This window comes from Malaclemys terrapin, chromosome 4 (genome assembly GCF_027887155.1).
Source record: "Malaclemys terrapin pileata isolate rMalTer1 chromosome 4, rMalTer1.hap1, whole genome shotgun sequence".
In the NCBI taxonomy this organism is placed as follows: Eukaryota; Metazoa; Chordata; order Testudines; family Emydidae; genus Malaclemys; species Malaclemys terrapin.
This window is the reverse complement of record NC_071508.1, coordinates 44058151-44195977: the sequence shown is the minus strand read 5'-3', so window position 1 is coordinate 44195977 and position 137827 is coordinate 44058151. Positions and strand designations below refer to the sequence as shown.

The 137827-nt window shown below is 42.9% G+C and overlaps 2 protein-coding genes across 4 annotated transcripts; both read left to right on the top strand.

Annotated features, from left to right (window-relative positions):
• The first annotated feature begins 39785 nt into the window (after positions 1–39785).
• On the top strand, positions 39786–40694 carry LOC128836124 (transmembrane and coiled-coil domain-containing protein 5B-like). Its single transcript, XM_054026140.1, has one exon. It carries the CDS (start codon positions 39786–39788, stop codon positions 40692–40694), a length of 909 nt encoding a protein of 302 aa, XP_053882115.1.
• A 40834-nt stretch (positions 40695–81528) lies between these two features.
• Positions 81529–132332, top strand: TOLLIP (toll interacting protein). 3 transcript variants are annotated; one of them, XM_054025987.1, is made up of 7 exons: positions 81529–81650; positions 100531–100680; positions 102771–102953; positions 107655–107807; positions 109723–109813; positions 118188–118208; positions 128562–132332. In XM_054025987.1, the coding sequence occupies exons 1-7, from the start codon at positions 81618–81620 to the stop codon at positions 128774–128776; spliced, it is 846 nt and encodes a 281-aa protein (XP_053881962.1). In that variant the 5' UTR covers positions 81529–81617; the 3' UTR covers positions 128777–132332. The 3 variants fall into 3 exon arrangements, with proteins under 3 accessions (XP_053881962.1, XP_053881963.1, XP_053881964.1); XM_054025988.1 differs by lacking the exon at positions 118188–118208; XM_054025989.1 differs by lacking the exons at positions 118188–118208; positions 128562–132332 and adding an exon at positions 110471–110744.
• Positions 132333–137827: the final 5495 nt, after the last annotated feature.

Below are 137827 nucleotides of genomic sequence, written 5' to 3'. Positions count from 1 at the left end.
TTTTAAAAGTGTATCATAAAGAAAGCATTGGAAAATTCTAAAATACAAGATTATGGGTCTGATTTTCAGAAATATTTGCACATTCAAATGACCAGTTATTTGTGTAAATTGCCATTTGCATGTGCAAATATCCAAATTGTTCACACAACTACATTAACAATGTGCTGGGTGAAAATAAACACAGACATGTACTTACATGTACAGCTTTTGAAAACCAGCCCATTAACTCTAAAAGGCATCTGGTGTTAGATTATAGCAATTTGTAGACAGACCTTATATTTGGCTGGAAGTAAAGGTCAGAATTAAAGGGAATAATATTTGATGATACTGCACAATGGTATGAGCCTTCAAGGAAAAGGTGAGAAACTAGTCAATATTGTCCGTATACAGTGCTACTGATGTAGACTCTAGTTTGTTCCCAGTGGGCTCTGGGGGAATGCACCTTATTGATTTTAATGTTGCTAATCGACACTGCTCATCTCATGATACCAAAGTTGTGAGAATCAGCGTCACAGGTGGAGTATCAGTGAAAACTTGGTTTGTTTTCCACTTTTGCCCTTGAACAGATGAAAGCAAGCCTCCACCAGAACACTAATAAATATGAAAAACCTTGAGGTCCCAGTTATTTATTTGTTATTTTGATTCCACTGGAGGTATGTAATACCTTGCTTTTTGGATTGAGCCAACAGTTTTGGCCTCTCTTCCTGAACTCTGTTAGAAAAATGTTTGGGCACTTCTTCATCCCTGAATAATCAAATGGCTGTTTATTTCATTTACAATAAAATCCCATTTATCTGCACCCCTTTGATTTGAAACGTACTGTTATTTGAATGTAGGTTATGTCCCCTTGGTATGAATTACTTATACAACAATTCCCTCAATTATCTGAAGCCCTGTTCATCCAAATGTTTTTGATGTCCCAGAAACATTTTGAATAAAACAGGACTGTGCCATCGTTGGATGCATCGGTTATCTTTGGGGATGGATGTAGTATTATTCCCTTGACCTTATTCTAGGTCATCCTGTGCTTAAATGAACAGGTAACATAAATTTAAGCGTGCAGTTAATCTTTTAGTTAATTATCCCTGGCACTGTGTTTAGTGCTTTGATTTGTATCTTCATTAACTCTTGTTTTTATTGTTCTGTTTAAAAGGATCAACTCCTGAAGATCTCACTCAGAAAGGACTCCCACAGAAGCCAATGGGAGTTTTGCCTGAGTAAGAACTAGGGCTGTCAATTAATTGCAGTTAACTCACGTGATTAACTCAAAAAAATTAATTGCGATGAAAAAAAATAATCGTGATTAATCGCAGGTTTAGTCGGACTGTTATGCAATAGAATACCAATTGAAATTTATTAAATATTTTTGGATGTTTTTCTTCATTTTCAAATATATTGATTTCAATTACAGTACAGAATACAAAGTGTACACTGCTCACTTTGTATTATTATTTTGGATTACAAATATTTGTACTGTAAAAATGATGAACAAAAGAAATAGTATTTTTCAATTCACCTCATACAAGTACTGTAGTGCAATCTCTTTATCGTAAAAGTGCAATTTACAAATGTAGATTTTTTTAGTTACATAACTGCAATCAAAACCAAAAAACGTAAAACTTTAGAGCCGACAAGTCTACTCAGTTCAACTTCTTGTTGAGCCAAATTGCTAAGGGTATGTCTACACTACGAGAGTAGTTCAATTTTACTTAAAGCGAATTTGTGGAACCGATATTACAAAGTCGAACATGTGTATCCACACTAAGGACAGTAATTCGACTTTGTGAGTCCACACGAATGGGGCAAGCATCGACACTGGAAGCTGTGCACTGTGGGCAGCTATCCCACAGTTCCTGCAGTCCCCGCTGCCCATTGGAATTCTGGGTCGAGCCCCCAATGCCTGCTCGGGCAAAAAATGTGTCGAGAATGGTTTTGGGTAACTGTCGTCATTCAACCCTCACTCCCGCCCTCCTTCCGTGAAAGCGCCGGCGGGCAATCAGTTCGCACAGTTTTCTGGTGATTGGCAGCGCGGACGCCACAGCACTGTGAGCATGGAGCCCGCTGCGATCATCGCTGCAGTTATGGCCGTCGTCAACACCTCACACCTTATCATCCACCTTTTTCAGAGGCAGATGCTGAGAAATCGGGCGAGGAGGCTACGGCGCGGTAAGGACATTAAGTCTGAGAGGGGCACAGACCTCTCACAAAGCACGGGACCCCGCGCCATGGACATCATGGTGGCAATGGGTCACATTGATGCTGTGGAATTGCGATTCTGGGCCCGGGAAATAAGCACGGACTGGTGGGACCGCTGCAGTGCTGCAGGTCTGGGATGAATCACAGTGGCTGTGAAACTTTCGGATGCGTAAGGGAACTTTCCTGGAACTTTGTGAGTTGCTGTCCCCTGCCCTGAAGTGCAAGGACACCCGGATGCGAGCAGCCCTGACTGTCCAGAAGCGAGTGGCCATAGCCCTCTGGAAGCTTGCAACGCCAGACAGCTACCGGTCAGTCGCGAATCACTTTGGCGTGGGCAAATCTACCGTGGGGGTTGCTGTGATGCAAGTAGCCAATGCAATTGTTGAGCTACTGCTCTCAAAGGTAGTGACCCTGGGAAACGTGCAGGTGATCATAGATGGCTTCGCTGCGATAGGATTCCCAAACTGCAGTGGGGCTATAGATGGAACTCACATCCCTATCCTGGGACCGGCCCACCAGGCCAGCCAGTACATTAACCGAAAGAGCTACTTTTCAATGGTGCTGCAAGCACTGGTGGACCATAGGGGACGTTTTACCAACATCAATGTCGGATGGCTGGGCAAGGTTCATGATGCTCGCGTTTTCAGGAAGTCTGGTCTGTTTAGACGGCTGCAGGAAGGTATTTACTTCCCGGACCACAAAATAACTGTTGGGGATGTGGAGATGCCTATAGTCATCCTCGGGGATCCAGCCTACCCGCTAATGCCCTGGCTCATGAAGCCCTATACAGGCGCCCTGGACAGTGAAAAAGAACTCTTCAACTACCGGCTGAGCAAGTGCAGAATGGTGGTGGAGTGTGCTTTTGGACGTCTGAAGGGGAGATGGAGAAGCTTACTGACTCACTCTGATCTCAGCGAAACCAATATCCCCATTGTTATTGCAGCTTGCTGTGTGCTCCACAATCTCTGTGAGAGCAAGGGGGAGATGTTTATGGCGGGGTGGGAGGTTGAGGCAAATCACCTGGCTGCTGATTACGCCCAGCCAGACAGCCAGGCGATTAGAAGAGCCCAGCAGGACACGCTGTGCATCCGGGAAGCTTTGAAAGCTAGGTTCTAGAGTGACCAGGGTAACCTGTGACTATTAAGTTTGTTTATTCAGAAGCTGAACCTGCCCCCGTTTCTTTACCCAGTTAATGTTGACTATCCTCTCCAGTTACCAACCCCCTTCCTCCCCTTCCAACACACCTTTAAAAATAAAATAAATGAAACTTTGTTCATTAACACCGTTTTCTTTATTAAGGATTTCGCGGTAAAGTGTTGAAACTGGGACGCAGACTGTGGTGGGGAGCGGGTGTAGTGATGGAAAGGATGCTTCTAAACTCGAGGAATGACAGGCTCCTGCTCCTAGAGCGGTCTGCAGTGGTGGACTGGTTGTTTCAACGGAGCCTGCCACCCCTCCTTTTTCGGGACTCTGTGTGGGAGGCTATGTGAGTTTGTGGCAGGGGAGGGCGGTTACAGATCCCCTGCTGCGTGGCTCTGTCAACCAGGCTAAGGACCGCTGCATAAGATCTGTAACCGCCCTCCCCCGCCACAAACTCACATAGTCCCCCTCCTCCCCCACAGAACATGAAAACCACTTCCCAGACTGACCAGGGTGCCTAGTGACTGCAATGTGTGTGTGACTTTCTGCTGAACCTGCCCCCATGTCTGTACCCTGGTAAAGGTGACTGTCCTCTCCAATTAACAACCCCCTTCCCCCGCTTCAAACACACTCTCCCCTAAAAGAACATGACAGAAACAGTAATTAACAGAAACGTATTTTTTATTAACAACTACACAGTTAGGGGATGAAACTGGGACAGGGGCTTGGGTGAGGTGCTTTTGGAGTGAAGGAAAGGACTTATCAAATCTTTGGGAATGAGAGCCTTCTGTTACTTGAGCAGTCTGCAGGGGTGGAGTGACTGTTTTCACGGCCCCTGCCGCCCCTCCTTCTTGGGACTTTGGGTGTGGGGGGATGGGACTTTGTGGCGGGGGAGGGCGGTTAGAGATAGAATGCAGTGGGGCTCTGACCTCCTGGCTCCAGTCCTGCAGAACATCTACAAGACGCCGGAGCATGTCCGTTTGCTCCCTCATTAGTCCAAGCAGCGATTGAGTCGCCCGCTGGTCTTCCTGCCGCCATCTGTCCTCCCGTTCGCTGTGTGATCACTGGTATTGCGACATGTTCTCTCTCCACTGGGTCTGCTGTGCCACCTCGGCTCGGGAGCAGCCCATAAGTTCTGAGAACATCTCGTCCCATGTCCTTCTCTTTCGTCGCCTGATCTGCTCCAGCCTCTGGGAGGGGGATGCCAGGGTAGCTTGGGAGACACTCACAGCTGTGGGATGGGGAAAAAGGGAGTGAATTCCTCAGAAAGATACAGTTTTGCCAACAATGAATATAGTCTTTCTTTATGAACAAGACCATGCACGGCACCTATCACATGCGCACTCAGTACAAGGTTGAATTTTCGGCCTTCCCATTGAGTGCCTGGGGTCTTGCTGTACAGATCACACAAGCGGGGCTGGACAACGGAATTCGGCTAGCAGGCGGACATGGTAAGCCGTAGACTTTTGGCTGCTTAAAGCTTAATTTATAGCAGTGCCCTCCTTTCACGTTCCAAGCAATGCTTCTAGCGTTGGCCAGTTCCTGCTGCTGGCAATCGGCCAGCATGAACTCTGCCCCGTCCCACCCCGCTCACGGCTGTCCCCGGGAAAGATCCCTGCATGCTGCCCCTGTCCCGCCTCCACTGCGTGGCTGTAAACAGCCAGTTACAGTTATGTAAAGGAACAGGCAATCAGTCCCAATACTAACATTCCCCTAATTCAAAGCAGGTCACCATTAGTGATATCACTCTGATGAGGATTTCGGAGACAGAGAAAGACCGCATGCTGCGTGAATGCCAGCAAGCACCAGGGCCGTATGCCGCCATGCTTTGCGAGGCAATGATCCTGGAGTACTTGCTGCTAGCCTGGCGCGGAAAAGTTTCCTTCCATGGAGGACGCAATAAGGCCGCTCTCCCCAGGAACCTGATGCAAAGGGTTTCACAATACCTCCAGGAGACCTTCATGGAGATGTCCCAGGAGGATTTCTGCTCTATCCCTGGACATATTGACAGAATTTTCCAGTGGCTGAACTGGCAAGGACTAAAAACTAAAGCGCCTAGGGCAAACTAATCATGAAAAACCGGACATGTTGACAAACTTTTCCAGTAGCTGCACTGGCAAGGACTAGAAACTAAAGCGCCTAGGGCAAACTAATCATGAAAAACCCATTGTTAAGATACCATTCCTATTCTGTTCAAAATAAATGTGTAAAACACTTACCTACTGATGTTTCCCCTGATTCATGGTCTGGGTTACCGCCTTGGGAGGGTTGGTAGGGGATCTCCGTGAGGGTGATGAAGAGATCCTGGCTGCTGGGGAAATCAGCGTTGAAAGCGCTGTCGACTGCCTCCTCCTCCTCATCTCCTTCCTCATCTTCCCCGTCCGCGAACATCTCCGAGGAAGCGGCCGTTGACAATACCCCATTGTCAGAGTCCACGGACATTGGTGAGGTAGTGGTGGCGGCCGCACCTAGAATGGAATGCAGTGCCTCGTAGAAACGGCATGTTTGGGGCTGGGATCCGGAGCGTCCGTTTGACTCTTTGGTCTTCTGGTACCCTTGTCTCAGCTCCTTGATTTTCACGCAGCACTGTGTTGCATCCCAGCTGTATCCTCTCTCCGCTTTGGAGATCTTCTCGTAGATCTTCGCATTCCATTTTTTCGATTGCAGCTCCAAAAGCACGGACTCATCGCCCCACACAGCGATCAGATCCAAGACTTCCCGCTCAGTCCATGCTGGGGCCCTCTTTCTATTCTGAGATTGCATGGTCATCTCTGCTAGAGAGCTCTGCATCGTTGCCAGTGCTGCTTAGCTCGCTACGACATCCAAACAGGAAATGAGACTCAAACTGGCCAGACAGGAAAAGGAATTCAAATTTTCCCGGGGCTTTTCCTGTGTGGCTGATCAGAGCATCCAAGCTCGGACTGCTGTCCAGAGCGTCAACAGAGTGGTGCACTGTGGGATAGCTCCCGGAGCTATTAGCGTCGAATTCCATCCACACCTACCCTAATTCGACATGGCCATGTCGAATTTAGCACTACTCCCCTCGTCGGGGACGAGTACAGAAATCGATTTAAAGAGACCTCTATGTCGAAATAAATAGCTTCGTTGTGTGGACGGGTGCAGGGTTAATTCGAGTTAATGCTGCTAAATTCGTCATAACCTCCTAGTGTAGACCAGGCCTAAGACAAAGAAGTTTGTTTACATTTACGGGGGATAATGCTGCCCGCTTCTTATTTACAATGTCACCTGACAGTGAGAACAGGCATTCACATGGCACATTTGTAGTTGGTGTTGCAAGGTAGTTATGTGCCAGATATACTAAACATTCATATGTCCCTTCATGCTTCAGACACCATTCCAGAGGACATGCTTCCATGCTGATGACATTCATTAAAAAAATAATGTGTTAATTAAATTTGTAACAGAACTCTTTGGGGGAGAACTGTATGTCTCCTGCTCTGTGTTTTACCTGCATCCTGCCATATATATTTCATGTTATAGGAGTCTCGAATGATGACCCAGCACATGTTGTTCGTTTTAAGAACACTTTTCACTGCAGATTTGACAAAATGCAAAGAAGGTACCAATGTGAGATTTCTAAAGATAGCTACACACAAGGTTTAAGAATCAGAAGTGCCTTCTAAAATCTGAGAGGGATGAGGTGTGGAGCATGCTTTCAGAAGTCTTAAAAGAGCAACAATCCAATGCGAAAACTACAGAACCCAAACTACCAAAAGAGAAAATCAATCTTCTGCTGGTAGCATCTGACTCAGATTTTGAAAATGAACATGCGTCTGTCTGCACTGCTCCGGATTATTATGGAGCAGAACCCATGATCAGCATGGACTCATGTCCTCTGGAATGGTGGTCAAAGCATGAAGGGACACATGAACCTTTAATGCAGCTGGCACGCAAATATCTTGCAACACCGGCTACAACAGTGCCCTGAAAATGCCTATTCTCACTTTCAGGTAACATTGTAAACAAGCGGGCAGCATTATCTCCTGCAAATGTAACCAAACTTGTTTGTCTGAGTGATTGGCTGAACAAGAAGTAGGACTGAGTGGACTTGTAGGCTCTAAAGTTTTACATTGTTTTATTTTTGAATGCAGTTATATTTTTGTACATAATTCTACATTTTTAAGTTCAACTTTCATGATAAAGAGATTGCACTACAGTACTTGTATTAGGTGAAGTGAAAAATACTATTTATTTTGTTTCTTTTTTACAGTGTAAATATTTGTAATAAAAGTAAATATAAAGTGAGCACTGTACACTTTGTATTCTGTATTGCAATTGAAATTAATATATTTGAAAATGTAGAAAGCATCAAAAAATATTTAAATAAATGGCATTTTATTATTGTTTAACTGTGTAATTAATCACACAATGAATCATGATTAATTTTTGTAATTGCAAGATTAATTGTCATTAATTTTTTTAATCACTTGACAGCTCTAGAATCAATGTATTAATGGCCCAAGTTCTATGTATATTATATAGTAAAGTCCTATTTTCTAAGGGCAGGAGGCTCCAAGTAAAAAAAAAAAGTTATGTGGGGCATGATTTGAAAAAGGTTGCAAACCCTTATTCTAATACTAGTTCATTCACTCAGTAGTGATTGGAGAGAAGAGGGTCACCTACTGATTCACCAATACCCCTTCCAGCAGCAGCTGGATTTTCTTTGGAGGTCTCTCTTCCAGGTACTGATCAAGCTCAAAGCTATTTAGCCTGTGAGATGTGATGAGATCATGACCTGAGATGCTATGGCCATCACATTTCTTAGTGGGATAGTTTTAGGGGTTATGAACCCCAGAGAATATGATTTTGTAATGGAAGCTTTTACTACAGTATCATGAATGTGAGGCTATATTTATGTCTGGCATGATCAAGGTGTGTTATTGCTCCTAATATTATTGCTGCAGATGCTATTTATCAGAGGTTGAAAAGTCTCCTAAATTCAAAACCCAGGGAATACCAAATAGAGACAATGCAGAATATCAAATGCTGAAGCACTTGAGTACCACAGAGCAGCGGATGGCGAGAAGGGATTTCAGCTCCTTTAAATTCTGTATTTTAAAGCCTTCTTTAAAAATAAATAATTGATTAAAAATAAAAAAAAAAAAAAATTTTAATAGTGCCATTCGAACACCAGAAGATCCCAGTTCCTGGCTCTGCAGTTGACCCAACTTTTCAGAGGTAACGTCAGCCTGGGAAAGCCTGCAGCAAAGTACAAAAGTGAAGATGAAAGTTATGAAGCCAACCAAAAGGTGAACAGCGCAGTGCTTTTTAAATCCCCACCTGCTGGCAATATAAAAAACAAAAGACACCCCAACATTACATTGATTAAAATGCTCTGGCTAGAGGAGGAGGGAGACAGCATTGCCTACAGGCTGAATCACCAAGCTATAGGAAGGGACCCTACTCCTGGCTTTACCACTGACTCACAATATGAGCTTGGTCAATCACTTTGCCTCTCTGTATCTCAGTTTCCTTCCCGCACAGGGGACGTGTGAGGCCTGACTGATGTTTATAAAAGATTTTGAAATCCTTGAATGAAAGTTGCTTGAGAAATGCAAAGTGCTATCATAGAGATGAACATTGTTCATTCACTGTTTATTTTTGTTGCATCTGCTTGGAAGTGGAAACTACAGGCACTTAGATAAGTGGACTGAAAGACTGTCTAGTTTGAACTCTGTCAGTTCCACAGTAACTTATGTATCCTCTTGCTGAAATGCTTCTCTGTAACTTCTTACAGCAATGCTCAGTTAATCCTAATAGATATCCCTACACCTCTACAGCAGTAGCAACAGCACATTCGCAGGGGCTATATTGTTTCCTTTTTCTCTAACAGGGAAAGAACATTATTTTCTCAAAGAAGTACTAAATCAGGTCACCTGCTCTTTCTCACTAGGTCAGAAACTAGGGACACATTTTTCCTATTAGGCCTAGGCCTAGCTTGAGGGTAGAGTGCACTCCATGAGGGGAAATTCCAGGAAGCACTGTGCTTTGCCTTGCCTTCTGCCCCACATCATGGCTACATCTCTCCTCCGTTATCTGCCAGTTTCCTCCCACCCTTTTGGGATGGCTAGCGCTCCAGGAAATGCTAGGGGATCAGTCCTTGAACCTATAAGATGAAAAGACTGAAATTTTGCTTGGCCCTTATATGGAGGCACAACGGGAGGTCAAGGGTTAGGTTTCTTCCCTTCCTTTCCCATACCGACACCAAGGCCAGGCAGCTTGCAGACCATTATGTGCAGACGTGAATAAAAACTTCTAAGATCCATTCTGTGTCATTTTATTATTTGAGACTTATTTCTCATACAGTCCCTGACACTGAACTACTTTATTTTGTAATCACAAAACTATAAAGTACAAAAAGAAAAAAAAATGGCTTTAAGAAGTCCAAAGAGGTTTGCTAAATCTATCATGTTCATTGCTGAAAGGGAAAAAGGTCTCAAGCGTTTACAGCATTTACATGACTCTTTGAAATAAAGACTGTCAATTCAGTTTGTGGCCTCATCTGCACATACACATAGCTCCCATTAATGTTAATAGAGATTACTTGCAGGTACTGATGGGACACTAGACCTCTGTTCTACTTAAAACTATGCAGAAAAATTGGAATAAAATAATTGTGTCTGTTATAGTGTCTCATCTTTCCCCTTTGCTCTAGGAGGTGTTTTTAAATACCCTAACTTGACAGTTGTTTTGTGCACTGCTCACTTTCCCACCAATGGGAATTTCTAAACCCTGAGTTATTTCATTAGATAACACCACTTCTATTTAGAATGTCAGACTCAAGCTGCTTTCTCCAGTGCAAAGACTGAATACAGAGCCCGAAGGAAAGTTTTATAGTATCGATTAACTGCAACCATTTATAGAACTGACAAAGAGCTGTGTAAAATGTTTATTCTGACTTTTAGATGTGAGCATTGTGCATCATTTTTATAACACGCAATCTAACAATGATGTATTTTGTTATTGCAGGTCAGAGCAACTTCACCCCACCAGGTAAATCATAAAGGCTGACATTAGTTAGTTCCTAGATAGAGTCATAACTTGTGAGACATGGGTTGATGGAGGTCATATAAGAGGTGCTTCAGTGGTTTTTTCCATTTACTCTCCTTCCACAGGGAAAAGGGAAATATACTCCAGCCCAAGTACCAGCACACAAATCACATGCAAAGAACTAGCATCAGTGCATTTATATAAGTATTGGAAGTGAATGAAATATTCACAGTGAAGTTAAACATGCTCACATTGGGCGCAGGTTCATATTTTACTGAGAATCCAACTGCCAGATCCTTAACTGCAGGAGCATCATTTCCGAAAAATTCAAGCGGGCGGGGGGGATGACACAAATTGTGCTAGCATATAGAACATTACAGAGACCTATGAAAAATCTTGGTGGGACAAACCAAGGTCTGGGGGGAGGGGCAACTATCTCCTTTGCCCCATAGCAATTGATGCCGCTGCTCAGCTGGTGTAAAATGGCTTTATAAAATTGGCACAATTTGACTTCAATGCCTGAAGATCTGATCCCATTTTGGTGAATATTTTCACTAGAAAAAGAGCATTTTTTCTCAAAATGGGGACACTTGAAAAATGGTTTCCACTGTGTAAACATGTTAAACATGTTAAATATCATGATTTAGAAAGTATAATTTATTTATATAGATTTATTTATATAAATCCGAAGAAATGGGCTGTAGCCCACGAAAGCTTATGCTCTAATAAATTTGTTAGTCTCTAAGGTGCCACAAGTACTCCTGTTCTTAATTTATTTATATTATGATACTGTGATGGGTTGTACCAGGACTGGAGGCCCTGCTGAAGGCTTTGTGGTTCTACCACACCCTGCCCCAGGAAAAAGCAGTAGAGGTGAATCCCCCCGAGCTGCTTAGAGAGGCTGCGGGGAAGCAGCCAATCAGAGACCAGCATACTCATATAAAAAGGAGCTGCTGGCCAGAGCAGTTTGGGTGCTGGCTGGAGCCAGGGAAGCAAGGATGATGCTTCTGGTTGTCTGTAGGGCTGGACAGATCAGTTCTGGCCTGCAAGAAAGGTACGGGGGCTAGGAAGGGAAGTGTCCTAGGGAAATGCCGTAACAAATAGTTAAAGGGAAGCAGTGGGTGGCTGCTACTTGTAAGGTCTCTGGTTCAGGACCCACAGTAGTGGGTGGGTAGGTCATCTCTCCCCCCCCCCCCCCCCAGTCAGCCATAGTTGAAGAGGTTAAAAACCTGAGCATGGGAGTATCCCAGAGAGAGGGATCTGAAGACCTTGAAGAGGGTCAGTAATGCTTGAACTTTGTTATCCCTACCCCCAGAAGGGGGCTGAACTATAAAGAGTGACTCAACTGGAGCACCAGGCAAAGAGTCTCCAGGAAGGAAGCCTTGGGGACACTGCTCCAAATCAGAGCAGGGGACAATACTTGAGCAAGCCCAGGTCAGGCTAAGAGACACTTTGAAAACTAGCCCAGGAGGGGCAATAATCAGGATACTGTGATAGGCCCTGTTGGACAGATTGAGGACCTGAGTCCAAGGATGGGGCTGCAGGCCGATGCCAAAGGAGGGTACTGTGATAGGTCTCATTGGACTAGAACTGAGCCAAGAGAGGGCTGCAGGAAGAGACCAACATAGGGTACTGTGATAGTCCCTGTTGGACTATTTACCCTGAGGGGGGTCTGGTTTGTGTATCTTTCACATATGGGCTGAGTCACTGACAAACCTGCCTGAGAAGGTTAATTGCCAGCAGGGGCCACTGCAAGCAGCACAGAGGGAGTGAAAATGCTGACACACCCAGCCAGTAGGGGCACTCACAAAGGCAAGTGGGTCCCATCACAGATACCACCTAGATGCCCAAACCAAAGTAAGGATGCCACTATTCTAGGTGCTCTACAGATATAATAAGAGGCATTCCCTGCCCCAAAGAGCTTGTAATTTAAATAGACAAAGGGTGGGAGAAAGGAAGGATTATTATCCCATTTTACAGATAGGGAACTGAGGCACAGAGAGATTAAATAATTTACCAGGGTCATACAGGAAGCCCGTGACCAACCCAAGAATTGAACCCAGATCTTAAGTCCTAGCCCACTGCCTTACCCACAAGACCACTGTTCATCAAGAAATCTCAGGAGGGCACAGAAGCAGGCAAAAATACTGTGAAACATTTTCTGCAAAAGCACACAGACCTAATAGGCACTATAAAGCCAGGAGTGTGGGAAAATTTCCATCTGACTACTGAGGATTTATAATTAAGCTGGCACTCTTTCATAGGAGGTGGATTTTTGCAAATAAAATGAAGTCAGAGTGAAGAATGAAAAAACCAAAGGGCCAACATATTATTCCCATCCATACTATAGCTGAAACTGTGCTAGCAATAACCCTGTTTAAAGATAGCTGTTGCTTGCACTGTCTCAAGATGCGCTGTGGATAGGGCCCTAGGTGACACAGAGATAAATGGGAACAAGGACACACAAGATAAGACAGATGAGAATAGGATATACAAGGAAAGACAATATGAGGTAAAGCTGCAGACAAACTGTGCTGAATCTTAATGTTTTAAAAGTCCTTCCCAAAATGTAGCATGTACATATATGCCACTGGCAAGCCCTGGGCAGGGGTTTGCATTTTGGGGAGTGGTGAGCTTTTGAGAGGAACTCATGTACAGAAAATGAGTGAGTGAGATGTGTTCGTTACAAGGTCACTTTAAATAATTTTCATTCCGTCCATATACTAAAACCTCTGCCTTATCATGCATTAAAACCATGCTGAAAGGTATGTCAGCATTAGTGATGGTGAGTGGATTCAAATTCTTCCCAGTGGTCTTAAATAACTTATAACTGTTTGGGGAAAATATGCTTTGCTACCTTCATGTTCTCTGTTTGTCTAATTTAGGCCCAGATCTTGCAAAGGCTTACATACATAAGTAACGATAGGCGGGTGAATTGTCCCACTGAACTTAGTCCCATTGAACTCAGCCAAAAGTTACTCACGCAGGATCAGAGTATTAGACTGTAAACTTTGTGACCATGTCCTTTTTTTGTTTTCTGTAAAGCATCAGGCAACACTGCCATATACATTTATTTGTTGTTGCATAACTTTTAGTAATGAACAATATGCAACTAAATACTACAGTAGTTTCTCCAGGTCAGCAACGGTGGAATGTTGAGCAGCATTCCAATACTTCAGGGCTGGCAGCGCTTTGTGCAGCCAGCTAATTGGAACATATCCACACAATCAGACTGACAGAGTTGTGGGCTCTCATAGCTGATCAATAACGTTTGACTCCCAAAATTATGCACTGCCCCACAGTGGTCCAAACAGGGACTCACAACCCTGCCTCTACTAATTAGACTACATCTGCAATGATAGGGCCAGCCCCTTCTTCTCCCTTCAGTAGTCTTCTATCCTCTTATCTTTCATATTTTTACTTTAAATTTAATTGGTTCACATAGTCCTCCTATTCCCCTGCCCATAATGTACTGGTTGGCTAGGCATATGTATATGACTGCCCTCCCAAAGTTAAAAGCCCTCTGTGATGAGGGTTTACAAATCCCACGCTAGAGAACAGGGGGTCAAGGAGAAGCTCTGGGCCCAGGCAGCCCCACCCAGCTGTCCCTGAAAAGCCTGCATAAGCTGGAGCTGAGGCTTAAAAGAGGAAGCAGAGCAGCTCAGAAGGAGGTAGGCCATGGAAGAGAGCAGACCTCTGCTTTTAACTTTTGGGAAGGTCCATCCCGGGAACTCTTGCAGCCTGAAAGTGGGACATACTGATCCTGTGCAGGAGGAAGTGGTGACTTTTGAAGGTCAGAGACTTTAATATTTGTGTTCGGTTCTTTAATTTACCCTGTGGGAAGAGGGGACACTGGTAGGTAGCGACCTGGTGAGGCAGCTGCACAGCACCCCAAGGTGCTGATCTCCGCTACCTACCACTGGGGCCTGGATTGGAGCCCAGAGGAGAGTGTGGGCTTGGACTTCCCTCCCAGCCCCTGAAGACAGGATGACAGAAGTCTGTCCTTTGATGGGGAGCCTAACTGGGGAAGACCCTGAAGGTACAAGCATCCAGATCCTAAAACTCCAACCCAAGAGGGACGGCCTGGAGCCCTTGCTGCTGTCCAAAGATTGCCACATCATTGGCTTCTTTGTGTGTCTCAAACGGGGTGTATTTGAGCCTAAGCTGGCCAGAGTGTTGAGTCGCTGAAAGGACAGACCCTCACACAGCAGTTCTATAGTGAGAAGGGGGAAGCCTGGGATAAAGACAATCTGCCACACCCTGGTCTGACTACTAGCTGGCACTGCCCTATTAGAGACTCCTAAAAGAGATCCTCCTTTACCTCCTACTGGCAGAGACTTGTGTTTTGGAACAAAAGATGTTGGGAATGCTGCATTTTGGTTAACAGTTGTGATGTCTATAGGTATGTGAACACAGCTCTGTTGCACTTTTCCATCCTTCTAAGTTTCAGGAGCAACCTGTATCTTGTTGAGCTTTAGTAGCCAGCACCTCCGGTGCAAGGACATGGTTCGGAATCCCCTTTGCTAGTGTAATGAGACTTTTCAGAGAAGATGGTCTGTCTGGCATTTTCAGAGTTCTGCTGGATTCTCTTTGTTCACCGCTGTGGCACTTTGCTGAGGAGAATCCTGTGCCTGCAGCTATTCACAAACCACTGTCAATCAGTCTTCAGCACTGGCAGCAATAATTTTCTACTATCAGCTCAAACTCCCCACAGTCCTTGTGTAATATATAGCATGGCATGAATACTGCACGTATCTGGAACCACAAGACCTCAAGGCTAGATCCTCAGCTGGTGTAAATTAGTACCACCCCATTGACTTCCAGGAGCGTGGTATTTCAGCTGAAAATTGTGTCAGCTTCTTAATCCCTCAGTTCAGCTTTGCCTTTTCACAAAAAAATGCCACTATCCAATGGATTTCCAGCTCCAATCTCTCCCTTACACAGTCTTATATTTAAACAAAGCTGTCAGTAAATTCTCATGCACTGTTTTCATTGTAGCAGCTGCTACCTAATGTGCACGTAACACACTTATGAGGCACTTTGTAGCTGGGACAAAACAGCCTTCTTTGGCTGTGAATTTCTTGATAGGGTGACAATACGTTTTAGAGGATCTGACTGCACAGGTCACCTTTTCTGAATGGACTGGGGGGTAAAACCAGGAAAAACTGCCCCCTGGCTATGGTGCCAGGTAGGGATAATTTGTAAGTGTCTTTCTGTACTGTTGCAACTCTGCAGCTGATTACAGAGGTTGAAACTAGCATAAACAGGACACAGGCAGGGGCACAGACCATGCATTGGGATAAACATGGGCCCTTTTCTATGCTACTGCTTCATGGTTCCTCCCAGCAGCTGAACTGCATCGGTGCAGAAAGACACATTCTCCTGGTGTAGACAGAAGACAAATAGTGTAACAGGTAGAAGTCCCTGAGCAGACTTACCCAGGATGTGTTTTACTGGTTATGTCTTTTAGGGACAGGGGAAGGATAGCACAGGATGGTATCTCTCTGCAACCTCTCTTCTCTGCATAATGACAGGTTTCAGAGTAACAGCCGTGTTAGTCTGTATCCGCAAAAAGAAGAACAGGAGTACTTGTGGCACCTTAGAGACTAACAAATTTATTAGAGCATAAGCTTTCGTGGACTACAGCCCACTTCTTCGGATGCATCTGAAGAAGTGGGCTGTAGTCCACGAAAGCTTATGCTCTAATAAATTTGTTAGTCTCTAAGGTGCCACAAGTACTCCTGTTCTTCTCTTCTCTGCCAGTCACTAGGGCTCTTTCCTTCAGTGTAGCTGGTGATGCAATGGTTCCCTCACACGTGTAGCACCGCTCACTACACACCCCGAGGTGGCTTCTCCCTTACTGACTCCAGGGGTAAACATACTTTAACCTGCCAAGGCAAAAAGGTGGGAAAGCATTAGGGGACAAAAAAACAAAATGAGGGATTCACAAAAGTGATTCAGGGAAGAAACTTAAAATGCTGTGGGGTACATCCCTTTAGGGCAAATAACTTTTTCTATAGCCTTAGGCTCATGACTGTATATTTCTGGTGTAGATAACTTTCAGCAATAAAAGTTGAAGGCTCAAAAAATTTTGTGAGGAACTTGAGTGACTTTGGGACTAAACTGAGTAACATTCCTCAGAATGAGGTGTGCTTATGATGCATAGAGGCGGCTTGTATGAAGCTTTACCTAACAGGTCAAAGTGTAAAATGAAGAGATAGAGAATAAAATATCATAAACAAAATACCCGCTCCCCCGCACCACCAAAAAAGCCAAACCAAAACAGCAAGTTGCTTATGGGCATTTTTAGTCCTTTTACTTTTGTTTCCCAGCAGTTACTGCACTTCTCCTGTGCAAAAATAATTTGAGAGACTGTGTCTTTAAAAGGAAAGATCTTTTATTTTAAAGTTTTCAGTGCAATTATGATTGAAGCCCTTGCAAATAAGATACTGTCAGCATATAGTGGACAGTCTGGTGTTTGAGCTGTAGGTGGTGATGTTGCTTTATAGGAGCTTAAGTTCAAAGAGGGTAGACTTGTTTAAAGGAACTGAAGCAAATCAGGAATAAATATATTGTATCCCTTCCCCTTGGCTAAGGCAGTAGAGCCCTTCCCCTTTCATTCACTCACTCACTCACCTAAGAAATGAGTGCAAAATATGCAAACCCTTCACTTTTAATATGATTTAGAAAGGGGCAGTTACACCAAAACGAGGTGACCCAATTAGAGAGTTTTGAGCCTTATGATAAACGGCCATAACTTTATTGATCACTTTTCCATTTTTGTATGTAAAATACTATGCAGTTATATTGTCTCTTAGAAGATCTCAAAGCACTTTATAAAATAGTTTGTGTACATTTATTCTGATTTCAGTACATAGACATCAGTCTTCCAGACCGAGCCTAATCTAGTGCCTCCTGGAGTCAACTGGCTTCCATGGGCTTTGCATACTGCATACATAGGACTCCCATTGATGTCAATGGAAACAATACTTGTGTACAAGTTGAAGAATTAGATCTTACAACTATATTCTGTCTTTGAGCCTGCATAGATTCTATTCCCACACATGGGAGTTTTGTGCTTGTCTCGTGGGGAGAACGTATGCACTAGTACTTTTTTGTGAAAGCACTGGGGGTGGATTCCCCTCTGGTTAATTTCAATTGCTTACTTTGGTGGAAATTAGATGAGAGCCAGTCCCATTGTTTTTCACCGCATGAGAAATCACTTTCTCAGGCCCAGCCCTTAAACTGGACCCACAAGCCTCCACCCTCCAAAGAAAGTTCTAGTAGGATCTAAACTAAGGGCTTAAGAGGATTCGGTATTATTTTAAGCCTATTCCTGGGAGGTGCTGGCACTTCCCAGTGCTCTTAACTCCCACAGACGTCAAGAGGAGTTCTAGCTCCTTAACACCAGGCAGGAGATTTCCAGCACCTTTCAGTAAAGCTCCCTCACCCCTACTATATGCAGTGTGGGCAGATCTATGCAGAATGGCTCAGCAAGTCTCACTTCTCCCCAATGGCAAGATCCACATGAATATGCTTTCAAGTTAATTTTATCTAAAACTAATTAATTGTCTAAAACAAATAAGGTCTTTTGTGGAGGAGGCTCAGTTTGATAAAAGTATAGGTCACCCAAAGTAACTACCATGGATATTAAAGGGCGATAATAAAATTGAACGGGGATTAGTAATGTATCATCACAGACCACAGTTTTATTGTGAGCAGCAGAGTACCCTTGGAATCCAAGTATAGGGGTGCCTTTATCCTCTTGACAGGCACTGACATAGGAATCTTAGTGTCCTCAAAACACATATTATCCAGCCCAGATCAGGGTCCACATTCTTCTTTGCCCACTGCTGTAGCTCAGCCACAATTGTATTAGCTGGTAAGGCAGGAGGGTCTTCTCCAAGACTAAGATTTGAAAGGGTGCAGGGACACAAGCAAGAGACAACAGCAGAGTACACTGCCACCCCTTGAAGAATGAGAGCCATTTAAATGGCCAGCTGTTTAGTCTCCTGTATCTTTGCGCCAGCTATCATTGTTCATAGACGCTAAGGTCAGAAGGGATCATCATGAACATAGTCTGACCTCCTGCATGTTGCAGGCCACAGAACCTCACCCACCCACTTCTTTAATAGACCCCTAACCTCCGGTTGAGTTACTGAAGTCCTGAAATCATGATTTAAAGACTTGAAGGCAACAACTTCACACCCTGCTGGAGCATAAATCACTTAAATTTGGACTGTCTGCATTCAACCCCCAGAACACATCCTAGTATGAGGAATTAGCTTATGCTGTAGAGGCTGACCTCACCCAGGTTAGCCTCTGACCACCAGAAAAGGTAGACAAATATCTTCCCAAGAATTTGGACCATTCACTGCAAGTATCAGTTGTGAAAGCATCTGGTTGTCCCCTCACCTTTGAAAATATGAAAACAAGCTAATCAAGAGCAGCAAAAATATCTAATGGCCCTGTGAGCTGCCAGCATCCTACATCCCTCAGGTGGACTTCAGACATTAGCAAAATACTAGTAGGTAATCTTCCACCCATAGACAAGGAAAGAATATCCATATTCATTCTGTTGGACTTCTCTGCAGCAGTTGGTGACATTACACAAATATCCCTGTACTGTCCTCAAGAACTTACAAGGTGAAAGGAAACACTTCTCCCAGGACCCTCCCTTCAGACTGAATCCAGAGAACTGATACAGGCAACTGTTTCTTCCCGACCCTCACCTATAGAGTCCCACTCTACCAGATCCTAACCCCCCACATTAAGTATATATCTGAAGCTGTTGGGAGAACAGTTGAGAAAATCTGAGTTGAGGTGCCAGTCGTATGTAGATGACACCCAGCTCTACATCTTCCAGAATTCTCAATAACTTGCTGAAATAAACATTTGGATTAAAAATAGTTTGCTAAAGTTGAACCTTGTAATAACTGAGATGATACTGCTTGAAAGAGGGAAGCACCACAAAGAACCTTATTCCCCTAACATCTTCAACTCCCGAGAGCATTTGCCCTCAAATTAAGATGGTCCATAGCCATTTGAATCCCCCTAAACGCTAGTAGCTCCCCTGGCAAATGCCTATTTAAATGTAACTGACCAGAAGATTGTCCCATTTGTATAAGACACAGATCTGGCCTCTTTGATGTATGTATTAATTCCTAGGTAAGTTTCAATAATTGAAACTGTATGGCTGAAGCCAAATACCCTGAAAATGCTTCACCTGGCAGAAAGCAAAGCAAAACACATTATTCTGGTGGCTTCCTCTTTGTATTAGTATCCCATCCAAAGTCCTCTGATGGGACTGACACTAGCTATTGCTTCCCTTCCAATAATCTCTAGTTGCTTTCCCCAGATCAGATTAAGACATTGTTGCCCTCACTTTATTATCCATTTCTTGTTCTTCCCAGATGTTGGCACATGCTTAGGTCACATTAGCATGTGCCAATATCTGGGAAAAACAAGAAATGGATGTTGGCACATGCTAACTTGACCCAAGATTGTCTTTTGCCTAAATAATCAATGATTATTAACAACCACCTAATTTCTTCAAACATAGCCTATGCAAAAAGATTTAAATGAATTTTAACTATGCGGAAAGTTTGAAGTGTCTCCAGTATTTGTTAAGGTCATTTGGGACCAAGAAGAGACTGGCACAAATACTAGATTTCTTGAAGGACCTGGTTCTTAATTAATTTTAACTTTAATTACTTAATGGATTTATTTCAAGTTCTCAGAACCTTCTTGGAACCTTTAGATTCACCTTGCAGACCTCTCCCACATGAGCTAATGGAGTAACTGACAGCAGTAGTGGGTTGTCATCCATTATGTGGATCAACATTAGAAGAAGAAGAAGAGACACCTTGCCAGTGGGTTTCAGCAGAAGAATGGTGAAACTCAGGAATCTTGTGTTCCACTCCAGGCGCTGAAGGGATATGTGCTCTAGGGTGCACAGAGTGTTCTGCTCATTTCCCCCCACCCAGCATGAATGCTTCCACACCAACCACTCTGACCCGTCCCTGCCTGTCTCTTCCCCCATCCATGTCCCATTCTTCTCACCTACCCAGTCCCAGTCTCTGCTCCCCAGTCTTCTCATCCCAGTCACAGCCTCCTTCACTAGCAAATCCTAATTGCATCCCTGTGGATTCCCTTTCTCCCCCCACGCCTCATGACTAGCCATTCCCAGTCTCCGCCCCTCCCAGTCTCCCTGTCCAATCAGTGCCCAGTCTTCCCTCCCACTCCCCATATTTTTCCCCTCTCCCACTACTTCCAACCTCCAGTCCCAGTTTCTATCTGCCTGTGTCCACCACCCTTGCAGGCTCTTTGCCCCCAAACTACTTATAGATTCATAGATTCATAGATTATAGGACTGGAAGGGACCTCGAGAGGTCATCGAGTCCAGTCCCCTGCCCGCATGGCAGGACCAAATACTGTCTAGACCATCCCTGATAGACATTTATCTAACCTACTCTTAAATATCTCCAGAGACGGAGATTCCACAACCTCCCTAGGCAATTTGTTCCAGTGTTTAACCACCCTGACAGTTAGGAACTTTTTCCTAATGTCCAACCTAGACCTCCCTTGCTGCAGTTTAAACCCATTGTTTCTGGTTCTATCCTTAGAGGCTAAGGTGAACAAGTTCTCTCCCTCCTCCTTATGACACCCTATTAGATACCTGAAAACTGCTATCATGTCCCCTCTCAGTCTTCTCTTTTCCAAACTAAACAAACCCAGTTCTTTCAGCCTTCCTTCATAGGTCATGTTCTCAAGACCTTTAATCATTCTTGTTGCTCTTCTTTGGACCCTTTCCAATTTCTCCACATCTTTTTTAAAATGCGGCGCCCAGAACTGGACACAATACTCCAGCTGAGGCCTAACCAGAGCAGAGTAGAGCGGAAGAATGACTTCTCGTGTCTTGCTCCCAACACACCTGTTAATGCATCCCAGAATCATGTTTGCTTTTTTTGCAACAGCATCACACTGTTGACTCATATTTAGCTTGTGGTCCACTATAACCCCTAGATCCCTTTCTGCCGTACTCCTTCCTAGACAGTCTTTTCCCATTCTGTATGTGTGAAATTGATTTTTCCTTCCTAAGTGGAGCACTTTGCATTTGTCTTTGTTAAACTTCATCCTGTTTACCTCAGCCCATTTCTCCAATTTGTCCAGATCATTTTGAATTATGACCCTGTCCTCCAAAGTAGTTGCAATCCCTCCCAGTTTGGTATCATCCGCAAACTTAATAAGCGTACTTTCTATGCCAATATCTAAGTCGTTGATGAAGATATTGAACAGAGCCGGTCCCAAAACAGACCCCTGCGGAACCCCACTCGTTACGCCTTTCCAGCAGGATTGGGAACCATTAATAACAACTCTCTGAGTACGATTATCCAGCCAGTTATGCACCCACCTTATAGTAGCCCCATCTAATTTGTATTTGCCTAGTTTATCGATAAGAATATCATGCGAGACCGTATCAAATGCCTTACTAAAGTCTAGGTATACCACATCCACCGCTTCACCCTTATCCACAAGGCTCGTTATCCTATCAAAGAAAGCTATCAGATTGGTTTGACATGATTTGTTCTTCACAAATCCATGCTGGCTGTTCCCTATCACCTTACCACCTTCCAAGTGTTTGCAGATGATTTCCTTAATTACTTGCTCCATTATCTTCCCTGGCACAGAAGTTAAACTAACTGGTCTGTAGTTACCTGGGTTGTTTTTATTTCCCTTTTTATAGATGGGCACTATATTTGCCCTTTTCCAGTCTTCTGGAATCTCTCCTGTCTCCCATGACTTTCCAAAGATAATAGCTAGAGGCTCAGATACCTCCTCTATTAGCTCCTTGAGTATTCTAGGATGCATTTCATCAGGCCCGGGTGACTTGCAGGCATCTAACTTTTCTAAGTGATTTTTAACTTGTTCTTTTTTTATTTTATCCGCTAAACCTACCCCCTTCCCATTAGCATTCACTATGTTAGACATTCCTTCAGACTTCTCGGTGAAGACCGAAACAAAGAAGTCATTAAGCATCTCTGCCATTTCCAAGTTTCCTGTTACTGTTTCTCCCTCTTCACTAAGCAGTGGGCCTACCCTGTCTTTGGTCTTCCTCTTGCTTCTAATGTATTGATAAAAAGTCTTCTTGTTTCCTTTTATTCCCATAGCTAGTTTGAGCTCATTTTGTGCCTTTGCCTTTCTAATCTTGCCCCTGCATTCCTGTGTTGTTTGCCTATATTCATCCTTTGTAATCTGTCCTAGTTTCCATTTTTTATATGACTCCTTTTTATTTTTTAGATCGTGCAAGATCTCGTGGTTAAGCCAAGGTGGTCTTTTGCCACATTTTCTATCTTTCCTAACCAGCGGAATAGCTTGCTTTTGGGCCCTTAATAGCGTCCCTTTGAAAAACTGCCAACTCTCCTCAGTTGTTTTTCCCCTCAGTCTTGATTCCCATGGGACCTTACCCATCAGCTCTCTGAGCTTCCCAAAATCTGCCTTCCTGAAATCCATTGTCTCTATTTTGCTGTTCTCCCTTCTACCCTTCCTTAGAATTGCAAACTCTATGATTTCATGTTTCAGAGTAACAGCCGTGTTAGTCTGTATCCGCAAAAAGATTTCATGATCACTTTCACCCAGGCTGCCTTCTACTTTCACATTCTCAACGAGTTCCTCCCTATTTGTTAAAATCAAGTCTAGAACAGCTTCCCCCCTAGTAGCTTTTTCAACCTTCTGAAATAAAAAGTTGTCTCCAATGCAGTCCAAAAATTTGTTGGATAGTCTGTGCCCGGTTGTGTTATTTTCCCAACATATATCCGGATAGTTGAAGTCCCCCATCACCACCAAATCTTGGGCTTTGGATGATTTTGTTAGTTGCTTGAAAAAAGCCTCATCCACCTCTTCCACCTGGTTAGGTGGCCTGTAGTAGACTCCTAGCATGACATCTCCCTTGTTTTTTGCCCCTTTAAGCCTAACCCAGAGACTCTCAACACTTCCGTCTCCTATGTCCATCTCTACCTCAGTCCAAGTGTGTACATTTTTAATATATAAGGCAACACCTCCTCCCTTTTTCCCCTGTCTATCCTTCCTGAGCAAGCTGTACCCATCCACACCAACATTCCAATCATGTGTATTATCCCACCAAGTTTCAGTGATGCCAACAATGTCATAGTTGTATTTATTTATTAGCACTTCCAGTTCTTCCTGCTTATTCCCCATACTTCTCGCATTTGTATATAGGCATCTAAGATACTGGTTTGATCTTTCCTCCCAGTTTTGTCCTGACTCTCCTTTCTCTCTGCCAATATAGCCCACACTCCCTCTCGTTTCCGACCCATCTCCCCGGTCTCCATGTTCCCCACTTACCTGTGGGCTTTGCTCACCTCTCTGCCCTCACCTTACATGTCTGACTCTTATCCCCTCTATATTAAAATCAGGCAGCTTTCTCCACCCTGTTGTCTGGGTCTCGCTGTCCGTATGTTGGTACTCACTGAGAGACCAGAAAAGAGTCTCCCTGCCCTCATTTAGAGAGCCCAGATCCAGAAAAGCTTGCAGCAGCCCCAGAGCTGCAATTGCAGGGATTGGCGCTTGCTCAGTGTGGACAGAATCTTCAGAGAATTTAGTTGCTAAACCCTCAGAAGTCTCTCCTGAGAATGCACAAATTGCAGTTTTTCAAACACTTATAATTTTGGCCAGATTTTCACAGGGACAGCACAAGGCACACTCCTGCCCCGACTTCCCTGCCAAATTTCAGGTTCCTGTTCCAAAGCTTGGGGGTGCTAAAGATTTTCAAAGAAAAAGTTGCCAGATTTTTTTCCCTCCACATGGGCTAACCAGCCTCATTCTCAGAACCCTTTTAGCTGAAATAAAAACATTAATAAAAAACCTGAGGCAGACATCTAATAGAAAAATTCAGCCCAAACGGTTCACATTTGGCAATGTTGTAAGCAACTCAAAACAGAGTCTTATAGCAGAAAATGTAAAGCAACCTTAACAGGTGGTGCTACCATTCCCACCTTTGTAGATGTTACTGTAAGAGGCTATGTTTTTTTAAAAAATATTTCCCCTACCCACAAGGAAAGAATGTATTCCCAGTTGGGTAATTAGATGGACATGTTCTAGACGTTACAAAAATTTAGAAGTAGGACAGAACTTTAAAGTGTCTTCTCTTTCAATACCATGTTCCAGATGTACTTTCCTCCAGCTATGAGAGTCTCTGGAGAAAACCATTTGCCTTAGTCTTTCCATCTGAAGAAATCTTTGGACAGCAGTGGTGCAAGATTCAGATTTTCAAGGCAGCAAGAGAGAAGAGTTGTGAAACTAGCCACAAGGGAAGCACAGATAGCTGCAATAGAGACTCCAGGAGAGGATAGCAACACCTACACAGGTGTCATATCCAAACAAAGCTGAACAAAGTCATTGAGTGCCACGAAGATGCAATTATAGTGGGCAGTGTAATGACACTTTGACAAACAAGCAGGAGCAAAAAAAGACAGGAGAAGACTATGAGATTGTAGGGAAAGCTGTTCAAGCACAGAACAAAACAAGGTTGGAATTCAGCAGCCAGAACTAGGGGGAAGTTTTACTGTCTGACCCCTATTATGATGAGAGGCATTCTTGTATATGGAATCAGTGTCTCTCAAATAGAATGTATTAAAGACAACTACTGTGTATTGACATTGCTAACTATCAACACAACGGTTACCCTACAGCTCAAATCTCAGCTTTGTGTCTTTTGTTTACCAGGGATCATACTTCATGGAACTCACTACAGTACACGGAGATATCTTAGGCCCAGATTTTTAAAACTTTAGGAGTTGCAGCACTCAATGTTGCAATGCCTAACTGATGTAGGAGACTAAATATTTTCAAAAGAGATTTAGGCACTTAGGAGTCTAAATCCCTTCAACTGCCAATGGAATTTAGACACTTAAGTGCCTAAATTCTTTCTGAAAATGTGATTTAGGCTCCTAAATCAGTTAGGTGTTCGAACGCTGAGCACAGCAATATCTAAACAGTGTTAAAAAGCTGGGCCCTTGTGACTAAACATACTTTAAAGAAAACAGCTCCAAGAGGCCCTGTAATTGTTCAGCCCTGATATCATTCCAACACGAGACAGGAGAATAGATGAGGGAAACCAGAAAGAGAGAGGCCTATAAAGCATATAAATCTGCCTCATTTATTCTTCAGAGGTCAAAGAGCCACAAGACTCAAATCTCATGTGTGTATATAAAAAAAGGCAATAGAAAAAACCATCCTGGGTTGCAATAAATATAAAGAGGATTATTGGATTACTTATTAAGGTTACTGACATGGACAGAACCTGTAGTTCTCTGGGTCTTTAGATCCCAGAGCAACTAGAGCCTGTGTTACCTACCGTTGCCATACAAAGGGCCTGATTCTCCTCTTCTACTAAAAAGATGTTTTACATCATTTAAATTCCATTGATTTACTCCTGATTCAGGCTAGTGTAGCAAGATGAGAATCTAGCCCAGAGTTGCCCTAAATCCTGGGTTGGATGAAGTAGTTGCAGGACTGCTGACTGCACTGCAGTGCAATGGCTTTTACTGATGCTCTACTCAGTTAACTGGAGAAGAAAGATTGCTCTCAGGAGTGTGCAGTCACCAAAAAAACACAAACAGCAAATATATACAAGCTAGGAAAAACCTGTTTAAATTAGACTTATTAACACAAACAACTCATGCAAAAATAGAGTAATAAAGATAGAGGAGCTGCCTGCATTCTTCTCCATTTTTCCCGTGAATATACTGAAAAGAATTGATGTATAAAGAAACTGTGGCAAAAGCAATTGGGCATAAAATAAATGGAGTTGTGTAGACTCATCTGATTGATAATGGGTTATATCAAAACCTAATATTGTTTATACTCATGTGAAATGTGGCTTAATATTCCATGCATTTTTAGTATGACTGTCTTTGTATTTACTTGTTTAATGAAATATGGATCTCAAGACCTTTGCAATGCTCCTGCTTCTGAGCAAGCTTTCTGGAGTGGAAGGTGAATGTGATCAGCCTGAACCGCACCGTGAAATGGGATCATTTATTTATGTTTTCAATTTATTTTTTTATTAGTTTTTCAAAATTAGGAGAAGTACATCACATATCAGACGTTTCATGAAAGAAAACGGGTGTAGGAGCAAGAGGGCAGAATGGAGTGCTCTTTAATTATAGGTAATAGAAAAATATCTAATAATTATGCTGAGTGTTAATTATTAAAATTAAGCTCATTCAGTGCATGAAGATTGTATTTCTTGAAGTATGAACTGTGACAAAGTTCCTCCTCTACCTTGGTGGGTCCTGCACTTATTGGCGGATATGCTCGCTTCACAGATTCACCCTGTGGGTCAGGAAACAGTCCAGAGACCTTCCCCTCTGGTAGAAGCTATAGTCCAGGTCAATTCCTCCTGTGTTTGATCAGGAGTTGGGAGGTATGGGGGGAACTCGGGCCCGCCCTCTACTCCGGGTTCCAGCCCAGGGTCCTGTGGATTGCAGCTGTTTAGAGTGCCTCCTGGTACAGTTGCATGACACCTACAACTCCCTGGGCTACTTCCCCATGGCCTCCTCCTAACACCTTCTTTGTCCTCACCACCAGACCTTCCTCCTGATGTCTGATAACGCTTGTACTTCAGTCCTCCAGCAGTACGCCTACTCACTCTCAGCTTCTTGCACACCTCTTGCTCCCAGTTCCTCACACACACTTCCTCTCCTCTGGCTCACTGGCTCTCCCTGGCTTGACTGGAGTGAGCCCTTTTATAGCATCAGAGGGGCCTTAATTAGAGTCAGGTGCTTAACTGCCTCACCTGACTCTTAGCAGGTTAATTGGAGTCAGGTGGTCTATTAGCCTGGAGCAGCCCCTGCTCTGGTCACTCAGGGAACAGAAAACTACTTATCCAGTGGCCAGTATATCTCCCTTCTGCTACTCTGCTGTTCCCAACTGGTCTGGGTCTATCACAGAACATATAACTCTATATACTAATCCCCAATATTTAAATAGCTTGTAGATTTTCTATAGGTTTTGTGGATTTTTTTCAACACTCTAGTATTTGCTCTTAATAGGCTTGATCAAAAGCCTGCTGAAATTGAATGGGAGTCTTTTATTTCAGGTTGGATTGGTCCCAATAGTAATCTCTTAGAATTGTATCATTCAGTTTGTATGATAAGCATTCATTTCCCACTCCCCAAGTCTTATGCAACCCATTTCAAGGGTTTGGCACATTTATTGTGTCTGTCTTGTTTTTGGATGATAGAAACATTGAGTAGGCAAACAAATGTCTCTTTCCACCCTACTCTACCTATTTCGTTCCCTACAGGATGATTCCGTAGGCATGGCAAGAGTCAAAGCTGAATGGTTTTTTCCCTTTGGCTCTGCAAACCTTATGGGCTCACTCTTCAGCTGTGGTCAGTTTGCCTTGGTCCTAAGTGCCCTTTATAGCAGTCTCAAGATTTCTTTGAAATTGCACTTGGCTGCAAAGACCCTCCTTCCCCATAGGGGCCATGTCACCAGCTAGGGGCTGTTGGTGCACAGTAGTGCCATGTCCATACCTCCTTTCCCAGCCAGGTGGGCGCAAGTGGGGTGGAGTAGAGTCAGCTATGCCAGCCAGTGATTCCTGTACACTAGATGAATCCCCAGGAAGCTGGCTAAAGATCAAAATCAGTATCAGGGTCTCTGTCATTGGAAAATACAGTTTAGGGATGTAGGGCACTGGAAATGGGAGTCAAAAGACCTGGTTCTAATTCCTGGGTTCTAACAATGACCTGCTGTGACAGGCATGGCAGTTTCCTGCATTATCCTTGTAAAACCTTATTAAATTACATTTAAGTATCTTTAGAGTCCATTGTATTAAATGCAGAGGTTATGTATGATTGTGGGCTCTGGGACATGTTATGACCTTTAGAGAATTATATTGAACAATGGGCCAGACAAGAATGGAATTTTGGGGACACAGTGTTCAGTGGCTTTCCTGGAAAATCTCTAGGGGGAGGTGGATGCAAATTCCCACCTACAGTTATGCAAAAACCCAGCCATTTGAAGCTCTGCCATAAAAAGGGGACCACTAGCTGCTGTTTACCCATTCCTAGAATCTGAATATCAAAGGCCTGAGCTGTATTAAGGGAAGAATTACCTATCCACGAGTATGCTTGTTCTGAGGTAAAGCAGGTCTGAACTTTGTAACCACAGAAAACTCCCTGCTGGAGTTGTGCGGATGATCACTGGTAAGCTTGTTAGGATGCGGATAGGTTATTTTATTGTTATTAATATGTTCTCTGTCGTGCTTTTACCTTAATAATAAATGTGCTTGCTTAGAAAGAGCAGTGTGGTAACTTACAACTGTGGGCAATTATGCTGTTTATAGCCTCTGAAGAGAAAGTAAAGTGCAGATGCTGGCCTGTTTACACTGACTGGCTTGCTGGGAATATCATAGAGTAGGCAGGGGACTGTGCAGCCTGAAAAAAACCCCAGTCAGGAGAAACAGATGTGAGTCTCTGCCGAAAAGAGATGATGGCTGAGGAGCCAGGAGCCTAGAGAGGGTGCCCATGGTGGACCATGAGGGGGAAATACAGTTGCAGTTGCCCTGTACTTGGCATCTGCTAAGTGACCTTGGGCAAGTCACTTCACCTCTCTTTGCCAATATTTTCCTCCCACTCTGTCTATTTAGACAGTATATTCTCTGGCCTTGGTTGGGGCTTCTAGGTGCTACTGTAATGCAAATAATAATAAGGATGCCCTTGCAAAGAACAATTCCAAAATAATAATAATAGTAAAGCTGTAAAGACCCCAGACTTACTTAACAACTATATAAATGAATTCTACACTGGGACCAGGGTTTACACAACTTCAGAGCAAAGAGGCCTTCTTGCTAACTCAGAATTCATTTGTCACCAGCAGCTCTGATTTCTTAAGATGACAAGAGATCAGTCTGTCTAACCTGCAATTAGGGATGAAAAAAAACTCAAACAAACGATTGACTAAAAGATCTGACCTTAATTTAAAAAATCAAGGCTGTGGCGAAAAGCAAATGAAGTTCATTTTCGATTTAATTAAAATGCTGCGATTACAATGTAAATAATTGTGTTTTATTAATCATCAGCATTCAAGCTTGAGACTGCAGCGATACTAAAGATAATTAAGTTGCTGGTGCTGAGTGTGGTGCCTTAATAATTACACAGTAGTTAATACAGAATGCTAACTAAAACTGGGAAGTTCTGCATAGCAATTATGTTATCTAAGGCTGCTAATTATTCATGTTAATTTAGAATGACTTTGGTTGCCTGTGTAGACTAGGCTTGTTAAACTGCAGGTCCCTGTTGTCACTTCTGTCAGATGCAATCTAACTGGTGCTTTCTTTCATTTTCTTCCACCAAAGTGTAACAGCTGACACAATGATGCTTCTCATCGAGGCAATGACATGAAAAGAGGAGAGGTTTTATAAAACATTATATCATGTTTGTTTGTCATATTTAGCTGGCACACACAAGAGGAAATGCATTCAGAATTAAGGTTGTCCGGTCCTTAAGAGAACTTTTTCAAGGCATTTAAAATAGTTTTTTTTCCCCTTAGTGTTTTGCATTCTAATATTTAGACTACTCACTGATTCATCTTTTCTGCTTATGTAGCATCTTTCATCCAAGGATCTCAGAGCATTTACAAATATTAATTAGTTAGCCTCATAATACCTTGTGAGATAGGTATTATTATCCCCCATTTTATAGATGGGGAAACTGATATATGGAGAGGTTTAAATGATAGTCTAACTTCAACAATATGTCCTTGGTATGGGATGGGAAGCAGTGGAGGTGCCATAGGAACAACAAGCCAAAATGAGAGAGAAAGTTACAGTTACTTCCCTGCTTCCCCTCCATTCTTGATCTGGGAGGAAGTAAGTTACTTCACGGCTTTTTGTGGAGCAGCTTCCTTTCCACTATAAATCCAGAGAGCTTCTCTGACTTACTGGAAAGAAGGTGGGGGCAAAGGCAGGCTCTTCCCACTAGGTGCCCACTTGCTTACCATGAGGAGAATGAAGTGAATAGCCACTGCTCGTTTCCCCCCCATCTTTCAGGAGAGAACCTGAGCAGAACCAAGCAGGGAATTAAGGGGGCATCATTCCTCCTGACTCATCTGTCTGGCAGAATAAGGGCTGTGACAGTCTAGCCCAAAGTCACACACTAAATCAGTGGCAGAATCATGAATTAAACAGAAATCTTCTGCTTCATCCACAAGTTCACCCTCTGAGCTGACCTCATCCTTCTAGTTTAAGAGTATCTTTTTAACCAGCATTCAATCATGAGCCCTGTATTGCTTTCAGCTTGTTTGAAAAGACTCTGTGACTGCAGATTTCAGAGTAGCAGCCGTGTTAGTCTGTATCCGCAAAAAGAACAGGAGTACTTGTGGCACCTTAGAGACTAACAAATTTATTAGAGCATAAGCTTTCGTGGACTACAGCCCACTTCTTCGGATGCATATATCCGAAGATATATATAAGATATATATGCATCCGAAGAAGTGGGCTGTAGTCCACGAAAGCTTATGCTCTAATAAATTTGTTAGTCTCTAAGGTGCCACAAGTACTCCTGTTCTTTTTGTGACTGCAGAAAATCTCCAGAGGGTATGGAACAAAAGAGGAAAACACCTCCCTCCTCACTCACACTTTATGCATGCAGGATCTATTTTTAATATTACAAATGAATACATAAGGGGAAACAGATCCTCTTTGCAATAGAGTGTCAGCAGTATCTAAGGGCTGGTCCACACTGGGGCGGGGGATCGATCTAGGAAATGCAACTTCAGCTACGAGAATAGTGTAGCTGAAGTCGACGTTTCCTAGATCGAACTAAGTTTACTTACTGCGGGTCCACGCGGCGCAGGCAAGCTCCCCCGTCGACAGCGCTTCCTCCTCTCTGCGAGCAGGAGTTCCACAGTCGATGGGGGAGCGCTTCTGGGATCGATTTATCGTGTCCAGATGAGACGCGATAAATCGATCCCAAAAGATGGATCTCTCCCCGCCGAATCGGGCGGGTAGTGTGGACCTAGACTAAGATCCTAACCATGAAGAGAAACAGGGATGGCTCTAGTAGATCTGCTGCCCTAGGCAAACCAGCAAATCTCCAGCTTATAAGCCTGCCATCACCCACACAAGCTGTTACTTAACAATTGATTGTCCCTAATATTTTGCAGCCCTGGGTGACCCCAGCTGGCAGACCTGGCCCTCCAGAGAGTCTAAATACATCAGCATAGACCAATACCTCTCTTCATCCAGGGCCTCTCCTGAAGTTCTTTCTCTGTCTTTATTCAGTACATGCTCCCATTGGCCAAATCCTGAGGCCCTTTCTCTGTCTTTGCTCACTCCTTACTCAGCAAATTCTCATGGATTTATGGGTGTCTGGATGTGGACCTCAGGATTTGCCCCGATATTAAAGTATAAATTACATTTTCACAGAACATACATCATGGATCTAGAAGACAAAATGTTGCTGCCAATCACTCCTGTGCAATCCAACTCCACTCAAGAGGATTACATCGGTGTGAATGAGAGTAGAATTCAGTCCAATATTGGACAGATGAAACTATGCTTAGGGTCTTATAGTCAGTGTAAATTTAAGAGTCCTTGCAGAAAGTCAATAGTGCTATAAATCTGTCCACTTTGGTCTCCTCCTGAAGGCTTTGCTGAGTGGGGATGAAAGACTTCAGTCTGTCATATTTCCATAGATGTCTTTCAGATCCTGTTTTTTGTGGAAGCAAAGTTGTTTTTCAAGGAAAACAAATCAAGAAACAGAAAAACATGTATTTGTATTTTGGACAGTTCCAGATTTGCCTAACCTTTCCCAAGCAACAATAATCCTAGACCTAGTGGGATCTCCCACTCAAAGTGCAAAGTAATTTGTGCTACTGCAGTTTTCCAGGCTTTATGGACAACAGGGCAGAATCAAAAATATAAGTGTATGTGGCTCCTCCCCAGCACTCTGGTGGAACTCTAAAGACACTAAGCCTCCCATAATCTTGTACATCGAATAACAATACCTTGCAAGTATACAGTAAGGAATGGATCTATGAGGACCTCAAAGCCCTTTACAAACATCAGTTATCTGGGCCACTCTTGTGAGGTGGGTCTCACTGTACCAGTTTCACAGACAGGTAAACTGAGACACAGAGCAGTTATGTCACTTGGCCAAGGTTGCACAGGAAGTTTGTGGCAAAGTCATAAACAGAACCCAGAAATTTAAATTGACTGCCCAGTGCTCTAATAACTAGACTACAGTCCATTATATTCCTCCATGAACTGTCCCTGGTGAAAGCCTTTTCTGAAGCACTGCTGCTATGGACCCCCTCCCTAGATATCCGCTACTCAGCATAGAAGCTGTCCCGGATTGGATGCTTCATCTGGAAGACAGAATTGCCGAACTACTAAAGGCCTGAATCAGAGTCCATTGAAGTCAAGGGGAATCTTTTCAGTGGTATGAATGTGGTCAACAAGTGCACGTGTATAAATCACGAAGGCATAACAGAGACCAGAGTGTGGCCCCTTTGAAAATTTGGTCCTTTAAGCAAATAAGAAAATAGGCCAGCCTCCCCCAAGCACAAACACAAAGAGATTTTCAAAGGCATCAAGGGCAATTAGGTGCCACCTCCCACTGAAAGTCAGGGAGAGCTGGTTACCTAGCTCTCATTTGTCACTTTGAACATCTCCCCCACAAACCGTTAGAAATAGTGGTGCTCATTCTGATCTCCCTCACAAAGGAGTGAGAGGAGAAGCAAACCCAGTGAGTGGTCTTTCTGCATGGCTAGGATGAAAATGAAGCAGTTAATCATCACACTGCATGATGATCAGTTTCCTCGAACACCCTGATCCAGTGTGAGATGGATGCACAACCAGATACGTTCTTGTCTGCATAGGCAGTGGAGGGAATTCAAGGTCTATGGAGGGTCTGCTGGCGACAGAAGTTATTAACAGCGTTAGCAATTTGAATAGTCAAATTGATGAGGGGCTTGGGGAAAATGTCAGTAAATTAGAAATCATTAGAGACATTCTAAAAAGCATTGAGGCTGAGCATTTTTTTAAAGGACGTGTTTATTGCAAAGATGACCGAACTGAATAGAGCTAAAAAGGCTTTGTTTAATACCACTTGACTGCAATGCTATATTACACATATTATATATATGCACTCCCTTGAAAGCACAGAGCATCAGGCAAGCAAAATGAGAACACGAATCTGAGCAGGATGGGGGAGTTGAAACAATTTTTTAATTGCTTCCTGATTGCCTAGGTCAACTGCTGAATATGGTAAAAAGGAAAAGCAGAAGTACAAGCTTTTCCATTTGATTCTCCCTCCTGCTGCTCTTTGAATGGATTCGGAGAAGCTTTGAATATGTTTTTTTGGGGGGAAAGGCTTGTCAAGCCTTCCTGCTTCTGTGCCTGGACAGTCTAAAATGTCAGACTACCAATTACTGCAGCAGAAATATTGTGTATTGGTGTATTGTGTAAATATTCCTTTTTTAGCCTAGTCAGCAGAAATCGCTGATCTCCACTTTGCAGTCTACCTTCATGATAGTTAATTAACTCACAAAGTTAATTTTGCGCTTATCAGTCCAAAGCAAGGGGACCATGAAATTAACTGAGGGCCAAATCTTGTTTTTCTTACTCAGCCAAATTCCTATTGACTACAGTGAGGGATTTGCTCAAGTTAGGATTGGGTCAGGACTTCAGGATTTGGCCCAGTATGCACTAGTTCCATGTTATATGGTATTTTGTTTTCATTTTCTCCACCCTCCCCCATACATCCAAATGGAGATGCGATGAAACAATCCCGTAAAGACAGCAGGCCCAATTCACTCTCCTGTAATTCCATTGATTTCAGGAGTGAACGTAGCTCAGTGCTTTTAGAATTGGGGGCAATGCCACTGGCATGCCCAAGATTACATTTTACTGGCAGTTTTTCATAGTAGCAAAGATAAGCCTTGTCTGCTCAGTTTTGCCACTAGCCCTTGTTTTTCCAAGTAGTACCTTTTGCTCTTAGACTTGGGGGCTGTATCCCTTTCCCCTTCTTAAGTAACAATATAGCTCCTCCTCCATCCCTTTTCTTTTCTCTGTCACGTGTCAGAGTGCAGCAAGTCTTGCCCTTCTGAAATAGCCACACAGAATCTCCCAAGAACAGTTTGCAGCCATGCTGAAGAGACACAGGCTGGATATTTCAGTGATGTTCCCTCTCCTTAGTCTCTTCCTTGTACTTCACTCTGCTGCCTGAGTCCTGCTTTATTTGCTTGCAGCCGGTGATAAATAAACCAACTCCATTTAGAAAATACTCAGGCCAGAGCCTGGATTTCCTCTTATCTAAATTCTGCCTCTGCAGAGTTATTGAATATTTCTCACCCTCCTGTTTCTTTTCCCCTCTTCCCTCCTCTATTTTGCACAGTTCAAAGGGCCAATATTTAAGGACATTACAATGAAAATGAGTGGTCTGATTTGCAGAGCTGCTGAGTACCCTAATTCCCATTAAACACAATGGGGACTCAGCTCCTCTGAAAATGTCAGAAATCTCAAGCTTTACAAAGCAAAAACTAACTAAAACACCCTTTCCCCACACTATCTCCTCCCCAGGGCCGGCGCCAGGCACCAGACGAGAAAGCACGTGCCTGGGACGGCACATTGTAAGGGGCGGCATTCCAGCCAATCTTCGGGCGGCCAGCCCAGCCCTGAAGGGGCACGGACCCCAACCCGGGGGGGGGGGCGCAGGAACTAGTGATCCCCGCTGCTCATCATGCCGCTGGGCTCCCCGGGACGTGCCACTCCCCGCTGCCTGCACCGGCCTCCGCCTCCCGCGCTGCTCTGAGCCCGGTCCGGCCGAGCCGCCTTTAAAGAAGCGGCTGAGCCAGCACCTCCTGCAGCCCCCAGGCACTGGAAGGAGGGAGAGTTCTGCGGTGGCCCGGCAGGCAGCAGAGGCAGGGAGGAAGGGTTCTGCAGCGGCCCGGCGGGCAGCGGTGGCAGGGACGGTTCTGCGGCAGCCCGGCAGGCACCGGAGGGAGAGAGGATTCTGCGGCGGCCTGGCGGGCAGCGGAGGGGTGGGCCCCACTGATCCCGGCGCCGTTTGCACTGTGCCAAGCCCCGCTGGAATGCCGGCCCCACACAGAGGTCAGAGACCCCAGCCAGCGCTGTCTGTGTCGGCCCCGTTGGAGCCTGCCCGGCTGGGAGAGGTACCCCAAGGCCGGAGGGGGGAGCCCCTCTCGCCCGGCTGCAAGCGGACTGCAGCGCCTGGCTGCCCACGGGCGGAGGGAGCGGGCGGGTGCCGTCCGGACGCCTTGTTTTTTTTTTTTTTCCAGGAGTGGCAAAAAAGCTAGAGCCGGCCCTGCTCCTCCCTACCCCCTCTTTCCCTCATGGGTTGATGGGCACTCTTCTTTAGGAGGCATTTACACAGGGCAATTTTTGAGGCCAGTCAGAATTGGCTTTGTTGATGAACCTGATGTCCCTACAGGGACCTAATTTGCAGCATGGGACTTTGTAATTTCATTCTAGAACAGCATAAAATGGAAGACTAACTCATCCAGAAGGAGTGCATTATATAACAATAACAAAGAAGAATCTGTAGTGACAGTAAAGATCCTTTGGAACAATTATGTTGCAATGCCGTACACCCTCTAATTGGTTTTAAACAACAAGAAAATAAGTTGCATGTTGGGAGGGTGAGGGAGGGTGCAGAGGAAGGGGGAAGAAAATAGCCCAGTATTAATAAACCTCAGCTTCTAAATTCACTCAGACAAAAATTAGACATACGGCAGTTGAATGTAAATACCATGTACTGACAAAGTTTCTTCTCATTAGTCCCAGCTTCCTCTTGCATAGGTTTTGATAATGATACCTGCTCTGAAATGCACTGCATCTATAGTGCCACTGGAGTGTCCCCTCAACAAATCTGAAGAGTGGGACTTTTGGCTCAGTGATGTGTCCAGCCTACTGTAGGTCATGTCGGGGGAGCAATACATTTGCATTTTTAGCGCTGTCACTACACTTTTCATGAAAGGCCTGGTCTGGAGCAGAGCTTAGTCAATGGGAGCTGTGGGTATCTTTTGGGATCAGGCCTTGAAATAAGAAGCATCTGTGCAAGTTAAAGGATTGTTGACATCTCACGGAAATCTTCGAAAGATGCTGAGCTAGATTAGGGGCTCCATTACTCCATTATGCAGGGGCTATAATGGGACTGCGACAGCCTTGTGGGGAATTCCCTGGGCACAGGAACAGCATATACGGTTCTACACTGACTACTTTGCTCATCCTACATAGGAACCTATCATGGCAGGGCTGGTGGGAGGGGGAGTAGCAGTAGTACTCAGTGCTACAGATACTCTGAGCTGCAGAACAGCCTATAGGCAACCAGGGGAGAGACTGCCATAAATTAGAGCAGCTTTGAGACTATAATTTATTTTCAGGGCTGATTCAGCCAGCCAATCAGGGGTGGCTCTATGTTTTTTGCCACCCGAAGCACGGCAGTCAGGTGGCCTTCGGCAGCATGCCTGCGGGCGGTCCGCTGGTCATGCAGATTCGGCGGCATTTCTGCGGGTGATCTGACGGTCCCGCACCTTCGGCATACCCGCCGCCGAATTGCCGCTGAAGCTGTGGGACCGGTGGACCTCCTGCAGGCATGCCGCTGAAGGCTGCCTGACTGCCGCCCTCACGGCGACCGCATGCTGCCCCCCACGGCTTGCCGCCCCAGAAACGCGCTTGCTGCGCTGGTGCCTGGAGCCGCCCCTGCAGCCAAGCCTGGAATCTGGGGGGCACAAAGGTGACTTAAAAAAAATCTTTGCCATTCTCCCCATGAGCTGCACCTTCCGTGCTTAGCCTCAGAGGAGACAAAGCACAGAATCTGATCTGTGTACAAATAGTTTTGATAAGGGTGACTTAACGGTCTTAACATCAGGTTTGAAGCACCTAAGCTTCCTAGAACACTGGAAGCAGATAAATCAGATCTCTGTGGGGGATTCATATGAAACCTTTAAACCAAGATTCTGTTAGTTTGCAAATGCCATGCTTCAACTTCTGTTTCTTAAGCCTGAGGAACTGAAGGCAACTGGTCACTGTTCCTTGCCTTGTTGAAGCTGCATAAGGACTGTCACCAGGTGAGCTGAAGAATCATCTCCTACTACCATCTTCAGTGCTTTGGGCTCTATTAGGTCAGAAGAGGTACCTCTTTATTTTCAAGATGCCCTCTCTTTGTGTGAGATCCCACAGCTGAGTTGATATTTATTGATATTCTCAGTGAGGTGTGTGTTTTCCTTCCAGATGAAAAGGTCTGTTGCCACATATTGCCAAGGCCTCCATATTTCAATGAACATCCCCTTGTTAATGTATTATCAGTATGAGTACGTGGGAGCACGTGATTTACATTCCTATACCATTATTTTCTATACTTTTATCATAACCCCACTTATAAGTCTTCTCCCCAAGCAGTCCTAAGGTGAAGTCCTGGCCACACTAAAGTCAATGGGGCCAATATTTTACCTCTAATCTCTTTTAATGTCATTTTTTATTGAAGATTTTCCATACTGCTAATCATTTTTGTCACCTGCCTCTGGAATCTTTGTATTTCTGCTGCCTCTTTTTGAAGATGGGTGACCAGAACTGAACACAATGTTGCAGCTGGGGGCTGTAGTGGGTTAGCGGTGGCCCCTCCCACTCTGGGTCAGCAGGAGGCCACTCCTCCTCACTACATCGTGGGGTGTTGCTCAGAGTTGGGGAATTAGCCAAGTCACACTCGGCCTGTGGCTCTGGTCAGCAGTCTGGGCAGAGCGATAGCCACTTGGGGTCTCTCGCCCGCAATTAGGGTAGTGAAGAGTCAGGGCTTGGACCTGTAGTCAGGGGCAAGCGGCAAATAAACAGTTAGTAAGCTGAGCCCATAGTCAGGGCGGGGCGGTACAGAGTCTGGGTCTCGGGTCTGCACTCAGGGCAGAACGACAAACCAACAGTCCAGAGCCCAGGCCCTTAGTCAGGGCAGGGCAACAAGACCCCGAGGCTCAGGCCGGGGTAGAGCACCCAAACGCAGTCTAGGGGCACTCAGGCAGGGTTAGAGCCTAGTGTCCTAACTCGGCGGACAGTAGGCGGATGTAGGCCCTTTGGCCTATGGAGGGGGAGTACTCCCACTCTGGGTCGGGTGGCAATATAGACGCAGGCCTGTCCAACTGCACCGTGTCCCAGCCTAGGGCCCTAACAGGCAGAGAAGTCTGCCACTGGGTCAGCAGGGATCCTCCCACAACACATTGACCTAGTTGCAGGCCAGCTCTCAACTGGACGGTTGTATTGTCCCCCTGGGCTACTTCCTATCTCCTCTTCAGGGCATACCTGGAGGTGTAAGGAGTCCTCTGCATCATCTGGGTAGAAGGCCAGTGGCTATCCCAGCAACTCCTTCTCGGCTTGGTCAGGGTGTGGCTCCGACAGGGTCGGCCAGTCCTCAGAACCACAGGGGTCCACAGCAGGCATCTGGTTCCTTCAGCAGCTGCAGCCCCACTGAGCTCGCAGACCCGCCTTTTGTACTTCCTGTCCCGCCCACTGACTTCCGGTGAGAGGGGTGAGCAAGGCCTAGCTCCACCCACCAGGGCTCTACATGTGGCCCCTTCCCCTCTGGATCAGTGGGAGGCCACTCCACCTCACTGCAGGGCATATCACAGATTTAGGTAAAGACATTAGAATATTCTCAATCTTACTATTTTCTATCCCATTCTTTATGCATCCTAACTTTCCCCCTCATTCTTTAACCGCCATTGCACATTGGGCAGAGTTTTTCATTGAGCTGTCCACAGTCAGGTCCAAATCTGTTTCCTAAGTGGTTACAGTTATCATAGAGCTCAGCAATGCATATGAGTAGCTCAAATTATTCTTTTCAATGTGCATTTCCTTTCATTTGTCAAAGTGAATTTCATTTGCCATTGTGTTGCCCAATTGTGCTGCCTAGTGTTGTTACATACCTTTGACATTTCTCAGCCTTCACTAACCTACATAATTTTGTGTCATCTGAAAATGTTGCTACTTCACTGTTCTTACCATTTTCCAGATCATTAATAAATATATTAAGCAACAGCAGTCCTAGTATGAAGCCTTGGGTCATCCCTCTGTTAATCTTTAGCTATGTTGGAAATTGACCATTTCTTCCTGCTCTTTGTTTACTATCTCCTAGCCAGCTTCTAATCAATAATAGGACTTTACCGCTCATCCCCTAGCTACTTAGTTTCCTTAACAGTTTTCTTCTCGAGACTTTGTTGAAGGCTGCTTAAGAGCTTCAAGTGTACAACATTAGCAGCTTATTCTTGAATCATGGGATTGTGACATCAGAGGTATGTCGTGCTCTAACAGGATGAAAGTTCTCAGGGTATGCCAGGCTTCATTCCTGTCAGAGACTACAGCCCCCCTTTAACGCTCAAAAAGACACCATCAAACCAAGCAAATGGAGAATTCCTTGATTCACAACCTGTCTATTACAAACAAAAGTTTACAAAATCAAATATGGGATCTCAGAGAAACAGCTGTAGAGCTTGATGCTGAAAACCAGAAGCTAATGAAAGAAAACAAAGAGATAAAAGACCAGAACAGGAGATTGCAAGCCAGAGCAGACAGCTTTAAGACATTAGTGGGAGACCTACAAAGAGAAGTGGACAATGCCAGGGAGATGGCGGAAGGAAGAGAAGACAAGATTAATAAATTAGAATTCCAAAACAAACACTTGGAGAAAATAAATAAACAACTTAACATGGAAATCATGGAAATGGCCTGCCAGATTTCTGCATATCACAATATCTATCAGGAAAAAGACATATATGGGGTGAGAAACATAATATATGAAAACAAGAAGTGTCTGAAACACCTAAAGATCACTCTAGAAAGTGAAGAGCAGCTGTATGAACAGGAAAAGCTAGAAACGTGCCAGTTAAGGGAGACACTGGAAGAGCTTGACAAAACTGGGGAGTTTCAGAAAAATGACATCATGCAACTGGAAGGGCAGCTGGTAATGCCAACCCAGGAAACAGCATTACTGAGGGTGGAGAACGAGGACAAGTTTCAGGCTGGTTCATTATTGAGGCAAGTTGCTGAAGACAAGTTTGTGGAGAACTCACTTCACGAGCCTAAGAAACACAATTTCCTCTGTTACATTTGGAATCTCTTAAAGCTCTTGCTCACATTCGTGGTTTGGTTGGGACTTGCAGCAGCTTTGGTATTATTATACACCTATGTTTTCAACAATGATTTTATAGCTGACAGCCTTCCACTATTGATTAGTGACCATGACCTTGACATGTTAATACAGATCTTGTCTCCATATCTTATCTGGAAAAATGATGGACTGTTGCCGTTTTGAGAAAAGCTGTACAGCTCTGCTGAGCTCCCCATATCATCTTAATTGACTCTATTTCAGTGTCTTGATGCATGAATTCAGCTCCCCATTAAAAATTATATTTCTTTATAAATTTTTATTTTAGAAATCCACATAAAAGATATAATTCAGTTCTCCTTTAGCTACTGTTCGGCTCACACACAAAGAATTCTAATAGAGTGGAGAGGTCTGATTTAACTTTACAGCAGCCATGCCCATTTGTCTCTATCATACCCTCACCACTTAGGTATTTTCTAATCCTGTTTCAACCAATTTTCTTGGTGCTGAAGTACAGCTTGCTGATCTGTAATTCCCAGGATCATCCGAGCAAAGGAACCAGTAGCTCAGAAATGAAGAGAGAAGAGGGAGGCTGCTTCACTGCTCCAAGACCATTTGTGTGTGGACACAAAGCAGTTTATACTGGGGGGGGGGGGGGAAAACTTTGCCCATGTAGTCAAGGTCTTATTTATAGAGAGAGGCCGGTGATGAGATTAGACCGCAGGTCCACAGTATGATGGTTCTGCAGACTAATAAGCTAAAGTAACACATATTTTTTTGCCCAAGTCAGTGTGACTGTGCTATACTTCAGTGTGCACTTTCTATATTATGGAAAGAGAAAGCTCTATAGCCACCATAACATGGGTTTTATAACAGCATTTATTATATTTCCCTTAGATGCACGTATAGCACATATAGCGCCCAGTCCCACTGCCACTTCAATAGCAGACTTTCCATTGCCTCGACTGGGTGTTGTAGTAATTATCTGCCTCCATTAAAAACCCAGCAGAGCACTTCCCTATCTCAGACAAGTGAACAGAAAATTTAGTTTGTACTAATCTGGCTAAGGCTGGGGTAAGCATGATACTTGATTCTGGAATTCACTTCCTGGTTATCTGCCTGTCCCTAAATGTGTTCATTGCAAAGCCTATCTATTTTCCCATGCTTTGGGGAAGGTAACCAGGAGATGTGGGAGTAGTGTTTAGCTGAATGGGTTAGGATGGAGTTTTCATTATGGACATTAGTTCAGATGGTGTCGTGTTTTTACATTTGGCTAATACATTTTGTATGTTCATCTAGAGCAATGGACAGAGGCTTTTTAAATAAAACAAAATAAATACCATTTTGTGGAAGGAAAATTAAATCCTAAAGATCAACATGGCAGTTAGCCGAGCGGTAGCCATCTTGAGTCTTCAGAATTATCCCTGACATTTATGCACAAAGCAAGTCTGCCAAGCAGAAGCTAGCAAATAAACAGTCAACTGAACAAACACGATACCGAAAAGAATCCTAAGGGGAAGAAAAATTGTGATACCATGACATATGTGCAGTGGCTGATAGCAGTAGTGGTGAGGAAAAATTCCAAAGATGAAAGGGCAAGAAAGCCCCCTTAATCTCCTTCCATCCTAGGTTGTATGACAAGAAAAGAAAGGCTGTATGGAATAAGGAAAGAGACAATCTGGGAAGAAAAAGGGCAGGTGAGAGAGCATGAAGACAAAGCGCTAATTTCACAGGTAAAGTGAACTAAGAAAAAAGATGCTGTTATGTTTAAGATATTGGAGTAAGACTCAGGAGACTCTCTGCCACTGGCTTCCTTGGTTATTTCAGGCAAATCACTTAATGTCTCAGTTCTCTACTTGCATAAAGGGGTAATAATATTCAATTTGCCTCTCTTGGGTATTTAGATGGTAAATTATTTGGGGCAGTGATGTCTCAGGTGTATGTGCAGTGCCTCGACAAGGGGGCCCTATCGTAGTTGAGGCCTTTAGTTGCTGTCATAATTAGTAACAATGAGAGGTGAATTGCATGCATTTAAATGGGTACAAGAGCTCAAGCTGCCTAAGCTGCATGAATTTTCAATTTGTCAGTTGTGAATCAAAGAAACTAACTTCACTTAGTCACCCCTAGCTATAGTGTGCCATGGACAGTGAAGCAGAACTCTCCATTACAGTCAGTTGGTAGCATATGTCCACCGGAGGGGAAGGGGATAGCTGGAAAAGGGTGTTTTGACTACTCAAAAAAGAGGATGGTCCAGGAGCACATGGGGAAAGTCATGGGGAAAGTCTCAGGAAGGTAACTTCATAGTAGTGTAAGTGGTTAAACATTAAGAAGATGTAAGATAAACTTGACCCCCATCCCACTTCAGCTTATACCCAGACCACAACAGTTATCCCCAACTTTCTCAGCAATTTACACAAAACTCTAACAGGCTTCTGAGATCAGCTTGTCAGAACAAATAGCATTTCAGTGTTACAAATGTGTTTTAAGTATTGTTGTCCTTTTTCAACGGGAGTGGCTAGTCAAAGTTCAGGACCCTGGGGATGTTCTAGTTGGAAGCAGAAATTGACGGAGTCTGATATTTTCTTTGATGCAATCTTGTTTATTTACAAGGAATGTGCAAAGTCCCATGTCTCTGAAAGCAAAAGGAACAAAGAACAAAAGGAACAGTTTCTTTGCTTACAGTCCCCACGCCTCATTAGCCAACACTAGACCAAAAGCTCTCTCTCTCTTGCTCGCTTTTTTCAGAGTCATACTGTGTTTACAGGCTTCTGTTTGGATTTCTTGCCTCTCCCTCTCTCTCTGTTCTTGTCTGTTCTCAGGGCAAGTCCACACCTAAACTGCTGCATTGGTGCAGCTGCGCTGCTGTTGCACTTTAATGAAGATGCTCTAAACCAAGGGGAGAGAGAGCTTTCCTGTCAGCATAGTTAATCCACCTCCTGAGAGATGGTACCTGTGTTGATGGGAGAAGCTCTCTTGCTGACATAGTGCTGGCTATACAGGGGGTTAGGTTGGAATAACTACATTGCTCAGGGATGTAGATTTTTCACACCCCTGAGCCCTGGTCTACACTACGAGTTTAGGTCGAATTTAGCAGCGTTAGATCGATTTAACCCTGCACCCATCCACACGACGAAGCCATTTTTGTCGACTTAAAGGGCTCTTAAAATCGATTTCTGTACTCCTCCCCAACATGGGGATTAGCGCTGAAATCAACATCGCCGAGTCAAATTTGGGGTAGTGTGGACGCAATTCAATGGTATTGGCCTCCGGGAGCTATCCCAGAGTGCTCCATTGTGACCGCTCTGCACAGCACTCTCCACTCAGATGTACTGGCCAGGTAGACAGGAAAAGCCCTGGGAACTTTTGAATTTAATTTTAGAGCATCTTCATGAAAGTGCTACAGCAGCGCAGCTGCACCAATGCAGCATTTTAGGTGTAGACTTGCCTCTGAAAGCGGTGATTGAAGGGGGGAGGGTGGTTGGCTTACAGGGAAGTAGAGTCAACCAAGGGGGCGGGTTTTCATCAAGGAGAAACAAACAGAACTGTCACACCGTAATCGGCCGCCAGGCGATTTGCCTCAATCTCCCACCCTGCCATAAACATCTCCCTCTTACTCTCACAGATATTGTGGCGCACACAGCAAGCAGCAATAATAATGGAATATTGGTTTCGCTGTGGTCTAACCTAGTCAGTAAACTGCACCAGCGAGCTTTTAAACATTCTACCACCATTCTGCACTTGCTCAGCCTATAGTTGAACTGCTCCTTACTACTGTCCAGGGTGCCTGTGTATGAGCCATGCCATTAAGGGGTAGTCTGGGTCCCCAAGGATAACTGTAGGCATTTCAACATCCCCAACGGTAATTCAACTGTGAGGGCTGCTCTCATCTTGCTATTCTTGCGCTTCAGGGCAGGGGAAAGCAAGTCACAAAGTTCCATGAAAGTGCCCTTACGCATGCGAAAGTTTCGCAGCCACTGGGAATCATCCCAGACCCGCAACACTATGCTGTCCCACCAGTTTGTGCTTGTTTCCTGGGCCCAGAATCGGCATTTCACGGCATTACCACCCCATTACCACCATGATGTCCAAATTGGCAGGGCTCATGCTTTGAGAGATGTCTGTGTGCATGTCCTCATCACTATCATGATCGCGCTGTCGTCGCCTCCTTGCCTGCTTCTGCAGGTTCTAGTCTGCACATACTGCAGGATAATGCACGAGGTGTTTACCACGCTCACAACAGCAGCGGTGAGCTGAGCAGGCTCCATGCTTGCCATGGTATGGCGTCTGCAGGACAGCAGGAGAACAGTGTTGCAGCAGAAGCAGTGGATGATGACGGTTAGCACCGCGCACATTTCCCAATGAAGAACACACGTTCCTGGCAGCCCATGACAGATAACATGGAGAAATTTGCTATCGAGGCAAGAGCAGGAGAGCAGAGTTGCAGCGTAAGCGGTGGATGACAACAGAATGCCACGAGAATAGATATTTATAAAGAACGATGAGAGGACCTGTGAGGTGGATTTATGGCACCGGGAAAGCAGAGTTGCAGTGGAAGCGGTGGTTGGATGACTATGGTTAGCAGTCCTACTGCTAACCATCTGCTGAAAGCAGTATGGCGTCTGCACGGAAAAAAGGCGCGAAACAATTGTCTGCCATTGCTTTCATGGAGGGAGGGGCTACTGACATGTATCCAAAACCACCTGTGACAATGTTTTTGCCCCATCAGGCATTGGGAGCTCAACCCAGAATTCCAATGGGCAGTGCAGACTGTGGGAACTGTGGGATAGCTACCCACAGTGCAATGCTCCGAAAGTCAACGCAAGCCAAGGTACTATGGATGCACTCCGCCGACTTAATGCGCTTAGTGGGAACATACACAATCGACTGTATAAAATCGCTTCCTAAAAATCTACTTCTATAAATTTGACCTAATTTTATAGTATAGACATACCCTGAGTGAAGTTGTTATACCTATATAGGTCTGCGGTGTAGACCAGATCTCAGTTTCTGTGTGATCCACCTTCCCAACATATGCACGTATCTACCTAAAACCATACTCAGTCAAAAGCTCCTGGGTGGGTTCACACACAGGTGCCGACTCCATGGGTGCTTCAGGGCTGGAGCAACCACAGAAAAAAATTAGCGGGTGCTTAGCACCCACTGGCAGCCAGCTCCCCCCCGGCCTCCAGTGCCTCCCGCCTGCCAGTGGCCCTGCTGATCAACTCCTCCCCTGCCCTCCCAGCACCTCCTCCCCACCGCAATCAACTGTTTTGTGGTGTGCAGAGGGCGCTGGGGGGAAGGGGAGGAGTGGGGACAGGGCACGCTCAGGGGAGAGGGTGGAACTGGGCGGGAATAGGCGGGGTGGAGACTTGGGAGAAGGGGTGGGGTGGGGTGGGGGTGGAACCTGGGGCAGAATGGGGATGGGAAGAGATGGGACAGGGATGGAGGTTTGGGGGCAGGGATTGGGTGGGAGCAGGGCCTGGGCAGAGCGGGGAGTTGAGCACCCCAGGGCTCGGAGGAAGCCGGTGCCTATGGGTTCACATATATCTTTTGTTTTAGGTGGAGAATTATGCTTACAGTGAGGTGTGAACTCATCCTTCAGTTAACATATCTATCTCAATGGGGTTTTAACCCAACTCATAACAAGGTTTCACTCTGCTCATAACAGTATGATAAAACGGTTACTCTTCAAAACACTTACATGTGGCACATATTGCAAAGAGAAACCAAAATCAAAGTCTTCTTGGTAAACTGTTTTAATATTATTTGTAGTTCATATAAAAAATAAAATTGCACAGTTAAACACAAAGCAAAAAAGCAGAACTGGGTTACCTATAGATAATGTATTCAATAGTTTTAGCCCTTTCTGATTTTGGCTTTTTACCTGTACATGTACTGATTGTGTTTTTCCTGAATTTGTTCCTGATTTCTACTAACAGTCTGTGGATTTTCTGTGAATTGCACGCTATGATTATTTTTACTTATTATCTGTGAAAGTCACATGGTATTGTTTCAGTTCCTGGATCGGATGACCTAAGCACAAGGCATGCCTAAACAAAGCACTGGGGCTTTGAATCTCTCAGGGGTGATGGATGGGTAGTAGCACTTTAGGGACTGAGCTACAGAAGGCCCAAAGGGATTCTATGATGTTTTCATCTCTTTTTTAAAAAATGAGCATTATATTCGGTTACATACATGGTCATGGTAAAATGTCAGTTGTACTTTTAATACAGGCATTTTTGTGTTTTAAATAGAGCTCAGTATACTCCTGGGGAAATTCTGCTCCAAAAAATTAAAAATTCTGTGCACAGTATTTTAAAAGTCTGCAAAATTCAGCATATTTTGTCAAAGTAACACAATATAATCATACCAGTTTCAATTATTTTGTTAATTTATTTCAAAATACTTGTCAGCAAGTATGTCTGTAACAATACAGACACAAAAAAAAAAATACAGGATTTTTTAAAAAAAATAGATTCCTTACTCGGCATATAAATACAGAACTTTAAGTAATTCATTTAAATTACAATACAGAAACATATTCCCCACACCCCTCAGAAGCAGCGCAAAGGCTTGGGGGAGTCAGGGGTAACTCAGGAGCTGAGGGAGAGGGAAGGTGCCTGGAAGTGAACCTGGAGGGTTGTTTGGTGTGGGTGGGAGAAGTATGGAACAGAATTTTTTGGGGTGGGGGAGGGATTCTTACGGAGTTTGGGAGCCTCCCAATGCAGACCCTGGCTGACCCCTAGCCTCTCCCATTCAGTCAGGCACATCTGCCCCGTCCCCATGTGTCTCTGCACCTCCCCATCCCTATGTGTCCCAGAAGCCTCCCTCCACCATCCCCATGTCTCCTTGCACCCCCTACCCTCTGTCCCCATGTGTCCCTGCATCCCCTTATCTCCCATCTGGCCCTGCAGCCCCCCTCCCATTTAGCCCCTGGCTCAATGCTGTCACCCCACTAGCTCTTGAGCCTGTGGACCACCCAGTCTGTCTCCCCCACTAGCCTTTCTGAACCCCAGTCTGTGACCCTCTCCCAGCAGCCTGGTGTGCCCTGCTGGTCAGCTTTAACTTTTTTGCTGCCCCAGGCAAAAAAAAAGAGCGCCGCCCTGCCGTAATACCCCCCTCCCGAGCGCTGCACCGCCGAAACCCCCACCCGCCAAACCCCCCTCCCCCCTCTCCCCCAGTGCCGTGCCACCAAAACCCGCCCCCTCTTCCCCCCAGCGCAGCGCCGCCAAACCCCCCGCCGCCCTCCCCTCAGCACCGTGCCGTGCCGCCCAAACCCACGCCCACCCCCCCAAGTGCTGCGCCGCCGAAAGCCCCGCCCCCCCGAGCGCCAGGCCGCCGAAACCCCCGTCAACCCCCTTAGTGCCGCGCCGCCCAAACCCCCGTCTCCCCCCGAGCGCCGCGCCGCCCAAACCCCAAGCGCTGCGGCAGACCGCCCAAACCTCACCCCCGGCCCCGAGCGCCAGGCCTCGCCGGGCTGCCCAAACCCTGAGCACCGTGCCGTGCCAGCCCCCGCCCTCCCCCAGTGCTGCACCGCTGAAACAAAAACAAACAAACAAAAAACCTCGAGCGCCGCCCCACCGAATCAAAAAACCCAAAAATCCCCGAGCACCCCCCACCACCCCAAGATTGGCCTCCCCTTCCAAGGTGCCGCCCCAAGCATGTGCTTGGTCAGCTGGTGCCTGGAGCTGGCCCTGGTGCCCTGCTCTGTTTGTCCCATGCCTCCTCACCTGGCCTCGACACGAGGAATGCAGCCTCTTCCCTCTCCCTCTCTGCTGTTGGGCTGCCCCCTCTTCTGGCACCACAGTCCCTGTTTACGCACAGGGAAGTGAGGCACACAGAGATTAAGTGTTTTATGCAAAATGACACAGGAAGTCTGTAGTAAAAGTAGGAGTTGAATGCAGATCTTCTGAATCCCAGGACAGTGCTTTAACCACAAGACCAACATTAAAAGCCTACTCCCTTGATTTCTCCTCCCCTCAACCACTCATCCAACTGAATTCTAATGAAATTCCGGTCCATCTAATGGTCAGAGCTCAAAAATGGGAGTCAGGAATCCTGTGGTCTGTTTAGTGGTGGACCCAATCCAAATCTCCCTGAACTAGGAGAACTTCAGGGTTAGGGCTGTTTTTGAGCTGAACTCTGTGGCTCAGGCCTATCTCTAATTCTAATTGTGACTCTGCCACTGAATATCCTATCCAGGTAAATCACTTAGGACCAGATTATGGCTACTCCAGCATGAGGGCACTGAGACAGAGGAGGAAAGAGGGTACAGGCTGTCATTTCTCTCTATACTGCACCCACACAGGGGCTTGCCATAATTTATCGTTGCAAAGGAGAGGGGAGTGAGACTCAGCCATCCTGCAGGCAATGCTAGTGTTCCAAAGTGACGGGATGGGGCTGAGGGGGAAGCCATGGACCTACCCGCTCTGCATATTGACAACTCTGAATGTTGGCTCTATCTGTTGAATGGGCATAGCAAGGGGCCCCCGTTGCTTCTCAAAGGCCTAGGCCTAGATTTTTAGAGGTATTTAGGCATTGTTGCACTCAGGTTGTAACACCTAACTGATTTTGGAACCTAAACCTAATTTTCAAGAGCCTAAATCCCATCAACTGTCAATGGGATTTTGGTTCCTAAATGCCTAAATCCCTTTTGAAAACTAGATTTGGAATCCTACACCTGTTAGGCATTGCAACACTGAGAGCAGCAAGGCCTAAATACCTTTAATGTCTGGGCTCTAACCCCTTCAGGTATCATCATTTGGGTAGTTGTCTCCTTTCCCTCCCCAGTGCAGCTCTCGGCTCTTAGGAGCCATAATTCTGTCTCAGTTTCTCTTATGAATTAATATTTCCTATCTTACAGAGGCACCGCAAAGCTTAATTCATTGAGGCTTGTGAAGGATTTTGAGGTTCTTGAAAGAAAGATGCTCTAGGAATGCAAAATGGTCAGAGATTGAGCACCTTGCACCTCCAATTTGCTTCCCCTGCGGCTGTGGGTGCTCAGCACCTCTGACAATTAGGCTCACCATTCCTTCTTCAAACACAATACGCCAGGTTCTCAGTGGATGTAAATCAGTATTGTCTTCAATGGCTATATGATGATTGACATCAGCTGAATGTCTGGCCCAGATGAGACCGCAAACAATACATACAAGCAGACACTTTCACTGCAGACATCATTTCAAGACTCTTTTAAAACTAAGAGCTCTTTTTCAAGTGGTTTTCTCAGTTCCCCAATAACTTGCCATATTCAGCAGGGAAAGCCCAATGGAAAACTGGAAACAGAAAATCAGATCGCATGTGCCCTACTGTACCATTTAAAAATCATCTTTTCCAAAGGGACTGTAGACTGGGGCGTTTTAAGAAGACAGGGTGTTAGTGCTGACAAGTGTACTAGCGTGTAAACAGGGTAATGAAGTTAGTTCTGCTCTGAGTACAGCCTGGAAAACAGAAAATTCCTTTGCAAGGTTTGTGATTAAACATCTAACAGAAAGTAATGATTTGCTTGGAGGCACCAAAAATAAAGAGACAGAGGGAGAGAGAACCAGAGCAAAGAACCTGCTAAATATCACTATTGGAAGCCTTCGTCGTCTTAAAATCTTTTTCATATTCACTGTTAATTATAAAAACTAATAGCTATAAGATTGAAGTACCCAGTGGGGGAATGCATGATATTTAACTTGCAGAATTCCCTTTCCCCCACCCTTGACGCCCTTCTTCACTCATTAAATTGGGGCTTATTCTGAAAGGAGGGGGGGGTGCACTGATTTGCATGTATTTCCTGTTATGCCAGTGAGAGCACAGGATTAGCTAATTACAAAAGAGAAACGGTTTCACTGCATATAAGCAAAGACTCTGTGTAATGAACTGGAGTGAAAAAAATAACTATGATGGCTTGGGAAGAAATCCATTTCTTCACATTGTAATGACAACAGTGCTTCTCTACTGAGATGGAAGAGGCTCATTAGGCCATCTAACCAGGTTCCAAACCCTGGTTACACTAGGGACATTGGTGGAAAATTTCCCATCATTGTTGGAAGCCTTAGGGCCTGAATCTCATTTACACAAAGGTCCCTTTATGCTGCTCTGGCATTGAAAATGGGCATTAAAGGTGGTGTAAAGGGGCTTTAGTATAAATTAGACTCAGGTCATGATATACAAAATGTGCCATTGCCAACAGGGATTTCAATACCTTGTCATCCAACCCTGCTCAGAACAAATCTAATGAACAAGGTGCATTCTATAGTGTCAGCGGCCAGATCCCTGTCTACACTAAGGGTCCCGATATCACCAACCCCAACCTGGGGTTAGCAATGGTGGGGAAATTGCTAAACATTTCCCTAATGCAGACAAAGTCCAAGGGACCAATGCAGAACTGTTTATTTCTGAGTGCTTTGTCCAGCTTCAAATCACTCATGTGATGGGGCTTCCTGAACTTCTCGGCCATTTGTCTAAGATAATTTTGTTTTTTCTTGCATCATTTCCATCATTTTTCATTTATTTTTCTTTATATTTTATTTGGGGATTTTGGCATTTTTCTGTCTCTCCTCCATCTTGATTTGGTGAGTCATTTTATATGAGAAAAAAAGAAATCCAAATGAATGGAGGTAAACAATGCGAGGCTTGAAAATGACATCTGTGTAATTAATGGCATTTAATTGAAGGTGGCTATGAGCTCTGATAATTGGTAGAGACATGGCTTTCAGACCCAAAAGCTATACAAGCCCCTCTCCAGGTACAAAGAAAGCTAGAATGTCAAAATGTTGGCCTTTTTTTCAGTCTTTATTTTCAATCTTTAATTAAGGTCATGTTTAGGTGTAAAGTAAGTTTATTGGGATACTATCTTTTTCTAATCAGGGTGTGATGCTACACCCCATATTCTTCATACAGATATTGTTATGATATTAATGTGGCATAACTAAGATTTGTTTTATGCAAGATGGGTCATGTGAGATATCATTTGAAAGGTTATGATTTACTGAATATGATTATTCTATTTGTATGCATGTATCATTTTTTTATCTAAAGTTAGGAATATTGACCATATATCAATTACAAGTGGGTTTATACCTGGGGAACGCCCACCAGACAGAATGCAATCAGTCTGGATGAGCCATTAGGGAGAACAATAGGTCTTTGAAGATGCTAATCTCCCATATTCATGGGATTCTACAAATGGCCTTTGACTCATAGCTGCTTTGACACTGCAAGGTTATGTGATCATGTCATCTGGTACTGGACTCCATGATAGAATACCAATATTTTTCCACTGAGGGGAGGAACCACACTGGAAAATAAAGGATTCCTGCGATATGTAAATCCAATTTATGACAGGGGAGTGAGATGATTGGGGTTCATTCTTCACTGAATCCCCACCCAGGATGACCGCTGGAAACATCTAAGAAACAATGACAAAATGGAGGGAGAAGAGCTGAGCCCAGGTTGGAAAAGGTGCCTAGCCTGTGAAAGAAATGCCTAAAACAACACTTAGGGTGCGAAATTACTACTTGTAATCCGTTTCTTTAGTGTATTAAGCTTAGTTTGCATGTTTGTTTTATTTGCTCAGTAATCTGCTTTGTTCTGTTTGCTCTCTCTTATAGTCACTTAAAATCTATCTGGTGTAGTTAATGCATTTGTTTTTGTTTTCTCTAAAACCAGTTTGTGGAATTCATAACTGGGGGGCAAAAAGCTGTGCATATCTTCCTCCACATTGAGGGAGGGGGCAAATGTCATGAACGTATGCTGTACGGTTCTCTGTGCAGTGCAAGACAATACAATTTTGTGTTTGCACCCCAGAGGGGGTATGCACTTGAGTGCTGGGCAATTCCCTAGCTGAGTCTTCCCAAGCAGAGCTGATTTCAGTGTTTGTGTCTCTCTGCAGCTGGGTGTGTCCCTACCTGTGTGTGTGCTGGAGGAGGCTTGAGGGCCTGGCTCAGCAGGACAGTGTAAGGGAGCCCAGGCTGGTGGAATAGGTGAGCTCAGTGGTACCCCAGTACATCAGGTGGCACCTTGGAGGGGGGGCAACCCATCACACAGGGCACCAGAGAATTATTCTATTCAACTAAGAATCTAGATAAAGGATAATCTATTTTAATAAAAGATATGAAGATTTCACTCACCAATGTTCTCCCTAGAGAGGGGATTAGGCTTTGTTTATTTATTTTTTACAAACTTGGGCTGATTTACTCATGATTTCCAGGGTTAAATATTTCTGCCAGTTAGACACAACAGGTTGTAAATTGTGAAGCAACTGTAGGAGCCTACAAGAAGAGAACTGAGGCTGCAGAATATAGTAGTAAGCCCCTAGAAATGCACAACTGAAAGAAATGCAGTGTCTCCTTGCTAGTAGTAAACTGAACATATACCTTAAAATAAGGAAGTCTGTTGCCCAGTAAGGCTGATATCCTCAACTATTCATTTACTGAATATTTTAAATTATTTTTATTGTTTCTATTATGGTAGTGTCTAGGACCCCATTGTGTTAGGCCCTGTGCAGACAATTAACAAAATAACAGTCCCTGATCTTATAGTTTGGAAAGAGACATCTGTTTGTGTGTTGAAGGATAGGAATATGGGAATCCAGTAACTACACACAGGTTTCATATGCCATTTTACCCTATGTCAACTCATTTTGCTTACTAAAGGACAGTAATGGCTGGAAAGTATAATAATGATTGGGATAGAAAATAGTACTGAAAATATTATATTGCCATGACATAAATAAATGGCATGCCCTCCTCTGGAGCACTGAGCCATAATCTCATAGTTACGCTAGGCACAGATGATGAAAGGAGGGGAGAAGATAGTTCTAAGACACTTTTATTCCCTTTCCTGCAATCCTGGGGCTGGCAAAGAGCAAAATCACCCTGGTATAATTTAGAACACCCCAGGATTGCCTTCAGTCACGGTCCTGCTGCAATGACCCTTATGGAATGTTGCAGAAGTACAGGATTGCTGTGACATAAGAATGCCGTGGCCACTCCTCCTTCTACTATATCCTCCTCCCTATCTCCCACAACAGAACACCATCTGTGTGCTAATACCGCTTTCACTGGGATTGTTCCCCTGGGTGGGTGAAGTTTATGCTTGTCCTGCAGCCCATTTTTGCCAGGGTAGCCAGTACATGAGGCAATAGGGCATGGATCAAGTAGAAGTTATATTCATTTCCTGTTCTTACCAAAGATAGCATTTACATCAGAGATGGGCCTAAACCAGAGCACCAAATCCAAAGCTCCTACCCTTTGGAGAGCTTTGGATCAGGATTCATCTTTTTTGTTCTGTGTTTGTACAATGCCTAGAACAATGGAGTCCTGCTCTGTGCTTGATCCTTGCCTTTCCTCCAGTTCCCACCCTTATGCCTCGCCTCCAAGCATCAGTTACTAGTCCTGGCTCTGATGCTGGCATGACTTCTGACCTGGACTCTGGCTTGTCCCTTGGCTACTGCAGTACAAATAAATAAAATAATAATAGTAATGAATAATAAATTAATTAATAATAAATTCCAAATGTAAACTTCTACATCCCAGGCCCATCTCTCCAATGGGGTGAACTGGAACACCAAATCCCAGCATCCCCTAACTTTGGGGAGGTTCGGCTTAAGGTCAACTTTGAAATTCACACCTTGTGGAGGAAAATGGGATAAAGAGGGGTGAATTCTCACCATCGCTTCTGCCATAGTTTGCTTGGAGACAGTTTCCTCTAAGGTTGGGTAAAAGGAGAAATTGCACTTTGGTTGACACAATGATGGCTGTTTCTTTAAACAGGAAATTTGCATACTCTAGCCTGTATAAGTATAAATTAGGTTTGGGGCCTAAGTTAGCCTAAATATAGAGGAGCATGGGAAATTGAATTTGCTAGTGTGAGACTATTAGAGAAAAGTCAGAGATACAGTGCTATGGGAAAGTAAGAGTTAGCAAGGACATGATCCAGGGTTATGTTACTGTTATATTTTAGTTATAACTGGTTTGAGCAAGATCTGTGATGTGGTTTTTGGGTTTGTTTTTTTTTTGAGATTTTGGAAAGTTTAGTTAAAATGCTATGTATACTTATAGTCTGAGAAGGATATTGGCGCAGATGTCAATTTAAATAATCTGTAATGTAAAGAGCCAATAAGGAGGTGGGGGAAAATATAACTATGGTAAGGGATTGTTTAATGTTGCTTATTATTATAATGGATTATAAAAGGAGTAGCCTTGCTAAATTGCAAGAAAGCTCCAATTAACATCAAAAGGGTACTGTTAGGTTCCAGGATTATAAGGCTGTACTTCACTCTGTTGTCAATAGACTGATCACCCATTGATACGCTATTTCATCTTGGAGTATAAGTGTAGTTGTAGTATTGTGTAAGTAGTAATTGCATGCCTGTTGGTTTAACTAATCATTTTTCTTTAAAATAAAGTTTGGTTTTATCATTCAGTGTGTCACCTTGTGGCCCTTTACTAAATATATTTTCTGTATCCAACTTAGAGACTTGAACCTGAAAACTAAGTTGGGTTTTATTGCACCTTTATATTTAGCAATTTAATATTATTGGAAACATTTCAACATAAAAATTACAAAGGTTACAATACTGAATCCAAAACAACTGAAGAGATTTTTTGTCTAAACTTTCTCTCAAAAAATTCATGGTAAAGCAAGGTAAAACAGCTCTGTGCCTGTTATAGTCTATGGGATATACATGTGTAACCCACAGTTCACTGGTGTTATGTGTCTGATCCACAGAGGATATGCATCTGTAATAGTTTCCAAATACAGGCATTAGTCTTTTAGTTTAAGCTGTAAGAAGTGCACACTTTGAGCTTTGAAGGTGGTTGATTCAGTCCTTAATCATAATCAAGATGGCAGTTGCCACACTTGCATGGAACTTCTGAAGTTGTGTGTGTGTAAAAATAAGAGGTGACAAGGGAGACTAGTTTTACATCTTTTTTCTCTTAGCTGCTAAGTGATCCCTAAAAGGAAAACAATTAGCCGATGTGTCTAATTATATTGTTCCCCTTGCAATTACTGGATAGTCAAGAAATGGGCGTGATATCATCAACCAACCATAAAGCTCCTAATGCTTACACAATTCTAAACCTCTTCCATAATTAAGGCTAAAATTATTATGGACCAAGAAGTAAGCATTCTGGCCTACTAGTCAGAGCTGGAGTCAGCTCTAATGGGCAGATCAGGCTCCAGGTGGGGGAACAAAGTGAAGTGTCAGCACCAGAGTCAACTGACAATTATCAGAGCCAGGGCTCAAGCCAGAGTCAGGAATCGAAGCTGTGGATCAGAGCCATGGTCCAATACCAAATGCCAGAGCCAATGGTCAAACCAGAGTCATGCTCAGAGCCAGGTGGTAACAGGAAGAGAGGCACATGTGCAGGAGCAAAGTAGGAACAGGAGCAAAGGCTGCGGGGGAGGGGGAAGGCTGGAGCAAAGCAGGAAGCAGGAACAAGCAGGATCCAATGCAGCCACAACAGGAAATCACCTTGTCCCTCACACAACTTACTGTGCCCCCTTCTGGCTTCAATAGCATGGTTTGACCAGTCGATGGAGCTAAGCTCCAATCAAGGCTCCTTTAGGTGGTGCCTTGGCTGGGAGTATTGTCCTGCTAGCTTCTCAGCCCACCAGGTTTCAGCAGATATTGGGTGGAGGCCAGAATGCAGTGGCTGTCTGAATGCTCCCAGGTTGGGGTTCAAGAGCTCATGTATCACACAAATACATTTTAACAGTTCAAATGGAATGGTTAAAGCCTTCTATTATACCTTCCTGTCAGATTACAATCCAGATGCTTCAGTTGTGCTTCACCCTATTGCCAAGACTATGCAACTCAACCCTGGGTGAGAGGAGCTGCAATCACCAAGACTAAAATAATCACCTAGGGTCTGATTTACCATTGAGTTACCCAGTTTTAGACCATTGACATGTCATAGTAAGACAATGGTGAATCATGACCCTAGTCCTCACCCAAGCTCAGTACAAGGCATGCTACCATTAATTTAGCAATATTATGTATCCTTATTACTTTTCATCTGGGGGACAGTAGAGGCAGAGGAATATGATGAAAGAGACAGAAACATTTGGTACTGTTAGACTTAAGGTCATATCCATAGTCAGTAGAAATTAATGGAAACACTCCCATTGACTCCAATGGGCTTTGGCTCAGGCCCATAGTATGGGCAGGAATTGTGTCTTGACACAGATCTCCCAATGCATTCAGTCTTCTCCTGCAGTGATCCTGCTGTTCTTGGCCTTATTCTCTCCCAAGTTGAACTGGCTGTTTATACTTGACTGTGTAGGAGTTTGCATAGATTGGACCAGCAGACAGGCACCCATAGGATGGGGTGGTGCAAAGGTAGCCTACAGTCCAACTTGGCCAAACCTTGGGTTCTGGGACCCCCGTTCTGATTAAGAAAACTTTGAGACCCACTTTACACAGCTGTAAGTGACTACACAAGATAAAAGCCAGGGGAGAATCAGTATGGTCTCTTAAATGTTTGCGAATCACTATGTATGTGAATGGTACTATCCAAATAATCAAAATACTTGTGAGCCTGGATAGCATTGAGTTTCTGTCTCCTGAGGTGGAAGCCTTGTGCAGTGACACTACAGTGCCACTGAGCCAAGCCCTGCAGAAAATTCTGTTATTTTTATTGTAGCGAAGACTGCTTTCCAATAACCACTGACCTGAGACCCTTGTAATGATTGTAGCGATGGTGCTGTGGATGCAGCTATCAAATACCCAAACTAGAGATGGACCCAATGCCAGACATCCCTGAACTTTGGGGGATGGGAGGGACCTAGATCCTAAAAGATCTGGATCTGAACTGCACAATTGGCCCCATCTCTATAATGGGGCAAACCAAAATCCTAGCTCACAATACACATAATCAGATCCAGATCAGAATTTATCCAAAGGAACATAATCTCTGTTTTTTCTAAGGCACCTATCATCATAATATCTATGATGACCCTGTTTCTATAATAAACTGAATCAGATCCCTGAATCCAAATACCCTGCAACCCCGGCAGTGTTCAAGTTCAAGATCCAGATCTGACTTTAGCAGCTTGGGCCAGCTTCTACCAGAAATTGACAGTTTCATTCACAAGGCTGCCCAGGCAACATCTTAAAAAGGAAACACAAAATTGTTCCAATGCTTGAATGTTCCTGACATCCCGTTGTGCCTTGCCTGCCTCAGCCTTCTTTGCTTTGCTTTCCCAACAAAGGGAGCCATTGCTTTTGCTGGATTGGACTCTAGCCAAGCTTGGAGATTGGCATATCCTTCCAACAGTGCCAAATTTTATCGTCCTACTGATCCCATTTATTCAGCGTGTTAAAACAACAAGCAAACCAAAAACCCAGGAAAGACAAAGTGGGGTGGTAGAAGGGGAAAAGATCCCTTCCCCATGATTACAGACTGTGCCACTAATCTGTTTGGTTTGAAACAACTGCAATCTGAAATTGTTTCTAAAGAGCCTGGTGTGAGCCAGATTCAAAATGAAATAACTCTCATTTTGGGGTGGACTGTGTGATGAAGATGTAGCCATAAAGTGAATAATGATTCAGCTGTAACTTTCAATTTTGTCCCTCATAAATTGCTCACCCAGGTGTGGAAGCGAATAGAATTTGCTTTTCCCACTTTGGAAAGCTATTCTGAGTTCAGCATGACCAAAGAACAGCCACTTATTAACTGCTCGGCACTGCTCTTGGCTTTGCTGCTAGAATCCCCAGCAATTGCTAGAAGAACACTTTTGCCAATACTAATCTAGTTCAGTCAGTAACTATGGCCTTGTGATATGAAATTATGTGGCGGGAGGGCTCCTGCTGTTTAACATCTCTGTTTTATGACACTATCTCTGAGATAGTTGTGCGAGGGAGGCAGCGCTGATTTTTAGCATTAGTTTATATTTAATTATTTCTCGCCTTACAGAGCTGTATCCAGAGGCAATATAGCAGGTGTTTATGCAGCCATTTTTCATTCCTTCTTTCCCATTGCAAAGCAGTGGTATGCAACAAGGTCATATGACCTTGAGCTTGTAATAAGCTCATGGCCACAGATATATAGTTGCTATGCATTACCCATTGGAGATAGAACCAAGGACCTTCAGCTTCAAAAAAAGCACAGTCTGCCACCACTTGAGCTGCAGGAGTGGCTTCATTAAATGTGAATGGTAGCAGGCTTATCCTCTTTGGAGACAATTGCTATAGGGAGACACGATCACAGACATTCAGCCAGTGTGATTCACTTTCATCACGGCACATCACATCTTACAAGCTGGGTTAGATCAGTGCCTGGATGTGAGACTTTCAAGGAACACCTGGTTAGAGCTTGCAGTACAATAAGTTTCACTTTTCCTTTGGGGCCAAATTCAGAATAGGGTTGAATTTTATTTGCTGAATCAGCACTGAACAAATTAGCTAACATGTGGGACACCATGCTGTTAGAGGTGCTGTCTTTTAAATGAGATATAAAAATGAGGTCCAGAAGACTTAAGAACATAAGAACAGCCATACTTGGTCAGACCAAAGGCCCATCTAGCCCAGTGTCCTGTCTTCCAACAGTGGCCAGTGCCAGGTGCCTCAGAGGGAATGAACAAGTAATCATCAAGTGATCCATCCCCTGTCACTCATTCCCAGCTTCTGGCAAACAGAGGCTAGGGACACCATTCCTGCCCATCCTGGCTAATAGCCATTGATTGATCTATCCTCCATGAATTTATCTAGTTCTTTTGTGAATTTTTTTTTGAACTTGTATTTTCAAAGAACCAACAGTGCTTTTTGTAAGAGGAGGGATGTTATTTCTGCAGTTTTGGTCATATTCTATCTCAGGTATCTACCTGTATTCCCCTGCAGTTTCTGTTGCATGTTTATCCTGATATAAAGTGCTGTGTAGCATTGCTGTGCACTAATAAACACTTGCCATGTTTCATCCCAGAGGTATCTCCATTTCAATGGTGGATAAAGTGGTTCCTTTGCATCCCAACCGAGTTGCAAGGCTTAATGAATCTTTGCAGTGCACTTTGAGATCCTTGCAGGCCACTGAAGTGGAAATTATTGTTCACTAAGGGCAGCCTGCATGCAGTCTAGGCTTTCCATGTTGTTATTTCATTGCTGTGGTGCATCACCAGGCTTGAGCCAGTACCAGGAGTGGGAGGTGTGCACTTTGCTATTATTTATTGGGTGGTATCTCCATAGAATCATAGAATATCAGGGTTGGAAGGGACCTCAAGAGGTCATCTAGTCCAACCCCCTGCTCAAAGCAGGCCCAATTCCCAACTAAATCATCCCAGCCAGGGCTTTGTCAAGCCGGGCCTTAAAAACCTCCAAGGAAGGAGACTCCACCACCTCCCTAGGTAACGCATTCCAGTGCTTCACCATCCTCCTAGTGAAATAGTGTTTCCTAATATCCAGCCTGGACCTCCCCCACTGCAACTTGAGACCATTGCTCCTTGTTCTGTCATCTGCCACCACTGAGAACAGCTGAGCTCCATCCTCTTTGGAACCCCCCTTCAGGTTCCACCCCTAATCATTTTTGTTGCCCTCCGCTGGACTCTTTCCAATTTTTCCACATCCTTCTTGTAGTGTGGGGCCCAAAACTGGACACAGTATTCCAGATGAGGCCTCACCAATGTCAAATAAAGGGGAAGGATCACGTTCCTCGATCTGCTGGCAATGCCCCTATTTATACAGCCCAAAATGCCGTTAGCCTTCTTGGCAACAAGAGCACACTGTTGACTCATATCCAGCTTCTCGTCCACTGTGACCCCTAGGTCCTTTTCTGCAGAACTGCTACCTAGCCATTCGGTCCCTAGTCTGTAGCAGTGCATGGGATTCTTCCGTCCTAAGTGCAGGACTCTGCACTTGTCCTTGTTGAACCTCATCAGGTTTTTTTTGGCTCAATCCTCTAATTTGTCTAGGTCCCTCTGTATCCAATCCCTACCCTCTAGTGTATCTACCACGCCTCCTAGTTTAGGTCCCTCTGTATCCTATCCCTACCCTCTAGTGTATCTACCATGCCTCCCATCTGCAAACTTGCTGAGAGTGCAGTCCACACCATCCTCCAGATCATTCATAAAGATATTAAACAAAACTGGCCCCAGGACCGACCCTTGGGGCACTCCGCTTGAAACTGGCTGCCAACTAGACATGGAGCCATTGATCACTACCTGTTGAGCCCGACGATCTAGCCAGCTTTCTATCCACCTTACAGTCCATTCATCCAGCCCATACTTCTTTAACTTGGTGGCAAGAATGCTGTGGGAGACCGTATCAAAAGCTTTGCTAAAGTTAAGGAATAACACATCCACTGCTTTCCCCTCATCCACAGAGACAGTTATCTTATCAGAGAAGGCAATTAGGTTAGTCAGGCACGACTTCCCCTTGGTGAATCCATGCTGACTGTTCCTGATCACTTTCCTCTCCTCTAAGTTTTTCATAATTGATTCCTTGAGGACCTGCTCCATGATTTTTCCAGGGACTGAGGTGGGCTGACTGGCCTGTAGTTCCCCGGATCCTCCTTCTTCCCTTTTTTAAAGATGGACACTACATTAGCCTTTTTCCAGTCATCTGGGACCTCCCCCGATCACCATGAGTTTTCAAAAATAATGGCTAATGGCTCTGCAATCTCATCCGCCAACTCCTTTAGCACCCTCGGATGCAGCGCATCCGGCCCCATGGACTTGTGCATGTCCAGTTTTTCTAAATAGTCCCGAACCACTTCTTTCTCCACAGAGGGCTGGTCACCTTCTCCCCATATTGTGCTGCCCAGTGCAGCAGTCTGGGAGCTGACCTTGTTCGTGAAGACAGAGGCAAAAAAAGCATTGAGTACATTAGCTTTTTCCACATCCTCGGTCACTAGGTTGCTGCCCTCATTCAGTAAGGGGCCCACACTTTCCTTGACTTTCTTCTTGTTGCTAACATACCTGAAGAAACCCTTCTTGTTACTCTTAACATCTCTTGCTAGCTGCAACTCCAAGTGTGATTTGGCCTTCCTGATTTCACTCCTGCATGTCTGAGCAATATTTTTATACTTCTCCCTGGTCATTTGTCCAATCTTCCACTTCTTGTAAGCTTCTTTTTTACGTTTAAGATCAGCAAGGATTTCACTGTTTAGCCAAGCTGGTCGCCTGCCATATTTACTATTCTTTCTACACATCGGGATGGTTTGTTCCTGCAACCGCAATAAGGATTCTTTAAAATACAGCCAGCTCTCCTGGACCCCTTTGCCATTCATGTTGTTCTCCCAAGGGATCCTGCCCATCTGTTCCCTGAGGAAGTCAAAGTCTGCTTTTCTGAAGTCCAGGGTCCGTATTCTGCTGCTCTCCTTTCTTCCTTGTGTCAGGATCCTGAACTCGACCATCTCATGGTCACTGCCTCCCAGGTTCCCATCCACTTTTGCTTCCCCTACTAATTCCTCCCTGTTTGTGAGCAGCAGGTCAAGAAAAGCTCTGCCCCTAGTTGGTTCCTCCAGCACTTGCACCAGGAAATTGTCCCCTACACTTTCCAAAAACTTCCTGGATTGTCTGTGCACCGCTGTATTGCTCTCCCAGCAGATATCAGGGTGATTAAAGTCTCCCATGAGAACCAGGGCCTGTGATCTAGCAACTTCTGCTAGTTGCCAGACGAAAGCCTCGTCCACCTCATCCCCCTGGTATGGTGGTCTATAGCAGACTCCAACCACGACATCACCCTTGTTGCTCACACTTCTCAACTTTATCCAGAGACTCTCAGGTTTTTCTGCAGTTTCATACCGAAGCTCTGAGCAGTCATACTCCTCTCTGACATACAACGCAACTCCCCCACCTTTTCTGCCCTGCCTGTCCTTCCTGAACAGTTTATATCCATCCATGATAGTACTCCAGTCATGTGAGTTATCCCACCAAGTCTCTGTTATTCCAATTGCATCATAGTTCCCTGACTGTGCCAGGACTTCCAGTTCTCCCTGCTTGTTTCCCAGGCTTCTTGCATTTGTGTATAGGCACTTAAGATAACTCATTAATCGTCCCTCTTTCTCAGCCTGAGACAGGAGTCCTCCCCTCTTGCGCTCTCCTGCTTGTGCTTCCTCCCAGGATCCCATTTCCCCACTTACCTCAGGGCTTTGGTCTCCTCCCTCCGGTGAACCTAGTTTAAAACCCTCCACACTAGATTAGCCAGCCTGCTGGCGAAGATGCTCTTCCCTCTCTTTGTTAGGTGGAGCCCGTCTCTGCCTAGCACTCCTCCTTCTTGGAACACCATCCCATGGTCGAAGAATCCAAAGCCTTCTCTCTGACACCACCTGTGTAGCCATTCGTTGACTTCCACGATTCGACGGTCTCTACCCAGGCCTTTTCCTTGCACAGGGAGGATGGACGAGAACACCACTTGCGCCTCAAACTCCTTTATCCTTCTTTCCAGAGCCACGTAGTCTGCAGTGATCCACTCAAGGTCATTCTTGGCAGTATCATTGGTGCCCACATGGAGAAGCAGGAAGGGGTAGCGATCCGAGGGCTTGATGAGTCTCGGCAGTCTCTCCGTCACATCGTGTATCCTAGCTCCTGGCAAGCAGCAGACCTCTCGGTTTTCCCGATCCGGGCGGCAGATAGATGACTCAGTCCCCCTGAGGAGGGAGTCCCCGACCACCACCACCCTCCTCCTCCTCTTTGGAGTGGTGGTCGTGGAACCCCCATCCCTAGGACAGTGCATCTTTTGCCTTCCAATCGGTGGAGTCTCCTTCTGCTCCCTTCCCTCAGATGGGTCATCTAGTCCACTCTCCGCATTAGTACCTGTAGAGAGAACATGGAAACGATTGCTCACCTGTATCTCCATTGCTGGTGCATGGACGCTCCTCTTTCTCCTTCTGGAGATCACATGCTGCCAAACCTCTTCACAATCCTTCTGTCCCTGCTGCGCCTGCTCTGAATCTTCAGAACATTGTGGCCGTAGAAGCATCTCCTGACATCTGTCCAGGAAATCTTCATTTTCCCTTATGCAACGCAGAGTCGATACTCGTTTCTCCAGCCCTCGAACCTTCTCTTCCAATATGGAGACCAGCTTGTACTTTGTACGGACAAAGTCACTTCTGTCCTGTGGAAGAAAGACAAACATGACACAACCTGTGCAGGTTACAACAGCTGATCGCTCACCTTCCATATCACCTTCCTCTTAAGAGCTTCCTCAACTGTTGCAGGAACTACTCAGAGAAACCTGCAGATGAAAGCCTCAGTGAGCTCTGCCCAGGCAAAATCCCTCTGTTAGCCTCTGCTGTTCGCCGCTCAGCTGGTTCGCTGCTGACTGCCCTTATATACCAGTCAGGCCCACTCAAGGCCCACCTGGAACAAAGCACTCCCAATTCACACTTTTCAAACAAAGCAAGCAAGCAAGCAAGCAAGCACACGGTCAAACTGACCAACTGTCCCAGCAGGAGACACTCCGATACTCACCAACACAGCCCCCCTAATGCAGCACTTAGTGTACCTCCTCTCGGACAGCTCCATCACTCACCCAGGGATAAATCCTACTCCTGAAGAGCCAGGTTTGTTGCAGTATGGCTCCATGGACACTACTGCAACCTTGAGCTGTAGTATTCCTCTTCTTCTCCTCCATTTCCACTCATGGGGTGGGTTGGATCCACAGAGCAGCAGATCCATCACTTCTACTTCTCTACAGCCCACCCCTTCCATGACCCCAAAGTCAGCTACATGGGGCCATGCAAGAAACCCCTATGGAGTTGGGCCCTGAACATATGGTGCTCCTTCTTTCTGTGCAGCAGAATTATACCAGTTGTGCAGCAATCAAGGCCCTATGGAGGAAGGGGCAGGACTAGCCTGAGAGCTGAGCACATAGTGATGTAAAAAAGGTTGTGAGCCTGTCCTGTAATTTTCCTTGTGTTGTGTTAATGATTCGAAGCTCAGCCTGAGACTTGTTCTGCTGGTCTGCTAGTCACATGGATTGAGCATGCTCAGTAACATCTGCTGAAGCCACTGCCTTCACTCTTGCCCTCGCTATCGGCAGATAGGAGTCTTATGCCTTCGGCCTGGTCTACACTGGGGTGGGTGTCGATGTAAGATACGCAACTTCAGCTACGGGACTACCGTAGCTGAAGTTGACATATTTTATTCCGACTTACCTCCCGTCCTCACGGCGCGGGATCGACAGCCGTGGCTCCCCCATCAACTCCGCTACCGCTGCTTGCTCCGGTGGCGTTCCGGAGTCGACGGGGAGTGGGTTCGGGGATCAATATATCGCGTCTTAACGAAACGTGATATATCGATCTCCGATAAATCGATCACTACCCGCCGATCTGGCGGGTAGTCTGGACGTACCCTTTTCTTTTCTAACCCCTTGGTACAGCACTGGGTTTAAGAGAGTGCATGAACCACATTGACTCACAAGTACCTGACTAGAACTCATTATTGGTAGAAAAGATGATACCAGACTCCAACCTGCATTCCACTTGTGAAGGTTTCGTGTACTGAGTGTTAGCTAACAAATTGTTTGCAGTAGATTTATAGACAGTGGAACCCTTCAATCTGTCTGACATGAGGCCTGACTTTATTAAAGAGGCACTGGAGCAAAGGTGTTTATATACAGTTATCATTATCATTATTATTATTTATAATTGTATTGCAATAGCACCAAAGAGCCTCAGTCATGGACTAGGACCCCATTGTGTGAGGTGCTGTACAAATGTATGGTCCCTGCCCCAAAGAGCCGACCATCTTGCCTCCCTTCAAGTAGCACCACCCAATCCGCATCCCTTTGGTTTCTCTGCTTCATTCTTGTGTGCAGGACTAGATTGAATAGGCAGGAATTCTGATATAAGAATTCTACAACGGAGAGCAGCGTGTTGTCATCTCCACACCATGTGAGCTTGATGTCCTGCGATCAGAGAGGAAATCAACATACTCCCCAAGCCAAGTGCTTCAAGTAGGGGGGGAGAATGAAGGTACATTCTCTGGCTGTGTACCATATGAGCATTTCCTTATGCAGCGGAATCTCCAGGTAGCTGGATCCACCAGGTTTCCTACAGCTTTCTATTCTGTTCAGGTTTTTATGCCATACCGATCACCATGGTATCAGAGCACCTTTGCTGCTCTGAACCAAAATAGTCAGAGCAGGGGTGCCGAGAATCTGCCACAAACACAGTACAATGTATACAGCCAAAAAATATAAATATAAATTGCATGGGATGTGCAATTTGAAGAAGGTGTGGCCTTAGAGGTGGTAGATGTATTTTTTGCCTTGATTATTATTTATATTTAGGCTTGGAGGTATTAGATTTTTATCAGTAAATGTTGATTTCACTGTACATGCGCAGCCCAATGAAAAAATATTTTCCATCAATAATAATAGATATTTACAGATAGATAAAGTAAGAAAAATGTTGCTTGAGAACTTATAAGAGTGAAAATCCAGTGCTTGTTACAAATGGGCTAACGAATGAATGGTAAAACCAAGTTTGATTTGTTGATCTAAGGATATTTACTTTGTATATTTTGACATGTAATGTTGACAATTTGTGTTTTAACAATTTATACATTTTAACTTTTTGTATCTTAATGTGTACTGTCATTAAGTTGTCTACCCCACAATAATTTCCTACAACTGTGAAAATTTAACAGATAAAAATCTAAAAAATACTTAAAAATAAACACTGATATTATCTGTCACAATTATAAAAAATATTGAATTCTGCCAAGCCTATTTATATTGCAGTAACTCCCCCTGATGCACTTTGATGCGACTGCCCCACCCAAGCCTGGATAAAGTGGGGTGGATTGAGTGCAAGGCTAACCACCTAGCTTCATAAAAACACCAGTCTGGTCATAAAAACAAAACCAGGCTACCATTCTGGCAAAAATGACCGAGAGGAATGGAAAAGACTGGTTTCTGCCTGATGCACCAGTGTTGGCTTGGGAAAGATGTTTAAAACAAAATAAAAAGTAAAAGTAATATTAGGGGCCCTGGACATGGGCCAGGACCCCATTTTAATAGGCAGTGTATGACAGAAAGATGGTCCCTACCCTGTAAAAGCTTATAGTCTAGCTAGCAGGCTTAGTCTCTTCACTATTGGGTATCAGGGATATTTTTCAAGCCCTTTATGTATATGAGTATCAAACAAGTCAAGGACCAAGGTGTGTATATGCGTAAGCTGAGTAACCACTGTGTGGTTGTATCACTGTGACCCTTGCTTTTCTCACTCCATGACCTGTGAGTTGTCATGTCTGTGATTTTTAAACTATAATAAGATCTTTGGGCCAGGGGCCGTTTCTTTGTATGTCTTCTGTGAAGGACCCTACACACTTTTCGACATTATAATATAATTAATAATGGAGCCAAAGGACAGGGTGAGAGGGATCACAAAAAGTCAAAGCAGAAGAGAAAATGAGGGAGAGAAGGGAAAGAAGAAGAAGAAAGAGACAAGGAAGATAAAGGAGCACACAAGAGACTAGCTAGAGGACAAAGAGAGAAAATGAGGAGCAGATGATGAGGAAGAAGACAAAGGGAGAGATCACAGAAGGGAGGAGATAAAGGACAGAGGGGAAGAAAATGGGACTTCGAATGAAAGTGAGATGGGGGAAATTTGGCATTTAAATTTTTATTACAAAATAAATTTAATTTATTATCATTTTAGCTTCTTTAATTACTTTTCAACCTTTTTTTAATTATGCCCATATGTTGCCAGTAACAAGGTTTTATGACTTTTGTTCTCTCACCTTTCCCTTGGCTTCCATTCCTACTTTAATTACCATATTCACAATGCATTCATCAGATGTCTCGCATAATATTTTTGCACCAGTGCTTCATGGTTGTAGTGATACTCCACTTGGGGAAACAGTAACACCTGTCTCTCCTAACTGAAGGCTACTTGCAGTTCTCTGGGATACTCACAAGATGGCAAAGCTGAGATTTTTCACAGTGGTTTCAGGGATCCATCAGATAATAGATATACGTAGATTTGGGTAGCGTTTTATTTATTTTAAAGCATTTTGCAGCACACTTTAAAATGATAACAAATTAAAATGAATAGAATTTAGGTGGAGAAAGTTTATTCCCTCTGAATAAAAAGGAAATGTTTTGCCCAGCAAAAGAGGAAATTTGACTGCAATGAAAAATTATGACAGGAAATCCAGGAAGCTACAATGTTAACCTTTGTACTGCAAATGTATACATGTAAGGGACCGACAAGTCACAGGAAACTATAAATTAATAATGTCACTGGTTTTTTTTGTTTTTCTTTTGGGGGGGGGGGCAGAGAGAGGCAAATTTTGTAGAGGCCAATGATACAGTCTCAAATCTAATCTATTTGAGATTCCTGTGATGAACCCATGTCTCTTTAATTACAACATCCTGATATCTCAGAGGATAAGGTAGTTAAGCCAGCAGTGCTTATAATGAATTAATTTTTCCCTTGCTTGCATGGTACAGAAATGTGAATAGTTATGTGGTCTTTTAATTCTCCTTCACCAACCCCCTCAACATGATATATCTATATCAGGATAAGTGTTGGTTTTCCTTCTCTGGGGGCAGTGCTAAGCACAGTTTTTGTACTGATTTAACTATATTGGTTTAGAAACTGATATAGTTAAAACAACTATAGTGTGGACACAATTATACCAGTATAGGGTGTTCATATCAGTACAGATGATTTCTCAGACTAAAGCAATACACCTCTACCCCTATATAACGCGACGCGATATAACATGAATTTGGATATAATGCGGTAAAGCAGTGCTCAGGGCAGGGCTGCGCACTCTGGCAGATCAAAGCAAGTTCGATATAATGCAGTTTCACCTATAATGTGGTAAGATTTTTTGGCTCCTGAGGACAGCGTTATATCGGGGTAGAGGTGTATTGGTATAAGCACCTTTTATAAACTGATAGCATTAAATCGACACAAAAACTTGTGTTGACTGTTCTGTAGAAGTAAAATCTTCTCTCCAAGCCTGATGCTAAAGTCTCTTAACTCATTAGAGTCACTGAGCCCCATTCTCTATTGCCTTGCCCCTTACTGTAGTGCAGGTGTCGGCAACCTTTCAGAAGTGGTGTGCCAAGTCTTCACTTATTCACGTTAACTTAAGGTGTCGCGTGCCGGTAATACATTTTAACATTTTTTAGAAGGTCTTTCTCTATAAGTCTATAATATATAACTAAACTATTGTTGTATGTAAAGTAAACAAGGTTTTCAAAATGTTTAAGAAGCTTAATTTAAAATTAAATTAAAATGCTGATCTTATGCCGTCGGCCCACTCAGCCCGCTGCCGGCCTGGGGTTCCATTCACCTAGTTCGGCAGCGGGCTGAGCAGGGACCCCGGCTGGCAAGGGGCCGGCAGCCGGGACCCCAGACTGGGGGTGCAGGTGGGAATGTGGGGGTGGTGGTGCAGGAGCTCCCGTTTGGTGCTCAGGGTGGGGGTGGGGATGTGGAGGGGGGGTGCAAGAGTCAGGGCATGGGGCATGGGGCATGGGGCATGGGGGGGTGGATATGTGTGAGGGTGCAGGAGTCAGAATGGGGGCTGGAGGTGTGTGAGGGGGTGCAGGGGTCAGGGTAGAGGGCTGGGTGTGTGTGAGGGGGTGCAGGGGTCAGGTCAGAGGGCTGTGTGTGGGGGCGTTCAGGGGTCAGGGCAGAGGGCTGGGTGGGGGGGTTCAGGGGTCAGGGCAGAGGGCTGGGGTGCTCGGCTCGTGGGGGTGCTCACAGCAGGGGGCTGATGGGGATATGCCCCATCCCCACCTCTTTCCCCAGAGCCCCATCTCCACCTCTTTTCTGCCTCCTCCCCGGAGCAGCGAGCACGCTGCGGCTCTGCTCCCACTCTCCCTCCCCCTCGCAAGGACGATCAGCTGATCTGCTGCAGGGAGAGGGAGTGGGAGGGGGAGGGGCAGGGGCAGGAAAGCACTATGCTGGGGGAAGAAGCAGGGGAGGGGGAAGCTTGGCTGCCTGGAGGACCAAACTTCTGTGCCCCCGCAGGAGAGAGCGGTGGGCGGGGGGGCTGAGTGGGGCTGGGAACCTGGCAGGCAGCAGCGTGCCATTAAAAATCGGCTCACGTGCCGTCTTTGGCACGCATGCTGCAGGTTGCCAACCCCTGCTGTAGTGCTTTATGCCTCTGCAAAGGCCTACTCAAGGGGCAAGGCAATGGAGAATCAGGCCCATCAGGGGGAGGGCACTCAGCACCTTCTCAGATCAGGCTCTCCCCACATAAAGTCTGAGTCAACAGGTTTGTTTACAAGTGTGTGTGACGGTCCAGTGGGGTGTTTGGGGCCTCCTGGTCTGTCTAGCAGCCAGCCTTTCTTAAAAAGAATCTGCATTCCTATCACGCTACTTGACCTCCATAAGTCTAAATACTGCCTTTTTCTACAGCTCGCTGGGTCCTGGAGGTTATATCTTTCCAGCCATGGGCCAGACTATGAGAGGGGCTCTCACTAAGAAACCCTCCTGTGGCCCACTTTCCTCCTTTCACAGCTTCCCATAACATGGTCCAGCTGCATGCTCCTCCATCTGTGGCTGATAGATTGCGGCCTGGTCTTGCCTATGTGGTGTGGCAAGATTTTTTCTCCCTTTGTAGGAATTTGCTTAATTCTTTCCTCCCCTTACTTGGGGCAGGGTACATAATGTCCCTCCACATGGTGCTTTGTGGGGTTCAAGAGATGGAATCTTCTCCACAGCTCCTGGGAAGAAAGAGACTAGAAGATGGATTCATACAACACTGGATCCACCAGCTATGCCCCTGAAAATCACCCTCACCTCCTGGAGCTGACATAATGGAACCCTTGTGAAGCAGAGTTCTGTGGCATGCTTGGGACATGAATCCAGAACCTCCTCATCCCCCTTATGTAGACTCCTGGAAGCCTGCCCCTCTGTACACCAGAACCCTGCCTGTACCACTGCTACTCCCAGTGGAAAGGCCTGTCCCCACCTCCAAGCAAGCTAAAATGGGAAGGGATATTTCAGAATCCTCAGACTGCACTGTAAGCTGGAGACACTCACCCCTTCCTCTCCCGTCAGAGAGTTCTGACTGGCCCCCAAACGCCATTCTGCCTCTGATGACCTGCTGAAGGTGCAGCAACTTCACATCACACTAGCAAAGGAGGTGGTTACTTGTGGGAGAGCACTGCTTCCCCAAGTCAAGCTGTTTCAACATATTAAAGCACTATCTCAGCACAACTGGATTATGGGCTGCGCAAATCAGAACTTGCCAATCACAGACACAGGCTTATTATTTTAGGATGACAAGGACACTATGACACCATTGACACAGCTGCCAAGAAGAAGTAGACCAAAATATCTGCTACTGAACTTAACATCCTCTATATTTTACTTGCGGGGAACAAGACATGCTTAAATTCTAGTTCAGACCAATATTGTCTCATTGTTTCCTGGTGCCACACCATCTGTCTGAAGCTGTGGTACAGTATATAGAAAACTGTATTAAAACTACAAGCTATCACTTTAAGGGGTTTCTGGTCCTGCTTGCCTGCTAGGGGGCTCTGTAGGGAAGAGTGTGATCTGGGGTTTCAGCAGTCAGTCGGTCGAGAACCAGCTTATAGTAAGGTGGGGTGAGTTTTACCTATGGTGACCAGACATCCCAATATCATCTGGACCCTCCCAATATTAGGGGCTTTGTCTTATATATGCAACTATACTTCCCCCTCATCCCCCTGAAAAAAAGTGTTCCGATTTTTCACACTTGCTATCTGGTCACCTTAGTTGTATCTCTCTGTTCTAGGGAGCAACCGTCTTTTTCCCCCTGTGGCTTTGGTTCTTGTGTGTCAAGGTTCTGGATTTTAAGAAATAAAGGAGTGTTACAGGAATTGACAACCTTTGGCACGCAGCCCGTCAGGGTAAGCCCCCTGGCAGGCCAGGCCGGTTTGTTTACCTGCTGCGTCCACAGGTTTGGCAGATTGCAGCTCCACTGGCTGCGGTTCACCGTTCCAGGCCAATGGGGGCTGCGGGAAGTGGCGGCCAGCACATCCCTTGCCCCGTGCCGCTTCCCACAGTCCCCGAGGCCTGGAGCGGCGAATGTGCCAAAGGTTGCCGATCCCTGGAATGTTATGTTGTAACCTTCCAGAAAGATTAAAAAAAACCACGACACTCTAACGTCTCAGTTTGTAAGCTGTGAACATAACAGTACACATCTGTTGTCTCTTGTCTTACACTTAGATTGTGAGCTGTTTGGGGCTGGCGGTTGTCTTTGTTTGTACAGCACCTAGCACAATGGGGTCCTGGTCCATGATTATGGCTCCGAGTCATACTGATAATAAAAGAAGGAGGCAGGATTTGATCCTTAATTATTGCATTACTACTATGCTCTGTGAGACAGGAAAGACTTCACTGATGTATCTTGCTCTGTGTAAGGAAGATTTGCATTCCTATTTCATAGCCACAATTCTGGGTTCTGCTGCAGTCCCTATATGCTGGTTCTGCAGTCATAGCGGGGTTGCAAAGCTGGTAGATCATCCAAACAGGGAATATCCCTTGCCTAAGGAGGAATTCCCTGGTGAAATAGAGCTGGCAAAACACCTCTGCACTGCACCTTCTTTGCAGCCTCTGATGTAGGGATATGCTGTTGGTATGGCCAGAAGTGGACAGGGACATTCTGGAAGTGTCATGGCCAGAATGCATTGGCTATTTGGGGGCTGTTGAATGGTAATCTCCCATTTTTACAGAAAAAAATCACAAAATACTAAGTTTAAGATAAGTTTGCTTTCCCCTTGGAATCCTTCTCCAGTAGCTTGTAATTATGATTGGGATTTCTTGCAATGGGAGAGACTTTACAGCTCACTTTTTTATGTTTTAAAGTCTTCCATCCCCTGCTAGGTGAAATTCCTGTATTTATTACCGTTACCATTTTAATGAGCTGAAGTTTTGCATTACTTTGGTTCAAATGCATCAAATGAGCTAATAAGCACACTCAGATTTAATCTTTTGTACCTCTTCAGCAGAAAAACCACAGTAAACAAATGAATAACATTGATCTGAAATGTTGGAAATTACATTAAATGTTATTAAGACACAAATTAACCCCAGAAAGGAAATAAATAAAACCCAGGTCACATTTAAATATTTTTAAATTGATTTACAGTTTTCTTACAAAACTTTCTTTGTCAAAGGCATAGTAACTTAACACACACACGCACACTTTGTTAAAGTAATATCTCAGAGTATTCCCATCATGGCAAATGCACACAAGAAATAATCACAAAGGCATAAAGAATTATGCATGCTGGGAGTGCTTGTAGAAAATTCCAACAAATATATCACAACCAACAGCCAGTTTCTGAGCTCAGTGAATTGGATGTCCTTCTGTTGACTAGGGTGATCAGAGAGCAAGTGTGAAAAATCGGGACGGGGGTTGGGAGGGGTATTATGTGCCTATATAAGAAAAAGCCCCCAAACTTGGGACTGTCCCTATAAAATTAGGATATCTGGTCACCCTACTGTTGACTACAGTGGAGCAACTCCTGATTTACAGAAATCAGAATCTGGCCCCATGAAACAAAAATAAATAACTGTGGGTTTGTCCATCATGACCAGAACTGAGAATGAGAGAGGGAGCATGCTTGAGAGAGAGAGCACAACCTAGATTAAAGCATAAGGATCTACTCTCATCCAGTTCAAAATTGTCTTCTCAGCTTTTGACTCTAGGAAATTGCCCAGGCTGCTCCTTATCCTGATGTGGTGCTTCTCCCTGAGCACTGGCTAAAGAATAATACCCAAATGACTATTAAAGACTGTCCTCTTCCCAGTGCCAGTCACAGATCCCTTCCCATGTTGTAACTATATACAGCAGTCAACCTCCTGGGAATGAGGCCAGTGGATTTGTTGAACATATGTTCTAACATGAGGGCCCTGTTCTTCCCTGACTGACTGAATGCCAGGCAGCCAGGGAAGAATCTTTAAGTGGATGAACCTGAAACAGGCTTTCCCTGTCCGAACTCCACCGTGAAGGTGCTGGCCATAGAGATAAACATGGACTCTGGCTCATGATCATCAGCTGGAACCATGTAAAACCAACAGTAATTAGGGGTTCAAAGGAGAATTTGGAGACCATATTCGGGTGACTTCCACACACCCCAGAGACTAATGATTAGGGGGAGCTTGCCAGGACCAATAGCCAGGGAGTCTACTTTGGGCCAGATCTTCAGACCCACTATTTTGTGTTCCTTTGCTGGTGCAAAACAATCATAAACTTTGCTGAACTGGCCATTGGAGGAGACTCCCTATCTAGCAGAATTCATGGGTGGCCTCTCTCAGAGCCCTTCTACACAGGGGATGTAGCCAGAGGCAAGAAGGTGTTGCTTTATGTGTTTATACCCTAACAATCCCTGTCTCCAGGATCAGCCCCTTGGGATTTGGAAAATTGGAAGACTGCCAGGGGAGTGGCTCAGTGCTACTGATCACAGGTTCGGGGATAGCAAAACTACCTTTGTTCTGACCTGACAGTAGTCGCATCATGGCACACAAAGAAAAGACTCAAGAAACTGTGTCTTGGCTGGATAGTCTTCTTGGGCCAAATTCATCTTTGGTGTAAGTCAGATGAATTGCATTGGAGTGAATTTGGCCGCCTTTGTTTAAATCTAAATCACACTTTTTCTAGCTTATTCCCCCTTGTAAAGGCAGGCAGATAGATAAAGCCTTTTATTTTTAATCCATGTGAATGTTCAGTGCTATTGTTTGTTGATGATAGATGCTCTCTTTTTATGGTTCAGTCATAGGGAAAGGACTGCTTTGCTTCATTTATGATCCTATAGCCTGAAATGAATTCTAGTTCTAGCAGAGGAACAGTCTGCTTGTAAATATACCAGAGAGCCTGCTAGCCTCTGTCATCAGCTAGCTACTTGGCTTGCATCTGGTGTCAACTGTATTATCTTCCCAACACCACACACCCGCATTTCAGTTATGTCCCATCATGTCCATTTTCTGAGCTAGTAAGACAAGAGCAAGAAGTAGAGGCCTCTCCTCCTCCATACAAGTGCTATGATTGTGCTGAAAAAAATCTGTTATATATTTGGAATGCTCTTAATTGCACTGTTCTATTTCCAGCTGTTGGAATCTGCACTAGAATTTTAATTAATGACTAAATTCATGCAGCAGATCCAAACAGCAGGAAACAGCTATGTTATTTAAATAGGCTTTGAAATGATCAGATTGTATCTCTCAGAACAGCACTCAAATGAATACTGAAGCTGCCTTTGTTCTTCTGAAAAGACTGGAATTGCATAATAGGTTGGAAGAGGTCAAATACTGAACATTCAAAAAATCACTAAAACTGGGCTAGCTACCATACAGTGGTGGCACACCTGGGATGAGGGCACAGGTGGTTTCCTAACCAAGAGCCAGATCACCCCCACCTGCAGAATATCAGGGAGGAATATTCTGTTAGCTTCCCCATGCAGAGTTTCCAACAGATGGTTCTATGATTGAGTGGATGGAAATTTGCTGAACGGAGAGGGAGTTTGGACTCTGGAAACTGTGGCCCCTTGAGATCTGCACACTGGCGGTGTCTGTCAGGTGGTCCTGTGCCTCCACACTCCTCATGAACCCCTGTTGGTCTGACCCACTCCTCTGCCATTACGGCTTCAGATAGGCCATGATGACAGAACTTCCACCACTGGGGTTGCTGCCCTAGGACACCCTCAAAAAGGACATTCTCTTGGGGAGAGGGAATCTGTGGAAATGCTAACAGAATAACCTGGGAGGTGATATTTCTGTGAGGCACTGTGATGACATTTTGTTGCCATATGATAGGGCTGTTCCACTGCTATGTCACCACATAGTATCAAGTTGCTGTATTCAACACAGTGGTGATATTTCAGCACAAGGTGACAGTGAAGATGTTCTCCCACTACATATCCTTGCTGCATTACAATTCTGTTTCAATGCAGTGTTTAACTGCGATGATGTTGTGCCACATTATAATGTGCTGGAGATATCTTAATGCCCTGTTGCTGTGATGCATCACACCATTTCCGCACTAAGTGATGGTGATGTTTCCTCATCCCATTGCTGTGCTGCGGCCTCACAAGGCTGTTTCAGTGCAGTGTAATAGAGATATCTCATTGCCCTGTCACAGTGGTGCGTCGCCATGATCATTTGGTGCAAGATGACAGTAATGTGGCCAGTCTTCACGTTGTTATGCTGTGAAACAATGCAATGTTTCATTGCTACGCCGCTGCATCACATCATAATCATGTTTCAGTGCAATGTGAGGCTGCTGTTTCATTATCCCATCATTGCACCATGTTTTGATGATGTTTCAACACAAGGCAATGGAGACATTTTACCCTCATTTCACCATGCTACGTCCTGATGGGGTTTCAGTGTAAGGCAATGACTATGTTCCGCCTCCATTTTGTAGCACTGCATCACAGTGAGTTTTTGGCACAAGAGAATGGTAATGGCAATCCCTCCCCCCAGTGTAATGTTGTATCATGCAGTTTCTGCACAATGTGATGGTGATGTACTATATTGTTGCACTGCAGCACAATGATTTTTCTGTGCAAGGGCATAGTGACACTCCACTGCCACGTTGTTCCACTACCTCACAATTATAGTTTGGTCTGAGGCAATGGTGTTTAGCTGCTACATTGACATGCTACTTCATAATGGCATTTCAGCAAACTGTGATGGTGATATTTCACTGTCAAATTGTTATGATGTTTTAGTGCAAAGTGACAGTGATGATGTTTTGGTGCCATGTCATCACCTCCTCACAATGCTATTTCAGTGCAAGGTGATCGCGGTAATGTTTTACTCACAGATTGCCATGTCATATCCCAGTGAGTTCAAGCACCAGGTCATCATGACGTACCACAACAGTGTTCTGGCCCAATGCTACCTTGGATTAGGATGATCTGTTTCAGTGCAGGGCAGATGCTTCTTAATAAGTAGTGTCTTATAGTGGTTCACTGGTGTTTCTCTGTGTGGGGGCTCTTTGGAAAGGGCTGTCTTGCTGCAAGGAGGAGCTGTCTGAAATTGAGGCATCTTGGGGTGGAACAGTGGTGTCTCAATAAGGGACAAAGGCATTTCAGGGTTGGGCAGTGGTGTCTTTGCATTCAGTGGCAGTGTCTCTGTGTAGCATAATGGACATTTTGGTGTGTGGCACATCAGAGGTGATCTGGAACAGAGGCATCACTCACAGAATGGCGGATTGTCCTGGGTGAGGCTGTCTCAGTGTGAGGCAGCCAGTGGTGACTTAGCAAGGTATGGGAGTTTCTATGTGCAGTGTGGTGGTGCCTTGGGGCAAGGCAATGGCCGTTTTGGCATGGAAGGATGGAATCTCAATATGGGGCATTTCAGGACACTGATGTCTCTGGGTAGGGCTGTCTTGTGATGGAGAAGACTGTAATTGCACCAATGATACTGCCAAGAATGACCTTGAGCGGATCACTGCAGACTACGTGGCTCTGGGAAGAAGGATAAAGGAGTTTGAGGCACAAGTGGTGTTCCCGTCCATCCTCCCTGTGCAAGGAAAAGGCCTGGGTAGAGACCATCGAATCGTGGAAGTCAATGAATGGCTACGCAGGTGGTATCGGAGAGAAGGCTTTGGATTCTTCGACCATGGGATGGTGTTCCAAGAAGGAGGAGTGCTAGGCAGAGACGGGCTCCACCTAACAAAGAGAGGGAAGAGCATCTTCGCCAGCAGGCTGGCTAACCTAGTGAGGAGAGCTTTAAACGAGGTTCACCGGAGGAAGGAGACCAAAGCCCTGAGGTAAGTGGAGAAATGGGATCCTCGGAGGAAGCACAAGCAGGAGAGCACAAGAGGGGAGGACTCCTGTCTCATGCTGAGAAAGAGGGAAAATCGATGAGTTATCTTAAGTGCCTATACACAAATGCAAGAAGCCTGGGAAACAAGCAGGGAGAACTGGAAGTCCTGGCACAGTCAGGGAACTATGATGCAATTGGAATAACAGAGACTTGGTGGGATAACTCACATGACTGGAGTACTATCATGGATGGATATAAACTGTTCAGGAAGGACAGGCAGGGCAGAAAAGGTGGGGGAGTTGCGTTGTATGTCAGAGAGGAGTATGACTGCTCAGAGCTCCGGTATGAAACTGCAGAAAAACCTGAGAGTCTCTGGATAAAGTTGAGAAGTGTGAGCAACAAGGGTGATGTCGTGGTTGGAGTCTGCTATAGACCACCAGACCAGGGGGATGAGGTGGACGAGGCTTTCTTCTGGCAACTAGCAGAAGTTGCTAGATCGCAGGCTCTGGTTCTCATGGGAGACTTTAATCACCCTGATATCTGCTGGGAGAGCAATACAGCAGTGCACAGACAATCCAGGAAGTTTTTGGAAAGTGTAGGGGACAATTTCCTGGTGCAAGTGCTGGAGGAACCAACTAGGGGCAGAGCTTTTCTTGACCTGCTGCTCACAAACAGGGAAGAATTAGTAGGGGAAGCAAAAGTGGATGGGAACCTGGGAGGCAGTGACCATGAGATGGTCGAGTTCAGGATCCTGACACAAGGAAGAAAGGAGAGCAGCAGAATACAGACCCTGGACTTCAGAAAAGCAGACTTTGACTCCCTCAGGGAACAGATGGACAGGATCCCTTGGGAGAACAACATGAATGGCAAAGGGGTCCAGGAGAGCTGGCTGTATTTTAAAGAATCCTTATTGCGGTTGCAGGAACAAACCATCCCGATGTGTAGAAAGAATAGTAAATATGGCAGGCGACCAGCTTGGCTAAACAGTGAAATCCTTGCTGATCTTAAACGCAAAAAAGAAGCTTACAAGAAGTGGAAGATTGGACAAATGACCAGGGAGGAGTGTAAAAATATTGCTCAGACATGCAGGAGTGAAATCAGGAAGGCCAAATCACACTTGGAGTTGCAGCTAGCAAGAGATGTTAAGAGTAACAAGAAGGGTTTCTTCAGGTATGTTAGCAACAAGAAGAAAGTCAAGGAAAGTGTGGGCCCCTTACTGAACGAGGGAGGCAACCTAGTGACCGAGGATGTGGAAAAAGCTAATGTACTCAATGCTTTTTTTGCCTCTGTCTTCACGAACAAGGTCAGCTCCCAGACTGCTGCACTGGGCAGCACAATATGGGGAGAAGGTGACCAGCCCTCTGTGGAGAAAGAAGTGGTTCGGGACTATTTAGAAAAACTGGACATGCACAAGTCCATGGGGCCGGATGCGCTGCATCCGAGGGTGCTAAAGGAGTTGGCGGATGAGATTGCAGAGCCATTAGCCATTATTTTTGAAAACTCATGGCGATCGGGGGAGGTCCCAGATGACTGGAAAAAGGCTAATGTAGTGCCCATCTTTAAAAAAGGGAAGAAGGAGGATCCGGGAAACTACAGGCCAGTCAGCCTCACCTCAGTCCCTGGAAAAATCATGGAGCAGGTCCTCAAGGAATCAATTATGAAACACTTAGAGGAGAGGAAAGTGATCAGGAACTGTCAGCATGGATTCACCAAGGGGAAGTCATGCCTGACTAACCTAATTGCCTTCTCTGATGAGATAACTGGCTCTGTGGATGAGGGGAAAGCAGTGGATGTGCTATTCCTTGACTTTAGCAAAGCTTTTGATACGGTCTCCCACAGTATTCTTGCCACCAAGTTAAAGAAGTATGGGCTGGATGAATGGACTGTAAGGTGGATAGAAAGCTGGCTAGATCGTCGGGCTCAACAGGTAGTGATCAATGGCTCCATGTCTAGTTGGCAGCCAGTTTCAAGCGGAGTGGGGCCGGTTTTGTTTAATATCTTTATGAATGATCTGGAGGATGGTGTGGACTGCACTCTCAGCAAGTTTGCAGATGACACTAAACTAGGAGGCATGGTAGATACACTAGAGGGTAGGGATTGGATACAGAGGGACCTAGACAAATTAGAGGATTGGGCCAAAATACCCCTGATGAGGTTCAACAAGGGCAAGTGCAGAGTCCTGCACTTAGGACAGAAGAATCCCATGCACTGCTACAGACTAGGGACCGAATGGCTAGGTAGCAGTTCTGCAGAAAAGGATCTAGGGGTCACAGTGGACGAGAAGCTGGATATGAGTCAACAGTGTGCTCTTGTTGCCAAGAAGGCTAACGGCATTTTGGGCTGTATACATAGGGGCATTGCCAGCTGATCGAGGAACGTGATCTTTCCCCTTTATTCGACATTGGTGAGGCCTCATCTGGAATACTATGTCCAGTTTTGGGCCCCACACTACAAGAAGGATGTGGAAAAATTGGAAAGAGTCCAACGGAGGGCAATAAAAATGATTAGGGGTCTGGACCACATGACTTATGAAGAGAGGCTGAGGGAACTGGGATTGTTTAATCTCCAGAAGAGAAGAATGAGGGGGGATTTGATAGCAGCCTTCAACTACCTGAAGGGGGGTTCCAAAGAGGATGGAGCTCGGCTGTTCTCAGTGGTGGCAGATGACAGAAGAAGGAGCAATGGTCTCAAGTTGCAGTGGGGGAGGTCCAGGCTGGATATTAGGAAAAACTATTTCACTAGGAGGGTGGTGAAGCACTGGAATGCGTTACCTAGGGAGGTGGTGGAGTCTCCTTCCTTGGAGGTTTTTAAGGCCCGGCTTGACAAAGCCCTGGCTGGGATGATTTAGTCTTTCCACATGACATGTTCCAAAAGAATAGGTTATGGTAAAAATATTACATAATTAAAAATCCTGTTTTTGCAAGTGTGTAGGATGAATTTATTTTATATCACTGTGAGAAGAACTTTTTGGAAAAGTATGTCTCCTTTTTTTGGTTTGGCCTGGACATTTGCCCTATTTTAATTTTTAAGAAAAAAAATGTAATATAGTAATATCTTAAGTTGTTTCATTTTTGAAATAACTTCCCCCAAAAGTGAAATGCTTCTGTTTACCTACAATTGTATTGTGTTACTTCTTGCACATCAGTATCTGATTAAAGATTAAAGATTTCAATTGTACAGAAAAAAAAATTCTATTTTCAGTTTATTGTCAAACTAATATATTCTAACAAGGTGAAAAAACACAGAATATAATTAAGTACAATTCATACAAACAGACTAGGCACAATAAGGTACTCAGGAAACAAATACAGCCTTCGTTAGACAGCTGACAACAAAACATTTCATGCCAATAATACTCAATAATCCTTATATTTAACAAACCATGAGTTAAGGCTCAATATATTACACATAAGTGTGGACAATTCACCAGATATAAAAAAGGATTGTGTTGTTGTGGGAAGGAGTCTGACTATGTAAGAAAACACTTGCTCATTTGCTTTAAAAAATGTATTATCATCAGCTGTCATCTTCGGGTGTTTTAATAATTCAGTAAATTAAGTCCTGGAAAAAGTAAGAAAGACCAGATTTACTCCAGCAAAAGAGACCCTGTGAAAATTGCACACAGGACGCCCACGTCACAATATACACACGAACGTTCCACATACTACACATGAGCATCTATCTTAGCACACATGCACCTACATCACAGAGCACACACGCATCCATACCCATATTCATTCCAGCATTAGGACTGTGAACAGTCCCCAGCTTTCAATAAAAAGTCGCAGTTTAGCGACCTAAACAGTCGCTACGTGAAGCAACACAATCGCTATAGTGACATCAGGGGCTGAGTCCCTGCACCCCAGCCCCGTGCCACAAGCCCAGCAGAGGCACAGCCGGCACCTTCCCCTCAGCGCACCGCTAATGCACAGCGCCTCCTGCTGGAGCAGCGTCTCCTCTGGGCCGGCGGGCTCTGCGCCCCTCACCCGCAAAGGGCGGGGGAGGCACATCCCATTGCACAGGCGCAGTATAGCGGTTTGAGAGACATTTCACACGAATTCAGTCCCAGCCATGTCACATGCGCATGCGCTAACCAAGATGTCGCGTCGCTCCCCCAACCCTTCTCAATTGGGGGACTAGCGAGCTGAGTTGCGCATGCGTATTACCCTATGGGGAAGGGGGAAATGAAGGCGCGAACACCCTTGCCGCATGCGCAAGGCTGGAGACCAAAGGTGGTGGGGTCAGTGACAAACCGCCGGACGGCGCATGCGTGTTACTTGCATAGCGGTTCGCTTTTGGAAGCGGCCAAAGGGGGCGGGGTTTGGAGCGGGAAATCCGTTGTGCCACGCATGCGCAGTGCCGGGTAAGCGGGGCGGGGCTCGGCTTGTGCTCAGCTGACGCCGGAGCCTTGGGCTGAGACGGTCGGTTAACGGCGGCAGCGGCTTGTTCGGGCGGAAAGCGGGTCCCCGCCATGGCGACCACCGTCAGCACCCAGCGGGGCCCGGTGAGTAACCGCTACCCAGGGCCAGGGGGCGAGGGCAGGGTGTCTCCCCCTTCGTTCTGGGCCCGGGGCAGGGTGTCTCCCCCGCGCTCCCTGTGGGCAGGGGGCCTGCCCTGGCTCCGCTCTCTGTCCCTCTCACCATGGACCTGGGCCCCAGGGGCCGGGCGTCTGACCTCTCACCATAGCCCACCCAGCCCGTGGCCTTGGGCAGGGTGGCTCCCCGCCATTCATTCCCCAGTGTCCGGGGCTAAGGGTGGGGGAGGGCGCTCTGGCTCCCCATTGCCATCACCCATGGGGGGGGAGGGGTGCCCCTTCTTCCCACCTTGAGAAGGGCTTTTAAGGACGGGGAGGGTCTCTGTGCCCATCATCCACTCCCCACGTGGCACACCAGGGATGGGAGACTCTGCCTCTTTTCCCAGCATAGCCCATTAGGCAGAGGAGGCGAAAAAGTGACCCTCGGGGAGTCAGAGGGAGCTCAGAGCGGTGTACGGGGTCTGCCCTGCTCTCCTCCCAAACTGAGAAACTTGCTGCTACTGGGAAGTGAGACGTTAGGGGGCAGCTGTCTGCCTTTGCTGTTTAGGGGTGACAGCTGAAGGGGGTGTGTGAAGCGTGGGTGGGGGTAGGTGAAACTTCAACCAAAAGTTGTGTGGTGATGAGCCTGTTTACAGCAGTGTATAAGGGTCATACTGGATTTGATTTGAAACCGACACCTCCTAGGTGTGTGCGCAAGTGACACGTTGACATGGGTCACTGTCTACTGCTGCCAGTGGGCTCTACTCACCACTGCTAGATGCTCTGTGACACATCTGATGTAACACGTGACTTAGTTGTACACCTCATTCCTGCACTTTGTGTCCAGTGGCAACACAGGCTAATGTGGGGAAGGCTCATTTTTGAAATTTTATTTTTAATTGAGGATTTTAAATTACTTAACAACCAAAATATACAGAGACCAAACAGTTCAATTAATCTGTGTAAGAGATGCTGAGAGACAAGAAGACTGAGTCATTCCATTAAATTGCTGTACTGTACTTAAAGAGCTATAGCTGCCTTTCTCATCTGATGATGGTGATATTCTTTGGGCATCTCCCTAACTCTTTCTTGAGTCATTTCATTTCTATTAGCTCTTTCTGAGTGGCCTTCTTTATATAGTGGGTTTTAGTAATTCTATTTTGTTAGTGAGAACTAAAATCTTTATGTGGAATTTTTTTTTTAATCCTGATTCTTTTGGTTGGGGACCTACGCACCACCCCTTATTATGAAATTCAATTTTATCTCCTTAGGTTACAGATGTTCTCTTACTAGTTAAAGGTACTTCAATTTGTTATTTTGAATGTGTTTTCTCTGCAGCTCTTATAGACTGGGTTTTTTGGGCAGGAGATTGAAGTTGGGGAAAGATAGATACATTAAGCTTTCTGCTCTCACTTGGTGATATCACCAAGTGATTTTTAAATGGAATGATCTTTAAAGTTGTTGGTGTACAAAGAGATGAAATTGCAGTGTCACTTTCAAAATAGTAAATGACAGCGTGTAACAGTTCTTTAGAAGAGAGATTTTGTTATAGTTGTGATGCCAAAAACAACTGCTCAATATTTTGTACAAAGCTTGTTCGATCTTAATAGAGAATGGTATTAATCTCTGGTTATTAACTGGCTGAAATTTAGAAGGTGGCTTAAAATATAAAACATGTTTAGTCAGTGTTTGCTGTTTGACAAATGAACACCAGATAACAGCAATCTAGAAGTTATTTCATATCTACCTATGTTCTTGATATTCAACGTTTACATTAATGTGCGCAATGTATAACATAGCACTTGTCTGCCGGATTCCAGATGATTTTAAGGAGAAATTATGCTGATGATAATGTCCCAGTAAATTATCTGTAATTCAGTGCTATGTATTGATTTAGGCTCTTCTGTACATATCTTTAACACAGTGGTGTGATTTTTGCCTGACTTATGTAAAACTTTGTTTAACTATCACTTTTTATTTGTAAATGTGAGAACCCCTGGTAAGAGCTCATGCCTTCCTCCCCAGTTTTAACATTCGGGGTTTAGCCCTGTAATGTAATCCTCATCTCTCAGAGAAATGACTTGCAATATATAATTAAATGGTCTCTGTTGATTCCTACAGTTGCCCTGTCGCTGGAATACATAATTCCCCTTTTTTGATCCTCTTTCCATAGCAAAAGATGCAGTTTCTATATTTCTTTCCCTGTAGCTTGGAAGGCAAACAGCTTTTTCCAAAACTGTACTGCAAGTAAGTAACCACTAAAGGGTGCTAAAGCACTAAACATTAGGTTCCACCCACCCCTATGCTGTGGAGAATGTGATCTTTTTGGTGGTATTAGTTTACCCAAGCAGGACGAGTTCCAAGGTTCTCAAGTGTGGGTGCCTGGCAGCATATAATAGAATTGAATATGCTACCTGCTGACACCAGTCTTTTATGTCCATGCTTCCCAATTTGTAGCTCTCATTTGTACATCTTAAGTTACAATCCCTGTCATTTAGTTTATCAGATGATTAAAAACTGAAGTTCCTTCTGACAATCAGTGGCAAATGTTCAAGTGGAATATTCCTGGCTCTTTTCTTACCATGGTGTCTTGACCAATATTCTTCCTTTCACAACAACATAGGTTCTAATATGTGAACTATGGCTGATTTTTTTTAATGGCAGCTGTTGGTGTTTTTTTTTTTTGTTGTAGTTATTGTATGATCAGTATCTTGTATCTTTAACATGTGCTGTTGATGTGAAAGGTGCTACTAAAAAAATTCTGTTCAAGCTAAATCTGTGAGATGAAAATATGAAGTTCATGATTCCTTAAACTGCTCCTTTTTGCAGTCAATTTTGTGTAAATTGGCAAACAACTTGATGATGAGATACGATATCTTCCAGCTATTTTATCATTCAGAGCTCTGTTGCTAAAGAGGTGCTGCTCTTTCTGGATATAAATTAACATTTGACTTGCCGTCCTCTCATCATGCTCTTACTGAAATGTATGAGGAATCCCTAATTTAACTATAGTGCAGAGGGATGTACTTGGACCTGAAATGCTAGTGTACAGTGATGGCAAATGTCATCTAGATATCCTGCTGCTTGGTCAAGGATCAAGCTTTGAATTCTGCAGTAAATTCAGATCTCAAAATTTCTAGCTAGAAATGAGTGGAAGCTTACAATCCCTCCATGCACTTAATATTTTTCATAAAAATATGGTTGAAGCTGAGCTGTAAATGTTACATGTCTTTGAGTCACAGTTGTGATATGGTGGTGGTTTCTGTGGTACACTGTCACAGAAAATGCGCAAATTGATGTAGATAATGCTAGTGCTCATGTACTGAAGAAAAATGCTTTCAGAAAGCTACCCTGATTCACTCAAAGGATTTCTGATACATCCAGAAGCATTGTCTGTTAAGCAAAAAAAACTTCGGAGGAAAGGAAGAAGGTTTGTTGATGTGTGTGCTGATGTAGAAGAATTCAAAACTTGTCAGTGCAATCAGTACTTAAATTCCCAGGATAAGCAATTTCCTCAACCTCTCCTCCATACACACACAGACACTGAGGCTACGTCTACGCTAGAAACTTCGAAGTGCTGCCGCAGCAGCACTTTAAAATGTGAGTGTGGTCACATGCGAGCGCTGAGAATGAGCTCTCCCAGTAATCCTCCTCCACGAGGGGAATAGCGCCAAGCTCTGGGAGCGCGCAGTGCTCAGGGGCTGTCCACACTAGCGCTTTAAAGTGCACAAACTTGCTGCATTCGGGGGGGTGATTTTTCACATCCTTGAGCCAGCAAGTTAGAGCGCTATAAAATGTGAGTGTAGACAAGCCCATACTTTTTTTAAAGCAAATCTGAATGTGAATTAGAGGCCTATTCCTACATCAGCATTTTCCACAAGAGGAAATTGAGGTACAGAGGTTCAATGTCTTGTCCATGATCACACGGTAAATCTGTAACTGAACAGTAGAACACAGATGTCATGGTGTCCAGTGCTTAAACCACTAAAACATATCTCTTCTATGGATCATGATACTGGAATAGTAGTTTTGCACTTTCAGGGCATGATTAGTTTGCATGGGCTACGTGTAGAGCAGCAGTAGATAGACTGGATATTTCTTCATGTGAAAAGTCATGTCGTATAATACTAATTAAATAGCCCCCCCCCCCCCCCCCAAATCTGGTGACAGCTAGTCCCCTTCAGAGTGTCAAGGTCAGCAAAATTCAAACTTCAGAAAAAGATGAAATACATATTTTGAGTTTTGCTGAACTAGCACTGTGGAAGGGCCCATAGATAGGGCCCTACCAAATTCACAGTCCATTTTGGTCAATTTCGTGGTCATACGAGTATTTGTGTTCAGTTCTGGGCACCACAGTTCAGGAAGGATGTAGAGAGAGTCCAGAGAAGAGCAACAAAAATGATTAAAGGTCTAGAAAACATGACCGATAAGGGAAGATTGAAGATACTGGGTTTGTTTAGTCTGGAAAAGAGAAGACTGTGAGAGGGGACATAAAAGGTTGTTACAAGGAGGAGGAAGAAAAATTGTTTTTCTTGACCTCTGAGGATAGGACAAGAAGCAATGGGCTTAAATTGCAGCAAGGGAGGTTTAGGTTGGACATTAGGAAAATGGTTTAGGTTGGACATTAGCAAGTATTTTGCTCCCAGTCTTCTAAAATAACTCCCCCCTCCTCAACAGACTTAAGGAATATGCCTTCCAACCTTTCCAGATTTTGCCCAAGATGGGATTCCAGTTGACAGTGGTTGGGTGGGTCTGGTTCACAGGACTGTTTCTTATCTCTTGAGCTATTCAGCTGGTGAGACACTTTGAAGGTTAAAAATCTTGTTAACTCCTCTGTAGGTGCATGCACTATGTAGTCCAGTAGTTCTATGAAAAGGCATATGAGCCTTGGAACTGTTTGTTGCTCTAGTTAAGCATTTTAGACCTTGTTATGATCTGAGCTGTGGTTTTGTCTTTAACTGTGAGCATGCGCACACACACATTTAAGAAAAACTGTTTTATTTATCCTCCAATTTGGGAGCATGAGATATGGTCAGCAATCCATGAGGAATTTCAAGTCAGTCCGATTAGTTATACAGATTTTAAAGCTCAGCTGTCCTAAGAGCTCTGCTATGGTTAAGGTTGAGGCCAACTAACTGTTTGGAGCTATCTATTGTGCTACAGCTATAATACTTGACACTTCTCTAGCCTCTTTCATTTAACATTGCAAAGTTCTTTGCAAACATGAATTAAGACTTCCAACATCTTTATTAGATAGTTACAGCAGGAACAAAATATATTGTCATACTGTTTAGAAACTAAGGTATAAAGCTTGCACAACTTACAACAGAATTCAGATCTGATTCAATCACTATCGGTAACCCTGACATAATACTGCCTTCATGATATTGGTTCCTTCTGAATACCAGTAGCTGGAGGTACTTGGAACTTGTAGGTTAAACCTTTCCTATTTGAAATTTGATTTTTACAGAATACAAATATTTATAGAGGAGAACATTCAAAGACTTGGTTTTCCGATGCTTGGGAAATATTTATTTTATGTTGAATACCCGTATGCTACCTTTTTCTTAAAAAAACAAAACTCAAAACCAAAACAGACTTGAGAGAAGCTGCAGGGCAAGCATTTATCTTCCTACACCACCTTTAAGAAATTTATTAGTCATACAGCACTCTTCGCCTTGGAACTTTGTTTTTCTCCTCTTACTAAAATACTGACATGAGGCCCTGTCTGTTCTATGTCGGGAGACCTCTTTACAAAAGTCACTGCCCTGACATGGTTAAAATGCTTTAGTCTTGTAGGTGTAAATGTGCTACTGAATTGCATTATGACTTTAGATATCAGAATAACTTGATTTTCCTTAATGGTTGCAACAACAATCATTTTGAGGTATATTAACTGTATCACACTTATCAGAAGCTTTTTGAAGTCTATTTTTAAAGACTTTGATGGAAAAGGGAAGTGGGAGGTCAATGGGTCTCTACAGAGGCCAATATATTCTGAACTCTAGTTACTAATAAGTAAATCTTCCTTTCTCTAAACTGTGTGTTTAAATCTCAACCATAGTGTTGAAATAACCATAGTTAGAATATCTGTCCTTTAAAAGAAGGATCCTGCATGATGAATAAACAGTTTATTGAATTAGGTGAAATGGGTCTAAGCAGATTGCTGAATGCACACAGTTTTGAGTGGGCTTGTTGAGCCCCAGGGACAAGGTTCTTACATGAATAATTAGATGGCTGTGTTTTCCAACTGTGGCAACATTTCAAAGGTATAACAATTCTTTTCATTTATGTAGCATAGGCATCAAATAGGAAACTCCCAAAGTACATTGCAGGTTTTGGACCCAATTTTCAAGGTTGAGTGCCAAAATCCCCAATTTTGCTACTTAAAAGGACACCCAAATGGGCATTTAAGGTATCCAAGTTTCAGAATTGACCTCTCAATACATAGTTGCTTCACCTACCATTCTTTGTCTGTAGCCAGCTCTGAAATGGAAATATGCCATAAATTTTTCAGCCAGCAATACTACATATTCTTAATGAAAAAAATCATAGCCAATTGAAATATGAAGGTATGTTTAGTTATTAGAATATAAATATTCAGGAATTTGGTTGATTCATTAAAATAATTTTGAAGTGCAAGAAAATCCAAATCAATTAATGACTGTTATTTACTAATACCATTTTTCAAACAGACAAATTCACTCTACTGATCAGCTCAATTTTATAAAAATAAACTAAAGTTGGTAAGACGTACTACTTCTTAAATGAATATCTCTACATATGAATTTTCTTTGCTCAGTATTTTTCAATCTAGAAACGAAAACTGTAGGTGTTTACAATTTGAAAGCTTTTCCAGTTCCTCTCAACTTCTGTCACTGTTCTCTGGCTTGTACTCCATATTGTGCATCCTGTTTGGGAACTGGTTTCAAAGCACAACATGGACAACACTCCAACTGTGTATTTTCAGTGTGGGAAACAAACACACTCTGCAGATGATTGTTGGCTCAAAGACCAGCTTTGTATAAACCCCAACAAATGGGGATGGATACAGACAATGCGCAAGTCAGTGCCAAGCGGACAACAGAGAGGATTTTGTGGTCAACAGCTTGCTGGTGAAACATGGGGTGTGCTAGATGTTACAGCATCTCTTAAACACTATAGTTTAAAAGATGAAATCCAAAACATCTTGCTCTTTTTACAAATGGAAGGAGTAAGACTTAAAAATGGAGATTATTATGAGGTCTGCTGTTTTGATAACTTAACAGGTGAGGGTTTACAGGGATACTTGTCACGTTTCCCCCTCTTGTGTTCCAGGAGCCAGAGGTGGGGCGAGAGGCTTCAGGTTTCCCAGCCTCTCCACACAGTGGGGACAGGGGAAGGCCACTTCTGGCCAGGGCTTCCCAGCATATAGCAGGAACAGCTGATCCAAGAGGGCAGTGAGAATTTCCTGTCCAGACTAGAAGGGCAGCCCAAAGGTCTTTGTTTTCAGGGTCTGGTCTTGGTTCTGGATTTGCATAGGGTAGGAGAGGAGGAGGATACAGTAAATTTCTAGGTATTTTCAACACTACTCTTCTAAAGCACATGAGCAACCTTAATTGTGCCTTGTAGTAACACTGTTGAGGGGTGGGGGAGATGGCAAGAAAATCTAAAGTGTTATTTAATCAGTTTAATCTAATTTGGGACCTCAGACACTAAAATGATTTAAGTCTAATCATGGTATAGCATGGTGTTACTACAAGGCACACTTAAGGATGTTTGATGTGCTAACTCTGCATTTCCCTACCGTAACATGTTAAGGTAAAACTTGAAACAAATCTGAACTCTGAGTTCCCTAGGTTTATAATGTCTGGCTTGGGGATAATTTCAATATTTCTATATTGTATTATTTTACTGACACTTACTCTCAACTATAAATCTATTTTAATATAGCTTTTTGTCTAGGAATTCATATTAGTCCTTTCAAATGACTGTACCACCTGCTCTCCATTATTAATTGTTTGTATCACTGTAGCACCCAGAGCCATTGCTCAGGATTGGGGAATTTACTATGCCAAGTGCTGTACAAACAGGTACTGAGGCCTCATTCTATAGTTATATGTATACTGGCAAAACATTTATCAGTCCAATATAGTATTCTAGCAAAACCCTCCTAGTGAATATGCAGTATATACTAGCAGATAGGTGCTTTTGCTGGTATAGGTTATCCTTTTTTGCTAGCTATACAAGCTATACTGACAAAAGCACTCTTATACTGAGTCTACACTATGGCTTTTGCCAGCAAAGAAATGTTACAAAAAATCTCACACACTCCTGATTTTTCTGTAGAGGCAAAAGTTCCCCTGATTCTGATCTGGCCTAAAACAATCCTTACTGCAAATTGAGAACAGGTGCAACCCAGCACTTAGTGCAGTTTTTCTACATTAGCCGGAATATTTTAAGGTTATAGATTTTCAGTTTCTTTGGTAGCTTGTTCTGGTTGCTAGGAAAACTTAAAAAAAAAAAAAAAATAAAAATAATTCTGGCTTGATGAGCTGGTACTGAGGGCAATTGTCATGTTACGTAGAGACTAATCTATGTTGTGGTGAAAGATTTTTTTAGTTCATGCCCTCTAGCATTGACTCCTTTTTAATGGAATCTGTTTATATTAATCCCACTTTAAAACCAAAGAGCTAGCTTGATCTAATGATTTATCATAAATTCCATCGTTCCCTATTGCATAGTGATTGGAGAAATTTTTTGGACTGTACAGCTGGGTATTTTCAAAGGTGGTGGTCTCTAGTCTAGTTCATAACACAAGAAATAGAAGTTACCAAATGAAATTAATAGGCAGCAGATTTAAAACAAACAAAAAGAAGAATTTTTTCACACAACATAGTCAACCTGTGGAACTCCTTGCCAGAGGATGTTGTGAAGGCCAAGACTATAACAGGATTCAAAAAAGAACTAAATAAGTTAATGGAGGATAGGTCCATCAGTGGCTATTAGCCAGGATGGACAGGGATGGTGTCCCTAGCCTCTGTTTGCCAGAAGCTGGGAATGAGTGACAGGGGATGGATCACTTGATGATTACCTGTTCTGTTCATTTCCTTTGGGGCATCTGGCATTGGCCATTGTTGGAAGACAGGATACTGGGCTAGATGGACATTTGGTCTGACCCAGTATGGCCGTTCTTATGTTTTATTTTGAAAGCTGGACTGAGAGGTGAGTAATGAGAACAGATTTTACATTGGTGTTTGAGCATTACGAATATTTGTTCCATGTATGAATAGTAAATATGATGGATTATTGCTCACTTACCTGCAGTGACAGAGTCCTGTGGTACCTTATAGACTAACAGACGTATTGGAGCATAAGCTTTTGTGGGTGAATACGTCTGAAGTGAGTATTCACCCACGAAAGCTTATGCTCCAATACGTCTGTTAGTCTATAAGGTGCCACAGGACTCTTTGTCGCTTTTTACAGATCCAGACTAACACAGCTACCCCTCTGATACTTACCTGCAGTGTACGCCTTGCTTTCTAAAATCAGGCTAATGCCAATAAAAGTAGACTTATACATAGGGTAAGGCAAATATCTTTCTTAAAGGAACTGTAATCATATTTGTTCTGTACTAGTAGCTTTACTATCACAGCCCTATATATTTCAGTAGGGCCAGTTGGAGCCCTTGTTAGGGCTTGCTGACTAGGAAAGATAACTGGCAAGCCATTTGGCACTAGTGGTAGTATTGTAGGGAAGAGTCAAGAGGGTGTAGGGCGGAGTGGTATGGATTCAGCTCCCTCTTACGTTGCTGTGTAGACATACCCTAAGCCAAAGGTTAGTGGGACTCGAGTCAGCTGACCCATGTCAGGGAACCCTGGGCGAGAGCATCTACATTGCATTTGAAGCCTAGGTTAAGGATTTTCTGACCCGTGCTCAAACCTAGGGTTCTGACATTTACACTGCATTCACAGACCTGAGTCCAAGTAATTCTATCCCAGAGTTCCAAGCGCCACCAACTCCTCAGTGTCTAAACTAGCCCTATGACAGTGTTGCACTGTGGGAAAACTCTCCGGCCCACCCGGTTTCCTAACTGTGACAGTGCCATTGATGGAACTCAGGTGCCCATAAGGAGCACACGAGTACATAAGTTGCATAATTAGCTCTGTTGGTGGCTGTTTCAGTAGAATGACTACAATTTGAGAAGGCTTTATACCGAACTACCATTCAGTCTGAGAAATGGGTTCTCCATCTCCAGGCTGAGTCACATTGGCAGGAAAATATTCATGTGCACCTGTTCTGGAGATAATGAGGACATTCGTCTCCAGGACCATCAAATTATTAAAATGAAACTTTGCAATTTGTAATTTTTAAAATGATCAATGAAGGTGTTTTTTTAATTTTTTTCTGTTCAATTTGAAGATTGACATAAATTGTGGGTTTTGGAGGAAACACCCAGACCTAGTCTGGCTGTTGCTGGCTGCAAAGCAGTCAAGTGCATCCCCTGGCAGCCCCTGACATCCCTTCGCCAATGCAGCAGGTGCAGGGATAAGGAGGCTGGGGGGAAGTTTTGGGACGGACTCCCAGTCACTGTCCTCACAGTTCATGTAGCCCCAAGTTAGGGTTACCACCTAGCTGGTATTTGCCTGGCCTACCCGTTTTTTATATGAATTCACCAGTTGCCAGAAAAATAATTTAATCTGCTGTTTTTTTTTGTGGGTCTAAAGATTTGCATTATCAGAATCCACTGGGATATCTAATGTTAAAAGTTTCTGTATCCAGCCAAAGATGCTGCAGTGTTCCCACTTCTGCAGTTTGAGATAACAGATCAAAATTATTGAAAATACAGCAGCTGTATGCCCACCAAGAGTCAAGTGCACTGCACATGTATGAGAGAGGGGGTTTGAGTCAGGCAAGAGTGAGGCGAGTGGGATGTTATCAATCTTATCTATATGTGTTATCTCTTTAGATACTATAAGTGGCTGTTGGGGGGTTGGGGGAGAGATTGTGGAGTTGCCTTGGGGTTGTGGGGGGCTTGTCTTGTGGTAGGGGGGTGCCTTTTTGCATTTCAAAGGTGGTAACCCTAGCCCCAGGAAGGGTAGAGGGGGCCGGGAACAAGGAACAGAGAGTGGAGTGGGACCAAGCAGTTTCTCTGCAGGGAAAGGGAGTGGCAGAACTCCCAGCTCAGCGTGGCTGGGAGAGGGATGACCCCCAACATCCTGGCAGCCAAGAACTTCCTCCTGCCAGTCAGCTTTGCTCCCTGTTCTGGGCAAACTCTACACAGCAGCAATGAGGAACTGGAGCTGCAGGAAGCTATGGGAAGTTATTTGGGTTGGCTCCTACTCACTGTCCTGACAATGCACGCAGCCCTACGGAGGGCAGGGGGCACCAGAGAGCAGAGAGTGACCAAGTGGCTGCCCTACAGGGTGTGGGAGCAGCTATACTGATCTGGGAGCTCTGCTGCTCTGTCATCCTGCAGGGCAGGCTCTCTGATACTGTGTTTGCAGACCAGTGTTCAGCAGACAATGGGTTAACAGTGATCTGAGCAGCTCGGAGGTGTGGCTTCCATTAGCAGCAGAGTGCAATAGACTGCAACACAGATTGTCAGCATAGAGAGGACTAAGGAAATTGCTGTAAGGAACTCTGGGATACATCCAGAGGACTTCTGGAATCTGAGTGCACACAGGAAAGCAATAGGGCTTAGATCCTAGTCCCAGCTTAACATGGGCTTGGACCCTCCAAGTCTAGTATAGCTGGAGTTTTTTGGAGGTTCTGGAACATACTTATGGAGAAAGAAATTGGCTGGTGGGGGTGTGACCAGTGTCCCAGGGGAGCCAACTGAGGTCACTCAATTAGGGTGAACTACAAAGAATGGGACAGACAATCCCCAAAGCTGGTGGATATTCCAATACTTAGATTTACCAAACCAGCACAAAAGAGCTTCTTATAATACCTTACTGGTTACCCAGAAGCCAACAACATAGTTCCCTTAAAAATAACGATGAGGAGTCCTTGTGGCACCTTAGAGACTAACACTCCTTGTTGTTTTTGCTGATACAGACTAACACGGCTACCACTCTCTAACCAGTTCCCTTAAAGTAACCCAGCCTCAGGTCTCCACCTAAACATCTAAGTCAAATAGGAGGAGGATTACTAAAAATCGTATTCATCATATAAAAATGGTTCTGCCAATCCCAGAGGATTGGACATGTTATCTCTCAGGATAATGAATATTCCATATCTTAACCGAATACACGCTTACAGCCAATTCTTATTCAACTAAAATTTATTAAAAAAAGAAAGAGAATTGGTTAAAAGCTCAGTATACATACAGAGTTGAGCACAATTCTTGAGATTCAGTTTTGTAACAGAGATGGTCAGCTTTGTAGATGCAGAGAGTTCTTTCAGAAATAGTTCATAGTCCAATGTTTATATAGAGGGTGGTCCAGTCAAGACTGGGATCTCAGTTCTTATGGCTTAGGCTTCCCCTGCATGAAGCCTCAAGCAGATCTGAGATGACAGGATCAGGACCCAAGCCATTTTTTATACAGTTTCAGGCCTTCTTTGACAGCTCAGAATCCTTAGGTGAACAAAAGGCACACATGGGGACCTTGAAGTGGACCCATTTTCTAAGCATCCCTGGAGATGAGCCATACAGATTAACATAAGGCAATTGCCTGTTTTTCCACCATTTGCAGATGGTTTGCTATACATTTCAAAGAGATGAATACAGTGATATACTGTTTACAGTTCATTTAAATGTTAAGATGTCCTTTTGATCTCTGAATTAAGAGAATACACCATAGACAGGGACTGTCTGATTACATTGTTGACCTCTACTAATATATATGTAAATACACAAACATTTTCTCCCCCATGTCTTGAAGGGTTGAATTTGAGTCATTTATCCTGTGGGATGCTTAACCCTTTCTGGTCATGCGTCACAGGGGGACTGCTAGGAATGGAAGGTGTGGACAGTGCGGAAAGTTTCATTCCACACCAACAAACACCTTTCTTGGAGACTGTAAACTTGCTATTTTGTTTGTAGTGGGATTGAATTAAGTCTTCTCAATACCAAGAGGTGATAATCCAGTCTGAGCTATGAGTTGGTTGTTTTTGTGGGTAGGTTTTTTTTTTTTTTTTTTTTTTTTTAAGTATTAGAGGGTAGCCGTGTTAGTCTGTATCTACAAAAACAACAAGGAGTCTGGTGGCACCTTAAAGACTAACAGATTTATTTGGGCATAAGCTTTCGTGAGTAAAAACCTCACTTCTTCGGATGCATCCGAAGAAGTGAGGTTTTTACTCACGAAAGCTTATGCCCAAATAAATCTGTTAGTCTTTAAGGTGCCACCAGACTCCTTGTTTTTTTTTTTTTTTTTTTTGCAGCTCACCTTCAGCTGGAAAGAGTTGAGTTGATGTTAGCTTGTGTTTTTTTTAGAAGGCTGATTGTGTTCTTTTTTTTGAACAATGATTTTGACTTCAGATTTTCTGTTTCACCCTTCTAGGAGGGTTTTCACTGCATTTGTTTGTTTTCAGCTAGCTAAATTATGTGTGTGTTTGGCACTGGAGAGAGAGAGAATCCCAGGGACAATAGTTTGTCACCTTTTCTTGGGACCCACTCTTAGAAACATAGGGGCTCTAACTCTTCATGAAAGCATTTGGACTATTGCTTCCATTGCAGGGTCCAAAATAATAGCTTCCAGGTACAGAGCAGGTAGGAAGCTCTTCTCATGACTTAGAGACCACTAAGAGTATGTCTACACTGTAAGCATCACAAGCTTCAGCATTGGTTTCACAAGCCTGCCTGGGGATCATGGGTGGATACTCAATTGCCAGCCCATGCAGAGTCCACAATGCTTTGTCTCCATGCTATTCTTAGTGTACTAGTTAGATTAAGGCTAGTGTGGGTATACCTACTTGAGCTGTAGATTGCAGCTTGGATGTACCCTTAGGGGCATTTGACAAACTTAATAGTGAAATGCTTCCTTAGACTGTACAGGGTCATTGAATGCAGTGAAGTTATTTCTTTGCAAATCATCTTTAAAAACAATGGTCGTGGCACAGATACGTCAAAATGTAACTCTTCCTTCTGAACCCTGTTGTCCTGCGCTCCTCTATTTTTATATATATATCACACTTGGGTGACCTATCGACAGCATCTCAAGAGTCTGGAGAGGTACCACCAACGATACCTCTGTAATATCCTTCGTATCAGTGGGGAAGATCACTGCACTAATTCCAGCATCCTCCCTGAAGACAATGTCACCGTCATTGAAACAATGATTCTCATGCACCAACTCTGTTGGGTTGGACATTGTGTGCGGATGCCAGACTCTTGCCTCCAAAAACAAGTCCTCTACTCTCGGCTCACCACCGTGAGATCTCTGACCATGGGTCAGAGGAAACATGCTTTCATTGCATCTTTGTAGTTTCTCAAGAAAACTGATGTGGTTCCAGGATTGGACTCCTGAGTCATCTCAGGACCCATGTGTAAATCCGAAATAGAGATCATCCTCAAATCTAGGGATCGCTGATTATATATAAATGGTTTTTATTTTTAAAAGATAATAGTGCTACGTAAAGGTGTGGTCACGACCTGAGCAACCCCTTTTGGCCTGGCATGACACTACAGGTGTGCCCCATCTGTAACTTCCTCAAGTGGAGCAGCAATAGATTGCAATTGAACAGCCCAGGGACAAGGAGAAGCAGATAGCATTCGGTTAGTGGGTATGTATCTTTTTAATAAGACTTCAGCCCAAGAATCATTACAACAATCGTTTTATTAGGCCCCAGGTATAGAGTCCTGTACTGACAGTCCACACCTAAGTCTCTGAATCAGGTTAGACTTGTATCCAGATACCGTGGGAGCAACTGCCACCCACTGCTTTTCTTCCTTGTTCTGCTTCCTGTTACTGTTGTTCCTAGGCTGCAGCTGTAGGCTCTAGCCGTTTTTTTTTTTTTTTTTTAAAGGGTTGGTACCTTCCCCATGCGCGCACACAGGGGCTGTTATAGTTCATGGTTAAGGCTATTATTATGTCACGGAATCCATGACTTCCATTGACCTCCATGACATTTTCTGCCCTGGAGCTAGAGCTCCCAGCCAGTCCCGCCCCACAGCTGCCAGCCCCAACCCTGGTAGGGGGACCCTGCAGCTGCCTAACCACGGCGGGGGGTTGGCGGACATAGGACTCTGTGCCTGGGTAGCTGTAGGGTCCCCCTGCCTGCCAAGGCTGGACAGCTGTGGGGAGTCCCCACTGCCTGCCGCCTGGGCAGCTGATGGACCCCTCAGAGCTGCCCAGCTGCCGCAGGGGGTGGGGAACCCCCCAGAGATGCCCAGTTGCAGGGGGGGGTGAGGAGACCCTGTAGCTCCCACACCCGCAGCAGTGAGGGACCGGGGATCCCCAGCAGCAGTGGGTGCTGAACCTGCCTACCCCTTTTGTCAGGGATTTTTATGAAAGTTAGGGACAGGTCATGGGCTTCTGTGAATTTTTGTTTATTGCCCGTGACCTGTCCATGATTTCTGCTAAAAATATTCGTGACAAAAACTTAGCCTCATTCATGGTGCTTTACAAATTCTACATTTTGATGTAGGCTCTTGGTACTAGAAAGACTGACTCTTGAACTAGGATGTGAACTTTCATATTGTTGTGTTAAGGGTCAAATAGCAATTATATAAATGTTTAAAATGTATTATCTACTCTTAAATTGAAGCTGACTAAACAAGTATTTGAAGTACACCATTATTCTTTGCATATTTCAGGACTGACTCAGCCAAGAAGTAACTGTCACTTCTGGGCCTTAAAAGATCTGAATAAATTTACAGAAACTAAATATTCAAAGCTTCTACAATACAAGACAGGGCAGTTTTTCAGTTAGTTTTGAGTTTGGGCCTGGCACAAAACAGTGTTGATTGTATTAGGTTTATTAATTGAAACAAACTGTCCATGATCACATTTTATCAATGAACACTGGCAATTGAGATGTCATTACAAGAGATTTTAAATACAGGAACTCCTCACTTAAAGTCGTCCCGGTTAACGTTGTTTCGATGTTAAGTTGCTGATCAATTAGGGAACATGCTCATTTAAAGTTGTGAAATGGTCCCGTCTAACGTCGTTTGGCAGCCACCTGTTTTGTCCACTGCTTGCAGGAAGAGCAGCCCCTTGCAGCTAGCTGGTGGGTGGTTGGAACCAGGGTGGACCAGCAGCCCCCCTATCAGCTCCCCACTCCCCTAAGTTCCCTGTGCAGCAGCTGTCCCTCCCCCCGCTGCCATGTACTGCTCCTGCCCTCTGCCTTGGAGCAGCTCCCAGAGACTCCTGCTTGCTGAAGGGGGGAAGAAGGTGTCAGGGTGTCTCCCCCTCCGCCCTGCTCCTGCACCCCACTTACCCCATCTTCCATAGAACGGGGGGGACACACGCCCAATGGAGGGAGCTTCTAGGCAGGAGCTGCAGGTCTCAGCAAGCTGATTTAATTAACAAGGCAGTATACTTAAGCCTGGGGTCAGCTACTTAAAGGGGAAATGTGCATTTTTTCTCTCACACACAGGGTGTGTGTCTGTCTGCCCTTCCTCCTTTCCTGCTGCTTTGTAGAGTGTTGTGAGAGTTAACCCTTGAGGGCTCAGTCAATTGCTAGTTCATTTAGCAGTAAGCCATTCCCTGGGATATATCCCACCCTCTGACTCCTCCACCTCAACCAAGCTTCACAATTATCATCACTGTGTACCAGTATTAAATTGTTTTTTTAAAACTTATACTGTGTGTGTGTGTGTGTGTATGTGTATATATATATATATATATATATATATATATGTCTTTTGTCTGGGTGAAAAAAATTTCCCTGGAATCTAACCTCCTCATTTACATTAATTCTTATGGGGAAATTGGATTCGCTTAACATCGTTTCACTTACAGTCACATTTTTTTCAGGAACATAACTACAACATTAAGCGAGGAGTTTCTGTACCTTCTGTACCACATTTGCATTCTGCCATTCTTAACTTAAATTGGCAATATGTGGATGGACATTCAGGTTGTCTTCCTTACCCTTAGCTTTATCAATACATTTCAGTCCTGGCCTGCTGCACCTACTGTTGCTGAGATCCTGACAGTCTTGTTTAGGAGTGTCATCTCTTGCCAAATTACTTTTCATAGTATCTAAAAGGTATAGCATCTATATCTTAAAGCTTGTAATTCTCAGACTGTAGTTTAAAGATGTTCTAATTTTCTACAATAAGATGTTGTAGATAAGCATTTGCAAGAATGACAGTGTTGCTCATTTTTGTGGGATACTTCTGAGTGTCACCATTGTCGGGATCTGTAAGGCTCTGTAGAAAATGGAGCAATTTGTATATAATGTTTTAAAATAGATTCAGGATCTTTTATTTAGTGCACAGTTCATATTATAAATATACAAATATTTTGCCTTTGTAGATTGATAGAGGCTGTTTTACCCATTTCTATTCACTTTTTAAGTTGCATCATTTGCTTAGTGGGCTAATTGACACAAGTGGGATAATGTAACACTTTAGTCAAGAGTCTGTTAATGTGTTTAACTTTATCCTTATATTCTGAGAGTGTTTATAATTTTGGTAAAACTTTCTCTGAGCTAGGACTTGATTAAAAATGAACCCCGCCCCATCTCAAAATTAAAGCCAATGCTTAATGACTTAGCCCCGTATAACTGTTGCTCAGGGGTGTCCAGTATAGGTCTGTGGTGTAGATCTGGCCTAAATCTCCTGCTGTCCTCTGATTCTTTCCCCTTATAATACAAGCATGCTCTATAGTCTGTTTCATGTTAAAATCCACCCATGACCCCACTTGTCTTTTCAACTACGATCCCTTCAACTTCTGCCCCTTCTCTTTCATCTCTAAGGTCAATGAACATACTGTACGATTACTGTTTGGAGTTCATCTCTTCCAGTTTCATCCTAACCCCTCTCCAATCTGACTTCTGCCCCGTGCATGTCTCTGACACTGTCCTAGCTAAAGCACAGAACCAGCTCCATTCTCATCCTCATTGATGAGTCATCCATCTTTGACAGTTGACCATGGACTACTTGAAAGCTTGTCCCCTTTTGGCTTCTGTGAATTTGCAGTCTCCTGGGTCGTCTTCTGCCTCCAATTGCTCCTTCACTGTGTGTCCTTTGAAAGATCCTCCTCATCTCCCCTTTCACCAGCTTTCTGTGGGGGTTCCACAGGGCTTTGTTCTTGGTCCCCTTCTCTTTTCCCTCTACATCTTATTTCTGGGTAATCTCATCCACAAACTAAATATCCACAAAACTACCTCATTATCCACCTTTAAATCTCACCTCAAACATCTCCTTTGCCAAGACGGCTACAAAAAAACGTGGCAATGAGTAGGCTGATGATGTGCAGTCACCGCTGCTTATCATGCTGACTGATATTGTCTTATTTCCTTGTACTTCCCCCATCTGTCTGTATCCATTGGTTGTCTCATCTCTTATTTAGATTGTAATCTTATTGGGGTAGACACTATTTTTTTTTTTTTGTTCTGAGTTTGTACAGCAGCTAGTATAATGGTGTCCTGACTTAGGTGCTATAGTAATACAAATAAACAGTATTCCCTATCTATCAGGCTTAATTTAAAAGCAAACTTTTAAAATGTGTGATGTGATTTAAATAAAAATATTACACACACCCATCATAACTCAGCACTGATGTCCAAAGACCTGCATAATAATGCCTTTATAGGTTTCTCTTAAGCATAGCTCATGCAAACTTACCACTTTGTTCATGCTACCAAAATTAGAATAAAAACATGCTGAAGTGACTTGGTGGCCATTTCTTTGTTTTCCTTCCTCCATTTCTTGTTGCAGAACCTTTTACTAGTGAAAATGAGCTATAAATTAGAATCTGATTTGTTTGTTCTACAGGTGTATATTGGTGAGCTTCCTCAGGATTTCTTACGTATCACCCCAACACAGCAGCAGCAGCAGATCCAATTGGATGCACAGGCAGCTCAACAGTTACAGTATGGAGGACCGATGGGCACAGTAGGCAGACTCAGCATCACTGTAGTACAGGTATGATTTGTTGCTCTCTTCTAATACATTTGTTAATCTGCTACATCTTCCAACAGTGGCCCCATGAGATCTGGTGCTGAAATTGAAGTTGCTACGCTAATTGGATAACTTAGTTTCCAGCTAAGTGGCTCTGTGTATTAGTCTCTCATTATAAAATATGACCTGCCCACACAGTCCCTAGCAGTGTTTACATACTAAATTGCACAGCATTAACAGTAATGCACAGTACTGCCGTTTTCCTATTTAAAACTTCTCATCAGTATTTACTATTTTGGCCACGTACAGTAATTGAGTGGACATGTGCTTCAGTCATTGGGTTACTAAACCATCAGGAGCAGCAGCTTCCATAACATCTTTTGTTAAAATAACTTTTGGGCAGAAGCTTTTTTTCATCAGGGTGTAAAATAAGATACTGTATGACTGCAACTGCAGCTTATAATATTGGTCCTTCTTTAGTGCAGTTGGGGCGGAACTAGATGACCTTTTGAGATCCCTTCCAGCCCTACATGTCTGATTCTATATATAGATATATATCTCATGTCAAAGTGAGAAGTTTTGGTGTTTCTGGGACATTCCCTAGATAACTACTGTATCATATTAGCCTTCTAAACTTTTGCATTCCTTTCATTAACAATTATCTTGCCATCTAGTGTTGGTTAAGTAAACTCTTCCTCTTTTGGGGTGGGGATATTTGGAAACCAAGCTCCTGGTATAACTTGACTTACGAAATAACAGTTGGCTTCTGGCTAAGAAATTATGATAAGACTATATTGGAGAAGTAGATGTGACCTAAGTTGTGCATGGCTTTGAAAGTGATGGGAGAGTCCTTACATTCGATACAGAAGGTTAAAGGGAGCAGTTAAAGGAATTGCAGAATGGTCTGGGTACATTCTAACTGATAGACAAGGTAAATGATTTTTGGTGCAGCCTTTTGGACAGACTGAAGTGAGCTAAGGCAAGGGCCAAAGAGGCCAGACGAGGTACAAGTTTGGACTACCAACAGACAAAACGTTGACATTATTGGAATCTTAAAATATTTTGCTGCTTCAGAGAGAATAATCTTCTGTGCACATCATTCAGTTAAGAAGTAGTGTAATATATTTTGCTAATTAGTTCCCTTGTTACTTGTGGGGTTTTTTAAAAGCATTTAAAGAGTCATATTGACATTGAGCCAGAACTAAAGAGGAATTACTGTCGGACACTATGCTATTAATGTGTAAGAATACTGTAAGTCCCAAGACTTGCTTCTTCTAGTCAGCCTTTCATTGCCTTCATTCCAGACACTGTCCATATTTTTGTATATACATTTGTAATTATAAAAATTCCAAAGGGAAATGACTTAACAGTAAACCTTTTCTCATAATCTTTCAGTAACAATGAGCGGTGTAAATATTGTGGCTTGGGCTCTAAAGCCTAAGGGTGGGATACTTTATCCCCCCACCTTCAGCCCTGGTGGATGCAGGACTCTGGGACTCCAACTCATGCCCTCCCCCCCCCCCCCCCCCCCCCCCCCGAGATGTGCTATTAACATGTTAAAAAATGCATTTAATGTTGTTTTCAGTTAGTCGCAGGTGTTAACTGCAATTGACAGTCATAAAATATAGCCTTTACACTAAATTTGGTGCTTTTTTGCTAACCACATTTATTTAGGCAATTGTATAACTTATCATAGCATCAGAGAAACGTAGGGCTGGAAGTGACCTTGAAGTCAAGTCCAGCCCACTACACTAAGGCAGGACCAAGTAAATATAGACTATCCGTGACTGGTGTTTGTCCAGCCTGTTCCTAAAAACCTCCTATGATGGGGATTTCACAACCTCCCTTGGAAAGCCTATTCCAGAGCTAGAAAGATCCCCCCCCCTCCCCCCCCATATCTAACCTAACTCAGCCTTGCTCTACCCCTGAGGATTGCTTTTTTTATTTGAGTCTCTGCCCACATCATAGGTGGGCCCGGTCAGTATCCCCTTTCTATCCTGACAGACTTCTTCTAAACTAATATAGTTTCACTCATAAGAATTAATAAAGAAAATGGCAAACTTAATTTTTTTGTTTATTTTCTTCTTCTTTCTTCATTTTTGGTTTCTTCCCAGGCAAAACTGGCAAAGAACTATGGTATGACCCGCATGGATCCATACTGTCGGGTACGGCTTGGCTATGCTGTGTATGAAACTCCTACAGCGCACAATGGAGCCAAAAACCCACGCTGGAACAAAGTTATTCAGTGTACTGTTCCCCCGGGTGTGGACTCTTTCTATCTTGAGATATTTGATGAGGTTAGAATTTTATTTTTGCTTTGGTGGTTGGGGCGGGACCTTACAAAGCTGTACTGAGGTGACGTAGCCCAGTGATGTATACCAGCACCTGGAATGTGTCTTTTTTTGTGTGGGTGGCTCACACTTGAACATATTTCTTTTCAACAACAGGTAGAGGCACTGTCTTTAATGAGAGCTGAGATTCTGATGTAATTATGAGAGTTCTGGAGGGATGACATAGGGGTTGTGAAAGGGTTATGTTAGCCTTAAAGTCAAGTGGTTTCTGAATATTCTAATGTTAAACTACAGTGCAGTACGTAGGAGCATTCTTATATTCTGCACTTTAAACTAAAAATAGGCTGCTCGTGCAGTTCTTTGGGAGATAATGTTGCAAGACTTTTCAAATCAGATCACAGCTTGAATCCAAGATGTAAGAGTTTTGGTGACAGTAAATCAGTTAAATGTAGAATAATCTTTGTAGGCAAATTTGAATTAAAAAATGATTCCATTAAGGGGTTTGTAGCAGGGTGGTTACCCCACTCCGGTCCAGAGGGGTTAAAAACAGCCCTGGGAGGGGGCTGTGGCTGGGGCAAGCAGCTCCCTGGCTTAGTGGGAAGTCAGGCTCAACTGGGACTACGCCCCAATTAAGGTTCAGCTGGTCCTATAAAGGCCAGGACAGCCAGAAGCCCAGACAGTTCTCTCTCTGCTTTAGAGAGAGAAGGGCCTGGCTGCCTGGAGCTGAGAGGTACCTGAGGAAGGCTAAAGGAGCTGGGGAACTCTGGGCTGGGAACCCTCCAGGCTGCAGGCCTAAAGTAAGGCCAGCTAGGTACTGGGATTGCAAAGGGACAGCCCTGGGTAGGCAGAGGCAGCAGGTCCAAACCCCCCTTGCCAGTGATGAGTGGCTGACACTGCAGTCTGCCCCAGGGAGTAGGGGCTTGGTAGTGACTGGCAGCGGCCTGGTACTGAGGCGAGATGGGGTTAGTGGGTAGGGGTTCCCCTGGGAGGGGAGACCTAGTGTGTGAGGGGTTACTGCTAGGGGGCAGCACCCAAGGTACAGGGGCACTGGGGTCCTGGGAGGGACTTGGGGCCAGACGACAGGCAGGTCACCAGCCTGCAGAAGGTGCTCCAGGAGCTGGAATGAACTAATTCCCAAAGCAACCAGCAGGAGGCGCTGCAAGGGCGAGTCCGCTCCTCTACAGGGTTCCAGTGACTAAAATTCATAGTACATGATTATGAGCCAGAATCCCAGGTTCACATCAGGCATTCTTTCCTTGCAGCTATAGTTTCCTCCTGGTTTTTTCTGCTGCTGCCTTCCACTTCACTCGTTGAATCTCTTCCTCCCAGCTCCTTTCTTACTATCCTTGGTGCCTAAAACTTTCACTGCTGCTTCTGGTGCATGTGTGGGAGAGACAGTAGCTTTAGAAAGCTATCTATAATGGTAACATGTTAGAATCTTGTACCTTACGGGTATGAAATCACATCTATGGGTTTTCATAGCTTTCAAGATTTTTCTTTCAGTATAATTGTCTTATGTCAAGGTGGCCAATCTTTTGGCCAATAAGTGCTGGATAGTGTACTTTGGAACCCTAAACTACTCAAACTCCTGAATAGTCATGATAGATAGTCCCATGGTTCTCAATGAATAGATGCCATCAGTCTCTCCTTTGAGAGGAATCTGCCATCACACCTAAATAATCTGACCAGCAATGAAGAAATCATCCATTTACATAAGAGACCTCACACACTATCTTCCCGTTTTTGAGCAAGCTATCAAGAAACAAAACCTTCTGTTCTGCTGGTATCCTGGATTCCTCTGTTAGGGTTCAAGACTTGACATGGTACTTAAATAACGCTTATTCTTGTGGATGATCACCTGCCCACAGACAAGGAAGTACATCTATACTCAACTTACTGGATCTCTGTGACACTTGATATTGTTGATGACCAAATTACTCCTGTCCTGATCTCAAGAAGCTGCAGAGCCAAACAGAAATGCAGTGGAATGGTTTAGGTCCTTCCTCCTTGAGCTGAATCCAGAGGATTATTGGTGGGCATTTGATCATCTCCAGGGCTTTCCATCTGCAGAATTCAATAAGGCTTAATTCTCTCCCCTCATGTTATTCAAGATCAGTATGAAACCATTGGGAGAGTTCTCATTTACACCAAATGTAAATAGGTCCATTTCTCAATACATAAGTGAAATTGGCCCACTACAAAGCAGCTGTCTTAATCTGGAACCCAGACAAGACTAAGGTGGTGCTGATGGGAAGCATGTTGAAGAACTTGCTTCGTTTTGTAGCATGAGCCACTATCAAGGGCATTTTTCTTTCAGAATAAGTTGGATGCCTAGATAACCACAGACAAATAACTGGTGACCCTATAGGACTCAGACCTGACTGTGGTGGTCTGTGCATTCGTGACTTCCTGCCTTGATTACTGAAATTTGTTAAATGTAGAAATGAAACCACATTCCCTTAAAAAGCTTCATCTGGTTTAAAAAAGAAATGCAATAGCCCATCTACTTAACAGAACTGTTCACTTTGAACATGTGCTTCGCTGTCTGCCCCAACAGCCTCTTGAATTAAAAAACATTAATTTTCATGGGAGATGTATTCCTTTGGAACAATGGCACTGTGGTGAATATGTGGAAGCTTGTGATTGCAGCAGACAGAACTTTCACAGGAGCTGGACCTGTGGAACTCACTCCCACAAGAGAAATGACCAACATCCTCACTAATAATTCGACAACTACACATAAATCTCATTTCTGCCTAGCTCACTCTCAGTTTCTCCACATAGGCCCATGCATGTGCACTCAAGAGAATCCCTACAAACTAATCAAGGTTTATCTTTTACATTCTAGGAATGAAAAAATATGTATTTTCTATCTTTAGATACTTGGTAGGTGCTCACATACTGTTGTATTAGAAATCATAAAAGAGATGTGGGTGTATGGTGAGTGGATAGAGATGATTGCAAATGAATCAAAGCATATGCTTCCTCAAAAAGGAGGCAGTGTTGGTAGGCTCTCTAACTTTTTGTTTTACTTATACATTCTCTGCCCTCACACTGAAGTTTCTCTGCAGCTCGACCAGTAGTAGAAAGTGGTAATGAAAAATTATACTCTAGCAAATTTATCTAGTGCTGGTTTTAGTAAGTCTGTTTTGGCTAGAGAATCATAAAAATCAGATGTGGAAATACCAATCTTACTGCCATTGTGTGATTGCTCCTTCCAATATGTTTTTAATGCTTTTGTCCAGTTTTGGGTTAAATGTGTCAAGCAATTGGGCTTTAAATAAAATAAATAAATAAATAAAAAACATTTCACTGCTTCCGGTTTGGAAGCTTAATTTTGTCCCCTCTCCAAAGAAAATTGATATGAACAGTCAAGCCATTCAAAAGTAAAACTGGTTTTGCTGAGGGTGGATTTGGAGGCTTCACTTCAGGATTCCAACTGTAGGGAACATTTTTCTGCGCAACAGAGTTGGCAATTTCCCAGGAAAAACTAGTTGAAGACGGTGCAGGTAAATACCAGCTTAAACCCAGTTTAAACCTGGAAATTGGGAAAAAATAATTGCATCAGCGTCCTGCAAGTTCAGCAACTATAGAACAAATCTTTTCAAACTGGATACATCCATTCAGAAGTTAGGAATAGAGTCAGTCTATCCACTACATCAAAGTTGGCCTGCTGCTGCCAAATGCTGCATAGCCAAATGGCCTTGGACTGGTAGTCTGCAACACTTCATGCTTCTGATTGTTTAATGCTTCAAGCCTACATCGCTTCCTTGTTGTTTTCTATACTGGAATGTTTTTGACTCTTGTTTATATAATATTGAAAACTGAAATGAGTCATGACTTGTTTAACTTTCTTGAGAAAATACCAAACCAAAATATATACATACATTCTGATGTTCTATATTATGACTATATTAGTATTACACCCACTGCAATTTACTTTTTATTTGTACAGCCCTAAATAATCTGTAAATCTGTTGCCTTATGTAACCACAACTTGAATATGTAACTAAAACTAAGTGTAATGTGATGTGTATTAACTACAATACATGCCTTAAACTGGAACTAATTAGTTTTTTCCTGGGGCTGTAAAAAACATCTCTGATAAATGCCAGGTTATCCTTGCTGTCTAAAGTGCAAAATAACTTTCCCCTCCTCAAGTTGGTTTCCAGTTTTATGTAGTTTGGATCCTTTAGTGAGCTAAGATAGTGAGGATGAATAGGTGGCTAGTAGTTCAAAGTAGCAATACTGCAACTAGAGGCATTCAGATCAATCAGCATTTGAGAACCTACAATATATATCACTTTGGAGCTGCTGTCAGTACAGTCCATACTGATGCCAATGTTGCATTTCTTTAGCATATTCAATCTGTGGATATGAAAGTAATAAGCTGTCTCTGGCTACCCTGTCGCAGCTCCCCATGCTGAAAAGCCATAGTCCCTCTTTTAAAAAGGTACTTAGCTGTATCCTTTCTGGAATACAATCTTCAGTAGGGAAAAATCTTTGCAGGGAATATTGGCTGAACAGCCTAGTGTTTAATTTCTGCTGTCAAAGTTGTGTTGCAAAGGATGGCTTAAAACTGAAATGGGTAAAATGTGACACTGAGACTTGAGTTCAAAGAACGTTAATCAGAAATCATGTTCAGAAACTTTTTTTTCTGAAGGCCGCAAGTTTGATCAGCAATATTTTATTTCCAATGCCCTTCAGCGAGCCTTTTCAATGGATGACCGCATCGCCTGGACACACGTTACTATTCCTGAGTCTCTGAAACAAGGAAAGGTGGAGGATGAGTGGTATAGCCTGAGTGGAAGGCAGGGTGATGACAAAGAAGGAATGATTAACCTGGTCATGTCGTATGCGGTAAGCCAAATGCGTTTTTGCCCTCAGGATATGGAGGGTGGTTTTCTTAGGGATGGGAACAGAGGAGAAGTCTGATATAATAGAACAGCTCAGTAAACCATGTTTTGTCATGTTGATTTTATATTGTTGAAACCTATTGATGTAAGTGAACCTAATATTTTTAACTGTTGTATCAATAAACACTGCCATTCTACTCAGTGAGAGAGCTGGATGTTGCACTTGCTGTATAGCATGTTATCCTAAAAAATGGGCACACCGTGAGTTGAAAGGAGAAAAATGGTATCCAGATTCTTTGAGGTTCTTCATATTTCCTGATTTTTCAAAAATGACATGTCCTCCATGCTGTTCTATCTACAGCTGAAGTTTAGTTTTTTCTAACTGTGTGAAACCGTTGCTGCTTGTATAACAATATAACCCTTCACCCCCTACAAGCTTTCTAAGTAACCTGAATAGTAGTAGTCCTGATTGTTTGTTTGAGTAGGCTTAACTAATCATTCTCTACTTTGAGTATTTTGAGTGCTCCTATAATGATTAGTTTTAATCATTTAGGTTGATGGCACAGACAGCTCAAAATTCACAATGAACTTTTAGAGTAGCAGCTGTGTTAGTCTGTATCCGCAAAAAGAACAGGAGTACTTGTGGCACCTTAGAGACTAACAAATTAATATGAGCATAAGCTTTCGTGGGCTACAGCCCACTACTTCAGATGCATCTGAAGAAGTGGGCTGTAGCCCACGAAAGCTTATGCTCATATTAATTTGTTAGCCTCTAAGGTGCCACAAGTACTCCTGTTTTTTTAAATGAATTTTTACTTTCACATGGAAGACTGTAGGTTTTATGTTCAACTGGAGACTTACAAATTTCATAACATCAAAAGTCATACGAGGCTAAGAATAGTTTAAAAGAACCTTTTGCGAGGGGAAGATGCTGGGAAATCTTTGTGTTGGAAAAATTAGATGGCTTTTGGTCCAGAAGGCACTCTTCAGATGGGGAGGATTCTACCGCTTGTACTTGCAGTGAATGGTGGAACTACTCTTAAGTACTACTAATTGAGTAAGAGTGGCAGAACTTAAGCAAGAAGCACTCTGCAAACTCAGGACCAACTTGATCTTGGGTTTGACTTGTTCAAAACCTTGGGATCCAAATTATTTATTGATCATGACAAAGATTCCACTATTTTTACGAACAGTTTAGATCACTAAAGGTAGATATTGAATGACTTAAGCAGTGCCTGCAAAAATTGCCAATTAAAGAAAAAAAAATAACATTCAGAGAGCTCAAGGAGCCTTAGACGACATCAACCTTTAAAACACTATGCAAGATGCAATACACCCCCTTGTGGATATGGATAATATGATGTTTGTTTGTTTATCTTTGATCAGTGAGAGTATTAGTATTAATGGAAGTTGTACAGTGTCTAAATTGAGACTGCTTTAAACCAAATTCACATTCTTTGGCTCGTCTAAACTAATCCAGCTGCACTCACTTGATTTTTGAGAAATGACTTCCCTTTTAAATAGTAATGGATTAAAGCTCTTTATACAGAATTTACTCTATTGTAAAAACTTTACAATTTGTGAAATGAAGCAGAATTCATGAACGTATACAAGAAATTTTGGAAATTCAGATTATTTCCTACTTCTTACTAATGAGTACCTCCATTTTTATCTGGGAATTGTTACAAAAAGCTAGCTTAATTTGACATGGCTTTGTGGGTTATAGATTCGTTCCTTCAAATGGCAATTCATTTTGCGTACTCATTGACTTCCTGAAAAGTGATATTCATATCTATTATTGCTAGTTTGCTGTACTAGTCAATGTAAAGTGACTAGCAAGACTTGAAGGTTTTGCTCAAATGCATTGTCAACTTTAGTTGTGTTTAACTGTTCTTTTCTGTCATCCTTTTGGTATCAAGTCCATACCAGCTGCCATGATGATGCAGCCGCAGCCAGTGGTCCTGATGCCCACAGTATACCAGCAAGGAGTTGGATATGTACCTATTGCAGGTATGTTCTCCATCCTTCCTTAAGGGTTTTGGAAAATTATTTTGGAGGTCTGAAGGAATAATATTCTCTTGTGTTCTGTGTAGGAGGATGTTGGCAGTATCTTTTCTATGGTCCTTTCTCAACTGTGCAATGTTGACGGGTGGAGGGAAGGCAGGAGAGCAACCAAACCCAAATATGGAGTCAGTCAGCTTTTCGTCTGTGATTTACATTGCATTAACTAAAGATGTGATTTATAAACTGGGTTAATTAAATCAGTCCAAAAAGCTTATTTAGGTTTAAACCAAGACTAGTCTACACGTGAGTTATTGCAGAATAAGGTAGGGTGTGAATTTAAAGCAGAATAGCTATTGCAGAATAACTTCATGCGTAGACAAGCTCTACATACATTAGAAATCTGTTTAAGTTAAACTGAAATACAATTGTCTGAATATTGTGCATAAACAATACTACTTTGTGTGGACAAGACCTTAGGCTGGCACAGTGGAAGATCCCATCTATATGGCAGCAGGTCAATTGGACCCCAACTTCCTTCTGCACAGTGGTGCACAGGAAGCTTCCATGGAGCTGGGATCTGTTACTCAGGGAGTCCTGGCTCCTGTAGACTCTCCGAATCCTCTTTTGTGTAGCAGAACTGAACCACTTCTACTCTGTTGGCAGGGTCTTCTGTGCTCACAGAGGGACAGAATCTACCCACGAGTGCTTCTTTGCAATAGCATGTAGAAGAAAGTTATTTAAAATGGCAGCCCAGGATACACAAGTAGCTGAAGACCAACTTTTCTTCAGAGGGTTTAGCATAGACTTTCTCTGCTGAAATTCACTGCATTATTGTACACAACTGGGACAAGGAGAGAGCCTATACTTTGAAGCAGAGCCCCTTTTATTTTTGTAAAAAAGTAGTAAAAATCAATTAGACTGTGAAATTGCCTTTCAAACTTCGGAAGCAGCATTAAAGTATTTAATAGGCTTTTTGTGATATTTTATTTCTCACATGACATATGGTGTTTAAAAGTTTCATTCTGATATGATATGGACATGGATTCAGGTGCAATAGCTGACTCTAATATAATGTCAGTTTGTGTACATCAAAGGGAAAGATTGAATTCAGTGTGGGTTTTTTGGTTTAAGTTAATAAATGCATTCAAGTGACAGAATGGGTAGGGCATGATCATAGCACCAAGGGTTGAACCCAAATTCTGATTCCAAACTCATTTATTAAAGTTAATATGAAGCTTAAATTCCATCAGGAATCTGGGTTACCTGGATGTGGAAGCAAATTTACTCCACAGTAGTAATGTGTACAAGACCGTTGAAATAACTGCACATACAAAAGATTGAAGCATTAAACAGTGAGTGTACTAGAGGTTTGCACACTTTGTTGCTTTAGTAGTCCTAGTACATTGCACCCAATAGGGACTCTGGCATTCTTTCACTTCCCCCTTGTTAAGGAACCCCCTTGCAACACAGTTCCCTCCCTCATGCTGGTGGTTCTGGGTCCCCCAAGCCAGGGGCTCTTTGTGCACCACTACCTTCTCCTTTCCACTCATTTTCTTTCAATCTTGAGGAAGAAGTCTTTCAGGGCAGCAACATTTTAAACTGTATCAGGAACTAAAAATGGGGAGGAGGAAGGGTATTGTTATGTAGCAATGTGTTTAATGGCTACCAGCAACTGGTTCTTTGATCTATAGACAACTAAGAAAGGTGGTTGAAGCTGCTGGCTCTGCTAACCAGATGCTGAAACTGCATGTGCCCCACTTCTTCCTTTCAGCTTTGATTCTCCCCCCCCCCCCCCTCAAAAAAAAAAAAAAATCAGTAGGGTTCTGTCCACTGGGAGAGCATTCTCTGAAATCTTGGAATTCATCAGTTCCAGCATTCAAAAGTTATTGTGTTACAGAGAAATGCCATTTAATTGAGTGTTAGACTTCATTTAATCAGCCAGCTACCTAGTTTTGACTATAATTCATATACTCTGAAGTGCAGTTCCATTATGATGTAAACCAAATGCATATGTAGTTCTTGCATGTTTCAATTAGAATTTAATATTTTTCTTATTGTAGCTTCAAAATCATTAATGTCATAAAAAAAATACTTCATATACAGTACTTGTGAATTTCAGTGCTCCACAAACAAGAGGGTGTGAATGGGTCCTGGGAGATTACAACTGAATGCTGTACAGAATTTCTCAAACAGCTCTACAAAAAATTGCAATGCTAGCCTGTCTGGCCCAGTCCTATTGCATGTTGTAGTAAGGACCATGCCTCCACTAAGAGTGCTCTGGCAGTGCTTAATTTGTAATGAAAGAGGTGCTGGGGTTCAAGCAATTTTTTTACTTTCATAACTGATGTGGCAAGCCCAGAGATGCCAGGGCAATGTACTGCCAAGCCCAGAGGTGCTGGGGCTTAGCCCTGGCACAAATTGAGCACTGAATACTGGTATACTATACTAGCAAAGTACTGGTGCGAATGCAGCTATAGTGGCAAAGTTGTGCTTTGCACTTGTGTAGTAAAACTAGCCCCTACCAACAAAACAAGTTATAGCATTAAAAGCACAGGGGTGTGAAGACATGTGGTCCCTGACCTGTATTAGCAGAAGTCTGTAATGTAGATCTGACCTGAGACTCATTGTCACAAGCGAACTAAGCTTTCCTCAGAGTTGAAAGATTAGTGCTTTTCTGTAATCTGATATGCACACCATCTAGTGTTGTCTGCCCCTTTCCACTTTAATTTGAAAATATTTAAAAAAAATCTTTTGAAGAACTTTTATTGGTGAAACTCTTCAAAGCAGAAAAGTACAGAAATCTGAGATTTAGTGCATATGACCTTATTTATTTCCTATATTAAACGTCTAATTTCCTAACTCATATTTGTGTAGTATAGAAGTGTCCTTATCTGGTAACATACCTGTACTGGTATGGGTGGTGTAGCACACTTATGCCATGGCTATGGAACACTTGTATGTAGCACTGTACTCATTACTGCTGCATTTGTTTTCAGAGTTAACTTGTTGCTTCAAGCAACAGAGGGTCCTGTGGCACCTTTGAGACTAACAGAAGTACTGGGAGCATAAGCTTTTGTGGGTAAGAACCTCACTTCTTCAGTCTTGCATCTGAAGAAGTGAGGTTCTTACCCACGAAAGCTTATCCTCCCAGTACTTCTGTTAGTCTCAAAGGTGCCACAGGACCCTCTGTTGCTTTTTACAGATTCAGACTAACACGGCTACCCCTCTGATACTTGTTGCTTCAGTTATTACTGTGAATGAAAGTATTAGGAAATCCTGCTTCTCTACTTAAACAATTCTTTATTTTTCAGACCATCATGAATTGCTTTCTTTATTTAACAAATGTCAGATTTTTCCACTGTGTATTAAAAAAAAAAAAAGACTCCAAAGGTGACTTAGAAGAAAAATATTACGAACAGTTTAATGGTTTTTATTAAATGCTTCTGATTTTTTTTTTTAGGGGGTTTGAATTCCAAATCAACTTTTTTTTTAATTCAGTTCATTTTGCACATGGCATCTTTCCAAGTTTGCATTTGATAATCTCTGGAAGCTTGTACAGAATCTCAGAGTCAGAACAGAGAACAGAGCAGAGTAGAGAGATACTGAATGTAAAGAGTAATCGATATGCCAGTATCCAGGATACAATTAAAGCTACTCCTTGAGTCCCTTCCCCTCAAGTGCTATTTACTTGTCTCCGCTCTAGATGATACTTTAAACCTACTAATGCTACACTTTGGAATCCCTCAGCTTTTTGGACAACTCAAGGGGTGAATCAGCATACCCTTATTGACCACTACCATCTTGTCCTTATGAGTGATGATATCTCAGCCTCTGCAAGTTCAGTTTCATCTGCAGTGTAGGAACAAGGAAAGAGTTCCTAGAATGACATTACCTCAGACCAGGGGGTCTTGGACCGAATAACTTGTTTATAGTGTTCAATTCCATTTCACTTTTACTGAAGGGTGTTCTCTCCAGATTTTAAGAGATGATACTACCATGTATAACTACAAGGGCGGAGCCTGCTTATTGCTTAAGGATATGACTATGTCACGGTGGTCAACATTATCACAGAATCTGTAAATTTTGCCACTTATATGGACCTTGCTGCTGCACATTAACAGTTTTAGTTCACTTTGATCAGCTGCTGTTTTAGTTTGCTTTAACCTAGTCCTGTTTCAAACAGGACTAGCTGAAAGTGAACTAATGAACTGTTAATGCATGGCAGCATAGTCCGCAAGGTCGCAATGACCATATCATGAAATTATCTATTTTTTACCATTAACACTGCTGTGAATTATGCATAATTTTACCATATCATCATCATCCATACTTATGGTAGAAGGCTATGAAATTTTGGATTGGTGTGTCCATTACAGCACGCCCATAGTTCTCAATCTCCTAGGGATAGACAGTATTGTTTTAAAATATCCCAACAGGAGATCTTCACTAACTGGAGTGAGATATTTCTTTCATTCCACAGCACGTTAGAGATGATGGGAACATCACCCATGGAGCTGTAGAACCCCATTTTGGATTCATTGGGTTTTGTACTCTGGCGTGCTAGAACTTCCAATCTTTCTTTCTCTGCTCACTTTGTCAGATCTCCTTACCCAGAAGCTTTTACATCCTGATTTGAGCTCTTTGCCTAGTGGTTGGTTAGTTGAACAGTTTAGATTGAATTTGAAAAGACCAGAAAATTCTACTTGAAAGGAGGAAATATTCCACCCGAAAATTCACGTTCTGTGAAATGGACCTGGTTTTCTGTCTGGGCAAGATTAAAGGATCTGAACTTCATTATTATTCTGTTAATCTTTTATTGTGAACTACTTGTTTTACATCAAGCAACCTAATTTCTCCTTCAGTTTGGTCAGAATGCACCTGGCTTACAATTTCACTGGTGCAAGATTCCACTATATTCTCTAATCCTACATGAATTGAACATAATTATGTCATTGTGTTGCCTATTGTTCAGGAGTTACCCCCATTCTGGGACTTGTGTGGTGCCTACAAACACAATTTTAGCAGCTCAAATGTTTCCTGGACCATCTGTCTTTGAAGACTGCATTTCTGGTCATGATCATGTTGGCTTGAAGAGTGAGAGCTATGTATTAATGGTTCAGCCATTATATATAGTGTTCCAGAATGATAAGATAAAGGTATACCTGCATTTCAAATTCTTGTTGAAGGTGACCTGTGATTTCCACATAAACAACTTATCAGCAGGGAAAGCTAGGCTACATTGTTAGTAAGGTTTTAAGTTACTGCCTGACCAGGGCTTTGTAAAACACCTAGATGACTGTCTTGTTTGTAACATTATCTTCACATGCTAGGGAACGGTAAAAATTTCCAAGCAGATCAGAATCTCTCCACTCGTTCGACATATTAAGGTACATTTTACCAGGCCTCAAATACATGCCTCAAAGTCTCCATTGTTAAGAGATGCAAAGACACTACCTGAAGGTCCATCCATATTTTCACTTGAAGTAACACTAATAATTTGGCCTGTAGATCAGATACTCTGAGGCAAACAGCCTTGCAATCAGATAAGACTCTCCAGATCCACCCCCTTTGTGTCTGGGGACTTCTTGTCAATTGCCTGCAGTGGGGAGTCCATGTAGAATGTGTTTTGAAGAAGATACAGTTACTGTTATCTCACTCAAGATTGTGGAGTCTGACAACATATTGTTAGTGGAAGGAACTAAATATCAGAGGGGTTACATCCTCTGTTTACTTGACTGAGATTGGAAGGACATAAGTCGGATGCCCCAATTGGCACTTCTTCTCAAGAAGTTCCCTTGCCTTCAAAGTGAATCCAAGACCACAAGGCATTTAGCCATGCTTGTCCCATTCCCCTTAATGGGAATCATAAAGAGAAAATCTTACACAATGGGGTTTATGAAGTGTTTGTCTACACTGCAGTTAGACACCTGTGCCTGGCCGGTGCTAGTTGACTTGGGCTAAGGGGCTGTTTAATTGTGGTGTAGGGATCCTGGGATACAGCCTGAGCTCTGGGCTCCTCCCACCTCTCAGGGTCTTAGAGCCTCGGCTCCAGCTTGTGCCTGAACATCTACGCAGCAATTAAACAGCGCTGCAGCTTGAGCCCTGTGAGCCTGAATCAGCTGGGTAAGCCACAGGTTTTTAATTGCAGTGTAGACATACCCTTAATTTCTCCCAGTGAACTACATCTGCAATTAAGTAAATAGCCACTAGGTGTCATTCTGTTCCAGCAATCATCTTGCAGACTGATTCCTAAGTGAAAGTTTTGGTGATGAGGCTTTTTTTGGTGACTGAAATATAGCAATAAACACTGCCTCGTGTTTGGGTTTTAATGTCTATTCAGAAAAGTTAAACTTCTATTCTTTTAAAAAAAAACTGTAAAAATGTCTGACTTCCACAATTTGTTCAATTTAAATGAGAAATAACTTTATAATCAAACTCGACCTGTTATCTGAAAGTCAAGCTATGATTTTTCGGGTTCATTCATCAGTAAAAGACTCTGCATTTGGAACTTAGTGCAAGCAGGACTGTTAATCATGATGTGCAAGCCAGAATAGAATCTCGCTCTCCCTCAGCCTTTGTAGTACTAACTAACTGGAGTAAAAAGTAGGGGAAAAAATGGTTTGTCACTACAATAAATGGATGAGACTCGAAATATACACAGGAAGAAAATGTTGAGTAACAAGGGGTCATTTTTCCGCTGTGATGGGGGAGATGCGCAATACTGGTCTAGAGCAGAAATACTAATAGAATATGTCTGTATGATCTTTAACTTCACTTATGAACATTACTTTTGTTAGTAAGAAAAGCATTTTATGCCATCCAATGACTAGTGTTCTCTCCTTGATTTGCAGAGTGGAGCTGTGGTGGAGGTTATACTGGGGTTTTGCTGAAACATCTAACTTTCAAAGCACTGTTTTTTTTAAAAAACAAACAAACCGCTCCCCCTCAACTCTGTCATGCAAGTTCAGCTAGGCACGTGATCTACAGAGTGATATACCTTCAGTCCCAGTCACTGAGGCCCAGACCCTCAAAAGTATTCAGGTGCTTAACTCTCAAATGACTGGGCTGATGAGCTAGTAGTCTAGCAGAGGTAGTAGACTTAAGGCTTGTCTACGCTGGCACTTTATAGCGCTGCAACTTTCTCGCTCGGGTGTGAAAAAACACCCCCCTGAGCGCAGCAAGTTTCAGCGCTGTAAAGCGCCAGTGTAGATAGTGCCCCAGCACTGAGAGCCACGACCCTTGTGCAGGTGTTTTTTTTTTTTTAACTCTGCCGCGACTACACAAGCCACGTTAAAGCGCTGCCGCAGTAGCGCTTTGATGTTGCCAGTGTAGACTAGCCCTAAGCAATAGGAGCTTGCTTCGTTGAGTAGAACATCTACAGCCAGCTAAGGAATAGCATTAATAGGCTCTAAAGGAAGTTCACTTCCGATCGACTAAGGCTTTATCTACACTGGAACCGGAATGACACAACTTGTCATTCAGGGGTGTGAAAAAAACATTTCCCCCACATTTGCAGATGAAAAACGCTGGTGTGAGCAGCGCTTTGACGGCAGGAGAGCTTTCCTGCTGACAAAGCTACCGCTGCTCATTGGGGCTGGAAGTTTATCATCAGGAGAGCTCTCTCCTGCTGACAAACAGCGGCTACGCTGCACTACACTTTTAGCATCACGGCTGTAGCAGCACAGCTGTGTTGCTAAAAGATGTGTGGTGTAGACATAGCCTAAGTCAGAACTACAAGATGTTAAAAGTGGCTCGTTAGGGCTCCATCAAGGGCATAGAGTATCTCTTACCAATGAGGCAAATCTAATCTTAGCTTATTGTGCCTACACCTTCTTGCACATCTTAACAAGAGATGCCTTAATTTATGCAGACTCATTCTTCTGAAATTGTAAACTCTGATTGCAGTGACCATTTTTTAATGAAAAGCTCTCTGATAGGAATAAAAAAAATTAGTCTATTACAATATGAAAGCTGAGGGCTAGTATAATAGCTTGTGTCTGTTAAGATCTACAAGTCGCCTTGCTCTTAGTCCACTTCGGTATTAAATATTTGTATGCAGTGCTATAAGGATATGTTGCCTTTCATGGAGAAAAGAAAGTCACTGCCACAAGGAAATTGCAGTCTAGGTACAAAGCTTTCCTTCTGATCACCACTTCTGTAAACCACCTCACTATATCTTCAGGAAATCTGATCTGACTGTTGCAACAAGGTACGTCTAATTAAAAGACACTGGAAATATGAAGGCTGGGATCCATAGTCTAACAGCTTTGTATCTGAATTTGCCTGACTCTCATCCTTGGAGGGTAAACTGTTCATTTCCTGGTAAAAAGTAGATTAATGTTTCTTTTCCATGTCTTATTCCTTTCCTACCTATCCTCAGGGCTTGAGTACTTTGCTCTGGGTAAGTCTTCTGAGCTCTTATCTCACCCCACCATATTGGATCGAGAATCTTTGCACGAGCTCATTGAAATTGCTTTTCGTTTGTACACGACATATTGTACCACAGAGCATTGCACTTGGATGTCACAATAAAACAGTTTTAATACATCTGTTTTAAGATTCAAAAGCATCTTTGCCCTGTTGCAGGTGCTAATGGTCTTTTAATGTTTTTTTTTTCTTTCTTTCCAGAGACTTCAGAAATAAATGGGATTAGTTATAGTAGTCTACAGATTAAAAATTATTAGTTTTAGGATTTTTAAACTAAAACAGCATGAAAGTAGTAAAGTTTTCCTGTATACTAAAGTCATCGATACACAAAGGCAAGCCGTGCTGGAAAGATGTAGAACAAATTCCAAAGTCATTGACAGCATCTGGTTCAAGTAGTCTTGTGGGTTAGTTCAGGTAGCAACCATTCTTAATGTCAACAAGCACTAATTTTGCATGTGTACCTTTTTTATAGAGGGAGAGAGGACTATCCCAACCCCTGCCACTGTTAAGTTTTTGTTTTTTTACTGTGGGAGTGGAGGGGACTTCAAAAACTTCTTGGAAGCTCATGTACTAACAGGTTCTCCAGTGACACATTGACAAAGCTTCCTATCCTTTCTTTCCCTTCCCCACCCCTCTTACCTTAGCAGGCTGAAGCCTTACACCTTGCATTCTCATGGGTAAACTTTTTCACCACCATGTGCCTTTTGGAAGCAATATTCGTTTTGATTATTAGTCTTAGCTATGTCATCTGATGCCTATTTCTGTGTGAGCACTACTCAAGGTAGCTGGGCTTAGATTCACAAAAGTACTTCGGCATTGTGATGCTGAGGCGTGCAGCACCTAACTTTTGGGAACCTAGGAACACACTGATTCTCAAAGCCTGAGTTAGGCACTTAGGCTCCTTATACATTGAATGGGGAGAGAGAAGTGCCTTAGACCACTATTCACAAAAGCCAGGATGCTAGACAGGAAACCATACAAACTAGCCAATGGGAGATGCCAGTAAGATGGGTATGTGCTAAGTCCCTCCCCTCTCACTGAGATAGATGCCTCAGTTTGGACTGCAGGGGATGCCTATCTCTACTAGCAATTTTCAGCTGTGAACACTGTAGTTAAGCATCTCAGGTGTTTTTGCAAGAAGGTAGCCAGTGGAGGAGGACCTCTAGCTTGACTTTTAGCCCAGTGGTCAGGTACTCATCTGGGATATGGGAACCCCCCGATGAAAACAGATTTGAACAGGCGTCTGCCACCTCTCAGCTGAGTGCCCTAACCAGTGAGATATGGGGTATTATAATATGGGGATCCCTCCATTTCTTTTGTTGAAGCAGTTCCACTGTGGATGAATAATTAGTTGTTAGAGCAGGGGATTGGACTCTGGCTCTACCGCATCCTGGGTGAGTCCTTTAACCACCAAGCTATAGAATCATTCTCATGCTTGTGTAGGTCCATCTTTGTGCTCTTATCCCCTCCCCCCCCACCCTCCTCACAGTGACTAATTATTTATCCACAGTGGAACCCTAACCACTGGGCTACAAGTTATGAGGGAGGTCCTCCCTCAGCTGTTTTGTGTGAACTTGCCTGAGGTGCCCAATCCGGTAGGCTGTTTCTGAGATGCTTACTAGGCCCTGTGCACGAGTTAGCTGGTTGAACACCTGTCTTTCCTGGTTAGTGAATCATTCTGTTGCTTAGATTGGAGATAGGTGCCCAGACCCCTAGAGTGAGGCAGTAGTGTGCATGCCCAGAGGCAGAAACGGGCATCTAGGGAACTTTTTATTGCAAAAACTTAGATGCCAAGTGAGGTTAGGAACCTACGGGATTCAGCATGAATTCTGTGAATCGCACTGAAGCCAAAAACTGGGACTTTTGCACCTAGGCACTTCATTCTGTGTTTAAGTCTGGAGTTTAGGTACTGTGGTATTTTTGTGACTCTAGGCCTAAGGCACTGGTTTAACAGATGACTCCCTTTCTCTTGAATAGTTTGTCAAAGTGATATACACTGACAAATCCTTAATTTTGAACTCTCAAATAGCTATTGTGACATCCTCAATTTGAACTTAGTATTAAAAAGTCCAGTCCAGTGCCTTCATGAAGGGCTAGATTTCTTCTTAAATAAATCAAATGTGATTTACTAGCATCCTGAATTCCAGATAAAATGGTGTAAATAAAATACAAAGCAACTTGATTGGCTTGGTTCTACTATCTTAGTTAGCCTTGCCAGAGCACCAGAATTATTGTGGGATTGGAGAATGTTCATGTTTTCCATAGATGTCAGTTCATTTTGTAGTTAATGCCATAACTGGATATGTTGAGACAGAATTTGATGTTCTAAAAATAAAATTATGGCCTATAGTTTTTAACACCAAAAATCCCAACACAAGTGTGTCTTTGTACAAAACAAACATTTTGGGAAATTTTCAAAGGTATGAATGAATTAGGCAAAAATTAGTTGGATGCCATCGAAAAGCTCCCCCCAGTGGCATTTCCACAGAACTATTAAAATGGTATAGCCTGCAAGGAGCTATTGTATGTAGTGTCATATTTCATTGTTAAAACTTTTGAGGAAAAGAAATGACCATAAGGCACTTGACTGAACTAAAAACTAAGACGCAAAATATTTGTGTAATGCATTGTGTACAATCTGGATAAAAAAATTTCCCCTTGCTGCTTCTACTGCTGTTCTTAAATGACCACAATATGCTATCAACTGACTTGCTATTTTACATGTTCATTTTTATATTATTGGAATGTCATCGCTTGTGCCAGCATGTTTCCCACTGCAGTCACGCTGATGCTTTAGAGAACAGACTCTCCACTTTTAATTTATACTTTCTATGTAGTACTGGAAGCAAGAGCATAATGGCAGTGTGCAATTCCAGCTCCTCTGAAAACGTTTAATACTATTATCTTCTGTCTATGCTTGTGAATGAAAAATGAGCTGTTACACAGTATATGTTAAATGAAGTTATAAAATTAAAGCTACTTAATATGTCAAGCAGTTTTAGTTAAAAAAAAAAAAAAAAACCTCAATCTTAAAAATCTAATTCTTTAACAGGAAGATTGTCATGTAAATTGGGAGTGATATTTGATTTTTATTTAAAAAAACGTATTCTTTAAATTTTGAAAAACTATATAGAGAATATACAGTAAATGAGACAAAGTAAACTTTCATCATGGTATTTAAATATCACTCTTTGTTTTATGGTACTCAACGTAGTTGTGCTTGGACTAATTTTGTGCACCGAATGAATTTAAAGTGATACAAAATGTTCAAAACCACTTGTCTGCAGTTTGTGCAATAATGAGGGAGAAGATGGAGGAAAGAAAAATATATTAAACTCTAAAGTTGAGAATATTTATTTATTCAGTAGTGGTTTTACAAATGTCTGATTCAAGAGTTAATACGTTCTTATGACACAGTAGGAAAGGAAACCCTGAGGCCTTTGTGATTCTGACTGTGACAAGACATACAACTTTAAATTTGTGGATTAGCTGATCTGTTTCTATTGTTTGTGAATCACTTCAGAAACTAACTGGAGTGATACTGCCTTTCTTGAGTAAGATGGTTATTGGTTGTGCTATTCACCTGATGCTGAATCTGTTTTGTTTTGTTTTATTTTTTTAATGAATCTTTTAAAACAGTTTTACAAACTGTGTCTAGAAACTGGTGTTCTATTAAAAGACAACCTGAGGCTGAAAATTAAGGTTTTGAGATCATTTGCACCCCAACTATTTTTTTGACAGTGATAGTAAGAGACCAAAATATTTGATTGGGTTGCTTTACCCGTATATGGTGTCTTCCTTGTGCTACACGGAAGCCATCTTCACTGATGAAGGCTTTAGACATGTATATTTAGTTTGTGATGTTTGTCAGTTCTAAGTCAAGCTTATTTAGGATGGGGCAAGGTGCCTGATGGGCAAGGCCCTTCATTTTTGTATTTTATGGATTTATTTTTCATCCAAATTTTGGACCATTGAAGTACATGAAAATGCACATTCTGTTAAGACTCCAATATGTTACGTTAGATAGATCTGTCAACAATAAATTAGTCTAAATGTAAATGTGACGCTGTCTGTTAAAGTAAGGCAATGTAGTGGAAAATACACATGCACAGATGCAGGTGCATATGTGTATGTACTGTTAATATACAGTTCATGAAATAAGTCACAGCATTAAATAGCTTTTACTTTCAGTTTTCTTAGTTATCTCTATTGTTTTTTTCCCTTTCTTCCTGTTCCCCAATATTAACCTGGACTTTTATCTAGAAGGCTGTGAAGTAAAGTTTTTGCACCAATTCTCCACCTGTTTTTTATATTTTTGTAATAAACACAGATATATTCCTGGATGGGGGAACTCCCCCCACCCCTCCCCCCCAAAAAGGGCCTTTGTGATGGGTTACTTAAGGTGGATGAGTTTTAAATTGCTTTCATGTAGGTCTTTGAAAAAGGAAGGCAATGGAGCAAAACACCTTTTTAAATCACTGAAAAAGGAGGAATGTTTGGAATTGGAACACTTTGTGGTGCATTGGAAAATGTGGGTTCACTAACTGAACAAGATTCTTGTTTAACTCTTGCATGTCTTGGGTTTGTTTATGGAAAGCAGGAGGACTTACGTTTTATTAAGGTATGGCCATATTCATGAAGCAGCGTGGTCTTAGTCCACAAATCTTCTATGGAAAGAAGAGCAGTGGAAAGCAAAATGTTAACTGAAAGATGTGTAGTTCCTGAAAAGTTTGTGCAAATGGCTGGTTTCCTGCCTGCTTGCTTCAGGGTTGTGATGTAGAGACAAGTTTTTGGTGGAGTTCATTTTTGGTAAGTTCTCTTACATATCTGAAGGCCTATGTCAACTAAAAAGATCCTCATTCACTTGCTTTTATTATATTTCAGTCTTTCAAAAATCTACAAAAATTCTTAATGGTAAAATGTCAGGTCTTATCGTCAGTAAGGTCAAAGATAATGTCTCTTAAGGAAGGAAAACTTTTACTGGCTTTTATCAGCATTCCCAACATAAGAAAGGCTATACTGAGTCAGACCAATGGTCCATCTAGCCCAGTATCCTGTCTTGCAGCAGTGACCAATGCCAGGTGCTTCAGAGGGAATGAACAGAACAGGGTAGTCATCAAGTGATCCATCCCCTGGTGTCCAGTCTCTGCATCTGGCAGTCTGAGGCTTAGGGACCCTCAGAGCATGTGGCTGCATTCATGGCCATCTTGACAAATGCCATTGTTAGACCTGTCCTTCAGGAACTTTTTTTAGTTCTTTTTTGAATTCAGTTATAGTTTTGGCATGCACAACATCCCCTGGCAATGAGTTCCACAGATTAACTGCGCATTATGTGAAGTATTTCCTTTTGTTTATTTAAACCTGCTGCCTATTAATTTCATTGGGTGACCCTTGATTGTGTTGTGTTGTTCACTTTCTCCACACCATTCATGATTTTATAGACCTCTATCATTTCCTCCCTTAGTCATCTTTTTACCAAGCTGAATAGTCCCAGTCTATTTTAATCTTACCTCATGTGGAATCTGTTCCATACGTTTAATCATTTTTGTTGACCTTCTCTGTACCTTTTCCATTTCTGTTTGTCTCTTTTGAGATGGGGCAACCAGAACTGCATGCACTATTCATGGTGTGGGCTTACCATAGATTTATAGAGTATCGTTTTGATATTTTCTGTTTTATTATCTATCTTTTTCCTAATGGTTCCTAACATTAACCTTTTTGACTGTCCTTGCACATTGATCAGGTGTTTTCAGAGATCCATGATGACTCCAAAAACTTTGTCTGAATTTAGACCCCATTTTGTATGTATAGTTAGGACTATATTTTCCAACGTGCATTACTTTGCATTTATCAACATAGAATTTAATCTGCCATTTTGTTGCCCCGTCACCCAGTATTGTGAGATCCCTTTGTAACTCTTCACAGACTGCTTTGAACTTAACTATCTTGAGTAATTTTTTATTGTCTGTAAACTTTGCCATCTCACTATTCACCCCTCTTTTCAGATGGTATATGGATATGTTGAACAGCACTGTTGCAGTACAGATCCGTGGGATACACCATTATTCACCTCTCTCCCTGCTGAAAACCGACCATTTATTCCTACCCTTTGTTTCCTGTCTTTTAACCAGTTACTGATTAATGAGAGGACCTTCCCTCTTATCCCATGACAGCTTACTTTGCTTAAGAGCCTTTGGTGAGGGACCTTGTCAAAGGCTTTCTGAAAGTCTAAGTACACTATATCCACTGCATCACTCTTCCACATGTTTGCTTGACCCTCTCAAACAAATAATAATAATAATTTATTTCCCTTTACAAAAGCTGTGTTGACTTTCCCAACAAATCATGTTTATCTATGCATCTGATAAGTCTTTTCTTTGCTATATTTTCAACCAATATGCCTGGTACCAAAGTTAGGCTTACTGGCCTGTAACTGCCAGGATTGCTTCTGGAGCCTTTTTAAAAAAAAATTGGAGTCACATCAGCTGTCCTCCAGTCATCTGGTACAGAAGCTGATTAAGTTGCAGGTTTACATACCAAAGTTAGTAGGTCTGAAGTTTCGTATTTGAATTCTTTCAGAACTCTTGGGTGAATACCAGCTGTTCCTGGTGACTTATTACTGTTAATTTTATTAGTTTGTTCAAAGACCTCCTGTATTGACACCTCAGTCTGGGCTAGTTCCTCAGATTTGTCAGCCAAAAACAGTGGCTCAGATGTGGGAGTCTCCTGGGCTCTCATCCTATGCAGTGAAGACTGATGCAAAGAATTCATTTAGTATCTTCACAATGGCATTGTCTTTTTTGAGTGCTCCTTTAGCACCTTGATTGACCAGTGATCCCACCGACTGTTTGGCAGACTTCCTGGTTCTAGTGTACTTAAAAATGTGTTTGCTGGGTTTATTTTGTCTTTTGCTAGTTGGTCTTCAAATTCTTTTTTGGCCTATCTAATTATACTTGATTTGCCAGAGTTTGTTCCTTTCTAGTTTCCTCAGTAGGCTTTGACTTCTAATTTTTAAAATATGCCTTTTTGCTTCTAAATGCTGCTTTTACTCTGTTTAGGCATGGTGGCCTTTTTTTGGTCCTCTTCATATTTGTTTTAATTTGAGCCTCTTTTATGATGTTTATAAAAAGTTTCCGTGCAGCTTGAAGGCATTTCACTCTTGTGACTATTCCTTTAAATTTCCATTTAGCTTCCTCGTTTTTGTGGTGTTCCCCTTTCTGAAGTTAAATGCTACCTACCATGGTGGCTTTTGTGGTATTCTCCCCTTCCTCTTCTCTCTCTTCACCCCCCCCCCCCCCCACACCAGGGTGTTAAATTTAATTATAGTATGGTTGCTATTACTGAGCAGTTCAGCTGTATTCACTTCTTGGACCACATCCTATGCTAAATCATGGACTAAATCAAGAATTGCCTCTCCCCTTGTGGGTTCCAGGTCTAGCTGCTCCACGAAGCAGTCATTAATGGTGTCTAGAAACTTAATTTTTGCATCCCGTCCTGAGGCGACATATACCCAGTCAATATGGGGATAGTTGAAATCCCCCATTATTATTGAGTTTCTTATTTTTATAGCACCTCTGATCTCCCTGAGCATTTCACAGTCACCATCAATATCCTGGTCCGGTGGTCAGTAGTATATACCTTCTGATATACTCTTATTATTCAAGCATGGAATTTCTAATAGAGATTTTATAGCAAGTTTGATTTATCTAAGATTTTTACTATATTTGACTCTGCTTTCTTTCTCATATACTGCCATTCCCCTACCAGCATGAGCTGTCATTCCTATATATTTTGTGTCCTGGTGTTAGTGTCTCATTGATTGTCGTCATTCCACCAAGTTTCTGTGATGCCTATTAAATCAATATCATTATTTAATACCAGGCTCTCAAGGTCACCTATTTTAGTATTTAGACATCAAACATTTTTGTATATGCACTTATAAAATTTGTCACTTTTTAGTTGTCTGCTGTCATGTCATGTAACTGAATGGGACTCTCTCATTTGACTGTTTCTCCTCAGTTCCTACTTGTACTTTATCAACTTCTATCTTTCCCTCTTTACTAGGCTATAGAGAATCCCCATTAATAGATCCTCCCTTATAGGATGTCTCTATCTGAACCGTATGCTCCTCCACACCTGTCAGCTTTCCTTTAGCCCTTAGTTTAAAAACTCCTCTGACCTTTTTAATTTTATATGCCAATAGTTTAGTTCCATTTTGGTTAGGTGGAACCTGTCCTTCCTGTATAGGCTCCTCCTTTCCCCAAAAGTTCCCCAGTTCCTAATAAATCTAAAACCCTTCTCCCTACACCATCACATCATCCATGCATTGAGACCCTGCGGTTCTTCCTATCCCTGCACATGAAACTGGAAACATTTCAGAGAATGCTACCATGTAAGTCCTGGACTTTAATCTCTTACCTAGCAGCCTAAATTTGGTCTCCAGGACGTCTCTCCTATATTTTTCTATGTCATTGGTACCCACATGTATCATGGCCATCAGCTCCTCCCTAGCACTGCACATAAGTTTGTCTGGATGTCTCGAGAGATCTGTAACCTTCTTGCCTGGCAGGCAATTGACCATGCTGTTCTCCTGGTCATAACAAATCCAGCTATCTATATTTCCAGTGATTGAATCCTCCATTACCATTACTTGTCTCTTCCTAGTAACTGGGATTCCCTCCCATGGAGAGGCATCCTCGGTGCAAAAGGATACACCAGTTACATGGGAATTATGTTATAAGGGCTCTATCACTAACATGTCTGATAGTATGAATCATTGCAAATTTTTGTATGCTGGCTCTTCTTGATAAGTCTTGTTCAGCAGCTCAAACTCTCTGGATTTGACCATGCTGCTGCAAATACAGCTACCACCTGACATTCTGGATCATGGAGGGACATTTTAAATAAAAATCACATCCCTGGAATACCAGTTTAAAATAAAATAGGGTCAGAAGAACAAATTAACTTTAACTTAAAACCAAATTTGATACAAAAAGGTTCTTTATTTTATAAGCTGCATAAGCAGGAAACCGATGTAGTGTCCAGTACTCCCCACTCAAAGTTTTTTAGTCAAATGATGTCTTGTACAACAATGCCATAGTTTAGAATGCAATCAATTGAAATAATTACAAAATTCTTTACAAAGGTCTTTAGTGCACCATCCTTGGCTACCAAGATTAGCTTTATAAAAATAAACTGTAACTGTGCAACTCTTTTAGTTGTGTTTCTGAACTTTAGGCATGATTTGAATTATTTACAAGGTCATCAGGTGATGGTAAAAATGTACTTTTTATATGGAGTGTGCATGATTTTTTAGGAACTTGTTTCAGAAAGCCCTGGTTTTAAATATTCCTCTCCATATTACACTGTAAATTTTTCTTTCTTGACTTTGATAGTACTGTGACTTAACAATGTAATGCAAAAGTTCCAAAATAAAATATCTCTGAAGTGGTTTCTGTCCTCTGCCTTAAAAACTGGGAAACACAGTAAGGTCAAGGAAAGTGTCAGTCTATGGGAATAAAAACCAGAATTCCTCATCTTGCAGCATAGCTCTGATGTCGCATGTTGAACAATTGGATACTATTTATGCGAGAAGAGACATGACCTCAAAATTCATGGGGGTTTTTTTGTTCACTTATATCTGCTCCCAATCTACTTGGGAACAATGAGTTACTTTAATGCATTCCTTTTTCGATGTAATGGAGCTCATGTTCATGGAAATCCCCTTTTATCATTGCTCTCTTGATTACCCTTGTCAAGAAACATGACTTCGGACATCAGACTATTCATATAGGATCAGGGTTTGTCCTTAGTTTATTTTGTTTTCAACAATGAAATTTTATTGCATCGAGTTCATTAGTGGTATGGCCTTTACTTGTAACAAAAAGATCCTGCAAACCATGATATAAACCCATAAGGACTTAATAAAAGAGTGCGAACACTGTCTTTTTTTTGTTTTTTGTTTTTTGTGTAGCCTGAAATCATAGTACCTGGGTGCCTTTTCTAAAACTGTAGAGCCTGCCTATGCTTGCCTTATTTGTCTAGGTCTTTATGCCAAGCCCATCACTGCATTCACTGAGTACTTTTGGAACATTGCGCAGAGGGTAATAGTGTGGCTAGTATCAAAACGTAATTATAGGAAAAGTCTTGTTTGCCACAGTCAGATGACTTCCCAAATATCACAATGTTTTTTCCATCTACAAATTAAGTCAACACTTTTCTCTGAAATATATAGAATACCCTTTTGTGCCTATTTCGTTTGATCAACAATGAGCATTTTATTATTCATGTAGGAGGAATTTTTAATTTCCTCTGTTTTTGTTTTCAGGAATGCCTGCAGTCTGTAACCCAGGCATGGTACCAGTGGCAGTGCCACCTCCTCCAGTCAACCCTCAGCACGTGTGTAATGAAGAGGATCTGAAATCAATCCAAGACATGTTCCCCAATATGGACAAGGAAGTAATTCGTTCAGTGCTAGAAGCCCAGAGAGGGAACAAGGATGCAGCTATCAACTCGTTACTTCAGATTGCAGAAGAGTTATAGACCCCAAGCCCTGCATTGTCGCTGTTCTTGATGCCACCTTTATTTTGACTTGCCAAGCCAGGGATTTAGCTAGAGGAAGAATTTCCTAACATTCCTGTGAGCATTCTGTCTAAAAGAGATTGTACCCCTTTTTCTCCTTGGATATTTGCACATTTTTTTCACTTTTTCTTCTACAGTTTGTTTTACATATGTTCTACAGAAGCTTTTTTGTTAATACCAGCCTTATCATATGTGGCTATATTGCTTTCAGGGGTGTGTGGGTATGCTGCTTTTTTCTTCCTTCTCTCTGTTTGAAAACAAGACCATGTTTATATGATCTCTCTTAACAGTATGCAGTACAGGATTTACTGCTCTGTTAGATAGGAAGAGTTATGTTTTCTGGGAGTTGGATTTTTTTCTTTACATACTGCTTTTAATAAAATGTTTTTGTTTCAGTAAGCCACCTGTTTCTGCCAGAGATATAAAAAATGATTACACAATGCCCTTTGATTTGTCCTGTGGTGTTCAGTTATTGCTGTGAATAGTCCAACTATCTTTAACATAGTTTTAAATTTACTAACAAGCTGGCTTTCTTGTTGTAGTCTTTAGTGTTTCTAATTAGGTAGCCCCACCCACCTATCCTCGTGATTGGGCACCAAAGCAATATAGATCTGTTTGGTGGGCATTTGGGGGCTCAATCCTACCATGTGATGTTGCTGTATTAGTAAAATCTGCAGGAAGTGGTTTTCTATATACAGCAATACACACTGTGCATCAGAGGACAAGATTGGGCCCTAATGTGTTCCTGCAGTTACTTGCACTCTTCTTGCTTCTACATTCCTGATTATTCCAAAGGATGAATGCAGAAGGAAAGAATTTATACCTGGAAAATTATGTATAAAATAAGCATTTAATTATTTAAGGAGCTATCTTGTAATAAGAACGTTTTTTGGGGTATTTTTTTTTTAAGTATAGCATTTGTTTTAAGAAGAAACATGCTACACTCCTGTTTTTCAGCAAAACTGTCTTTTTGCATGGAGGAAAAAATTACTTTTTAATAAGGAAAGGTTTTTTGGTAGTCTGGAATAAGGAGTAGCAAAGAGCTGCAGAATCTTCAGTAGGTATAAAGTTTTTAAAGAGCTGTTTTGATGATTCATTGAGTTACAGTTGATCTTAACTAATTCAATTGAATTATATGCATACAAATATCAAAATTATCTTGTGAGATAATGGAAAATCTGACATATCCTAAATTGGCAGATCCTCATAAAGGGGAAGGAGATTACATACAGTCATTGCCTGTGTTAATGTGTGTGCAACATTCTAGCATAGAATTGCAGAGCCTTTGGAGAGGGAACAGATTATACCTGTTTGATAAATTTCTGCAGCTTCTTAATTTTTTTAAAACTGCAAAGCAATGCACTTTAAGTAGTATGCACAAATTTATTTTCAATAATGTGCAATGTGACTCTTCTGGTTTTTGGTGGTGTTTTTAAAACTGTTTTACAATACTTTCTATAATAGCCATAGCTTGTATTTTCTTCGTGTTTGAATGTACACTTGAAATACAGGATCTCAAGAGTGGTTCATGAGAACTTTAGTAAGCCAGGTTTGGAATAAGGAAAGAGCCTTTATTCTCTCTCCTTCCCCTCTTTTTTTCTTCTTCCCCAAGCACAAGATTCTTCAATATTTACGAATAAACTGCTTTCCCCAATATCTTTAAGTGTGGGGGTTGAGAGTTTTTAAAATACAATACCAAAGTTGTCCTGGTTTTTTCATTGCTTGATTTTTTTTTTAACTTCTTTTCATGATGTATCAGACACTCACTTGTTAGTTATGTTAAAAATTCCCCATTGTCTGAGTTGGCAGACTTGCATCTTGTAAAAATTTAGTTGTCTTCACATTCTCCCACTGGTTTTACATTTCCCTAAGAATTCAAGGCTACAGTGTCTCTCTCTGCATTGTAATGGGCTATGCAGGTAAATCTTTACCTTTTGCTTCTCTAGAAACAACTTTTCATCAAGAAGCTAGCCTTGCTCCTCTTGTTCGTAACCTGTTATCGCATGTTAATCACAAAACTCAACACTAGATTGAGCATCTGGTTTTTATCTTCATAACACAGCGACTTCTTGTGGCATTGCCAGCCTACACCTTAAAGCAAAAGATGATCATCACTCAACTTCTTGGGAAAAATGTAGGGATGAGTCCCTTGCTATAACACTAGTACAAATGGTATGAATTGCTAGAGTAGAACAATTCAGGGAAAATGTGTATAATAAAGATTTATATATAGTTACTTAGAGTCTACAGTAGCAGATTTTTCTAAAAGCAAGTAGTCTTGGTTTGATCTGTGTCTGGGAAAGTAATTTTGCTGTCACCTGAGATTGTATTGCTAATTTTGTTATGGCTGAAATGTAAGCATAGAACAAACAGCTCTGAGTGCTCTTAACAATTAGGAGGAGGAAGTGAGAATGTTAGACTAACTAGATTGAATTTCTGGGGATCCTTACATTTTCCATGGGACCCCTAGACCTACTGGAAGTCCTTTTTTGTAAGATGCATTTGTTATATGAAGTATAGCAGAGAGCTGCATAGATTGAAGGTGAGTAGTTTAGGAGCAGAATGGCCAATAAATTGGACTCTATGGGATTAAAATATACTGTGTTCATATTAAGAAATATTGACCTGGGGATTTTAATTCAATGGAGGCTCAAGCATTATGCATGTAAAAAGAAGCCTCCAAGATGCACTACTGTATTTTTTGTCATTAAAATTAACAACACAGAAATCACAAGCCTACTCAGTTTTTCTCAATATATGATATCCCCCCCCCCCCCACACGCACACACACAATTGTTTTGCTGTTTCTTGTCAGTTTCAGTTCTGAGGGATTTTAAACTGGCAAGGAATAGTTAAAGCTAGCAGTTGAGGGTCCAGAAATGCAGAACTGAAAGGCAATACCTTGCTGGGTTTTGTTTTCAATTAAATACATCACACGTTCTGTTGCAGCATGTGACATATATGCTTCATTTAATAGAATAATATGTCTTTATCGTACTTCTGTCACACTCAGCAGCTTACAACAGCCTGGAGCCAAAGCCAGCTGTGTAATACTGGCATCTGCTAAAAGTTAGTGTTGTTTGCACTAGCTTCAATCCTGTCAAGGGTCTGCACTGGCTAAAGATAGGAATATGTTTGTCTAGCTAGATCCTTGCTACTTTCTCTTCAACCGCTGTTCTTGTGTGCTGAAGGTACCAAATGTTTTCCCTTTGCAAATATTACTGCTTGTGTTGGTTGACATGTAATACTGTACAGAGGATGTTTTTGCTGTAATCATTCTGGAGGCATTGTTTCTCACTGTATTGAGGCCCAGTGTCCACATGTTTTTCTTTTATTGTAAAATACATTTTGACTTTTTTTCATTCTATCTAATTTAATAAATGTATCATGTATACCAAAATAGAAGAATCAGTCCTTTGAGGGAAGCTATACCTCTTAACCTGTATACATTCAGACTAAATAATCCAGCTTTCAGTTTCTGGGGTCAACAGTCAAAATAAAAATGAAGACAAATCTAGGATGGTGTGAGAAATTTTTCACTTTGGATGTTTGCAAAATCTTTGAGCACAATGTTCGGTTTCTATGCACATCACTCTTCCACTTGATGAGTCACTTTATTTTCTAATACCACAGTTACTTGATTGTAGATTGCATCTCTACAAGAATTTAGCTGCAATCAGTCTGCTGTGTTAGTACAGTAAGTGTTTAAAAATGTCCTAGAGTGGCTGCATGCACCATTCATAAACAAAAATGTGTACATCTAGAAATGAAGAACGTAGGACAGACTTACAGGAGGGAGCACTCCATCATGGGAAGCAGTGACTGAAAAAGGTTTTGGAGTCATAGTGGAAAATTAGCTGAACATAAGCTTCCAGTGCAATGCTGTGACCAAAAGAAAATGCAAATCTACTAATAGGTGTGTGTTTTGTTTTTATTGGTATTTTGGATGTTGTTCTATTCCAAGAATATTATCTAGTATTGTAACACCAAAGGAAATTTTGCCCAGAATGAAGAAGTAGAGTCTGCATAATTGTAAGGTAGCTGAAACAAAAATCAACTATATCTGTGTATGAATGACACTCATGTAAGGAGAAGAATGGGCTCCATCATCTCAATGGAATGAAATCTGGTTAGAGAACAGTGGTCTCCTGCTAATGAATAAGTGGGCAACTGAATATTAACTATTTTTAGCTGTACATAAGAATTAGTCCTCTAATATAGCTGACAATTTTCAGTTAGTAAAATCGCTAATTATATGTAAAGGTATTGTAAGCTAGTAACCAGCTTATTTATAAGTAGAGTGGGGTGAAATTGTATTGGTGAATAGTTTATTCAGCAAAAAAATGCAGTCCCATTTCAGCCTCAAAAAATCAAAATGTTCTTTTGAGTTCTGGTCCCTATGTATTCCACATGTGGGTACATGTCCTCCATGCATCTGAGACCAGAGATTTGCAGCAAGTAGTGCCCATTGGTCTGCGCATGCACAGCTGCTGTCATCCTCTGACTCAAGAGCATAAAGGGAGGTGCGGACTAAAGCCCCTCCAGTTACTTCTGACCACTTAATGGCCTGAGTTGGAATTCTGTGTTTATTATGATCTTCCTATTGGAAAGGCTGAAACAAAAGGTTTCATTTTAACCAACTCAAAATTTTTGGTTTAGACTTTGGGACACTTCTAACAAAAGCAAAGGACTATATTAACAAAACTCTGGGGGTATTGCCCTTTTTATAACTTTAAGAGGCAGTGGTTAGGGCACTCAGGTGGATGACCCAGGTTCAGTTGCCCTGCTGCCTGATATGGAGAAGGAATTTCAGTTTCTCTCTCTCACATTGCAGGAAAGTGCTCTAACCACTGGGCTATGGACTAGTCTCATGTGGGGCTTTCTCAATCTTTCCTGTGGAAGCTGTTTGACTTTTTATAAATGAATAGTTATTGGAGCAGGGACTGGAACCACCCACATCGTATGTGAGTGACCTAACCCCTAGGCTATAGACTCATTCACACATTTTTCCTAGCCAAATGATTATTCATTGACATGAGTGACATTGGAGGACTCCCCTAGGATATGGGAGGCCCAAGTTCAAGTGACTGCTCTGATGATTATTTATAAGAAGTGGGACAGCTTCAGCAGGAGAGATTGAGAAAGCTTCATAGCCCAGTGGGAGACCCAAGTTTAAATCCCTTCTCTACACTACCTGGGGTGCTCTCATCCCTAGTTGAGTGCCCTAACCACTGGGCTAAAAAGTTCTATGGAGAGCAGCACCAATATCACCAGCTCTTCTCCACCCTTTCCCATTTTGTGAATCTATTCCTTGTTTTTTTTAAAGTGCCCAGAATAAAAATGTTTTGATCCAACCCAAAAACACTTAACTTTTTTTTGATTTGCCAAATTTCATTTTTGGTTTGACCCAAATCAAAAATTTAAAACAATTTTGTTTTGGAACTGCCAGCAAACTGAAAAATCCACTGTTCACCCAGCTCTATTCATGAGGACCTTTTTAAAATGACGAATTTCTTGTTTTTTGACTGTCTGAGAAACAAAGTCCCATTCTCAAAGTCAACACATTGCTTTACCTAGCACCCATTACTGCATCAATATCCATTCTTTATTTTAAATTTATTTTCTCATATGTTAGGATTGGAACAATGTTCTGGATTGTAATTGGATATCTATTTTACAATGTTTCTGATTTTCATTCTGAGCTATATCAGTTGTGTGGCAGAAGGAAGATGCATTGGTGGGGGAGGGTGGTGAATCTTTGACCATTTTCCCCCCCTCTTGGCATACTCCCTTAACTAAGGACTTACTGCTAACACAATTTCATTTCATATTGTGTGCTCTAACTGCACTATCAGTTAGCAGTTGAATGCCAGTTTCCATCCCCATTAAAGTTCTAAAGCTTCTCACTGGGGCTCTTGCATTTTTTCAATGCGCTGTAGTAGATAAGAGGGGAAAATATGAAGATGAATTTGCTCAGGGAAGTGGTAGCATTCTAGTGATTGTCAAAACATCTATTTAGCATTTTAATTTTAGGACTTTTTAGCATTTCCATGCTAATAGAGCAACACAGATGTGGGAAGTCTTTTTTGTTGTATAAATATTAAAACATTAAAATATACTAACGAAAATATTGGCCTCTGGGAAAAATAATGAAAATACACTATGCATTTCCTTTCTTTTAGAATAAGGGAAAATCTATTGAGAAATTTTTATGCTGGGAAAGTTAAATCAGTAGCCTAATGAAGATTATTTAATTTCTCTCTCCTTGGTCTTCGGTCAAGTTGCTCAAAATCCAAGTTATACCTATTTTCACAGTGCAATTTGTATACCCTGAATGAATATTAACCTTCCTGGCTTACCAAAGAATACATAACTACTTTATATGAGTGTTGTTAGGCTAAGATTACATTCCACATACATAAAGTTTGCAGTAATTTTAAAAACTGAAAATAAATTTCTTTTCATATAAAATGGGAAAGTTATTTCCATTTACCCAGTTTCCATATTTCAAAGTCAATCATTAACTGTCTCTTGATGAAGGAGGTGGAAAGGAAGTGTGAAAAGTATTGTCACTGGCTAAATGTATAGCCTTAGTGTGGAATGTATATTTGGAAATGAATTTGTTGCACACAGCTGAAGTATTGAAGACTATGTGTTGTTTAGGAAAGACAGAAATAAAGGCAAAGGTGGTGGAGTAGCATTGTATATCAATGATGAGGTAGACTGTAAAGAAATAAGGGATGGAATGGAAAAGAGTCTGTCTGGGCAAAAATCACATTGGGGAAGAAAGCTACTGGAGCCTCCCGTGAGATAGTGCTTGGGGTTTGCTATAGACCACGGGGATCTGATTTGGATATGGATAGAGACCTTTCTAATGTTTTTAATGAAGTAAATACTAATGGGAATTGTGTGATAATGGGAGACTTTAACTTCCCAGATATAGACTGGAGGACAAGTGCTAGTAATAATCATAGGGCTCAGATTTTCCTAGATGCGATAGCTGATGGATTCCTTCACCAAGTAGTTGCTGAACCAACAAGAGGGGATGCCATTTTAGATTTGATTTTGGTGAGTAGTGAGGACCTCATAGAAGAAATGGTTGTAGGGAACACTTTGGTTCGAGCAATCATGAGTTAATTCAGTTTCAACTAAATGGAAGGATAAACAAAAATAGATCTGTGACTAGGGTTTTTGATTTCAAAAGGGCTAACTTTAAAAAATTAAGGAAATTAGGGAAGTGGATTGGACCAAAGAACTTGTGGCTCTAAAGATGGAGGAGGCCTGGAATTACTTCAAGTCAAAGTTCCAGAAACTATCAGAAGCCTGCATTCCAAGAAAGGAGAAAACATTTATAGGCAGGAGTTGTAAACCAAGCTGGATGAGCAAGCATCTCAGAGAGGTGATTAAGAAAAAGCAGAAAGCCTACAAGGAGTGGAAGATGGGAGTGATCAGCAAGGAAAGCTACCTTATTGAAGTCAGAACATGTAGGGATAAAGTGAGAGAGGCCAAAAGTCATGTAGAGTTGGACCTTGCAAAGGGAATTAAAACCAATAGTAAAAGGTTCTATAGCCATATAAATAAGAAGAAAACAAAGAAAGAAGTGGGACCACTAAACACTGAGGATGGAGTGGAGGTTAAGGATAATCTAGGCAAGACCCATTATCTAAATAAATACTTTCCCTCAGTCTTTAATGAGGACCTTAGGGATAATGGTGGGATGACAAATGGGAATGAGGTTATGGAGGTAGATATTACCACATCCGAGGTAGAAGCCAAACTAGACCGCTTAATGGGACTAAATCGGGGGGGCCCAGATAATCTTCATCCAAGAATATTAAAGGAACTGGCACATGAAATTGCAAGCCCATTAGCAAGAATTTTTAATGAATCTGTAAACTCAGGGGTTGTATGAATTGCTAACATAGTTCCTATCTAAGAGGGGGGTGGGGGAAAGTGATCCGGGCAACTACAGGCCTGTTAGTTTGACATCTGTAGTATGCAAGGTCTTGGAAAACATTTTGAAGGAGAAAATAAGGAGTTTGAGGTCAATGGTAATTAGGACAAAATACAACATGGTTTTACAAAAGGTAGATCATGCCAAACCAACCTGATCTCCTTCTTTGAGAAGGTAACTGATTTTCTAGACAAAGGAAATGCAGTGGATCTAATTTACCTTGATTTCAGTAAGGCATTTGATAGAGTTCCACATGGGGAATTATTAGCTAAATTGGAAAAGATGGGGATCAATATGAAAATTGAAAGGTGGATAAGGAACTGGTTAAAGGGGAGACTACAACTGGTCATACTGAAAGGTGAACTGTCAGGCTGGAGGGAGGTTACTAGTGGAGTTCCTCAGGGATCGGTTTTGGGACCAATCTTATTTAATCTTTTTATTACTGACCTTGGCACAAAAAGTGGGAATGTGCTAATAAAGTTTGTGGATGACACAAAGCTCGGAGGTATTGTCAATACAGAGAAGGACTGGGATATCATACAGGAAGATCTGGATGACCTTGTAAACTGGAGTAATAGTAATAAGATGAAATTTAATAGTGAAAAGTGCAGGGTCATGCATTTAGGGATTAATAACAAGAATTATTGTTATAAGCTGGGGACGCATCAGTTGGAAGTAACAGAGTAGGAAAAGGACCTCAGAGTATTGGTTGATCACAGGATGACTATGAGCAGCCAATGTGATATTGCCATAAAAAAAGCTAATGTGGTCTTGGGATGCATCAGGCAAGGTATTTTCAGTAGAGATAAGGAGGTGTTAGTACCGTTATACAAGGCACTGGACCTCATCTGGAATACTGTGTGCAGTTCTGGTCTCCCATGTTTAAAAGGATGAATTCAAACTGGAACAGGTACAGAGAAGGGCTACTAGGATGATCCGAGGAATGGAAAACCTGTCTTATGAAAGGAGACTCAAAGAGCTTGGCTTGTTTAGCCTAACCAAAAGAAGGCTATGGGGAGATATGATTGCTCTCTATAAATATATCAGAGGGATAAATA

Excerpts from the sequence above, each read along its gene's own strand:
- LOC128836124 (XM_054026140.1), top strand. The coding sequence starts at position 39,786 with ATGGAGAATTCCTTGATTCACAACCTGTCTATTACAAACAAAAGTTTA.
- TOLLIP (XM_054025987.1), top strand. The coding sequence starts at position 81,618 with ATGGCGACCACCGTCAGCACCCAGCGGGGCCCG. Across the intron at positions 102,954-107,654 it reads ATCTTGAGATATTTGATGAG|CGAGCCTTTTCAATGGATGA; the intron begins GTTAGAATTTTA and ends AATGCCCTTCAG. Across the intron at positions 107,808-109,722 it reads ACCTGGTCATGTCGTATGCG|TCCATACCAGCTGCCATGAT; the intron begins GTAAGCCAAATG and ends TTTGGTATCAAG.